The following is a 144,179-nucleotide window of genomic DNA, read 5'->3' on the forward strand; positions in this document are numbered from 1 at the left end:
GAATAAATCCCCACATACCTTGATTGAATCCACTAAGAAATTGAAAAGAAACCTTGTTGAGCTTCAGCCTAGCTTGAGTGTGGGAGAAGACCTTTGAGAGGAGCCCTTGGGAGATAAGACTTGTGATTTTTGAGTGTTAATAATAGAATGAGAGTTTAGGAATACTTAAGTTAGTCAATAGTTGAGAACCTAGTCCCAAAAATGTCCAAATACAATGAGAAACTTATATGTAAAAGAACAAACAACCCCTCATAAAAATCTGTTTGAAGGACCCTATGAAGCAGCCTTACAAAGTCATCAAAAACATTACGGGTCATAGACTCCTTTTGTCCTGTCAAACCTTGAAAAAAAGGCTAAAAAATGAGCCTCTGATCTTTGTTTATGACCAATATTTAAGGGTAGTAACTATTTCTATGGCTTTTCACTTGTCTCCACGGGTCGTAACTCAAGGTCGTAATATTTCTGATTTGACAATCTTTAGTAAAATTGCCATAACGTTTTCATCCGAATTCCAAATGAGACAAAATTGGTGGCATGGAAAGAGGATTCAAATACCTTTACTTTTATAGTTAATAGGCCACCTAATACCTTATATTATAGGATATATAATTATTTGAAGTTGATCCAAGTAAAATCTTTTACCAAAACTTAATCGGTAAGGAAGCTTTCAACTCGACTTTGTGCTGGAAGATTCTTGTGACCATAAAACGTCTCCAAATCTATTCCTAGACTTAATAATTGGTCTTAACATCTATTCACAATTAAGAATCACATTTTTACGACACTACGGATGGCTTCTATGACTCGTTATTTGGTCTACGGGTCGTTAACATGAGTTTTCAAAGTAGTACTCCAAAATTATAGGCTATTGTAATGAAACTTATTCCCTACAACTCATCATTACGAGTTGTAGACCTTTCTACAAGTCATACAAATGACTCATCAATTTCCCCCATCACTTCATCAAGATTAAGAACTCAAAACCCAATTCTTTGAGTCTATTCTACGACTCGTAACTCATCCTACAACTCATTCTATTGAGATGTTTTGAAAGTACTGAGGCTTGTCAATTTTACAAAATTAAAGATCAACTCTACGACTCACTCTACGAGTCTTCACCATTCCTACAAGTTGTCAACTTGACTCGTAAACTCAGTTCCAAACCTAGTCAATTTTCCAATCCCAATATAATTCCTTGAGACACTTCTACGACCTGCAGGAGTCCCTATGTCTCGTAGGCCAAGCCTTAAATGCTGGGACAGTCCCTTTTCTTGAAATTTTCTTTTATTTTGACTTTTATAATTTTGGGGTCTTACATTATCTGATACCAATTTTCACGACCTAACCCCGTAGGCCGTGAAGGGTGCCCGAGCTGGACACTCGCGTATACCCCTACTAACTATAATTAAACCTGGGCCCTGTTTGAGTATATAATGCATTGACAAGCATGATAACATATAAGCCGATGATTGCATCGCAACATATAGGGACAATTGTACACACATATATATACAACCCATATACATGTCCACCGACCTCTAAAAGCAAAAACAGTAACATAAGGTGGGATAGGTTCTCCGTCGTACCCCTAAACAAATAAATATATACATAAGAGGACTGGTACCAACAAGCTAGGCTCCAGAACAGTGGAGCACTCCTAATATAGCTGAGTGGAAATCCTAAGCTGATGGATCACCAAAATGCGTACCTATACCTGCGGTCATGAAACGCAGCCCTCCGAAGAAAGGGGTCAATATGATACATGTACTGAGTATATAAAGCATAAAACATCATAACTGAGAAAATAGTTGAAATGGGATGCAGGAAAATAAGTATAACAGTTAACAATTACTATGCCTGCACCTTATAAAATAAGGGCATGTACATCCTTCTCATATACCATACTCGGCCCACTGTGGGGATCGGTGATATCATAACATCATATACAACATCATGCCATCGTATACGACATCATCTCATATGTTACAAATACATCATTATGTTTTCATATGCATGCCTATCTATCATATCTGGCCCTTTAGTGAAGGACTCGGTGAAAGAGTAATGTACATATCGTACTGCACCCGGCCAATTATGGGACTCGGTGCCATTATCACATAGTAAAATATGTCAAGGAACATTCTTCCTGATCCATAATTTAAAATAATGCCGAGAAACGTATAAACCAATACATATTTTTATCATATCATCGTATATATATATCCGGCCTAGGACTCAGTGAATAACATCATCACATACAGCATCATTGTATGCTTCATCTTTATCATATATGGAATTTCATCATCGTATACTTCATACATATATATATCTAGCCCGGGACTCGGTGAAGAAGTAGTAAAATTGTGCACGATAATGTTCCCATCCCCTCTATGGGACTTAGAGGAAGATGGGTTACAGCATGCACAAGTCGAGTAGTGATAAACCATATGCAACGTAAATCATCATCCAAGACTCAATGAAATAGTCAAGTGAACCTTCACTTGAAGACCAGAGTAGTAATCATGTTGAGTACCTTCTAAACATCATTAGGATCATGTAAACTGGAATCTTAGGAATCATAGACGTGTATTGAGACAAAGGTAAATAGCTGATGGAATTAGAGACGTTTGCCATCGTAGATACCTTAGGAAAATGAGATTGTGCATTCAATTACTCTTCATCAAATAGAAGACTTGAGGGTCGTAGTTCAACTACTTTGAGAACTTCAACATTTAGAAGTAAGTAATGGTCACGAGTTATACTCAGAGCTCATAAATAGAATTATCCTAAAAGCGTATTTCATATTTTATAACATTTAAAGGTGAGTAAGGATCATGCATCATGTTCAGGACTAGTAAATGGAATTACCCCAACACTCATATTATTCATCACTTACATCTAAGACATGCCAAAAGAAAGAAGGAACAACTTTACATACCTATGCCAAAAAAATGCCAAGAGAAAGAAGGTAGCTTCACATACCTCTTATGGATTACCCTTAACCATGTTTGCCTTGTCGTTTTTTGAACCTATTTAACATGAAAGCAATACTAAGGTTAATAAACCTCTAGTTTCCAATTTCTAACTCTACAACCAAGTATCCATAGGAATCGTTTCCTTATCCATTTCCCTCGACTAGTTTATTACTAGTTTCGAAGTTACCAAAAATCGGGCAGCATCTCCCCTATAACTTTCCCTATCCAACTGCTTATATTAGCAGTCATATTACCAATAACAACCACAAGCTATATATACAATCAAATCACTTCAACATTACTCAATACAACTCCAAACAACTAGCTCAAAACTACGATACTAAAATAGAGTTTTTTAACTTTTATTTCATAAATTCTTTAACAATACGAAATGGAGGTTCATGTGTCTGCAACATGCAGTACCCATACACCTTTTAGAACACTTTCCATCCCTCAAACATGCCATCCAACCAGCTGCAACTGCAGCACCATAATCACAATACACTACTCGACTTCGATTTGACTATAACAACTTCAATTTAGTTTGTTTCTAACATCAAGCATCCTTATACAATTTTTCCACTTCAAGCCTCATTTAAGATATGTAATATACTGCATAACAACATCATAAAATCCAATTTGAAAGGGAAATGCTTACCTTGCCCGAAACTTGCCAAAACTCACCTCAGAAGTTCTTTTAGCGCGGCTAAAACTTCATGGCTGTTTGTTAACCTTTTGGTGCTACACCAAATCATAAATTTATATTACTAACACCTTCATACTATCATGGTATACCTTAGATAATTAATTCATGGAACGAAATCAAAAAACTTACCTCTTTTTCCTCTCCAAATCCGTAGCCTTTGTCTCTAGCTTAGGGTTTCTCTTCTCTTTTTTTTCACTAGAGTTTTCTTGTACATAGGAGATAAGAATGACTTTTCTTAATAAGGATGATCATAAAACATATATATATAGGCCACCTTAGGAGGTGAAATGTGTCAACCCCTAAGTGGTGACATGTGTCAAGACCTCATTGGGCCAACACACCACCTCTTCCAATCACGTGCTGCCACATGGCATATGTGGGTCCACCTCCTATATCCAGTTGCTCCCATATGGCACTTTCAGCTGCTTCCATGTGGCACTCTCTCATGCTTCCATGTGTCACCTTATTTTCCCCTTGTGGGTTCGTAATCTCATCTTATTTTATAAACCTATGTAATTCTTGCTACGTAAACTTGGTATGTACTCAAGTAACTTAAGTATGTAAGATTTCCAAGTTGGTAGCTTACGTAAGTAAGTCGAGTCCTACGACTCATTACTTGGCCACCAACTCCTTCCGGATTCTTATAATCATATTTCCAATCTTTCTTACTATGGAGTGTCACATTCTCCCTTCCTTAGCGTTGTTTGGTAGCGTTATAGATTATTCGGCTCGCATGGTAACTTCTAAGAGGCTTGCGGACCATCCACAAAACTTAAGAACCTTTCAAGAAACTTAAGAAGCTTAAGAAGCGTTCCAAGGTACAAAAGTACGGAGTATAACACCAATTAATTAACTTTGTCGCCCATGGGTGCAAAGGATTGATCAGGATCCCTGAATTGAACCTTGTTGTCAACCGAATTTCTGCATAAGATATATTTGTTAAAGAATAAAGCTAAAAATTTACATATATGTGCGACAGAAAAATAATATAATACCTTTCTTAAAGTTAGTAACATTACAAGAAAAAAGAAAGATCTTTAGAAGAAGTGTAATTTAGAACATCACAAAATGATTCGAGGAATAACTTATTTGAAACATGAAATACTTACTTGTTATCGTGTCCTCAGCAAACAACCAAAGTTGTTACCTATATCATAAATCACAGCACATTATATCACTGCACATTCTTCAGTAAAATTAAACAACTGGAATTCAGAAAAAGATGAAAAAAGTGATATTATTTCATTTCTGCATGTTACTCTATTTAAATTCCAAACAAAAATAACTAATAAATCAAAGAAGAAAAGGAAAAGGAAAAAGAGAGAGAGATGGCTATCAATGTGAAACCTCACTGCATTCTATTTGAGAATATTCAAAAGTTGAGTGCAAAATAGTATGTCTAAAGGATCCAAACTTATAAATAACATTCTATGTACACGTTAACTTGTTAATATTAAACTCACTCCAAAAAAATTCTGATAAACAAAGCAAACGGAGATAACAAAGGAGAGACCTAGAACACAGCTGCCTAAAAACTCCTATACCAACGCATGAAAAGAGATTCAATGTAGTGTCTAATCCAGTCTTGGAAGTTGGAACTGACTATACTTGTCGAAATTCAAATATAAGAACATTGGTTGTGCAAAATGATGATATAGCAAAAGCTTTGACCCTTCCATGAACATGATTACCTAAAAGATCTCTCATTTTACATGGATTTTTGAAAAGAACTTAATAATCTGACTTTCTTTGATTCATTCCTCCAAGGGAAAATATATATGTGATACAATATTGAAATAAGGAAACTAATTATTTCCTTATAAATATGCTACCAAATATTAAGGAAAACTAATTATTTCCTTACAAATATGCTACCAAATATTATCAAATAACTATCAAATATATTATACTGCAATATCCCCCCCCCTCAAGTTGGAGCATGGGAATCAAAAATGCTCAACTTGGAAAGCAAGAAGTCAAACTAAGTTTTGCTAAGAGCTTTGGTTGTATGTCGGCTGTCCATTCATTAAAATTGTCGCCCTTGAAATAAGTAGGCATGATACAGTCCCTGGGTCAGTCTTGAGGGCCGAGAAAAAAGGGAGAATTAGACTCAATTTTGGGTGGTGGTGGAGGAGGTACGTCCTTAACAGCCATAAAAATTTATGATGAAATTTTTTTTTGATGGGATGACCTTACTAGAAAATAGAAATTATATGGATAGGATCGACTTAATGGCATAACCCTACTGAACCAAGCAAATAGTCACCGAGAAGATGATACGGTGCTACGCAAATTTGATATGAGAAAGTAGTCATCGAAAAGATGACACGGTTCTACACAAACACTGAGGGATATAGGGTTGATACAAAACAACCCAAGCAATTATATGGATAGGGTTGTCTTGATGGCACGACCCTACTGAAACAAAAAAATAGTCACCGAAAAGATGCACAGTGACCTGTCTGACTGAATTTTCTTCCCTTGCATATGAGATTCATACATATAACATTGATCCTACTTTTGTTAACATAACCATGGGCCAGGCGAGCGGCATATATGGGTAATAGCCGCCCCCTGACAGCGGAAGCTCTTTGATTCACTACCAAGATCGTAGAGGCTCTGATACCATGAAAAGAACTTAACAATCTGACTTTCTTTGATTCATTCCTCCAAGAGAAAATATATATGTGATACAATATTGAAATAAGGAAACTAATTATTTCCTTATAAATATGCTACCAAATATGCTACCAAATATTAAGGGAAACTAATTATTTCCTTACAAATATGCTAACAAATATTATCAAATAACTACCAAATATATTATACTGAATAATTTTAGTTTAATAAATGGATTAACATAGCGAGAGCTTAAGTGCAAGGGCTGCCCTTTTTATGCATCGTGTGACTATTTTACCGATTTATGAGTTTCGTTCGGTTACTAAATGCCGGTTACTAAATGCTAAAAAAAAGAAGCGTCATTCTTATTTTTATCTTTAAACACAATCAGATATTCAAATCCCACAAATGTAAAATCCACCATTTATTTGAAAAGGGCAAACAGTTTGTGAAATAATTGGGTTAGGGATAATAAATTATTCCCAAAATTCTTATGAACAATGGTCATAAAATTTCGATAAACAAATAAATACTTAAAGGAAGAAGACTTTTGCACCAGCAAAAATGAAGACGATGAAAATCAAGAGGCCAGAAGACGAAAAATTAGAGCGTTTTCCTTGCTGAAATAGTGGAGATCCAAATTTTTTGAGAGCAGATTTCTTTGAGGAAAATATGGGCTTTGTAGAAAGGGTAATGCTAGATGGCACAAAAGAATTTGATACAAATTGGCACAAAAGCACTTTGTAGGGCTACTTTCATAATTAAAATAGGCTGGGAAGGGTGGATCAGTCAATTCAGTTTATTTTTCTACCCAAAATGCCCTCTAAATTAAAACCACTAATCTTAAACAACTAGAAAAGTCCCAAGGTCAAACTTTCACTTCCCAAGAATTATTTCTTGGGCAGCGTTCCTTCTTTTATTTATGAGAAGAAGTGCTTCTCTTCTGTCTTCCATTTTTTGTTCATCCATTGTTCCTACTTTCAATAATTTCTCCTTTCCCTCTATTTTCTTGTCTAAATATCATCTCAATTCTCATGGCCAAGTATCTTTATGTTGTTTTTAAAGGGAAAAAAAGAGTATACACTTTTCTTTGGCAAGAGTGTACAAAAATGGTGATCGGCGTTAGTGGAAGCTTGTATTAAAAGTGTGGCAATTATGATGAAGTTGTTGAAGCTTTAAAAGATTAGAATCTCTGAATTGATAGAGTGATATTATCTGAGGAATGTTTTGGAGAATCTTCATCTGCTATAGTAGTGGATAAAAATAAATTAGAACCTAATGTATCTATCTTATCAATAATTTTTGCTGGGGTTGTTTAAGTTAGAATTTTTTTATGTTTAACCTATATGTAAAATATTATGTTAATTACCTTCATGTTTCAACATATGTTTCACGAGTTACAATAATTGAGTCTTACGCTGCAACATTTTACTTCTTTGATACAACAAATAAGCCTTAAGTTTCAACATATTACTCACGAATTGCTACATATGTTTCTTATGCTACAACATATGACTTCATTGATGATATATAGAATAGTTATGTTTCAATATTTAACTCACGAGTTGCAACAAATGCGCCTTATGTTTTAATATACGAGTTTTGTGTTGCAACATATGAGATACCACAATAACTAAATATAAGCAGTCATAGCCTATCACCAAAAAGGACTTATCAACAAAATATTCTACATCTATTCAACGGTAGTAAAAATTTGATCCGGAGGTATGTTGTTGTTTCTAGGCTGTCTCTTGGAGCTTTTATTGTATCTAACATTGCTGTTTTAAGCCTTTATAACTCCATAATTCCATAACAATGAGGTATATCTGATGCAAAGTGATTCAGGGATAATCCTATATGATGGTACTTGCAGTCCATCAATTAGAAACTCTGCATATGCAACAACAAAAAGTCCATAATCCCTACATCATTTATCATCTATTTAAGAACTCATAACATCATGTGAATGGATAAAGGGAAAAAATGTGATACGTAAAAACTATCACTTGCTTGCTGGACAATGCCATCAACATATTTTATATAGAAGGGGAGAGATTTCTTATTGCTCTTATAACAATCAAGGTCTGACCAGTTGATTCAGTCGTTTTGCTAAAAAAAACCACTATATTAAAGGATTATTGACAACGTTGTAGCCATCGTTTGAACCTCACTATAGATTTTGATTTTCCTCAATGAGGAACTCGAATCATACACCTTAATGAAGCATTCCTTTAATACAGCGACAACCAAGACCTAGTGAAACTGCCCATCACAATTTACCTGGAAATACACCTCATCTGTCAGGTGCCAAGACTGTCTAGCGGCTATACAAAACCCTTTGATAATGTCACAAACTCTCTCCTATTTATTAGCAATACCATTGCGATTTTGAAAGTTTGTTTTGAAAAGACAATTTCTGGTGGTGTATTGATAGTAAAATTATTCAATTTCTTTAACTTTTCCGCAAATAATACAAAATTACATCCAAATGTTGCACACATACATAATCAACAACATAATGTATCAGTTATTTGTATGTATGCATCAGAAGGTATTAATTAAAACATACATGGGTATAGTTGTAACTCATTTGTCCAACACTTGTTGGGTTGAGACATTACGTAGAACCAGTCCTTCATAATGGGGCTTGCAACGGCAAAATCTAGTTGTTCGAATCCTAAACTTTAGCAGTTATGCATATAGTGCTCATCATTTACATTCCTGAAATTATATAAACGTCAACTATAATTAATTAGTGGTCAGAAGGAACATAAAAAATAATTGACTGACTTACTTTTGTGCATGTCGCCTGTGAAGGCCCTCTTGTATCCATTTCGAGAACGATACCATTAGTTACGTTGGACCCTCGCCATTAATGGGATAACCTTCAAGTGGATAATTTTTCCACACATCCGAAGTAACTTTCCCTTTGGCTATTGAGATTAAGCCAAAATATGGTGAAGGTATAACAAATAGTGGATGAGCAACAGGAGTTGATAATGATCATTTTTTGTTTTTTGATAGTGTTTTGCAAATTATTTTTTTCAAAGTCCTAAACTTCTTCTTCAAAAGATGAGCATTGTTCTTTGGTAGAATAACATCCCCATTATGTGTCAATTTCTTAATAGTATTTGTCAATTCTATAACACGCCTACTAAAATGCTCAAGTTTATGCTGACATTTTTCACATTGACAGACAAAACATTGGTTAGTAGAGGAAGCAGCAAAAGATTGAGCATATAGTATTTGTCCTGACATTTTATCTACAAGTTCAAAAAAAAGGTTACAACTTTAAAAAAGATTTAGAAAAATTCCTTAAAATCTTAAGCCTTTCTATCAATTTTCTTTCATCAATAGGGAAATCGAAATCCATCAACCCGATTATTCATTATTTGTAAATACACAACAACTTCTACAGTGTTGTTGTTGGCCATAATCATTAAACTCCCCAAAAAATAAAAAAGACTTGCGGCCGACGACGATGCGGCGAGGATGTGGTTGAACAAGAGGTGCCTTTTTGAGTGATGAGTGACAATGATGATGAGGCAAGCTTTTTGGTTGTATAGGAGCCAAAGAGATCTTTTTTTTTCTTACAGAGGAGGAGTTTGAAAGTTTGAATGAATTTTCAAAATTCAAAGGGGTATAACTAGGGTAGGTGACAAATGAGGTGAAAATATGTAAGCCCTTCTCTCGATTATATTTCATTAACAAGAAAATCCAAACCCATCAACCCGATAATTCATTATTCATAAATACACAATGAGTTGTACAATGTTCTTGTCCGCAAAATTATTAAAGTCCTCCAGAAAAGAAAATACTTACAGCTGACGGCGATACGATGAGGTTGTGGTTGAAAAAAGGTGTCTTTTTGAGTGTAGAGTGACAGTGACAATGAGGCATGCTTGTTGGTTGTAGAGGAGCCGAAGCGATGTTGTTGTTTTTATAGAGAAGGAGTTTGAATGAATTTTGAAATTTCAAAGGGGTATAATTGGGGTAGGTGACAAATGGGGTTTCTTTGAATTTTTAAAATATTAAGACACCTCTTGTTAATCTTTAAAAGATTAAGACACCTCTTGTTCAATTTTCACCTCTTTCTATTCTCTCAACATGTTTTTGAGGGAATCTTATAAATTCAACATGTTGAACTTAAAATGTAATTTCATATAATCAACATATTATTAGTTTATAGTTTGACACATAAATTTACCTATTTAACTCATCAAACTTATTCTTTTACAAAGGTACTCTAAACAAAAATAAAATGGAAACTTAAACTCATTTCAAACCCATGATATATGAACTATTAATTTGACATTTGACCATTTACGCTGCAGTAGCATTCATTTTATAAAGTAAAATAATATTTTGTTATTACGGTTATAACCTGTTATTAATAACTACTATTAAGTACTACATAAAACTACTACAATGGATTTATTTTACATGGTTGCACTTCTCTACGTCTAATTTTAAATTAAAATCAAATACTTAATCTATGAAATAACGTTGAGTTTTCAAACTTGTTAAAATTCATTCAAAAGCCCTTTCATTTTCCATCAAAACTTTTCAATCAAAAAACCTTTCATTTTAACATTTCAGTAACAGGTTGAACCCAAAAAATAGCAATTTGTCAGTCCCTTGTCACTTTTATAAATCTCAAAAAATAAAAGTTTTCATAATCATAATCACCCTACTTACAAAAATAAACACGATGTGGAGGATTGCAAAAAGAAGAAGAGTCATGAAAGAAAAATTTTCTTCTTTATTTGAATTCCTTCCGAACCATGTTATAATAGAAATTGTTGCAAAAGTTGCTTCATTTTCTTTCACGGATTTGATCAATATCAAACGAAGGTGTATATATATATTTACATATATTCTATTTAGAAAAAAATAATATAATTTGATTTTACTGGATGATTTAATTTTTATAGTTGCAAGTTATTTCTGAAAATCGCAAATGAGCGATACATATATGAGAATTTAACATTGGTAGACTTTCCGATTCTAAGTGCATGGAATGTGAAGAAGATGAAAAGGATAAATAATATTTTGGAGATATATAGGGATTCCAGAAAAAAAAAGACTTGTACCGAAAAGGCATGGTAATAATTAATTTAAGTTTCTTTTCATATGTGTGTGACATTTTAGTGATAAATGTATTGAGTTTATCGTTGTGTTTCTTTGTAGATGGACTTTTTCAGTAACAATAGTCCAGAACATGCAATAGAGTTGTAGGAAAGTGCAACAAACAAAGGTCATCTTAAGGCATTGTATGCCATTGCCATAATATCAATCTTCAGGGGAAGTGAAGACGGGCGAAAAGGGGTAATGTTGCCTGCCACATCAAAGACAAGAATCCCCTTAGCAATATAAGGGATTGTAGATGTGGTTTAAAAGAAATTTTGAAGCAAATATGGATGCGTAATCCTTTATTTATAGGACCCAAACTACCCATTTGTTGCACTGTTCAACATTAAAATCGCATTCACAAAAATGGCTGGCCAATGGATAGCGAAAATGAAGACTTCTTTTTTCATTGTCTTCTTTGTAGTTGCGATCATGAAATTGTTTTTATAAATAAGTATTATCCTTATTATAACTATGTGTAATTTAGTTTAGAATGGTATTATTACATTTTTTGTTTAACATTATATGCATTGATCTAAAACTGATGGCTTCACGAACAAGTTGCACCATGACATCAATATGTCGCAACTTGTGACCCATTTGCTGTGACATATCACATTTATGTTGAAATTTGTGCATCATATGTCGTAATATGTCATATTTATGTTGCAACTTTAGACTCCTAATTCACATAAGAAGTCTCAAATGCTGCAACATGTGCATAATATGTTGGACCATTTGCCTAACAGGTTGCAACAACTGTTCTTTATCATTATTAAATTTTGAAAGTTTATTATTTTTGCAGTCAGTTTATCAAATATATCACTTTATAGTTTTGACTTCTAAAATACAACACATTATATTCAAAGTTGACTTTGGAAAGTTAGATGAGTAATAATTTTTGATGTGCAAATCTAATTTTTAAAGTGGTATTACAAAGTACTTGGAACTTTAAATCGCCACACATTTCATTTTGGCACTTTCAGAGTTTATAAAGCAATGCCTTCATTAGTGTAAGCAAAATAACGAGCCATTTGCATGAGAAGCAGTCTAAAGATCCAAAAGGATTAGTCATTCAAGATGCAACAAAAGTTGTGCAATGCAAAACATCCAGCCCACTCTTAGCAGGAATAATTTAAGCCATATAGTGGTCCTAAACAAAACATTGTGAAATATTTACAACCAAAACCAAAATATTGTCTTAATGTAGAATAATATATGGTCACTGGGATGGAGAAACTGTAGGAAGTCAGTTTGGAGGGATTTGGGAGGGGGGTTTGCCTTGGGAAGGAGTTCCATCAAGGATTGGATATGGTGGATGTACTGTCCTTGTCGTGCAATCATCTCAGTCTTGAAGGAGTCAACTTGTGCTTTGGAAGAATCCAGTCATTCCTTCAAGAGAGCAGTTTCTTGTCGTAGTTCAACATTCTCTTTCAAGGCAGCATCCAAGTCTAACATAGACCGTGTCATTGGGCTAGTACTCTTCTTCCTTGAAGAAGCCGCTACACAGTCACATTCCTCTAATGTAGACAGGGTAATCCTGTCACTCTTTGTGCCGACTAACCCTTTGCACAAAGGCACCCCACATCTCTTGAAAACCTGTGTTAACAAGAACCCATAAGTCATCCCATGAGGGACACTCTTGGGTGAAGTAACCCTACCCATATACTTTACCATGAGTGTTATTTATTTTTTTACTCAAATCAAGGGAATTCATGATACCCATATCGCAAAAGATTGCCTCATGATGTCTTCCTTCCCTGGGCAGTACTTTCTTGTTTACTATTTCAAATAAAAGTTTATGAAGAGGAGATATTTCCCCATTCAACACATTCCTCCCTACCCTGGTTTCTTTTTCCTGTGAGAACTTGCTTGTGAGTATGCATTCCTCATCCTTTTTCCATATATATTCCTCCAAACCTTCAGAAGAAACAATCAAGATTCTGCCTAACTTTTTCCTATCAAACACTATATCTACTCCATTCACCTTTCTACTCACCACCAACCCATCAAACATTTTATAATTTGCATAAAATTCGACAACTTTATTTTTATACAACCGAAGATTTAAAGCAACAAACAAATGATCTCATCCCTGAAAACTAAGCCTACTCAGCAAATTTTGAACAAAGGAATTTGACATTACCTCACTGTCGAACACCCTTCCTTTCAGAAAGGTTTGGGTTCCATAGTATACAAGAGGCCCCAATCGCAAAAACTTTTCATAATTGTTGTTTCTCCCAACTTGTGGAGTACACACCTCCTCATCATCATACTCTTCATCAACACCTATTAGTTATTCATCATATCCAATATTTTGTTTTCCTTTGGACAGATGAACTTTTCGTAACTCTACTTCTGTGAGTGCATCGGCAGCCCTCTTTTTGGTAAAAGGGACTGGTGGAGGAAGAGATGGAGATGAAGTGGAACACACGGAGGTTATGGATTTTGGTTTGGTAATACACTTACATTTCAGTATGATATCACCATAATTGTCTATGTCGACGTCACCTGACAATGAGGTTTTCAACTTAGTGGGAGGAGAGATAGAGGACTCTTGTTCATCGCATGACAAAGAATAGTCAAGGGAATCTGATTGTTGAGGCGTAAGAGAGGGTGGAGTTGTCATCACTTTTTTGATGGTTTATTTTATTGGTAAGAATGGATGTGTAGGCGATGAAGATGGACGGTTTGAGTGTGGAAAAGAGTGATGGGATAGGGGGAGTCGAAATGACGGTTGTCAATTTTTTGAAAAGTGAGGAATCATGAACACATAGAGTTATGAATTTTCCGCTTTATGAATTGAATTTCCCTCTTTATGAATATAATAAGTTGCTAATTTTGACTCATAAGTAGCACAAGAAGACTCAAATATTGCAATAAATGCTCTTTATTTTGAATAAACTTTTTAAAGTTTATCAAAATGTTATTATATCACTTTACAGTTATATTCAAAGTTAATTAGTTTCAAATTAATTTAACGATCTATAAGTTTAAATCCAAAATTTAAATGAGTAATAATTATGATGTGTAAATCTAATTTTTAAAATAATAATACAAAGTACTTTCAGCTTTAAATCCCCATATGTTGTATAAATTAGAAAATTCAAAATTAAGTTTGGAGTACATAACTAATTTTATAGACAATTGTTATCCATATTATAACTACATGTAATTTAGTTTGGAGTGTTCTTATTACTTTTTTTGGTTACCATTATATGGATTGATCAACAAGTTGCATCATGTCATCATTATGTCGCAACTTGTGACACATAAGTTGCAACATATTACATTTATGTTGCAACTTGTGAGTCATATTTCGCAACATGTCACGCTTATGTTGCATCTTTGGATCCACAACTCTCACAAGAAGACTCGAATATTGCAACTTGTGAATAATATGTTGGACCATTTGCCTAATAAGTTGCAACAAATGCTCTTTGATTGTTAATTAACGTTTTAAAGTTTAGTATTTTTGCGGTCAGTTTATTATCAAATATATCACTTTATAGTTTGACTTCTAAAATATAATCATTGTATTAAAAGTTAATTATTTTCAAATTACTTTTACGTTATATAAGTTGAATTCAGAAAGTTAGATGATTAATAACTTTGATGTGTAAATATAATTTTTTTAAAAAATGATATTACAAAATATTTGGAACTTTAAATCGCCATACATCTTCAATAAATTAGATAATTTAAAATTAAGGCTGATTAACGAGTTCTAAATAAGAAAATGTCTAAATGGTAGAAAATATAGGTACAAAATATTGATTTGCAAATCATAACTTACTTACACAAACATTGAGTATTTACCAAAAAATATACAAACATAAACACTTAACGACCTTCCACCAAGCCACCATGTCTTTCCTAGAAAACAAAATAACATCAACACAAAAAGACTTTAATATATATTACGACCTCCCATCATGCCACCCTCCGATAAACGAACATTGCAGGTCTCTTTCTTAACCCAATTAGCCAATCCCTCACCACATCGTGCAACACCACTTCCCATGGTTATATTCCTAACTTCTTTGGCCAAGTTAATGAATTTACGCGTCAACGTCCACATATCCTGCATAAGCTTCTCCAAGCCTCATTTCAGGACGTCGAGTTCACTCAATGGAGTTCTTTTTCCTAGATGGGATCACTTTCCATAGCGCATTTCATGAACAATAGTTCACTCTTAAGTAGTTTCTTCAAATTATCTCAGACCGAGATGTAGAAGCATTCTTATTTTGATATGATGGGAAGACATGGTTGTATTTATGGATGGAGAGTAGCAAAAAATTCAACTTTCAATATAGAAGTGGAATGAGGGTTGAGTGTATTTATAGTGTCTAAACCGCCATTTTGGTTGTGTTCAGGTCTGATCGAGATGACCTTATGAAATGGGTTGTCAGGAATTTATTAAAGGTTCCCCTTCCCCATAAATCTACCAAATCCAAGAAGATTTGTAATTATTACTCACCTCGAAGCAACTAGCAAAGCCTTGGCCCTTTGCTTTTTTAGGGGCATCATTTTTATAAAATTTATTTTTACAAATATATAATTAATTTTAAAATTTTAAGCATATGAATATTTTTGATTCTTCATTTTGTGTTAAACATGTATTAATCACAATTTTTTTAAAATATAATATAATGAATATATTGGAAGTGATCCAATTAGATCTTGATTCACTTTTCCTTTTTCATTTCTTTTTTCTGTTGCTTTTATTCATTTAGTAGTCTTACAATTAGTTATTACTATTAATGTGTTGCAACATATGACTCATAAGCTTCAGCATGTGACTAATATACATAAATGTGATGATTAATAAACAACTGCGTGGAGTTATAAAAGCCAACTAGTAAACATTGATAGTTCATATTAATATGATAAAATCTTACCCGTCAAGGCTTTAAGCTCTGAGATGCTATCCCAAAAGGAAAAAACTCTTGCATTCTATTCACAAAATTATCATTTCATAAATTCTTTTTGACATCCACAGTAGTGCCGGTTAATAATTTCTCCAGGAATGCAAGCGAGTATGATCCACACGCGGTATTACTTTTATTTTTAGGGAGGTTGGAAACTCAATTTTCTTTTCCAAAACCCCATGATTCGTTGAGCACTTTTCTTGGCAAATGATTCATGAATCCACTTTGCCTCAACATGATCGAAAAAAAATCCAACATTGGCTGTATGAAGGGCAGAAACTCACAATCTTTAAGAACTAGCAAGTTGCATTCATAAACATTCATGAATCCCTTCTACAAGATGATATCAAGAGTCGCAAAATGTTTTTGTCTAAACACATTATTCCTAAAATCCTCCTTTCCCCTAACCAATCCATGTCATGGGAAAATGGTCTCTTCCCTCTAACATAGTTAAGAAGATCTTCGTCCCATTTAAAAGATGCTGCAACTCCTTCAACCTTCTGCCACTAGGAGTTGTTGCTTCATCACAAATGTTTTGGTAAGATCTTCTGAAGGAAGTATAGAAGTTTTGATCCAAGATTCTAATGAAGCATAGTACTCATTGAATCTGATTTTCCTCTCCCTCATGAAGCAAAGAACTTCATCAATATACTAAAATAACAATTAGTTTTAGTTAATAATGATTGTAAATGTAAAACAAAGTAGTCACATTTGGAAAAACTTACCAAGTCCTTCCACCATTCGTCCATAGTTGTCATCTTTCTGAAATACTCTCCATCAAGGTAGTGCATTTTGTACATTTTGCGCTCCTTTAATTTCAAGAAAGTCGTCAATTTGTTCTTTTTTTGGCAGCAATTTTTAAATATTTACCGGCTTCAGTGGATGATTCTCCCTTGTGGCCATCGACAATTCTACAATTGTTTTTTTCATATTGGATAATGCCTTGGCAACAAACTTTCTTATCCTCTTAGCTTGAGGAGTATTATATGGACCCTTCAGCTTCTTTGATGGAATGACACCCCTCTTAGATGCCAATTGTTTAACGGCCTCAGTCAATTCTTTAAGCGTCTTCACAAAATAGTCATTTTTTTCCATGCACTTCTCACACTGACAGGCACAACATCTTTTGGTAGCAACATTCGTTGCATACCGTAAAAGTTGTAGAGATGAATCAAAAAAATCTTCAGCCCCATCCCCATGAATGGTAGCAACCCCAACACCATCCCTTGTGTTTTTAGCTCCAAACCCACCAGACCATATAGCTACATCAACCATATCATCGTTTAAAAAATCATGCTGACTAGAATCAACTATCATCTTTTTGATTGTTGTAGCTCCATCCAATTCTTTTTTAACCCTATCTACCACAACATCAAATAGGGTATCAACAAGATCTAGAGTAATGATAAATGTCATTCACAACTCTTTTTCTATTAGTACAAGCCACAGATGCACAACCTACAATAAAATATGAGTATGGTAAGTAACCATGCTAATTTTTAAGGCAACATATGACAATTATGCTGCAACATATGTTTCAGCTATCGTAACATATTAGTCACAATTGGCAATATATAACAGTCATGTTGCAACATATTAGTCCCAAGTTGCAACATATCTCCTATCAGTTGTAAGTGTACTATTATGCTCATCACATGTTGAGCCATCTGAGTCTGAATTTACAACATGTTAGGCATATGTTATGGATTAAGGATATTATGTTGCAATATCTGACTCTTCTTTCAAGAACTGGTTCTTACTGCATCATCTGGTGGGTTAAAAAGATCTAGAGGATTCTTGTTGTTTTTGGTAGACAAACATCTCACGATTCTTGGGGTTGATAGCTCTTCCTTGGCAATTACTTGTTGCCTCAAATGAGGAATGGCTTCAAACATGACCAATACTAAAAAAAAGATTTCAAACAAATAAACTATTAAAGTATTCAATAATATATTAAAAAATACCAAAGATGATATGCATTTCCATGAAAGCCCATGGAAATCCATACAAGTTGGTCATGTTTGAAGATAATGGAGCTAACATGTATTTAGCAGTATATATGTAGCTTTTATGACCCCAAGGATAGTTGTTGAAAGAGTCGTATCCACCAAGAACTTCAACAAATTAATTAGGATGTTGTTACTGAGATCTTTGGGCAAAACTATATTATGTACAAACCAAAGTAAGCACAATGACTCCTTGGGCTTCTTTGAGACGTTTTCCCCTCTCAACAGGGCTACCAATCTAGGATTCTTGAAGTTGGACAAACAAGGGACACCAAGTCCTTATCACCTGACTCATATTTATTTGTTATTTCCTTAGATTCTTCTATCTTTCAATCATTCCTTCATTTGCGACATTGTTTGGGTACTTTAAAATTTAAGATAGACTAAGAAGGAGGATGACAGTTTAGTCCAGTCACTATGGCAACCTCTCTTCTACCAAAACTATAATGACCTTCAAGGTCGTTTTCATCTTTCTTTGATATTTTCATCATTTAGAGCTTTCTTGTAGCAACTCCAGGTCTTTTATGACTTGCTGGCACTGACAGTTTGGCTGACTGGTTGCTCATTTGGGTTTTAACCCATTTCCCTATTTTGGAGCCCTTGTAGTTCAAATAGTTGACTTCGGTCAAAACTCTAGGAATATAACCCCAGAATGGAATTTGAATGGTTTCATCAGCTCCGAAATAGCCAAATTAGGCTAGTAGCATGGTCGGCTCTAGTATCAAGGCAATCGGTGCTAGTTTGAGACTATTTGGCACTTTAACTTTTAAAATTTGACCATTATTCTGGTAAGTTACTTGTGATATACACTCTCTGCTTACATGCTCTTTATATTTGCTTTATCTTTGGAGCTAAGTCGGTTGATTCCTACTAGGTGACATTTGTTTTTACTCATACTACACTTATGTAACCTGCAGATCATAGTACAGATTTTCACTACTAATTTAGATATCGTGCGGATCAACTCTTAGATTTTGGAGACTAGGGTGAGCTTTTGGCATTAAAAGTTGCTTAGCTCCCTCTATTTTGGGTTGGCACCACCAAGTACGTCCTTTGTTTCCTTGATTGTTTCCTACCTTCCCTATTTTATCAGATTTTCTTATTGCAAGATTCCCTATTATTCTTGTTAGTTACTTATGATATACACTATTTGCTTACATGCTCTTTATACTTTCTTTATCTTTAGAGCTCAGTCGGTTGATTCCTACTGAGTGACACTTGTTTATACTCATACTATACTTCTTCACCCTGCAGATCATAGTACGGATTTTCACTACTGATTTGGATATCGTGCAGAACAACTCTTTGATTTTGGAGACTTGGGTGAGCTCTTGGTGTTCAAAGTTGCTTAACTCCCTCTATTTTGGATTGGACTAGTCTTTATTTTGCACTCGGAGACATTTATTCTAGTATTGTATCTATATAAACCTTGTACTCCTTTAGTTAGTTTAGTGGCTCGACTATCGACTAATACCAGGTCTTGGGGTTATCTTGTTGGATTTATCTTATTCTTGTTTTCTAATTATTATTGTTATTATTATTCATTTCTTTCCTTCTGCTTGTAATATTCCATTGCTTATGGTTTCAGACTTTGGGGTTAGGCTTCCCTACTGGTGGGTTGATAGTAGGTGCCGTTTTTACTTAATAAATTAGATCATGACAGACTGGTATCAGAGCTTAGGTTCACCGGTATCATCAGTATAAGAGCAAGTGCCTAGTAGAGTCTTGCGATCAGTGTAGAGACGTCCATATCCTATCTTCGGGAGGTTATAGGGCATTTTAGGTAAACCCTATTCTTGATTCTTTATCATATGAAACTTCTTTGGTCAACTTCTAAATACCTTCTTGGGATTCATGCCTCCTTAGATAGATAGTACGAGCTTTCCTATGGACATGACTAGAGCATCAATACCTACTACCCAGGCTTCAATAGTATTTGTGAGCACCTCAGCTTCTTTGGATCCAATGTTAGAGATTCTACATCTCAATAAGCATACACCACAGGCAGGTGTGGTTTTGGGTGTATTGAGTAGTTTCATCCTAGAGTTGGACTTGTAGGCCCTCAATAGGGTTCTTCATCGGTGTCTGAGTATGTGATGGAGTTCCTAGATTGGAATGGGCATGCTCCTACACTGTTTCCTATAAAGCAAGATATGACTCATCAATTTATTGAGGTATTGATTTTGCCGCTCCTCCAAGTATCACAACACTTGATAACAGTTGGGTTGACTTTTCCCCAATTGTTCAGCTATGTGAGTTCTATGGAGCATGCATGTATGGAGACTTATATAGGTGGATATAAGAGATCCCACCATTAGAGTAGTAAAGGTAACTTCCCACTCCAAGGTAGGCATCATCCTAGTGAGGGTCAACCTCACTCTAGACCTAATAAGCCCATGGCAGGAGCACCTCTAGTTCTAGGTGGTCCTGTGATATATTATGGTATCCACGGTGGACATAGTTCACGAAACACTTCTCAGGGTTTGCTATCTGGGCATTTAGATTTTTGGACTCATACAAATTAAACTGTATTATCTCAGCATGCTGCATTTGGTAAGAAATGCTATACATACGGTGAGTTTGGGAATCTAGTTAGGGAGTATCCTACAGTCACACATCACAAGCGACATGATTGGTTTTGTAGGGCTCAGGTACAGTTAGTTAGAGATAGTACCTCAAGTTTTGCGATTAATGGTTCAGTTGTTCAGTTCGAGGCAAGGCGCATTTCATCCCATGCTTCAGAAGGTCATACAGAGGACAAGACTCCAGGTGTCAATCAGATTTGCCTAAATTTTGTTTCTACGAACTTTTTGCTTGTAGTACTTTAGTATTGGGGTCTTTGTACCCCTCAATGATTACTTTGCTTGTTAGATCCATCTTGTGAATCTGGTAGATACTTTACCTGTACTTCTATAAGTATGCTTGCTTAGCCTGATTACTTGCTTATTATTTTTCATGACAACTTTATTTAAATCTATGTGTATGTGTTTATCTTCCCTAGATGATTTCTTTTAGTAGTGGATCATTTTGATGTTATTGTTATATGTCAGTAGTGGTAGAGTTATATCTTGTGGATGTTGAGCTTAGTTGTTTTCCTTGATGGAGTTTTTTTTAGCCATTCTAGAGTTTTCATGGGTTGATTCTTTCTCGCCTTCTTAATTACCCTAGTGTGCTTAATTGGTGTGAGGTTTCTATTGAGAGAAGGGTGTGTTAGTGGTTATGTCCATTGTGATGTATTGTAGATTTTATTCATTGATTTTTTCTTGTTTCAATTTCTTATTCTTAGTTTCTAAGGTGGCAAAGTTAAGGTTTGCCCTTTGGTTGGGATAGGTTGTCTTTTCATTGTAAATTTGATGGTTAAGTTATTTGTTCAAGTGGTTGTGTGTTGTGGTGTCAAATAGCAATGTTGATTTTGGAAGGATGAAAATGGAAATTTTCCTTATTCATTCTAAGTATGGTGATGTTTTAGCTTTAAGCATCTTGTAAAGAGGGTTCTAGTGGATTCATGGAAATGGTGGTCCTCTTATACTTGTGACCTACTAGCAAGTAGTATGAAAGGATGATTGTGGAGTGAGATCATTTATATTGATGAGTCTTGATTTATAAGAATTGTATCGGTATGCTCTTCAGATGTATGGACATTTAGGTGGTTGTTCAATGTGTTTTACAAATTTCAGTCACTAATTTATTTTATCTTACAACTAGGACCTATCTTCAATCTCGGTGATTTTGTGTTGTGCCTTGGTTCTGCCGATAAACTACAGCGGTTGTGTCGATGGTTTAAAACATCATATTGTTGAACTAGGTCTTTTATGGTGGTGTGCTTTAACTAATTTAGACTTTGGCTTCTAAGAGTGAATGGAAATTTTTTCTTGAATAACTCTTATTCAGGATGGAGTAAAACTAGTTCGTGGGATCATCTCTTGGTTTCTTGTTAAATTTGCGAGGTTCATGTGTGTTCTTGTGGTTATCTAAAAGTGTCCCTTGTGGTGTTCCTTGCCATGGTTCAGCCTTATTTGACTCACTTTTGGTGGGGTGATCTACTTACTTGTTATTTGCCAGCTCAGTTACTCTTGGATTAGGGTGGTACCATAGTTTTTCACTCGAGAAGTGGTGGATGGACTCATGGCATCAATTTCTATTGCTTTTGGGTTAGATTCGAATATTGGTTCATCTTTATAGAAGTTCTATTTGGAGCAAAGCGACATTAGAGTTGGTCTCAATGCGATATTTCTACCCATGAGTTTGGTTGTCCCTCAAAGTAGCCTTTTTAAGTTTTAAAAGATAAATTTTAGCCTCAAGTTATGTGTTTTGGGAGTTATTATGTTAGAACTTTGGGTTTGTACCTTGGGCTGAGTTGCTTATGTTGAGTTCTTGCCGCTTTTGATGTTCAGGTAGTGCTTACGTATCCTTCTTGGTTAGTGGGGAAATGCTCAGATAATATTGGGAGCTATTACAGTGGTTTAGGATATGTAGGATACCTATGATGATTAAAGAATCTTGAGTTTAGAGTATAAAGCAAAGAATTCGACTTGGGAGTTATTTAGCATCCCCTCTTATCTGTTTGTCGACTATTTCCAAAGAATCTGTGTGGTTTTGGTTTATCTCAGATGAGTCTGTTGCTTTTGGTTGAGTCTGTTCTTGTCAGGTGGAAGTTAGTATCAAAGAGAGAAATTGGAAGTTTGGTTTGAGTTTTAAATAAGAAAAGTGAATTTGAGAGCTTTCCCTTGGCTTGAGTTCAGGATTGGCATTGCCCGACTTGAGAAGGTACCTGTAGGTTTGGCAGAACTTGTGGGCCTAGCTTTCTAATCTTCTTGTGCCCTTGGGTTCTTTTTTATCCTTTGATTTTTGAGGATGAAAGTCCTTTTAGTAGTGGATGTTCTAATGAATCTCATGGTCATTTTCATCTTTTTTAGATATTTTCTACATTTAGAGCTTTCTTGTAGAGACCCTAGGTCTTTTATGACTTGTTGGCACTAACAGTTCAGTTGTCTGGTCATTCTTTAGGTTTTATGCACATTTTCCTATTTTGGAGCCCTTGGAGTTCAAATGGTTGCTTTAGTCAAAACTCTAGGAATATAACCCCAAAATGGAATTTGGATGGTTTCATCAGCTCTGGAATGGCCAAATTAGGTTAGTAGCATGGTCAGCTCGAGTATCAAGGCACTTGGTGCTAGTTTGAGGCCATTTGGTGTTTTAGCCTTTGAAATTTGGCCTAAGATTGACTTTGTTCAACTTTCTTATAAAACGTGCTCGGATTGAAATTTAGTCAAAATGGTTTGCTCCAAAAATGTAGAGTTTGGTCTAAAATGACCTTTCGTTCATGTCTCAAGGCTTTCATCTCATTTTGACCCATTTTGTGGAAATGGCAAAAATTATGCCTAAGTCTGGGACCCATATTTTTTCAAGACGACCTCGAATGGAAATTTTGACTTCGCCATTGAGTCCGGAACTTTGAATTTGGTATGGTAGCATAGTCCATTTTCACGCATGGAGTTCTGAATAAATTTTGAACCCCCATCGGAGAATCCTAAATTCCCTTAGCCTTAGCTTATGCAGGGGTGCTGGTGCATCCAACTACTGTGTTCCGAGTCCAAGGGACTCTTGTCCGCATTTGCGAAAGTATGGCAGCCAAGCCTCCATACTCACGGGCACTTTTCCGCGTTCGCAGAGGGATAACCTCTAGTCCTCTACATTCGTGGGAGGACTATCTGCGTTCTCGGAGGGTGCATGCTTGACCTCCGCGTTTGTGGAGAACAAATGAGACCTGATAGTTTTATTTAAACAGACCCATTCAGTAGCCAAGTGTCATTTCGAGACTTGGCATTCTTGGGGTTTTTGAGAGAAATTCTCAACAAAAATCCATGATTCTTGTTCCGGTGAGTTGGAAATTCTTTTGGAAATGTTTCGGGACCTTTCCTCATCCTAAACATCTTGTAAGTTCCATGTAAATTCATTGTTTCCTTGTATTTTTGACTATTCTAGGGCTTGAAATTGGTAGAGTTATTTTGAGCTTTTTCGATGCTCAGAATGTGCCTATTTTTTCGGCACAAGTTCCTTGAGCTATTTGGGACCTTGTGATTAAGTTGGTTTTTCAATTTCGTGCACAGGTTCCAATCCCTTTTTAGACCCAATTTTGGGTCTGTCTCTGAAAAATATAATTTTAGTTTCAAAATATTCTTATTCATGAGGTGATCGGCATTTTGATAGCGTGGAGGCATTTGGAGTCGCTTTTAGAGGGGAATGCTATTGGAAGGTGGACTTGGAGCACATATTTTTGGCTTCGAGGTAGACTACGCTCTTCATTCCTTTGATTGAGCTTCATAAGGTATTGTTTAGTATAAATTACTTTTAATTTGGACTATATGTGGTGGGTTAGGCTTGACTCCTAAATTATTATCTCATTATCCCACTACGAACCTTAGGCTAGTTTGCCTTTATAAGATTTCCTGTCTAGTTAGTAAGCTTAGTAATTATGCCTTAGTTTGGTCTTGGTTAGCCTAGTTTAGGTGGCTTGGTTGGTGTTTTTGATAATTGGCAGAGTTGCGCCTTAGGATTGATTATAGGATGAAATTTAGTTAATGTAGCCGTTGTTGGCCGGAAGTTATGAGACTTAGTATCCTTCACAAGTGTAATTCCTATCGTGAAGCCTTGGTGTAGAGATTTTCACCTCGAATAGGCTTATGAACTATTGTTGGATTCAATTTCTAGATTTGAAATTAGAATCCCCTATGCTTTCCTGTTGCCGTTTGGCGGGGCTATCTGTGGTTATGAATCTCAAGGTGATATTTCCCAGATGGATCTAGAGGTATTGATTGACTAGTTGATAACCTGTTTCCTCATTTTCCTTCTTCTTGTTACCCAGTTAGGGTTGAGGTTCCTTATGGGTCTTGTGTTTGAGTTAAAAGAGTAGATTCGAGCTTTAGGCCTTGATTATAGGTCAGTGGTATTTTTGAGCCTTATTTGTATGCTTTAGAGGATAAGGTTCTTATGGAGTCATAATTGTATGTGATTGTGTATGTTGTTTGGGTAATGGTAATGGCATGGATTGGATTGGATCATTGCTTTCTCACGGATGTAGTCGACCCCGGTGCATACATTGGTTCTAGCATTGATTTGAGGAAGCTGGGTTGTAACCCAAACTATTTTACACTGATTTTCAAATGGGGGGTCGTACTACCTTTGCTACTACTATTTTCAGTAGACTGGAGGCATCGAGGATACACTCATTTTGTACTATTAATTCGAGGCATCGAGGATGCACTCATTTTGTTATACTGATTTGAGGCATAGAGTATGCGATCATTTTCTGACATTGATTTAAGGCATCAAAGATGCGCTCATGTTACAGTTTGAGATAAGACCTGGATCAGGACCAGGCGGTATATAGATGCATTCCCGAGTCTCCCATGGTGATACCATAGAGGGGCATGGGTCCTACTTCATAGCCGGGACTGAAAGTAGCTATATATATCTTGGTATGAGATGCTTGGCACAGATGGTACTACTAGTTTTACTACATTACTTTCATGCATATATGCATTGTCTATCACAAGCATAGTTGTTTGTACCTATCGGTAGTATAGGATGCCGTGCGGGTTTACCTATTTGTGAGTGAACTACCTAGGCACACAGGGGCTTGGGAGGTATTTTCTTACTAATTGTGAACTTGTGGCGGTATAAAGGGTGGTATCTTGTTTGAAGGTAGATACTGCCTTGTTCTTATCTATCTTTTTGCAGGGATTTAGTTGATACGGTCCTTTGGGCCTTTATGTGATATATGTGCTTACTTTTGTTAGTAGGTTGTCATTTAGTTGTTTCCCCTTCGTAGTGTGTTGTCTTGTTTAGGTCTTGGACTAGCACCACTAGGTACGTCCTTTGTTTCCTATCTTCCCCCTTTATCAGATGTTCTTATTGAAGGATTACCTATTATTCTGTATAGTGACTTGCGATATACACTCCTTGCTTACATGCTCTTTATACTTGCTTTATCTTTGGAGCTCTATTGGCCGATGTCTACTGAGTGCCACTTGTTGGTACTTATACTACACTTTTGCACCCTATAGATCATAGTACGGGGTTTCACTACTGATTTGGATATTGTGTGAACAAACTCTTTGATTTTAGAGACTTGGATGAGCTCTTTGCAGTCTGAGTTGCCTATCTCCCTTTATTTTTGCTTTGACTAGTCTTTTTTGTTGTACTCGGGGACAGTTATGCTATTATTTTATCTGTATAAACCTTGTACTCCATTAGTTAGTTTAGTGGATCGACTACCGACTGATACCAAGTCTTGGGGGTTATCTTGTTGTATTTATCTTATTCTTCTTTTATTATTATTATTGTTATTGTTATTTATATTTTTCCTTCCGCTTGTGATGGTTCATTTCCTATGGTTCTGGACTATGGGATTAGGCTTACCTACTGGTGGGTTGATAGTAGGTGCCATCATGACTTAAGAAATTGGTTCATGACCAAAGTGGCATGCCACAATAATTGATCCAAACCTCATCATTCTTTTCATTAATTTCAAAAAAAAATCTTCTTTTGAGGATAGCATACACCATTCTCATTTGAAACGGGCATTATTATCTAAAGGAAAATCAAGATACTTGCCAAAATAATTACTCCTAAAAAAATCTTCTAGACCTTTCTTCTGGAGTATATCAACTCTGAACTCTTCAAAAGCTTTTCCTAAGGTTGAACTTATTATGATATCACCAGTAGTGTTAGGCTGGAGATGCACATGAAATTTGCCTGCATCGACAATTTTTATTACTTCTTCATGTGAAGAGGTGATAGGATCATTATGTCTGCCAAGAGTTTTTCTTCATCATGTTTCAATTTCTATTTTTTTCTATGTTCAACAAGAGACATTTGATCGTCTTCTTCCTCTTCATCATTCGTATCTTTTTCTTCTTCTTTCTCGTCATCTTTATTTTGTTTATTATCTTCCTGGACATTTCCTTCTCCTTTTTCTTCTTCTTTGTCATCATCTTTACTATTTTTATGTTCTTCGTCGACCTTATCATCTCCTTTTCCTCTCCTCCATCTTCTGTTTTTTTAGAGGATTGATCAAGGATCTCTGATTCAACAAAGGAGGAAGGAGAAACTCCTTCTTCTGCTTGATGCTCTACTCCTCCTTCCACTTCAGACACTGCTTGGGCTGCAAGCTCATCTAAATTAGGTTGCTGATTCTTCAAACTTATTTTAGATCGTGGCTCCCTACTTATTGATTCTCCAATTTTTGGTTGCACTGGTGCATTTTGTTCTAAAAAAGAATGAATACATAGACAATATAGTAATCCCTGATTTAAGTTGCCAAGAAGCATAGGCTATCACCTTACCATGTTGCATTAAGACACAACCCAAACCAACACGTGTGGCATCATAATAAACAACAAACCCATCCGAACCTTCGGGCAATGTCAAAATAGGAGACAACGTACGACGATCCTTCATTATTTGGAATTCTTTTCACATTCATTCGACCATTGAAATTTCACCTTCTTTTGGGTCAACTTAGTCAAAGGCGAAGCAATAGACGAGAACGCTTCAACAAACCTTCTATAGTAGCCTGCTAAGTCCAAGAAACTTTTAATATCTGAAGGAGATAATGGTCAAGGCCAATTCTTAACCATTTCTATTTTCTTTGGATCTACATTAATCCCATCACTGGACACCACATGGACAATAAATTCAACTCCCCTTAGCCAAATGTCAAACTTACTAAACTTGGCAAATAATGTTTTCTCTCTCAATGTTTGCAACACTATCCTCAAGTGATCGATATGATCTTCCTTATTTCGATAATAGACTAAGATTTCATCAATGAACACCACAAAAAAACATGTCCAAGTATGGCTTAAAAATATGATTCATCTGATCCATGAAGATAGCGGGAGCATTAGTCAAACCAAATGACATTACTACAAATTCAAAATAACCATATCTTGTTCGAAATGGAATTTTGGGAATATCACACCCCCTCACCCTTAGTTTGTGATAACCAAAATGAAGATCTATCTTGGAGAAGTAACTTGCCCATTGCAATTGATCAAATAAGTTATCTATCCTCGAAATTGGATATTTGTTCTTTATAGTGACCTTGTTCGATTGCCGATAATCTATATACATTTGGAGTGACCCGTCCTTCTTCATAACAAACAATATAGGAGTACCCCATGGTGAAATAATTGGCCTTATAAAACCCGTATCTAATAAATCCTTCAATTGCTCTTTGAACTCTTTAAGTTCCATTGGAGCCATACCATAAGCAGGAATAGAAATAGGTTGGGGATTAGGAAGAAGATCTATGTCAGAGTCAATTTCCCTTTTAGGAGGAACACCGAAAAAATCATAAGGAAATACATTAGAAAAATTATTAACTATAGGGACCGACTCAAGAGTAAGAGTTTTAGAATAAACATCCCTTACTCACACGGTATGATAAATACACCCTTTGGAAATCATTTTTTGAGCATTAAGACATGAGATGAATCAATCCTTAACCACTGAATCATTGCCCTTCCATTCAAGAATAGGCTCATTAGGAAAGTGAAACTTAACCACACGAGTCCTACAACATATGGACGCATAAGAAGCATGTAACCAATCAACACCAAGAATGATTTCAAAATCGGTCATGTCAAGTTCAACAAGATCACATGGAATAACTTTATGCAAGACCGACACAGGACAGTTTCTATAAGATGTCTTTTGTACTACCTAATCATCAACAGGATTATAAATCAAAAAAGGTTCTATCAACACTTCGAGGGTCACATCAAATCTCACACCAAGTTAAGGAGTAACAAAAGACAAGTTGGCACCTAGATCAAGCAATGCATAAGCATCAAATTTAAAGACTCGTAACATACCCGTTACCACATCGGGAGTCTCATGCACATCTTGCCTAGCATGAAGAGCAGAGAATCAGTTATTGCGTTAGTCACCCTTAGGTTGACCTTGGGTGCCTTGTTACACTTGGCCTCCTTATGGAAGACCTTCTCCACCTTTGTTGGAAATATGAGGCCACTCGGATTTCTTATGGCCCATCTTTCCACATCCATAACAAGCACCCATTCCCATCAAGCATCTACCTTCCTAATTTTTCCCACACTTTGCACATGTAGGAAAAGAAGGGCTATTAGAATTCACACCTCCTCCTTTTTGAGACTTAGGGTATGACACTATATTTTTAGCAAACTTCTTCCCCAAACCTTGTCCTTGTTGAGATCGGCTACTACTACCACCTTCGGTCCTAGAGTTGGAGAAACCAACTTCATAATCCACCCACTTAGAATCCATCATCCTCATAAGTCATGAGCCGAGCTGTGTCCATTTGTTTCATAAGAATGGTGGTATGACATTCCTTAGCAACAAAATTGGACACCCCCAATATGAATTTACTCATCCGGGCATGTGGATCGGCAACCAATGAAGGAGCATACTTATAGAGCTTAATAAACTTGAGGGCATAGTCACTTATTCCTATATTGCCTTGTCGAAGATTGATGAACTCCAACACCTTAGCTTCTCTTAGTTCAAGAGGGAAGAAGAGATCAAGGAAAGCAAGTTTGAAGGCTTCCCATTCAATGGAACCTTCATCCACTCTTTCTATATTCCTTTGGGTATACCACACTTATGCAACACCCTTATGTTGATAAGCCACTAACTCCGCCCTCTCTTCGGAAAACATCCCCATAATGTTCATTATCTTATAGACCTTATTTATGAATTCTTGAGGATCCTCATTAACCTTTGAGCCATGAAACTCCAGAGGGTTCATTCGTGAAAATTTCCTTACTCCTGAGGCTAGAGTAGGAATATTAGGAGGAGCTACAACCCCTTGGTTAGCCACCACTTAGACTAGCATAGTAATGGTGGTCCAGAACTCTGCACTATTCACTTGGTCAAGTAGGGGACCATTGTCTTGAGGAGCTGGGGGAACTTGGGCCTTATTAATATTTTTTCCCTTTTTCAATAGTGGTCTTCTTGGAGCCATTTTTCTAAAAATCACAAAAGAAAATCATTATGGAAAGGAAGTCTCAAAACACACTCTACTGCACAACATAGATCATGAAAAAAGTGAGAATTCTAAAAATGTCTTATAGCTTGCTATTTATATATGTGGTGGGCTTCACAACCATGAATAAGACTTTACTTGATGCGGCAAGTTTCATACCCTAGGACATCTTAAACCTTGTGCTCTGATTCAAAGTTGGTCATGACTCGACCTAGGGCCTAGTCATAACATAGCGATCGAAACCCTGAAGGGGCTCCAACCAAGCCTATTGTTCATATAAAAGAATACATAAGGTAAAGTAAATGTAGAAACATCATAAAAAGAGTCTATAACATGAATCATAATGAATAAGTAGCTTGACAACATAGACTTAACATTTTTCCAACTAATGCCTCTAATCATGAACATGGGGCAGGGGCTAAGACATGTTCCTAGCTCACCCTCAAGGTAAAGAAACAAATGTCTTTGAAAGAAATAACTCATAAACCTCTCTTAATGGATGAGGACTCACCAAGACTTCGTCGTAAGAACTCAACTAGCCACATGGATGGATATGATCTTCAATCTCAACTCCTAAATTATTTGACAATATAGACAACAATATATGTTAGTACATTTTCATATACTAATTATGTGGGCATGACATGCAATATGAATCATAAGATGCAATGATCAAGATTATACATGATAAAAAGATTAAGTAACCTCGTGGGGAATACCATGATGATCAAAGCATTTAAAAGATAGTTGAAGATCATTAAAAAGCATAATACTCATATACATATGTGGGATAGTAACCATAATCGACTCTAAGACCATGCGAGCTATAAAATGGAATCCCATTGTCTCCCATACGATGAAGAAAAGAGGAATCGACTTGCCAAGGTAGACTCTACCCCGCAAGGTGGGTCATGTACATACGCTATATGTGGATCCATTAACTAATCCATAAGGAAACCTATGGTGGCACATAGTTTATGGGACATGAGGCTGCTACTAAAACTTTTATTAGGGCCTTCACCTCAAGTCCACTCGGTGCTAAGTCAAATCTCATGAAATACTTACATACCATAAAAATCATAATTAGCATATCATAGACATGATCATAGGTTTGAAATTGATAGATTAGCTCATTTCATAAAATAGATGCAATGCGGGTATTGTCCTTCCACATTAAAAATCATACATACATAGTTCTTATCATTATGCCTTAGGTCACCACATTGGGCCTTAAGTCACCTTTTCTATAATTTGTATGAAAATCATAACTTGAAACATGCTCATAATTCATACTCATAATTCAAACTTAGATTTAGAGTGAAAACTCATATACATCATTTGATTTGAAAACCATGAGAATAGCTTGAAACATAAGACTTCATGGTCAAAATTCTTAAAATTCATCATAGAAAATATCTTCATGCAAAGGCTTTCATAATCCATCTTGAAATCATGTAATTTACATAAAAGATACTCATAATAATCATAAATGATGAATAAATACAAAATTGAATCAACCCAGCATAATTCATCAAAATTGAAGTTTAAAAGTAATGATATTTCATGAGATTTTTGAATTAAACTGTCATGACCCAAGCCTAGGGCCTAGACGTGACACGACGAATGAGACACCTAGAGGTACCTCACCCAAGACTCTTAGAATTTTATTAATCTTTTCATAAGTGATGACATACAATGAATTACGGAAGAAAAAGGGGTAATGGGACTAAGGGAGATAACATAGAATAGAAATCATCAATATCAAACAACGTCTATTTGTCCAATAATACCTTTACTTTCTTTAGACTTGGAAGGGGCTAAGACATGTTCCTATCTCAAACTCATGATAAGTATCCAAAAGTCGCACAAGATAACCAAAAGTCTATATATGTAAATAGCAAGAAAACGAAATGGAATATTATTCCCATAATATGGGAACTCACCAACTATGTTCCCTTCAACGATCAAACTATCCATGTTGAGGAGAATGTGGTGTAACGTCGACCCTACATGGTGATATCATGTAGAAAAAAGTATGTGTTAGTGCTTTGAATATACTAATATTTGAGCATGCAATGCAATATATCATTATAAAATAAGGAGATGCAATGGACCATGCTAGAACCTTGCAATCATATGAAATATCATTTGGAGTTATGAAGCTTAGTCAATGAAATATAGAAACCATCATGAATCATAAAAGAAACTTAAACATTATAGAGGTAATAATGAGTCATTATATGAATCCATGTACTTGCAAAGTACGATGAATCGTAAATAAGTATACCATAAACCTTTTAAAAGAAATATTTAACTTTATGAGAGCACATATTTTACCTTGTGATAGATATAGTAGACATCATATGATATATGTTAAACATTGGAAGAGGGACCTTCTACCTTTGTGAGATCATTGTTAACCGACATAAACCATGTGAGATATAATATAGAGTCCCGATGTTACCCCTACATTGGAGGAAAAGGGGGAGACTACTTGCCAAGGTAGACTACTTCATGTCTAAGTGGATCCACTAAGTTATACCGGGTACACACCCCTAGATCTTAGACTCGGGTACTTACCTCTAAGCCTTGATATTTCGGGTACTCACCTGTTAGAGATTTGGGTATTCGCCTCTAACTCCTTTATACCTATGGTGGAACATAGTTCTAGGACATGGGTATTCGCTCCTAGTCCAACTCGGTGCTAGGTAAGCTCTCAGAGAAATAGACAAATCATAAAACATAAAGTCAACCCCACAGAATAGTTTTATACTTCTAAATAGTCATAACATATAGCTTGAGAATTCAAACATCATATTCGATAGAATAGCTCATTAAAACCTCTCATTTGATTTAAATATATGGACAATTGTCCTTATCATATAAGAATCTATTGTTTGGCTAAGAAGCCCTTTCATCATCATTCCTAGCATTTGATTTCATAAGACTCCCTTTAATCAAAACGTAGGCATTTTCTTCATAAACTTTCATTTAGAGTCAAGCTTCATTTCAAATTTGCTTTATCATAAGAAACTATGTTGGTTCATTTCATAGAAACTTTTCAATGCCTTTAAAGAATTCTTGCATGCATGAGAGTAATGAAAATGCATAAAATACACATTTTTAAACCAACCCACCATATATGTCTTAAAACTCTTTTCAAGCCTTCTTATAGGAACTTTCATAACATCATAATTTCATTAAATCCAGATTCATTATACATCAATATATGTAAAGAATCTTCAAATATATCATAATATATGTATTTAAAGTCATCATGTGAAAGTACGTCAGATTTCATCATTTAAAATTAAAAATCATGTTTTAGCTTTAAGCATCTTGTAAAGAGGGTTCTAGTGGATTCATGGAAATGGTGGTCCTCTTATACTTGTGACCTACTAGCAAGTAGTATGAAAGGATGATTGTGGAGTGAGATCATTTATATTGATGAGTCTTGATTTATAAGAATTGTATCGGTATGCTCTTCAGATGTATGGACATTTAGGTGGTTGTTCAATGTGTTTTACAAATTTCAGTCACTAATTTATTTTATCTTACAACTAGGACCTATCTTCAATCTCGGTGATTTTGTGTTGTGCCTTGGTTCTGCCGATAAACTACAGCGGTTGTGTCGATGGTTTAAAACATCATATTGTTGAACTAGGTCTTTTATGGTGGTGTGCTTTAACTAATTTAGACTTTGGCTTCTAAGAGTGAATGGAAATTTTTTCTTGAATAACTCTTATTCAGGATGGAGTAAAACTAGTTCGTGGGATCATCTCTTGGTTTCTTGTTAAATTTGCGAGGTTCATGTGTGTTCTTGTGGTTATCTAAAAGTGTCCCTTGTGGTGTTCCTTGCCATGGTTCAGCCTTATTTGACTCACTTTTGGTGGGGTGATCTACTTACTTGTTATTTGCCAGCTCAGTTACTCTTGGATTAGGGTGGTACCATAGTTTTTCACTCGAGAAGTGGTGGATGGACTCATGGCATCAATTTCTATTGCTTTTGGGTTAGATTCGAATATTGGTTCATCTTTATAGAAGTTCTATTTGGAGCAAAGCGACATTAGAGTTGGTCTCAATGCGATATTTCTACCCATGAGTTTGGTTGTCCCTCAAAGTAGCCTTTTTAAGTTTTAAAAGATAAATTTTAGCCTCAAGTTATGTGTTTTGGGAGTTATTATGTTAGAACTTTGGGTTTGTACCTTGGGCTGAGTTGCTTATGTTGAGTTCTTGCCGCTTTTGATGTTCAGGTAGTGCTTACGTATCCTTCTTGGTTAGTGGGGAAATGCTCAGATAATATTGGGAGCTATTACAGTGGTTTAGGATATGTAGGATACCTATGATGATTAAAGAATCTTGAGTTTAGAGTATAAAGCAAAGAATTCGACTTGGGAGTTATTTAGCATCCCCTCTTATCTGTTTGTCGACTATTTCCAAAGAATCTGTGTGGTTTTGGTTTATCTCAGATGAGTCTGTTGCTTTTGGTTGAGTCTGTTCTTGTCAGGTGGAAGTTAGTATCAAAGAGAGAAATTGGAAGTTTGGTTTGAGTTTTAAATAAGAAAAGTGAATTTGAGAGCTTTCCCTTGGCTTGAGTTCAGGATTGGCATTGCCCGACTTGAGAAGGTACCTGTAGGTTTGGCAGAACTTGTGGGCCTAGCTTTCTAATCTTCTTGTGCCCTTGGGTTCTTTTTTATCCTTTGATTTTTGAGGATGAAAGTCCTTTTAGTAGTGGATGTTCTAATGAATCTCATGGTCATTTTCATCTTTTTTAGATATTTTCTACATTTAGAGCTTTCTTGTAGAGACCCTAGGTCTTTTATGACTTGTTGGCACTAACAGTTCAGTTGTCTGGTCATTCTTTAGGTTTTATGCACATTTTCCTATTTTGGAGCCCTTGGAGTTCAAATGGTTGCTTTAGTCAAAACTCTAGGAATATAACCCCAAAATGGAATTTGGATGGTTTCATCAGCTCTGGAATGGCCAAATTAGGTTAGTAGCATGGTCAGCTCGAGTATCAAGGCACTTGGTGCTAGTTTGAGGCCATTTGGTGTTTTAGCCTTTGAAATTTGGCCTAAGATTGACTTTGTTCAACTTTCTTATAAAACGTGCTCGGATTGAAATTTAGTCAAAATGGTTTGCTCCAAAAATGTAGAGTTTGGTCTAAAATGACCTTTCGTTCATGTCTCAAGGCTTTCATCTCATTTTGACCCATTTTGTGGAAATGGCAAAAATTATGCCTAAGTCTGGGACCCATATTTTTTCAAGACGACCTCGAATGGAAATTTTGACTTCGCCATTGAGTCCGGAACTTTGAATTTGGTATGGTAGCATAGTCCATTTTCACGCATGGAGTTCTGAATAAATTTTGAACCCCCATCGGAGAATCCTAAATTCCCTTAGCCTTAGCTTATGCAGGGGTGCTGGTGCATCCAACTACTGTGTTCCGAGTCCAAGGGACTCTTGTCCGCATTTGCGAAAGTATGGCAGCCAAGCCTCCATACTCACGGGCACTTTTCCGCGTTCGCAGAGGGATAACCTCTAGTCCTCTACATTCGTGGGAGGACTATCTGCGTTCTCGGAGGGTGCATGCTTGACCTCCGCGTTTGTGGAGAACAAATGAGACCTGATAGTTTTATTTAAACAGACCCATTCAGTAGCCAAGTGTCATTTCGAGACTTGGCATTCTTGGGGTTTTTGAGAGAAATTCTCAACAAAAATCCATGATTCTTGTTCCGGTGAGTTGGAAATTCTTTTGGAAATGTTTCGGGACCTTTCCTCATCCTAAACATCTTGTAAGTTCCATGTAAATTCATTGTTTCCTTGTATTTTTGACTATTCTAGGGCTTGAAATTGGTAGAGTTATTTTGAGCTTTTTCGATGCTCAGAATGTGCCTATTTTTTCGGCACAAGTTCCTTGAGCTATTTGGGACCTTGTGATTAAGTTGGTTTTTCAATTTCGTGCACAGGTTCCAATCCCTTTTTAGACCCAATTTTGGGTCTGTCTCTGAAAAATATAATTTTAGTTTCAAAATATTCTTATTCATGAGGTGATCGGCATTTTGATAGCGTGGAGGCATTTGGAGTCGCTTTTAGAGGGGAATGCTATTGGAAGGTGGACTTGGAGCACATATTTTTGGCTTCGAGGTAGACTACGCTCTTCATTCCTTTGATTGAGCTTCATAAGGTATTGTTTAGTATAAATTACTTTTAATTTGGACTATATGTGGTGGGTTAGGCTTGACTCCTAAATTATTATCTCATTATCCCACTACGAACCTTAGGCTAGTTTGCCTTTATAAGATTTCCTGTCTAGTTAGTAAGCTTAGTAATTATGCCTTAGTTTGGTCTTGGTTAGCCTAGTTTAGGTGGCTTGGTTGGTGTTTTTGATAATTGGCAGAGTTGCGCCTTAGGATTGATTATAGGATGAAATTTAGTTAATGTAGCCGTTGTTGGCCGGAAGTTATGAGACTTAGTATCCTTCACAAGTGTAATTCCTATCGTGAAGCCTTGGTGTAGAGATTTTCACCTCGAATAGGCTTATGAACTATTGTTGGATTCAATTTCTAGATTTGAAATTAGAATCCCCTATGCTTTCCTGTTGCCGTTTGGCGGGGCTATCTGTGGTTATGAATCTCAAGGTGATATTTCCCAGATGGATCTAGAGGTATTGATTGACTAGTTGATAACCTGTTTCCTCATTTTCCTTCTTCTTGTTACCCAGTTAGGGTTGAGGTTCCTTATGGGTCTTGTGTTTGAGTTAAAAGAGTAGATTCGAGCTTTAGGCCTTGATTATAGGTCAGTGGTATTTTTGAGCCTTATTTGTATGCTTTAGAGGATAAGGTTCTTATGGAGTCATAATTGTATGTGATTGTGTATGTTGTTTGGGTAATGGTAATGGCATGGATTGGATTGGATCATTGCTTTCTCACGGATGTAGTCGACCCCGGTGCATACATTGGTTCTAGCATTGATTTGAGGAAGCTGGGTTGTAACCCAAACTATTTTACACTGATTTTCAAATGGGGGGTCGTACTACCTTTGCTACTACTATTTTCAGTAGACTGGAGGCATCGAGGATACACTCATTTTGTACTATTAATTCGAGGCATCGAGGATGCACTCATTTTGTTATACTGATTTGAGGCATAGAGTATGCGATCATTTTCTGACATTGATTTAAGGCATCAAAGATGCGCTCATGTTACAGTTTGAGATAAGACCTGGATCAGGACCAGGCGGTATATAGATGCATTCCCGAGTCTCCCATGGTGATACCATAGAGGGGCATGGGTCCTACTTCATAGCCGGGACTGAAAGTAGCTATATATATCTTGGTATGAGATGCTTGGCACAGATGGTACTACTAGTTTTACTACATTACTTTCATGCATATATGCATTGTCTATCACAAGCATAGTTGTTTGTACCTATCGGTAGTATAGGATGCCGTGCGGGTTTACCTATTTGTGAGTGAACTACCTAGGCACACAGGGGCTTGGGAGGTATTTTCTTACTAATTGTGAACTTGTGGCGGTATAAAGGGTGGTATCTTGTTTGAAGGTAGATACTGCCTTGTTCTTATCTATCTTTTTGCAGGGATTTAGTTGATACGGTCCTTTGGGCCTTTATGTGATATATGTGCTTACTTTTGTTAGTAGGTTGTCATTTAGTTGTTTCCCCTTCGTAGTGTGTTGTCTTGTTTAGGTCTTGGACTAGCACCACTAGGTACGTCCTTTGTTTCCTATCTTCCCCCTTTATCAGATGTTCTTATTGAAGGATTACCTATTATTCTGTATAGTGACTTGCGATATACACTCCTTGCTTACATGCTCTTTATACTTGCTTTATCTTTGGAGCTCTATTGGCCGATGTCTACTGAGTGCCACTTGTTGGTACTTATACTACACTTTTGCACCCTATAGATCATAGTACGGGGTTTCACTACTGATTTGGATATTGTGTGAACAAACTCTTTGATTTTAGAGACTTGGATGAGCTCTTTGCAGTCTGAGTTGCCTATCTCCCTTTATTTTTGCTTTGACTAGTCTTTTTTGTTGTACTCGGGGACAGTTATGCTATTATTTTATCTGTATAAACCTTGTACTCCATTAGTTAGTTTAGTGGATCGACTACCGACTGATACCAAGTCTTGGGGGTTATCTTGTTGTATTTATCTTATTCTTCTTTTATTATTATTATTGTTATTGTTATTTATATTTTTCCTTCCGCTTGTGATGGTTCATTTCCTATGGTTCTGGACTATGGGATTAGGATTACCTACTGGTGGGTTGATAGTAGGTGCCATCATGACTTAAGAAATTGGTTCATGACCAAAGTGGCATGCCACAATAATTGATCCAAACCTCATCATTCTTTTCATTAATTTCAAAAAAAAATCTTCTTTTGAGGATAGCATACACCATTCTCATTTGAAACGGGCATTATTATCTAAAGGAAAATCAAGATACTTGCCAAAATAATTACTCCTAAAAAAATCTTCTAGACCTTTCTTCTGGAGTATATCAACTCTGAACTCTTCAAAAGCTTTTCCTAAGGTTGAACTTATTATGATATCACCAGTAGTGTTAGGCTGGAGATGCACATGAAATTTGCCTGCATCGACAATTTTTATTACTTCTTCATGTGAAGAGGTGATAGGATCATTATGTCTGCCAAGAGTTTTTCTTCATCATGTTTCAATTTCTATTTTTTTCTATGTTCAACAAGAGACATTTGATCGTCTTCTTCCTCTTCATCATTCGTATCTTTTTCTTCTTCTTTCTCGTCATCTTTATTTTGTTTATTATCTTCCTGGACATTTCCTTCTCCTTTTTCTTCTTCTTTGTCATCATCTTTATTATTTTTATGTTCTTCGTCGACCTTATCATCTCCTTTTCCTCTCCTCCATCTTCTGTTTTTTTAGAGGATTGATCAAGGATCTCTGATTCAACAAAGGAGGAAGGAGAAACTCCTTCTTCTGCTTGATGCTCTACTCCTCCTTCCACTTCAGACACTGCTTGGGCTGCAAGCTCATCTAAATTAGGTTGCTGATTCTTCAAACTTATTTTAGATCGTGGCTCCCTACTTATTGATTCTCCAATTTTTGGTTGCACTGGTGCATTTTGTTCTAAAAAAGAATGAATACATAGACAATATAGTAATCCCTGATTTAAGTTGCCAAGAAGCATAGGCTATCACCTTACCATGTTGCATTAAGACACAACCCAAACCAACACGTGTGGCATCATAATAAACAACAAACCCATCCGAACCTTCGGGCAATGTCAAAATAGGAGACAACGTACGACGATCCTTCATTATTTGGAATTCTTTTCACATTCATTCGACCATTGAAATTTCACCTTCTTTTGGGTCAACTTAGTCAAAGGCGAAGCAATAGACGAGAACGCTTCAACAAACCTTCTATAGTAGCCTGCTAAGTCCAAGAAACTTTTAATATCTGAAGGAGATAATGGTCAAGGCCAATTCTTAACCATTTCTATTTTCTTTGGATCTACATTAATCCCATCACTGGACACCACATGGACAATAAATTCAACTCCCCTTAGCCAAATGTCAAACTTACTAAACTTGGCAAATAATGTTTTCTCTCTCAATGTTTGCAACACTATCCTCAAGTGATCGATATGATCTTCCTTATTTCGATAATAGACTAAGATTTCATCAATGAACACCACAAAAAAACATGTCCAAGTATGGCTTAAAAATATGATTCATCTGATCCATGAAGATAGCGGGAGCATTAGTCAAACCAAATGACATTACTACAAATTCAAAATAACCATATCTTGTTCGAAATGGAATTTTGGGAATATCACACCCCCTCACCCTTAGTTTGTGATAACCAAAATGAAGATCTATCTTGGAGAAGTAACTTGCCCATTGCAATTGATCAAATAAGTTATCTATCCTCGAAATTGGATATTTGTTCTTTATAGTGACCTTGTTCGATTGCCGATAATCTATATACATTTGGAGTGACCCGTCCTTCTTCATAACAAACAATATAGGAGTACCCCATGGTGAAATAATTGGCCTTATAAAACCCGTATCTAATAAATCCTTCAATTGCTCTTTGAACTCTTTAAGTTCCATTGGAGCCATACCATAAGCAGGAATAGAAATAGGTTGGGGATTAGGAAGAAGATCTATGTCAGAGTCAATTTCCCTTTTAGGAGGAACACCGAAAAAATCATAAGGAAATACATTAGAAAAATTATTAACTATAGGGACCGACTCAAGAGTAAGAGTTTTAGAATAAACATCCCTTACTCACACGGTATGATAAATACACCCTTTGGAAATCATTTTTTGAGCCTTAAGACATGAGATGAATCAATCCTTAACCACTGAATCATTGCCCTTCCATTCAAGAATAGGCTCATTAGGAAAGTGAAACTTAACCACACGAGTCCTACAACATATGGACGCATAAGAAGCATGTAACCAATCAACACCAAGAATGATTTCAAAATCGGTCATGTCAAGTTCAACAAGATCACATGGAATAACTTTATGCAAGACCGACACAGGACAGTTTCTATAAGATGTCTTTTGTACTACCTAATCATCAACAGGATTATAAATCAAAAAAGGTTCTATCAACACTTCGAGGGTCACATCAAATCTCACACCAAGTTAAGGAGTAACAAAAGACAAGTTGGCACCTAGATCAAGCAATGCATAAGCATCAAATTTAAAGACTCGTAACATACCCGTTACCACATCGGGAGTCTCATGCACATCTTGCCTAGCATGAAGAGCAGAGAATCAGTTATTGCGTTAGTCACCCTTAGGTTGACCTTGGGTGCCTTGTTACACTTGGCCTCCTTATGGAAGACCTTCTCCACCTTTGTTGGAAATATGAGGCCACTCGGATTTCTTATGGCCCATCTTTCCACATCCATAACAAGCACCCATTCCCATCAAGCATCTACCTTCCTAATTTTTCCCACACTTTGCACATGTAGGAAAAGAAGGGCTATTAGAATTCACACCTCCTCCTTTTTGAGACTTAGGGTATGACACTATATTTTTAGCAAACTTCTTCCCCAAACCTTGTCCTTGTTGAGATCGGCTACTACTACCACCTTCGGTCCTAGAGTTGGAGAAACCAACTTCATAATCCACCCACTTAGAATCCATCATCCTCATAAGTCATGAGCCGAGCTGTGTCCATTTGTTTCATAAGAATGGTGGTATGACATTCCTTAGCAACAAAATTGGACACCCCCAATATGAATTTACTCATCCGGGCATGTGGATCGGCAACCAATGAAGGAGCATACTTATAGAGCTTAATAAACTTGAGGGCATAGTCACTTATTCCTATATTGCCTTGTCGAAGATTGATGAACTCCAACACCTTAGCTTCTCTTAGTTCAAGAGGGAAGAAGAGATCAAGGAAAGCAAGTTTGAAGGCTTCCCATTCAATGGAACCTTCATCCACTCTTTCTATATTCCTTTGGGTATACCACACTTATGCAACACCCTTATGTTGATAAGCCACTAACTCCGCCCTCTCTTCGGAAAACATCCCCATAATGTTCATTATCTTATAGACCTTATTTATGAATTCTTGAGGATCCTCATTAACCTTTGAGCCATGAAACTCCAGAGGGTTCATTCGTGAAAATTTCCTTACTCCTGAGGCTAGAGTAGGAATATTAGGAGGAGCTACAACCCCTTGGTTAGCCACCACTTAGACTAGCATAGTAATGGTGGTCCAGAACTCTGCACTATTCACTTGGTCAAGTAGGGGACCATTGTCTTGAGGAGCTGGGGGAACTTGGGCCTTATTAATATTTTTTCCCTTTTTCAATAGTGGTCTTCTTGGAGCCATTTTTCTAAAAATCACAAAAGAAAATCATTATGGAAAGGAAGTCTCAAAACACACTCTACTGCACAACATAGATCATGAAAAAAGTGAGAATTCTAAAAATGTCTTATAGCTTGCTATTTATATATGTGGTGGGCTTCACAACCATGAATAAGACTTTACTTGATGCGGCAAGTTTCATACCCTAGGACATCTTAAACCTTGTGCTCTGATTCAAAGTTGGTCATGACTCGACCTAGGGCCTAGTCATAACATAGCGATCGAAACCCTGAAGGGGCTCCAACCAAGCCTATTGTTCATATAAAAGAATACATAAGGTAAAGTAAATGTAGAAACATCATAAAAAGAGTCTATAACATGAATCATAATGAATAAGTAGCTTGACAACATAGACTTAACATTTTTCCAACTAATGCCTCTAATCATGAACATGGGGCAGGGGCTAAGACATGTTCCTAGCTCACCCTCAAGGTAAAGAAACAAATGTCTTTGAAAGAAATAACTCATAAACCTCTCTTAATGGATGAGGACTCACCAAGACTTCGTCGTAAGAACTCAACTAGCCACATGGATGGATATGATCTTCAATCTCAACTCCTAAATTATTTGACAATATAGACAACAATATATGTTAGTACATTTTCATATACTAATTATGTGGGCATGACATGCAATATGAATCATAAGATGCAATGATCAAGATTATACATGATAAAAAGATTAAGTAACCTCGTGGGGAATACCATGATGATCAAAGCATTTAAAAGATAGTTGAAGATCATTAAAAAGCATAATACTCATATACATATGTGGGATAGGAACCATAATCGACTCTAAGACCATGCGAGCTATAAAATGGAATCCCATTGTCTCCCATACGATGAAGAAAAGAGGAATCGACTTGCCAAGGTAGACTCTACCCCGCAAGGTGGGTCATGTACATACGCTATATGTGGATCCATTAACTAATCCATAAGGAAACCTATGGTGGCACATAGTTTATGGGACATGAGGCTGCTACTAAAACTTTTATTAGGGCCTTCACCTCAAGTCCACTCGGTGCTAAGTCAAATCTCATGAAATACTTACATACCATAAAAATCATAATTAGCATATCATAGACATGATCATAGGTTTGAAATTGATAGATTAGCTCATTTCATAAAATAGATGCAATGCGGGTATTGTCCTTCCACATTAAAAATCATACATACATAGTTCTTATCATTATGCCTTAGGTCACCACATTGGGCCTTAAGTCACCTTTTCTATAATTTGTATGAAAATCATAACTTGAAACATGCTCATAATTCATACTCATAATTCAAACTTAGATTTAGAGTGAAAACTCATATACATCATTTGATTTGAAAACCATGAGAATAGCTTGAAACATAAGACTTCATGGTCAAAATTCTTAAAATTCATCATAGAAAATATCTTCATGCAAAGGCTTTCATAATCCATCTTGAAATCATGTAATTTACATAAAAGATACTCATAATAATCATAAATGATGAATAAATACAAAATTGAATCAACCCAGCATAATTCATCAAAATTGAAGTTTAAAAGTAATGATATTTCATGAGATTTTTGAATTAAACTGTCATGACCCAAGCCTAGGGCCTAGACGTGACACGACGAATGAGACACCTAGAGGTACCTCACCCAAGACTCTTAGAATTTTATTAATCTTTTCATAAGTGATGACATACAATGAATTACGGAAGAAAAAGGGGTAATGGGACTAAGGGAGATAACATAGAATAGAAATCATCAATATCAAACAACGTCTATTTGTCCAATAATACCTTTACTTTCTTTAGACTTGGAAGGGGCTAAGACATGTTCCTATCTCAAACTCATGATAAGTATCCAAAAGTCGCACAAGATAACCAAAAGTCTATATATGTAAATAGCAAGAAAACGAAATGGAATATTATTCCCATAATATGGGAACTCACCAACTATGTTCCCTTCAACGATCAAACTATCCATGTTGAGGAGAATGTGGTGTAACGTCGACCCTACATGGTGATATCATGTAGAAAAAAGTATGTGTTAGTGCTTTGAATATACTAATATTTGAGCATGCAATGCAATATATCATTATAAAATAAGGAGATGCAATGGACCATGCTAGAACCTTGCAATCATATGAAATATCATTTGGAGTTATGAAGCTTAGTCAATGAAATATAGAAACCATCATGAATCATAAAAGAAACTTAAACATTATAGAGGTAATAATGAGTCATTATATGAATCCATGTACTTGCAAAGTACGATGAATCGTAAATAAGTATACCATAAACCTTTTAAAAGAAATATTTAACTTTATGAGAGCACATATTTTACCTTGTGATAGATATAGTAGACATCATATGATATATGTTAAACATTGGAAGAGGGACCTTCTACCTTTGTGAGATCATTGTTAACCGACATAAACCATGTGAGATATAATATAGAGTCCCGATGTTACCCCTACATTGGAGGAAAAGGGGGAGACTACTTGCCAAGGTAGACTACTTCATGTCTAAGTGGATCCACTAAGTTATACCGGGTACACACCCCTAGATCTTAGACTCGGGTACTTACCTCTAAGCCTTGATATTTCGGGTACTCACCTGTTAGAGATTTGGGTATTCGCCTCTAACTCCTTTATACCTATGGTGGAACATAGTTCTAGGACATGGGTATTCGCTCCTAGTCCAACTCGGTGCTAGGTAAGCTCTTAGAGAAATAGACAAATCATAAAACATAAAGTCAACCCCACAGAATAGTTTTATACTTCTAAATAGTCATAATATATAGCTTGAGAATTCAAACATCATATTCGATAGAATAGCTCATTAAAACCTCTCATTTGATTTAAATATATGGACAATTGTCCTTATCATATAAGAATCTATTGTTTGGCTAAGAAGCCCTTTCATCATCATTCCTAGCATTTGATTTCATAAGACTCCCTTTAATCAAAACGTAGGCATTTTCTTCATAAACTTTCATTTAGAGTCAAGCTTCATTTCAAATTTGCTTTATCATAAGAAACTATGTTGGTTCATTTCATAGAAACTTTTCAATGCCTTTAAAGAATTCTTGCATGTATGAGAGTAATGAAAATGCATAAAATACACATTTTTAAACCAACCCACCATATATGTCTTAAAACTCTTTTCAAGCCTTCTTATAGGAACTTTCATAACATCATAATTTCATTAAATCCAGATTCATTATACATCAATATATGTAAAGAATCTTCAAATATATCATAATATATGTATTTAAAGTCATCATGTGAAAGTACGTCAGATTTCATCATTTAAAATTAAAAATCTAGTTTGAGAAAACATTTGGGCTCCATGGGTGGAAGGACCCATGGATGAAAACCCACATACCTTAGGGGAAATAAAATCCCTAATGAAAGCTTGAGAAGGAGAGGAGACTTGAAGATGCCTTGAGATGAACCCTAGCTTGGCTTGAAATTATTCGGAGAGTTTGAGAAGGGAGAATTAGTGTTTGGGACGTTGGAGTGAAAGAAAATGAGGGATTTCGAGGATCTAGGGTCTTTAGATAGGTGAATTGTTCCTTCAAAACGACACCACTTTGGGTTAAAACACACGAAAAGACCAAAACGTCCCTGGTATGTGATTCCCACCACAGGGGACCTTCATGGTATGTGATTCCCACCACAGACCATGGTGGGGTCTCATTGTAAAAGACTTGGAAAAATATTTTGGAATGTGTTGCAGAGAAGTTTCTGAACTTTCTTCACGGACGGCCACTACAGACAGTACTAAAGTTCATGGAAGACCTCCACGGGTCGTGGTGATCAACAATAATCCCATGGATTAAATTGGTTGAAAAAGTGGCTTTCATATATGGCCACTACAAACCGTACTGTGTTTCACGGAAGGCCACCACGGGTCATGGTCCTCTCCTATTTGAGAAACTTCACTAAAATGATCATAACTTATTACTCCAAACTCTAAACGAGGCAAACTTGGTAGCATTGGAAATAAGACTCAAAGGAATTTAGTTTTATATGTCATAAGCTACCTAGCTATTAATATGATGAGAGATATGGTCGCTTGAATTGGACCCTTATATGAACTCATCCAAAAACTTAATTGATAGAAATTCTCTAGACTTGGCTTGGTGTTATAGATCCCTTATGAACCTAAACTGCATATAATAGCCTTAAAATACTTAGGAATTGATTCTAACTCATATATAAAATTAGAATTCATTGAGTTCAATCCTACACACATATGAAGAATGGTTTGGGTCTTGGCATAGAAATTTTCAAGGTGTTACAATATCTCCCCCTTGGGAACATTCATCCTTGAATGCAAAATACTAGTATGAAAAGGACATGGAATGAGGAATAGCAACCCAAAATATATACAATGACACTTGAAATGCATCAAACATGAAATATTTAAACTTTAGCATAAATCATAACTTTTTAAAAATTCAACTTTATGAATATGCATTCATATGACGACTTGGGAAAATGAAACATAATAGTCTTAAATACTTGCGCATGAATGACTTAGTACTTTTGGCTTGAGTAGAATGGAAGATATGAGGATAATGTTGTCACAACCCGACCTAGAGCCTAGTCGTAACATGGCGATCGAAACCCCGAAGGGCTCCAACCAAGCCTCTTTTACATATTAAAGCATACACAAGGTAAAATAAAAGCGAAAACATTATAAGAGAGTCTAAACTATGAATAGAAATTTAAGAATATCACATGACAGCATAGACTCGAAATATTTGTCCAACTAGATGCATCTACTAATGAATATTGGCAGGGGCTAAGACATGTTCCTAGCTCACCCTTAATATGAAACATAACAAAGTCTTTGAAACAATAAGAAACTCAATGACTAGTCCCTGATAGATGAGGACTCACCATAAACACCATTGATAGGAAGGCTTAACTAGCTATTAGAGGAATATGATCTTCAACCTAAACCCCTACATTATGAGACTGTTACATCCCACACTTTTAAAAATCGGAATGTCTCATAAGTTCCTTAGATATTATCATGTGAGCCAGATATGCTACGACGCTATCAAATGACGCCAAGGAGGGGAGGATGTGATCCCCCATAGTAGAGAAGGTTGGAAGTGGAATTATAATAATCCGGAAGGAATTGGAAGCCAAGTAACGAGTTGTAGGACCCGATTTACCTACGTAAGTTGTTAATGTAAAAGTTTTATATACTTGAGCTACTAGAGGACATGCCAAGCCTGCGTAGAACGGATTACATAGGCTCTTAAATTAAAGTGAGATGATGAGCCTACGATAGGGAGCAAAAACTAGTTTCCGAACTTACGAAAGTGAAGCAAGCAGGTGAAAAGCAAGCACCTCAAGCAAGCAGGTGACAAGCAACCACCTCAAGCAAGCAGGTGACAAGAAATTAGGTGACTCACCTGCCTTCTTGGGGTGGTGAACCCCACTTCCACATGGCGACGTATGATAGGCTGCATGAACCTAGGTGGCTCCCTAGGGGGCTACCACGTGGCACCCCCAAGGGGCTGCGATGTGGAACCTTCTTAAAAGGGTGGATATATATGTTAATGACTCTTAAAAAATTATGTATCCAAAAAATCAGCCAAAACATAGAGAGGAAACGTGAGAGAAAGAGAGTACCTACGGCAGCTTTGGTTTGGAAGAATTAAGGGTGAGTTCTTCATTATTCTTCCATGAATTAATTATCTACGGTGTTCCTCAAGCATGTGGAGATGTATATATGTATATATATGTATATTATGATGACTAATAATTCATTACTTCAGCTGTACACTTGGAAAAGTTGGACAGAAATGTGAGAGGAAGAAGAGAGGAGGGCTACGGCCTAGGGGCTGCCAAGGTACGCCACCGAGCTTCGCTCCGTAAATAAATTATCTAAGGTATACTAAGATGAATTTAGGGTTCTAATAACATAAATTTACTTCTTGGGTAAGCAAAGAATTCATACAAACAGCCCGCTTAATTTCAGCGCGGTTGAAGAAGTTCCGAGTTGCGATTTGACAATTTTGGCCAATTTCGGGTAAGGTAATGTTTCTCCTTTTAATTTGGACTTTATGGTATTGTTATATAGTGTTTTACACTCCCCATAGGTGGCTGAAAATGTGAAAATGGCATAGAAACACTTGACGCTCGGAATAAACTAAATTGGAGTAGCTATAGTTGAATTGTCGTCGAAATAAAGTATTGTTCTTGTGAGGTGCTGCTGCAAGGGTGTGGCTTTTTGTTGCAGGGTCTAAATATGTTATAAATTATTCAGGGGATATTTTGGTTTCATCCACATGACCCCCCTTTTAGTACGGTTAAATGTTTTGCAAAATGGAAACTAGAAACCCTATTTTGATATCGTATTGTTGAGTGAGTCATTTGTAGTTTATGTTGTATATTGTTGATATGAATTGTGTAAACATATGTTGCAGGTTGTTGTTGTTGGTTGGCTGTAGTGTTTAAGTATCTAATTGGAAATTTGGATAGGGGACATTATAGGGGAGGTGCTGCCCAATTTTCGTTAACGCCTTAACTAATTAAAGAATTAGTCGAGGAAACGAACAAGGAAATAGATTCCATGAATACTAAGGTACAAACTAAGATGATGGAAAGCTAAGGGTAGTTGATATTCGTATTACTTTCATGATTGAATAGGTTCAGAGGATGATGAGACGAACGGGATAAAGAGTAACTCACAAGAGGTATGTAAAGCTTTCTCTTAGCATGTTTTGGTATAAGTTCGTCCAGCTATCTTTCTTTCCTTTTGACAAGTTTTAGCCTTAAGTGAATTGTTTGTGGAATTTGGGGATAATTCCATTCCCAAAACTCCAAGTACGCTTCATAACCCCTATCCACTGCTTAGTATTGGAATTTCTGTAAGGACTGAGTATTGCCTAGTAAGGCTTCTATGTGTTAAACACTAGTATGTGGAAAGCTATCTCTCATTTCCCTTGATACGTATTTGGTACGAAAATGAGATTATGATGCCATAATGGTTCACCGATCCCATGATGGTCCGGTTATGAAATATGTATATGAAGATCACCTGAAGGAAAGTCTCTTGTTTACTTTTGAATATCGAACTCTGATAGTAGTTGAACTCTTTCCCTGGAAACTTCTATACGTTAAAGAGGTACCAAATGTACAAGCTCCGAGTCGTAAAGACTATACGAGACTAAGTGTTTTGATTCCATAAATGAGTTAACCCTATGTTAATACGTGTCTAGGGTCCCCGAGATTAATTTTGAGATAGCCCATAATGGCAATTAGAGGACACTCGAGATGACTACTTCGTTACTTGGGTCCTCAAACAGAAGCTTAACTTTCTTATTCTATTGGGACTCTAATAATGATTTAAATTGCATATAGTTACTCACTACTCTACTCGTGTATACTGTAACCCTTCTTTGATTGAGTCTTGGGCCAGGTCCGTTCGTACACAACTCACTGCATTATCCACCGAGCCCTTCACTAGAGGGTCGGGTACGTATATATATATATATAATGATGATGTGTTGCAATAAGGTGGTGATGGCGCCGGGCCTATGATGATCCTACAGATATGATTCACCGGACCCCTGAAAGGGCCGGCTATATTGTATAATTTGAGCATGCATGCTTTCATGATTCACAGAGTACAGGTACAGGTTTCCAAGTTTGATATTTTATCCCCTGCTTCTCTACTTCAGATACACTTCCAGTTGTATTATGTTATGTTTTACATACTCAGTACATAAGTCGTACTGACACCCTTTCTTCGGGGGGGCTGCGTTTCATGCCTGCAGATACAGGTACAGGTTTGGGAGTCCATCAGCTTAGGATTCCATTAAAGCTCAGTTGGAAGAGACTCCATTGTATTGGAGCCTAGTTTTGATACGAACCATGGATGTTTAAAAGTGTTTTACCTATTCAGGGGTATAGAAGGGGCCCTGTCCCGCCATATGTTGTCGATAATATTTTTAGAGGTCTACAGACATGTATATGTGGGTTATGTATGTTAGTTTGATTCAGCTGGGTCTACCTGATATATGATATATGTGATTATGTTATGGCTGCCTTGTCGGCTTGCATGCCTTGTCATGTTGTGATATGAACAAAAAGGGCTACAGGTATATGTAAATGTTATCACCTAGTGGGGCTCTGTTACATGATATTATCTTATTTACAGTTCAATGTGACCACAACTGATAGATATGTGTACGGGGGGTCCAGGTCAAACCCCAGTCGCAGCCTATGGGGATGGGTCGTGACAGAAGTGGTATTAGAGCAGTTCGCCTTAGAGTGTCTGCAGACCGTGTTTAGTAGTGTCTTGGTTATCGATGTGTTGCGCGCCACATCTATAAACGGGAAGCTATAGGGCATTTAGAATGTTTTCTTTCCTTCACATCTGAGATCGTGCTATAGATCTGAGTCATAGGAAAATTTCTTATACTAACCTTGGATCTTAACAGAAGGACGACATCAACCAAAGGAAGTAAGTGACGACATATGATATTACGAAGCACACAAGTAAGTAAAGTAAAGGCACGAAAGATATTTTTCGGGTAAAGTATTGAAGTACTATTGAAATGTAAAGTTGAAACCTGAAAGGAAAGCAGACAGGAAGTGCAGTAGATGCAGTTTGAAGTTGGACGTACAAGGTAAGTCCAGTATTTTTATATTATTATTGACGTTGAAAGCTCTGAGTGGCTACGATATGAGATGACATTGAAAGCCCTGTGCGGCTGTGACATAAATATGTATATATATATATATATATATGTGTTGGCCCTGTGAGGCATTGTTGGTATTTTCTGCATGCAGGTTATGGGATAGTATGAAGTGTAGAGGAGACTCTGCCAAAATTTTCCCAGAACGGGGAAAAGGAAATGAAACATAGATTTTTGAGATGTCTGAGAAATTGATGCCAAGTACCCCTACTGTGTTTAACTAAAGCTGTAAGAGGTATCCTTCAGGTTGCCAATAAGGGGCACCCTTTTCACTTGAAGAATTTTATTTCGGAGGAAAAAAAGCTTATTTAAGTAGAAAGTTCAGAATACAGCATCTCCAAGCGTATTTGTACTGTAGGAATTTAAACAAAGGGCTCAGGGTGAAGGATAAGATGTCCCGGCGAATGAGTTTCACTCTTTTGAAAAGTACCAAGCCCCCAACTCCTAATTGTAAATTAGATGAGTTGTTCATAACTCAAGGATAAACTCGGAAGGAGACCAGGTAGGTCAAGGATTAAAAGAAGTATTGTGATGTTTAAGAGGTTCTGGGTTCTTCCAACAGTGGTTGGAAAATGGTTTACGATAACATTTTATAGTTCTCCACCGACTAATTGGGGAAAGAACTTCCAATAGAAGTACCTCAAAGAGATGTCAGGAACTGAATACGAATAGGAACTAAAAGAGGGATATCGATATGTAAGTATAAATTGATCACAAGTATACAGGGATAAAGTGAGACCACTAATAAGGCTCCCTTGTTAGAGGCTAACTAAGTTAAAAGTCTGCGTTGATAACACAGTAAAAGCATGGAGCTTAAGATACAAAAACAATTACGCGTGTATATAACGTCGCCCCAAAAGTGGTGGAACCCTTAAGGAACGAGGATGGCAAACTTAAGGAATAAATGGCGCAACTCCTATTCTCACCAAGAGGCAAAGGATATAGATTGGGATAAAGCTACTACTTCAAGAAAACCTTAAATAGTTATCGTCAGAATACTAGCACTGCCTAATTGGAATTGGAATGACTATAGGTGCTAAGTAATTCTTGAAAAAAGGAAAAATAGAAGGTGGCCTTGGACGATTTGTTCCCTGGGTCACATTATTCAAGTACGGATTAGTAGACAAGACATCACATTAGATATGGAAAGGTTTCATCGCTTCAGAATTTACTCAAGGCTCCGCACGCTGATAGTCAGGTTATAAAATATGTAGATAGACGGGGACATGATGCAGTATCAAGTAGATTGAGGAAAGAAATTGGATGAAATTACGATGGGATATGGAGATATAGAGCAAGGCATAAGTGGGTGAAAGTATAGACACCCTCTAAAGGGGGGAAGTCAACGAGAAACTGGTAAAAGTAAGAGGAGGCAATTAATATGGCAATATATTTGAGATGGACGTCTAAACATCAACAAGATATCTTGCCGAACTAAGCTAGAAAGGTCCGTAAGCCACCATTAATTGGATGGAAGCCAGAATGCTATATAAGGTAACGTTAAGAAGTTTTTGATAAGACCTTGAATGACATAACACTGGAAGGCGGCTGCGTATAAAAACAAAAGAATATAACCATGAAAGGATATCGAATGACTCAAGAAACGCTACAAAGGATAATGACAAGATGCTAGACCAAAAAGCCAAAATGTTGGCTATAGAGTTGGTCGCAAATGATGTTGCGATAGATATATAACCAAGCACAAAGGAATAGAAAGCCTCCTATGGTAGAAAATGGGAAGAACACAAAGTGAATAGAGGATAGGGGAACCTGTATGTCAAATTCCTTTAAAGCTATGCCAGCTAATAATAGCCAAAAATCAAAGCGGCTCCAAAGTTCACTATATGATCGAAATTTAGCACTACTCAGTAGCCCACCCTAATGAATGGGTGCGTACAGAAAGGGGGGAATACAATAGGAGAAGTTAAATCAGAATGACCAAAAAAAGGGACATGGTCATAGTGGAGCTAAAGGTCTACGCCGATACTGGTTGCAAGATAACAGAGGAAAGGACAAGGCAAAACATAAAGACTCAGGAGACAACGTTGAGGTAAATCTTGGGCTAAATTGAGTGCCCGCACATCATTGAAAGGATTACAATGAAACGCGACATGAAGATTTCCCAGGGAGGTCACCCATCCCAATATTACTCTCACCCCAGCACGTTTAACTTTGAAATTCTTATGGAACTTAATGCGTTAGTACTGGTATGATCATGCGAGATGGAAGAATCTGAACTGGCGATGGAGAAACGAGATGAGATTATGTACCCAGAGTATTATAAGATACGTTAAGGCAATTGTAACAAGGGCTTAAGAAAAACAAGAAGGATTAGATAATTGCTAATGGATGACACACTCAAATGCCACAGTTCTTCAACATAGTACCTGTTAATGAGATGCAAACCACCGAAGGGCTATATGGGCCAGTGGACGAGGGAATTTTGACACTACTTGGTAGCCAACTATGCGAGAGAAAAAGCAAAACCCAGAAGGTAAAGGTACCAGCTGATGTAATTTACGGATAACAGGAAGTAATACCCAAGGTCAAAAATTCCATAATATGACCCGGGCTACGAGACTCACTTCACACTCCATCGACAGATGGCTCTAAAGGAAATGTTACCTATGGAGTAACGATATTAGCCCCTGCTCCTTCGATCAAAGGCTACATACTCAGTCAAGAGGGTGTAAAATTATAGGATAAAGGAGTGGTAGGACCTTACGGAGGCCCCACAGCTATTATCCCAGGCAAAGGAGCCCGAGTTGGAATTAACTACCGAGAGATGCGAAGATAGGTTAAGCCAAACTACCGAGATGGAATTGATACTACGGATGAAGTAAGACATGACCACGAGTGGACCAAAGATCTACCCCGACATCGAGTGTAGGATAAGGGAGAAAAAGGCAGGGTAAAACATAAGGACTAGCGAGGTAACGCTAGGATACTTCCTGTACCCTCTCATAATCTTGTAAAGGAAAAATATGACACAGGATAATGTGTCTAGAGGGTTACAAGTGGGGGTAAGGAAAATTGTGAAAGGGTTTAAGTAAAACTGGCAGAACTAGTTGGTTACTACGGGAATGGCGAGTTTATATGCCAAACTTGCTGCAGAATTATACTAGATCATAATAGAAAAAACATAAAATGACTATGAGAGCCATTATATGAGGGACATTATTCAGTAGCCAACCCCTAAGGATTGGGAAAAAGAGAAGAAGAACCCAAAAGATAGGGTGCTAGTTAAAGTTTTGAAAAAAGTCAAGAAGAACTATACGAGGTTAAGGAGCCCCAAGTTATCAACGTTATTATGAACCTATTTTATACTCTATAAGAGTAGGGTGCTATGTGGGTTATTGCGAATAGGCCAATAAATCAGCCCATTTGCTTCTAATTAAAAGTACCTATGCAGCTGAAATTAGGTGGAGTTCTAAGACATAGAGGTAGTAAGGTTCCGTGAGGTTTCCCCAGCTAATATCTGAGATAGAAGGACTTCAATTACGATTAACATTTGGACATCAATCCAAGAAGGGATCGGGAACACAGGTAGATCTTAGTACCCCAGTTTTTCCCTCGAGCTGCTGAACAGACTGAGCATACTATCAGATGTTAGAAGATATATTGGGACTAATACGGTTGGCTTTAAGAGTAACTTAGACAATCGCCCACCATTTATTGAGTTTACCTACGAGAAAGGCTACTATTCTAGTATCCAAATGACCCCCTACAAGATGTTGTAAGGCAGAGCGCATAAGTCCCCCTGGTGGAGAAAAGACTAAGATGGTAGGCCAAACAGGATTAAGAAAACTATTGACTAACAACCCAGAGTCGGTAGAAATGATATACAGATAATTGACATCGACATTCAAAGTTCAAGTGGATGATTGGATGTTCATAATAGAGTCACCCAGAAAAGGGAACTTAACCCAAAATATATTAGACTGTATCAAGTTGCGCATAAGGTGGGCAACGCGGCTAGTAAGTTGAGCTTACCACCATATGTGGAAACTATACGCCCAGTCCATCAGATAGGAATGCTTCGCAAGGGTACTGACGAGTCACCCAGGGTATATTTCATAGATGATGTCCAGGAGATGGAATCCTGTGAGGAAAAACCTATCGCTATTTTAGATCGGCAAACTGGAAGATTGTAGACTAAAGACGTGCCTTTCGTCAAGATACGATGGAAAAACCAAAACCAGAAAGAGAGTGATCGGGGAAACTGAAGAGAGCATGAAACACAAGTATTTGGACCTATTCCCAACGTCCGCAGGTAACCCTAATTCCTAAAACTCGTATATTAAGTACTTGGATAGGAGTATGTGTTATGGAAACAATAAAGAATCTCCGAATGATTTGTATAAGGTGCTAAGAGATGTTTTGTCTAACATTTGGGGATGAATGTTCTAAAGGGGGGAAGGATGTTACACCCCACGCTTTTAAAACTTGAAATGTCTTATAAGTTCCTTAGACATTATCATGTGAGACGGATATGCTACGACGCTATCAAATAACTCCAAGGAGGGGAGGATGTGATACCCCGTAGTAGAGAAGGTTGGAAGTGGAATTATAAGAATTCGGAAGGAATTGGAGGCCAAGTAACGAGTCGTATGACTCTATTTACCTACATAAGTTGTTAATGTAAAAGTTTTATATACTTGAGCTACTAGAGGACATGCCAAGCCTGCGTAGCACGGATTACATAGGCTCTTAAAATAAAGTGAGATGACGAACCTACGAGAGGGAGCAAAAACTAGTTTCCGAACTTACGAAAGTGATGCAAGCAAGTGACAAACAAGCACCTAAAGCAAGCAGGTGAATAGCAAGAAGGTGACTCACCTGCTTGCTTGGGGGTGGACCCCACTTCTACATGGCGACGTGTGATAGGCCGCATGAACCTAGGTGGCGCCCTAGGGGGGCTGCCACATGTCACCCCCAATGGGCTGCCACGTGGCATATTCTAAAAAGGGTGGATATATATTTTAATGACTCTTAATTCATTATGTATCCAAAAAATCATCCAAAACATAGAGAGGAAACGTGAGAGAAAGAGAGTACCTACGGCAGCTTTGGTTTGGAAGAATTAAGGGTGAGTTCTTCATTATTCTTCCGTAAATTAATTATCTACGGTATTACTCAAGCACGTGAAGATGTATATATGTATATATATATATATATATGTATATTATGATGACTAAGAAGTCATTTCTTCAGCTGTACACTTGGAAAAGTTGGACAGAAACGTGAGAGAAAGAAGAGAGGAGGGCTACAGGCCTAGGGGCTGCCAAGGTATGCCTCCGAGCTTCGATCCATTAATAAATTATCTGAGTTATACTAAAATGAATTTAGGGTTCTAATAACATAAAGTTACTGCTTGGGGCATCAAGGAAGTCATACAAACAGCCCACTCAATTTCTGCGCGGTTGAAGAAGTTCCGAGTTGCGATTTGACAATTTTGGCCAATTTCGGGTAAGCTAAGGTTTATCTTTTTAATTTGGACTTTATGGTGTTGTTATGGAGTGTGTTAAATTCCCTATAGGTGGATGAAAATGTGAAAATGGCATAGAAACACTTGACGCTCAGAATAAACTAAATTGGAGTCGCTATAGTAGAATTGTCGTCGAAATAAAGTATTGTCCTTGTGAGGTGCTTATTCAGGGGTGTGGCTTGATGTTTCACGGTATAAATATGTTCTAAATGAGGGGGGGGGAGCTTCTGGTTTCATCCACATGACCCCCCTCTTCGTATGGTTAAAGGTTTTGCAAAATGGAAACTAGAAACCCTATTTTGATATCATATTTTTGAGCGAGTCGTTTGGAGTTTATGTTGTATATTGTTGATGTGAATTGTGTAAATATATGTTTCAGGTTGTTGTTTTTGGGGTGCTGTAGTGTTTAGGTATCTAATTGAAAATTTGGATAGGGCACATTATAGGGGAGGTGCTGCCCAATTTTCGTTAACGCCTTAACTAATTAAAAAAATAGTCGAGGAAACGAACAAGGAAATAGATTCCATGAATACTAACGTACAACCTAAGATGGTGGAAAGCTAAGGGTAGTTGATATTCATATTAGTTTAATGATTGAATAGGTTCAGAGGACGATGAGATAAATGGGATAAAGAGTAACTCACAAGAGGTATGTAAAGCTTTCTCTTAGCATGTTTTGGTATAAGTTCGTACAGCTATCTTTCTTTCCTTTTGACAAGTTTTAGCCTTAAGTGAATTGTTTGTGGAATTTGGGGATAATTCCATTCCCAAAACTCCAAGTACGCTTCATAACCCCTATCCACTGCTTAGTATTGGAATTTCTGTAAGGACTGAGTATTGCCTAGTAAGGCTTCTATGTGTTAAACACTAGTATGTGGAAAGCTATCTCTCATTTCCCTTGATACGTATTTGGTACGAAAATGAGATTATGATGCCATAATGGTTCACCGATCCCATGATGGTCCGGTTATGAAATATGTATATGAAGATCACCTGAAGGAAAGTCTCCTATTTACTTTTGAATATCTAACTCTGATAGTAGTTGAACTCTTTCCCTGGAAACTTCTATACGTTAAAGAGGTACCAAATGTACAAGCTCCGAGTTGTAAAGACTATACGAGACTAAGTGTTTTGATTCCATAAATTAGTTAGCCCTATGTTAATACATGTCTAGGGTCCCCGAGATTACTTTTGAGATAGCCCATAATGGCAATTAGAGGACACTCGAGATGACTACTTCGTTACTCGGCTCCTCAAATAGAAGCTTAACTTTCGTATTCTATTGGGACTCTAATAATGATTTAAATTGCATATAGTTACTCACTACTCTACTTGTTATACTGTAACCCTTCTTTCACCGAGTCCTGGGGCCGAGTTCGTTCATGCACAACTCACTACATTGTCCACCGAGCCCTTCACTAGAGGGTCGGGTACGTATATATATATATATATATATATAATGATGTGTTGCAATAAGGTGGTGATGGCGCTGGGCCTATGATGATCCTACAGATATAATTCACCGGACCCCTGAAAGGACTGGCTATATTGTATAATTTGAGCATGCATGCTTTCCTGATTCACAAAGTACAAGTACAGGTTTCCAAGTTTGATATTTTATCCCCTGCTTCTCTACTTTAGATATGCTTCCAGTTGTATTATGTTATGTTTTACATACTCAGTACATATGTCGTACTGACCCCCTTTCTTCGAGGGAGCTGCATTTCATGCCCGCAGATACAGGTATAAGTTTAGGAGTCCGTCAGCTTAGGATTCCATTCAAGCTCAGTTGGAAGAGATTCCATTATATTGGAGCCTAATTTTGATATGAACCATGGATGGTTAAAAGTGTTTTGTCTATTCAGGGGTACAGCAGGGGCCCTGTCCTGCCATAGGTTGTCGTTAATATTTTTAGAGGTCTGCTGACATGTATATGTGGGTTGTGTATGTCAGTTTGATTCAGCTGGATCTACTTGATATATGATATATGTGATTATGTTATGACAGCCTTGTCATCTTGCATTCCCTGTCATGTTGTGATACGAACGAAAAGGGCTATAGGTATATGTAAATGTTATCGCCCAGTGGGCCTCTGTTATATAATATTGTCTTATTTACAGTTCAATGTGACCACAGTTGATAGATATGTGTATGGGGGGTCCAGGTCAGACCCCAGCCGGGGCCTACGGGGATGGGTCGTGACAGAGACAATGTAGGCAAAAAGTATGCATTAGTACATTGGAATGTACTAAGTATGTAGGCAATGCAATGCATAGAAAACCCTATTTGTACAAATGACCATTTTAAATAGCATGGTAGGAAAAGTAGTAAAAGTCATAAGTACTCTTTAAGAAGGATCAATACATAATAAACCATAAGAGTATCATATAAAGTAAAACGTAGGATTAGTCATTTAAAATATAAAAAGGACCACATATATGTGGGATAAGAACCATAACTGATAATAAGACCATGCGAGCTATAACATGTAATTCCAAAGTTTCCCCTACATCAAAGGAAAGGGAAATCTACTTGCCAAGGTAAACTCAACCCCGCTAGGCGGGTCATGCATATGCTATATGTGGATCCTCTAGCTAGGACAAAAAGGCAATTCTATGGTGGTATGTCGTTATGAGATAAGAGACTTTATATAAGGACCTCGTACTTTGAGCCCCCAACTCAAGTCCACATTCGGTGCTAATTCAAATCCCACGGAATACATACATAGCATAGAAATTATAATTTCATATGTCATAGACATTATCATAGGTTTGAAATCATAGAGTAGCTCATTTTCATAACATACTTGTAATATGAGAATTGTCCTTTCATCATTACAATCATACATACATATACATAATTCATACTTAGAAAATTCATGACCATACCTTGTACTTGAAATTATGGTAAGACATGAATGCATGATCAATTGACTTGAAATCATAAAACTGACTTAAAAACATACATGATTATAAACTTTCTTTCATCCCATACATAATTCATATAGATAATATCATTAGGAAGTATAATTAAAAATACTCAATGAGATTTTTGAATTAAACTGTCATGACCCAAGCCTAAGGCCTAGACATGACAAGGAAATGGAATGTTTTTCCCAAAACATGGGAACTCTCCAACTAAGTAGCCTTCAATGATCAAACTAGCCACATGGAAGAGAATGTGGAGCAACGTCGCTCCCTACACGGTGATATCATGTAGGCAAAAGTATTTGTTAGTACTTTGAATGTACTAAGTATGTGAGCATGCAATGAAATATATCATTATACAATAAGGTGATGCAATGGACCATGCTAGAAACTTGCAATCATATGAAATATCATTTGGAGTTATGAAGCTTAGTCAATGAAATATAGAAACCATCATGAATTATAAAAGAAACTTAAACATTATCGAGGTAATAATGAGTCATTATATGAAACCATGTACTTGCAAAGTACGATGAATCGTAAATAAGTATACCATAAACCTTTTGAAAGAAATCTTTAACTTTGTGAGAGCACATACTTTATCTTGTGATAGATATAGTATACATCATTTGATATATCTTAAACAATGGAAGAGGGACCTTGTACCTTTGTGAGAGCGATCGTTCACTGACATAAACTATGTGAGCTATAACATGGAGTCCCAATGTTACCCCTACATCAGAGAAAAAATGGGAGACTACATGCCAAGGTAGGCTTCGTCATTTTTAAATGGATCCACTAAGCTCTTGTGTGAACCGGGTACTCACCCCTAGTTCTTAGGCTTTGGTAGTCGCCTTCAATCCTTGATATTTTGGGTACTCATTTGTTAGAGATTTAGGTATTTGCCTCTAACTCCTTTATAGTTATGGTGGAACGTAGTTCTAGGACATGGGTATTTGCTCCTAGTCAAACTCGGTGCTAGGTAAGCTCTCAAAGGAATAGACAAATCATAAAACATAAAGTCAACCCCACAAAATAGTTTTTTACTTCTAAATAGTCATAACATATAGCTTGAGAATTCAAACATCACATTCGATAGAATAGCTCATTGAAACCTCTCATTTGATTCAAATATGTGGAGAATTGTCCTTATCATATAAGAATCTATTCTTTGGCTAAGAAGCCCTTTCATCATCATTCATAGCATTTCATTTCATATGACTCCCTTTAATCAAAACGTAGGCATTTTCTTCATAAACTTTCATTTAGAGTCAAGCTTCATTTCAACTTTGCTTTATCATAAGAAACTATGTGGGTTCATTTGATAGAAACTTTTCAATGCCTTTAAAGAATTCTTGCATGCATGAGAGTAATGGAAATGCATAAAATACATATTTTTAAAGCAACCCACCATATATGTCTTAAAACTCTTTTCAAGCCTTCTTATAGGAACTTTAATAACATCATAATTTCATTAAATCCAGATTCATTAGACATCAATATATGTAAAGAATCTTCAAATATATTATAATATATGCATTTAAAGTCATCATGTGAAAGTCCATAAGATTTCATCATTTAAAATTAAAAATCTAGTTTGAGAAAACATTTGGGCTCCATGGGTGGAATGAACCATGGATGAAAACCCACATACCTTGGGGGAAACAAAATCCCTAATAAAAGCTTGAGAAGGAGAGGAGACTTGAAGATGCCTTGAGATGAACCCTAGCTTGGCTTGAAATTCTTTGAAGAGTTTGAGAAGGGAGAATTTCTATTTGGGACGTTGGAGTGAAAGAAAATGAGGGCTTTAAAGGGTCTAGGGTCTTTATATAGATGAATTTTTCCCTCAAAATGACACCACTTTAGGTTAAACCGCACAAAAAGAGTAAAATATTCCTTTAAAGATCTGGATGGAATGGTCTTAACAGGAGACCTTCACGATCTCTAATTCCCATCAAGGAATGTGATTTGGTCCCATGGTAAAAGACTTGGAAAAATATTTTGGAACGTGTTGCAAAGAAGTCTCTGAACTTTCTTCACGGACGACCACTACGGACTGTACTGAGGTTCATGGAAGACCTCCACGAGTCGTAGTGCTCACCAGTAATCCTAGGGCTTAAATTTGTTGAAAATGTGGCTTTCCCAGACGGACACTACGGAAAGTATTGAGTTTCACGAAAGGCCACCATGCGTCGTGGTCTTCTCTTGTCTGAGCAGCTTCACTAAAATGACCATAACTTTTTACTCTGAACTCCAAATGAAGAAAACTTGGTGGAGTTGGAAAAAATACTCAAACACATTTAATTTTATATTTCATAAGCCATCTAACTCTTAATATGATGATATGTATGGTCGCTTGAATTTAACCCTTATACGAACTCATCTGAAAACTTAATCGATAGAAATTTTTTAGACTTGGTTTAGTGTTAGACATCCTTTATGACCCTAAACCGCATCTAATACCCTTCAAATACTTATAAATTGATTCTAACTCATATATAGAATTAGAATTCATCGAGTTCAACCCTAAAGGGATATGAAGAATGATTCGGATCTTGTCATAGAAATTTTCGGGGTATTACATAAAACTTGGACTCCATGAGTAGAAGGGCTCATGAATCAATCCACACATACCTTGATTGAATTTAAACTTGAATTTGAGATAGGATACTTGATCTCAAATAAATCCTAATGAAATCTTGATGAACTATTGAGGAACCTTGGCAGATAAGTCTAAAATTTGTTTGGGGAATAATGAGGGAAAATAAAGAGTTTCGGAGTATATAGGATCTAATTCATAATCAACCTAGCCCTTATAAACATCCACATATATTTTTAGAATGTCATAGATATGATGATGAGTTACGACTCATCCTACAAGTGATGGAAAAGGCAATAAAATTGAGCCTCAGTGCTTTTGCTATGAGTCGTGTTTAGGAGTCGTCGTTCTCTCTACGGATCATCAAAATTGTTCGTCTTGTAGTTCTCAAAAACTTGCAGGTTGAGAAGTCTCTAAAGTTTTGTTACAACTCATTTTGACTCGTTGTCTTATCCTCTACAACTCGTCCTGTTGAGTCGTAGAGTGGATTCTGAGGGTGACGCCTGTGGGTCATCCTGCCTCACCTCGCCGACTCATTTATACGAGTCCTCATTCTCCCTATGAATCATCAAAAGGATCGTTGTCCCAACTCTTGCCTTATCCTATTTTCCAACCCTCTTTTTGAACTCTACGAGCTATACTTACGACCCATAACAACTAAAATGACCCATAAACTGGCTTGGAGTCTTGGGTATTTCAAGTTCTTTTGAAAACTTTTCCTTTGTTCATCTTTTCATCTTACGGGGTCTTACAATATCTCACGCTTAGGAATATTCATCTTCGAATGAGATTCAACTAGCATAGGTAAGACATGGGAAGTGGACTAGCAACCGAACATGAATATATGGACATCTTTAAAATGCATAGAACATGTAAACTTCATACTTAACATAAAACATGGCTTTTGAAAATCACTTTCATGAATCATGCATGTATATAAATGACATATGGAATTGAAGTGTAGGAGTCTAATTGACTTGACCATGAATAACTTAGTACCTTTAGGCTTGAGTGGAAGGAAAGAGGTATGGATAACACTTCATCATGTCCGCTTATGATTCTCACGTAGTACTCTCTACTTATTGATTTATCTACAACACTTTGACGGACGCAACATCTTTATTCCTTAACCTCTTCACTTGTCGGTCTAAGATTTCCACTAGCACTTCCTCATAAGTTAAATTCTCTTAAAAATTCACAATTTCCAATGGCACAATGGAATTCAAATCTCCCACAAATTTTCTCTACATTGATACATGAAATACCGGATGAACCATAGCCAACTCAAATGGCAAGTCTAGCTCATATGCCACTTTGCCAACACTCTTCACTATTTCTAGGGTCCTACATATTTAGGACAACTTCCCTTTCTTACTAAATTGCATTATACCTTTCATAGGAAAAACCTTGAAATACACCCAATCATCCACATCAAACTCAAGCTCTCTTCTCCTAGTATCTGAATAAGACTTTTGAAGACATTGAGCCATCTTCAATCTTTCTCTCATGAGCCTTGCATTCTCCATTGCATCAACTACCAAATCTGGACCAATCAATGTCATTTCACCCACTTCAAACCATCCCACCAGAGATCTACATCTTCTCTAATACAAGGCTTAAAAAGGAGCCATTTGGATGCTAGAGTGATAACGATTATTGTAGGCAAACTCAAGCAATGGCAAATGCTTATCCCAACTTCCTTTAAGATCAATGACGCATGTCCTTAACATATCCTCCAAAGTTTGAATTGTTCTTTTGGCTAGTCTATCAGTTTGAGGATGGAAAGTGGTACTTAGCTTAACTCTAGTATCGAGACCTTTTTGGAATGACTTCCAAAAATGTGAAGTGAATTTGGTATTGCAATCCGATATAATCGATAAAGAAACACTATAAAGTTTCATAAGTTCACGAATGTATAACTTAGCATAGTCTTTGGCACCATAAGAAGTATTAATCAATAGAAAATATGCCGACTTATTCATTCGATCCACAACAACCCAAATAGAATTATATTATCTCCTAGTACAAGGCAAACCCATTACAAATTCCATATTCACTTCTTTCCACTTCCAAGTAGGAATCTCTATGTCTTGAGCTAAACCTCCCAGTTTTGATGCTCAACTTTAAGTTTTTGACAATTAGGAAAATTAGACACAAATTCTGCTAAGTCCTTCTTCATGCCATTCCACAAATACACTTCCCTCAAATCACAATAAATCCTTGTGGATCTAGGATGAATTGAATACTGAGAACTATGGGCCTCATTCAATATTATCTCTCTTAACCCACCAAAATTAGGAACACATAGTCGACCTTGGTAACGTAGTATCCCATCTCCCCCTTGGAAGAAAGACTCAATGGCCTTTTCAGCAATCAACCTCTTTAATTCAACCAACACCAAGTCATTGTCTTGTTTGTACTTAACATCTTCCATAAGAGATGATTCTTTGACATTATGTATAAGAACACCTCCATCATTGGAGTCAACGAAATTCACACCTAAACGTGCCAATATATGAACATCTTTAACCAACTCCTTATTTCCCTCGTCAACACATGCAATACTAACCATGGAGAACCGACTAAGAGCATTGGCTACAATATTTGCTTTACCGGGATGGAATAATACACATATGTCATAGTCTTTTAGAAGTTTAAGACACCTTTTTTGCCTAAGGTTCAAGTCCCTTTGGCTAAACTCATATTGCAAACTCTTATGGTCAGTGAGCACATCAACATGTACCCTAGAAAGATAGTGACACCATATTTTCAAAGCAAACACAACTGCCGCAAGTTCAAGATCATGGGTTGGATAGTTCCTTTCATGTACCTTAAGTTGTGTAGAAGCATAGGCTATCACCTTACCATGTTGCATTAATACACAACTCAAACCAACATGTGAGGTATAACAATAAATAACAAACCCATCCAAACCTTTGGGCAATCTCAAAATAGGATCCTACGTAAGACGATCCTTCAATAGTTGGAAAGTCTTTTCACATTCATCCGAACATTGAAATTTTACATTCTTTTGGGTCTACTTAGTAAAGGATAAGCAATAGACGAGAACCCATCAACAAACCTTTTATAATAGCCAGCAAAGCCCAAGAAAATTCTAATATCGGAAGGCGATAGTGGTCTAGGCCAATTGTTAACCATTCCTGTTTTCTTTAGATCTACTTTAATCCCATCACTGGACACACATGGCCAATAAATATAGCTTTCCTTAGCCAAAAGTCACACTTACTAAACTTGGCAAATAATTTCTTTTCTCTCAATGTTTGCAACACAATCCTCAATGAGCTATATAATCTTCCTCATTTCAAGAATAGATCAAGATGTCATCAATGAGCATCACAACAAACATGTCCAAGTATGGCTTGAAAATACGATTCATCAAACCATGAAGATAGAAGGAGCATTAGTCAAACCAAATGACATTACTCAAATTCAAAATGACCATATCTTGTCCAAAATGCCATTTTGGGAATATAACACTCCCTCACCATTAGTTGGTGATAACCGTAATGAAGATCTATCTTTGAGAAGTAACTTGCCTCTTGCATTTGATCAAACAAGTCATCTATCCTCAGAATTGGATATTTATTATTTATAGTGACCTTGTTCAATTACTGGTAATTTATACACATTTGGAGTGACCTATCCTTCTTCCTAACAAACAATACGGGAGCACCCCATGGTGAAATAATATTCCTTATAAAACCCTTATCTAATAAATCTTTTAATTGCTCTTTCAACTCCTTAAGTTTCGCCGAAGCCATACAGTAAGGAGGAATAGAAATAGGTTGGGTATGAGGAAAAAAATCTATGCCAAAGTCAATTTCCCTTTCACGAGGAATACCGGGAAAATGATTGAGAAATACATAAGAAAACTCATTAACTATAGTGACCGACTCAAGAGTAAGAGTTTTAGAATAAACATCCCTTACTCACACGGTATGATAAATACACCCTTTGGAAATTATTTTCTGAGCCTTAAGATATGAGATGAATCGATCCTTAACCACTGAATCATTGCCCTTCCATTCAAGAATAGGGTCATTAGGAAAGTGAAACTTAACCACATGAGTCCTACAACATATGGATGCATAAGAAGCATGTAACCAATCCATACCAAAAATGATGTCAAAATCGGTCATGTCAAGTTTAACAAGATCACATGGAGTAACATTGTGTAGGACCTAAACGGGACAATTTATATAAGATTTCTTGGCTACTACCAAATCACCAACGGGAGTATAAACCAAAAAAGGTTCTAACAACACTTCGGGGCACACATCAAACCTTATAGCAAGGTAAGGAGTAACAAAAGACATGTTGGAACCTAGATCAAGCAATGCATAAGCATCAAAGTTATACACTCGTAACATACCTGTAATAATATTGAGAGTCTCATCCATAACTTACCTAGTATGAAGAGCATAGAATTGGTTATTGCGTTGGCCACCCTTAGGTTGAGCTTGGGCGCCTTGTTATACTTGGCCTCCTTGAGGATGACCTTCTCCACCTTTGTTGGCAACATGAGGGAACTCGGATTGCTTATGGACCATCTTTCCACATCTATAACAAGCACCCATTCCCATCAAGCATCTACCTCCATGATTCTTCCCACACTTTGCACATATAGGAAAAGAAGGGCTACTAGCATTTAAACCTCCTCCTCCTTAAGCCTTAGGGTATGACACCAAATCCTTAGCAAACTTCTTCCCCAAACCTTGGCATTGTTTAGAGTGGACACTACTACCACCTCTGGTCCTAGCATTGGAGAACCCATCTTCATACTAGGCCCTCTTAGAATCCCTCATCCTCATCTTATTGAAATTTTCTCCTTCAATTTGTTGCGCAAAAGTGATGAGCTAAGATATGTCCATTTCTTTCACAACCATATTGGTACGACATTCCTTACAAACCAAATCAGATACCCCTAATATGAATTTAATCATTAAGGCACGTGGATAGACAACCAATGAAGGAGAACACTTAGAAAGCTTAGTAAACATGAGGGTATAGTCCCTTATTCTCATATTGCCTTGTCGAAGATTGATGAAATCCAACACCTTATATTCCCTTAGTTCAATAGGGAAGAAGCAATAAATGAAAGCAAGTTTGAAGGCATCCCATTCAATGGGACCTTCATCTAACCTTTTTATCTTCCATTGGGTATACCACACTTATGCAACACCCTTAAGTTGATAAGTCGCGAACTCCGCCCTCTCTTTAAAAGACACCCCCACAATGCTCACTATCTTATAAACCTCATCTATGAATGCTTGAGGATCCTCATCAACCTTTGCGCCATAAAACTCTGAAGGGTTTATTCATGCAAAGTCCCTCACTCTCAAGGTCGAAGTAGGAATATTAGAAGGACCACAACCCCTTGGTTAGCCACAACTTAGGCTAGCATAGTAATGGGGTCCCGAACTCCCCATTAGTCACTTGGTCGGGTAGGGGACCATTGTCTTGTGGAGCCGGGGGAACTTGGCCTCATTAACGGTGTTTCCCATTGGCAACGGTGGTCTTCTTGGAGCCAATTTTTTGAAAATTATAAAGAACAATCGTTAGGGAAATAAAGTCTCAAAACACACTCTACCTCGACAACATCGATCATGAAAAAAGTAAGAATTACTAAAATATCTTATATCCTCCTATTCATATATGTGTCGCGCTTTACAACCATAAATACGACTCTAGTTGACGCGGACATGTTGGACCTCCTAGGACATCTTAAACCTTATGCTCTGATACCAAGTTTTTCACAATCCGACCTAGGGCCTAGTCATACACGTTGATCGAAACCCCAAAGAGGCTCTCTTTTTCATATCAAAAAAATAAATAAGGTAAAGTAAATACAAAAACATCATAAGAAAGAGCCTATAATATGAATCATACCGAAGAACGTAGCTTAAAAACATAGACTCAACATTTTGTCCAACTAATGCCTCTAATCATGAACATGGGCGGGGTATAAGACATGTCTCTAGCTCACCCTCAAGGTAAAGAAATAAATGTATTTAAAAGAAACAACTCATCCACTACCCACGATAGATGAGGACTCACCAAGATTTCATCATAAGAACTCAACTAGCCACGTGGATGCATATGATCCTCCATCTCAACCTCTATATTATGAGATAATGTAGCCAAAAATATGTGTTAGTACATTTGAATTTACTAAGTATGTGGGCATGACATACAATATAAATCATAAAATGCAATGATCAAGATTATACATGATAAAAAGATTAAGTAATATTGTGAGGAATACCATGATGATCAAAGTATTTAAAAGACATTGTTAAAGATCATAAAATAGCATAATACTCATATATTATGTGGGATAGGAAACATAATCAACAATAATACCATGGAGCTATAATATGAAATCCCATTGTCTCTCCATACAACAAAGAAAAAGAGAATCTACTTGTCAAGATAGACTACCCTGCTAGACGCCTCATGTACATACGCTATATGTGGATCCACTAGCTAAGACATAAGGCAACCTATGGTGGCACGTAGTTTATGGTACATGAGGATGCTATAAAGGCTTTTGGTAGGGTCCCACCTAAAGTCCACTCAATGCTAAGTAAAATCCCATGGAAAACATACATAGCATAGAAATCATAGTTAGCATATCATAGACATGATCATAGGTTTGAAATTCATAGAGTATCTAATTTCATAACTTAAGTGAAATGCGGGTATTATCCTTCCACATTACAAATCATTCGTACATAGTTCATATCATTAGGCATTAGTTCACCACATACTACCCTAAGTCACCTTTTCCATAATTTGCATGAAAATCATAACTTGAAACATGCTCATAATTCATAATCATAATTCATACTTGAATTTAGAGTAAAAACTCATATACATAATAAATTTTATTTGAAAACTATAAGAATACCTTGAAACATAAGACTTCATGATCAAAATTCACAAAATTTATCATAGAAAATAGCTTCATGCATGGACTTTAATAATCCATCTTGAAATCGTGTAATTTACATAAAAACATACTCATAATGATCATAAATAATAATTAAATAAAAAATTGAATCAGCCCAGCATAATTCATCAAAATCAAAGTTCAAAAGTAATGAGATTTCACGAGATTTTTGAATTAAACCTTAGACTCCATGAGTGGAAACAACTCATAAATCAATCAACACATACCTTAATTGAATTTGGACTTAAATTTGAGAGAGGAGACTTGATCTTGAAGAAACCCTAATGAAAGATTGATGAACTCTTAAGGAACCTTGGAAGAGAAATATAAAATTTGTTTGGGGAATAATTAGGGGAAATAAAGAGTTTAGGAGTATATAAGATCCAATTCGTAATGAATCTATCCCTTAAACATATCCCATACATTATTAGAATGGTGGAAAAATACCAAACTACCCCTCATTAAAATTCCTATTAGGCAACCCGATGACTTGATTCTACGGGTCATAAACATGATGATGAGTAGTCTTTACGACTCCTCCTGCAGGTCCTAGGAAAGTCCTAAAAATTGAGCCTCAGTACTTTTGCTATGAATAGTATTTACGACTCGTTGTCCTCTCTAGTGATAGAAATAATTCGTCTTGCAAGTAAAAAAAACCTGCAAGTTCAGGATTATCTGAATTCTTGTTATGACTCTTTTTGATAGGTCGTCTTATCCTTTAAGACTTGTCCTGTTGAGTCATAGAGTGGGTTCCGAGGGTGACACATGTGGGTTATCCTGCCTCACCTCATGACTCATTTCTATGGGTTTTCATTCTCCCTATGAGTCATTGAATGGCTCTTTGTCCCAACTCTCGCCTTATCCCATTTTCCAACACTCTTATATACCTCTATGAGCCTTGTTTACGACCTGTAACAACTAAATGAGCCATTGATTGACTCGTAGTCTTGGGTATTTTAAGTTCTTTTTGAAAATTTTCCTTTATTCATCTTTTCGTCTTACGGGGTCTTACATTGGAACCCTATTTGGTGTCTACCCCCGTTGGTGAGTCGATTGTTGCTAGAAAAGTCTATAAGGGTTGTCCCATGTCTATCTTGCATAAAGTCATTTTTTGTGATCTCATTAAGATTGACATGGTAGATTTTGATTTTATTCTTGGGATGGATTGGTTACATGCATCATATGCTTCTATAGACTATAGAACTCCTAGAGTCAAGTTTCAATTCCTAAGTGATCCTATTCTCGAATGGAAGGATCATGATTCGGTAGTTAAAGATAGGTTCATTTCTTGCCTTAAGGCCCAAAAAATGATTTTTAAGGGTTGCATATATCATATTGTGAGAGTTAGGGATGTCAACTTCGAAAGTCCTTCTCTTGGCTCGGTCCCCGTAGTTAATGAGTTTTCCAATGTCTTTCCCGATGTCCTCCCCGGTGTGCCTCCCAAAAGAAAAGTTGATTTTGGTATCGATCTTCTCCTCGATACCCAACTTATATTTATTCTTCTCTGCTGAATGGCCCCAGCAGAATTAAAAGATTTAAAAAAACAATTAAAGGACTTGTTGAAAAAAGGATTCATAAGGCCAAGTATTTCACCATGGGGTGCTTTCATGTTGTTTACGGGAAAGAAGGATGGGTCGCTTCAGATGTGCATAAATTATCATCAATTAAACAAGGTGACCATTAACAACAAATATCCAATCCCTAGGATAGATGATTTATATAATTAGTTGCAAGGGGCAAGTCCTTTTTCAAAGATTGATCTCCGGTCTAGCTATCATCAATTAAGAGTAAGGGAGCGTAATATTCCCAAGATGGCATTTCAAACAAGGTATGGTCAATTTTGAGATTTTAGTGATATCGTTTGGTTGACGAATGCTATGACATTACTTATGGATTTAATCAATAGGGTGTTCAAACTCTACCTTGATATGTTTGTGGTGGTAATCATTGATGATATCTTGATTTACTCTTTGGTGACGAAGAACATAAAGGTCATTTAAGAATTCTGCTTTAAACCTTGAGGTATAGGCAATTGTTTGCCAAGTTTAGTGTGAATTTTGGTTGAAAGACGTGGAATTCCTTGGTCATATAGTGTTCAGTTATGGAATCAAGGTTGATCGTAAGAAGTCAAAAGCGGTGAGGAATTGGCCTAGCACATTGTCTTCTTCGGGCATTAGGAGCTTTTTGGGTCTAGCTGAGTATTATAAAAGGTTTGTCAAAGGGTTCTCTTCCATTTTATGTCCTTTGACGCAATTGACCCAAAAGAAGGCAAAGTTCCTATGGACAGATGAGTGTGAAAGGAGCTTTCAAACCTTAAAAGATCGACTTACCTCCGCTCTTATGTTGAGTCTACCAAAAAGGTTGGAAGGGTTCATTATATATTGCGATGCTTCAAGGTTCGATTTGGGTTGTGTTTTGATGGAAAACAGCAAGGTTATCGCCTATGCTTCTAGGTAATTGAAGGTGCACGAGCGTAGCTACCCTACCTATGATCTTGAGTTAGCGGCTTGTCACGACCCAATTTCTCAGGCCGTGATGGCACCTGCTAACACCCACTAGCAGGTAAGCCTAACTCTTAACCCTTAACCCAAAACCAAAGGCAACAGGCTATCAAGTGGAAGATTAATAAATAAAAATGGTAAGTAATAATGAGAAGAAAGAGGACACTAAAACAAACCCAAGAAACCACCCCAAGACCAGGCCTCAGTCAGTAATCGAGCATTTAAATCAAAACAGAAGTACAAGGATTTTACAAATACAATATTAGTACAGACAGTCTATTAAAGCAAGTAAAGACTAGTTGTAATCTGGCATGGATGGAAATCGGCAACTCCGAATGCCAAGAGCTCACCAAATCTCCGAATCAAAAGCTGCTCTACACCAGTCCAAATCAACCGTGATAACCCATACTATGATCTGCAGGGGACAAAAATGTAGTATAAGTACCAAATAAATGGTACTCAGTACACATAAGCCGACTGAGCTCCATAGATAAAGAAAGTATACTTAACATATAATCAGGTAAAAACTGCATAAGTAACTAATCAGAAATTATCACAATAATAATAGGAAATAAGACGAGGAGACCGGAGGAATAGATAAAGGAGCAGAGTCAAAGGACTTACCTAAAATTCAATCCAACAACCTATTAACAGGAAGAATGCATCATAGGAGTCTAGTAATGAAAATACAGTGCTAATTGGCAACTCTAACCACATACTCACCTAGGAACTATTCCTACTGAGCCTAGAAGGAAGGACCAACTACAATCAAACCCAAATACCACATAGAACAACTATTAAGACAACCAAAGATACTAACTACAAGTATAACAAGAGATAAGAGCAAGTATCATCAGACAATAACCGATCGAATGCCAATACCCAAAAGGTACAAATAATGAAAAATATATCCCCGACCCCCATAAAATTAGGGGACCACACCATACAGGTATGTTGGTGATAGGAAATACTAATCAATATAAGTTTGTATTACAATCTTGTGTCATCATCGGTGGCTCTCAGGGATCAACAACAAAAAGTGTATAGACCCACCTCAGCTCCAGGCCTACCAGGTGGGATCCATGCAATTCCCTCATTCAGTTTACTAGTGCACTAGCCAGAGGGGCTCATAGGGGATGCAAAAAATCTATATACACTGCCTGGTTCCCAACCAGGTCTTATATAGACATATAGAATCCCCATAATGGTACTGGAGAGCGAGCAGCCAAGCCGACGTAGAAAGGGCGATGCCGCACCGGATATCAACAAAAACTGTGTGCATCCTCGATACCTCTAAAATTGTATGTATAAAAGGAGCACATACTCGCGCCTCGCAAATGTCAAAAATAATATCAAATATCCTCAGTCGTACGAATCCATTTAAAACTAGTTTAAAAGTAGATAAAGCTTGAGAAATTCTTCTCCAAAATAGTAGTTAAAAACCAATGACATACCAAGATCATACCACAAACTGAGTGAATATGCTCAATCAATGCAAGCATGCCATCAACAAAATCCAAATAAGAACCACACAATATAAACAATATCATCAAGCTAAACCACACTGTCATGGTAAAAAAGGACTACCTTAGGATCTAATTACTCCTTGAGCATGGCTTTGAGCCGAATCAATAGGTAATAAATAAGATGACATCATAAGCCTACCACTAAAGAAAAGCAAAAAAATCGAGACATGGCTTGAAATCATATTGCAGGAGAAATATCTCTAGGTATGATGCCTTACCCAGAAATATGCCACATCAGCTCCCAATAAGAATGGCTAACACAAACCTAAGGAAACGACGACCCCAGAGGTCCTAAGGACTAGCGAAGAGGGTATCCTATCCATAATAAGCCCTACCAGAAGTTACACATACCTAAGAGGGCAATAAACACCCGATAAAGCACCTAAGGATCAAACCTAGTCTAAGGACATCAATATCAATCCCAAATAGGATAATAATGCTAAGTCAGCACCACAACAAGGGCCCACAACCTAATCTAAGGATTTCATGATATTATTCTAGCGTAAAGCTCACCTGAAAACAAAAAAATAATATTGGATAAGGAGAATACTAATCTCAAAAAATACTCACCTAAGTCACATGTAAAAGATACTACACGATATCTAATAGAGTTCAGTCAAAAGGGGGAGACCGTAGCCTACTTATAGACTGCCCGCGCGTGCTCCAACTCATAGAATCTAAGATTTCTCGTTTTGAACGGTCTCGGAATGCTTTCACACTATTAAAATTAGAATCACAACGTTGTTTTCACACTAATTTCAAAATTTTCGGAGACGAACCAATTTTGGGTCAAAAATGGGAAATGTGGGATCCGTGTACGAAATTCCAGAATTGACCCAAAAAACTAGTCCCTAACAGCACCCCAAGATCACAGATCAAACTGATAAATAGTATGGGATTTGAAAACAACACGAATTTACCATGCAATAAAGTTACCATGCAATGAATTTTCTCAAAAATGACATCCCCATGACCCAAACTAAGCACACGATATTCCTTGCAGAAAACCTCACAATTTAGCCAGAATCACTAAAAATTGAGTTAAAACTATCAAGTTACAATCCTTCAAAATTTCCTTAAAATTCCAAATCTAAAAATGCTAAGAGAGCGGCTAGATTAGCGAATTTACTTCTCACGAAGTTCTTAATAAAGTTTTTGAGCTCACCAATTGATTCCCCATGCATTTTCCTTGAACTTAGAGCCTTGAATCACCAAAAATAGGTTTATATAAACAAATAATATATTTTTTAAAAATTCTTCTAAAATTCACTTAGAAAATGAACATTGTAGCAATTAGAATCATGATTTCTCCTCAATCGAATGACCTAATTCAATTATGACCTCCCCAATGCGTTCTCCTCAAAAAATCTCACAAGCTTGCCTTTTGATCACCCAATTTGGAGGTCTAGAACTCAAGTTATGGGTTTTAAAGTTGAGAGAAACACCCAAAAATGAGATTTTAAAGGTGCACCAACACCTTGCTCCAACATCTGATTTTGGAAAAGTTCAAAATCTCTGATTAGGTGCTTAGGATTCATTCAAAACTCCATGCATGCAAACGATGTATGCTACCCTACAAAATTCGATATTCCAGACTCAATAGCGCATTCAAAATTCCCATACGAGGTCATTTTAATAAAAAGTAGGTCTCACACCCAAGTGTCATTTTAAGATAAATTCCACAAAGGGCTTCGAGATTAGATTGGAAGCCTCAGGAAGTAGAGGAAGGGTCATTCTAGGCTAAACACGACATTTCGAAACTAACTGTGCTGTCAAAATTTTTATTCGAGCACATTTTCCGAGAATGTTGACCAAAGACAATCATTCGCTAACTTTCAAAGTCAAAAGAACCAAATGGCCCCAAACTCATATTGATGCATCGATACTCATGCCAGACATACTTCCATCCCAATTTGGCCATTCCAAAGTTGATGGAACCATCATAATTTGAATTCCAGGTCTCCTTGACCCAAATATCAAAAAGTCACAACTAAACCAACTTAGGCCTTCAAAATACCAAAACGAGTTTGGGACCTCTAAACCAACACTTGTTCTAGACCAAAAATCATCCCCTGCATCCAACAGAGTCATCGAAATTCCATGTCGAGTATCAAAACTCTAAAAGTTGACCAAAGTCAAACCTTGGCCTAAAATTCTCCAAATTTCCCACTCAAGATCTCAAATCTTTGTTACCACTCCAAAAATAACTCCGTAAACTCTCCTAGGCCAATTTCCATATTTCGGAGTAGTTGGAATCGACAGAATTCCATTCTGAGACTCGTAGCTTTAGTTGACCCCAAATACATCTTTTGAACACTTAAAACTTTTGAAAACTCTAAATTTCCAAAACTCAACTTTTCGTAGTATTTTCTAAAAACTAACACCCGATACCAATCAGAAAAGACTCGAGGAAACTAAAGGAAAGGGTAAAATGGTCATTTTCTAAAAATTCCAAAAATGACCCTCAAGGTTATTACATCATCCACTACTAAAAGAACTTTGATCTGCGAAAGTAAAAATACAGTCACATCCTGGAGGCACAAAAGGATGATGGTACCAGGCTCGCATGCTCCGCTAGATCAAACACCCTCTCAAATCGGACAATGCCATCACAAAACTCAAGTGGAGAGGAAAATCCTCAAATTCCATTCAAACACCCAAAACTCCTCCAAATCCCTTTATGGGCTCCAACTATCGCTCACTTAGCTTGAACTTGACCAAAACACCGGGTTTCAACTAAGGTCGATCAAGATAACCCAAAACCACCGATATGAAAAATACAGGGCCAATGTAGATACAACTCACTCAAAATTCCAAATACTTGTCTTATGCTTCCAAATCCCTTTTTTCGAGCCACTAAGGGTGTTCTGCCGGTCCTTAACTATTCTGAGTACTACCAATACCATTTGAAACTTTCTTATGAAACCTCACCGCAGAACCTTAGGGAAGTCACATAACTCAACTCAACCTCAAGGGATGAAAACAACCCAAATAAGGAAACTGAATTAGGGCAAGGCCCAAAATTCCAATATCGACTTCAAAATCCAAAAACACAACTAAAACTTACCTTCTGAAATTGAACACTCCACTCTAAAAGACCAATTTACCCTGCGAAGGATAAGACCTCACTAAGTCTATCTCCTCCAACTTACTCTTATCATAGGAACTTCCAAAACACCGGCAATAGATGCACACAACCCACTTTGCTACCTCAAGTCTGAGTCAACCATCCCAGTCCAAGGATACCATGACGGTACCTGACATGCAAACATGGAGAACCGATTGGTAATTTTCCAAGGGCATCTACTCCCACTCACAAACATCGTAAACTACTGAATATGCTGAGTTCAAGTGTTTCATCGTGAACAAATTCAAAATCCCACACTCCACGAATTACTTTGACCCCATTTTGTAAATGCAATTTCTAACCAACTCCCCAACCTTCAACTTAGGCTATATCTGAGGCCACCAAAGAAAACCCCTGCTCAACCCTAACTAACGGATAACACTTCGGGAGCTACCAACACTACCACAGAGAACTAATGTAACATCCCTCAAATATGATTACAAGTACCTTAAGAATGCCTTGAGAATAGGCCGCTTATGTAATGCGTTATCCTTAATCTATTTGGAAAATCCGAGTTTGGAATATTGATCAGGGAGTTAAAACTTGTGCGAAAATGGTCTCGGTGGATTTTTGGGACTCGTATGTCGGAAGATAGATTTTTGAAGAAATTCACAAAATAGTAGGGTCCATGACAGGTCCGCTTCGCAGACCTGGGAGAGTTTTTTAGCCGAGTTGAGTTTTTTTAAAGGGCATTTTAGACCTTTCCAAAATTATTAGTCAACGAACCTAGACATTTTTAGGGCCTAATCCAACTTTATAAATTTACCTAATCCTCTAATTCTATTCATTCTTCTATAATCATCTATCAAATATTTCTTTCTCTACAAAAAGTCTCTCAAGGGTTTCCATTGAAGAATTCAAGTAATCTACTCAATTTCTCCATCAAACTCTCAAGTTCTTCTAATTATTTGGTGTTCTCACTTAAGGTATGTGGCTATTGATTCATGAACTCTTTCATCCATGAAGCCCAATCAATTTCTCAAGGTTTTCTATTAAATTAAAATATGGTATTTTATGGGTTTTATGATCTTTATTCCTATTGTATGAATTATGATTTAAAGTATGATCATGAGTCTATTTTGATATAATTTGATGGTTATTGCATTGAATGGAAGAAGTTTTCTCATGAATTCTCCTATTTTGATCTCTAGGGTTCATGATGTAAATTATAAGTATTTTGAATTATACTTCCAAAGGATATTATCTATATGAATTATGTATGGGCTAATATAAAGTTTATGATCATGCATGTTTTCAAGTCAATTTCATGATTTTCAAGTTAATTGATCATACATTCATGTCTTGCCCAAATTTCAAATATAAGCTATGATCGTGAACTTCCAAGTATGAATTATAATTATGTATTTCAATTATGATCGTGAACTATAAGTATGTTTCGAATGATGATTTTCATTCAAATTATGGAAAGGGTGACTTAGGGCCCAATGTGGTGCCATACGGCCAAATGGTATGAATTATGTATGTATGATTGGTAATGTGGAAGGACAATACCCGCATTGCACTTATGTTATGAAAATGAGGTATTCCATGATTTTCAAATCTATGATCATGACTATGATATATGTCAATTATGATTTCTATGATATATATATATATATATATATATATATATATATATTCTGTGGGATTTGACTTAGCACCGAGGAGAATTGAGGTGGGGGCCCTACCAAAAGCGCTAGTAGCAACCTCATATCTTTTGAACTACGTGCCACTATAGGTACAAAGGGATTAAAGGCGAATACCCAAATCTCTACGAGGTGAGTACCCGAAATATCAAGGCTTGGAGGTAAGCACCTCAGTCTAAGAACTAGGGGTGAGTACCCGGTTCACACGATCGCTTAGTGGATCCACTTAGGCATGTAGGAGTCTACCTTGGCAAAGTAGCCTCCTCCTTATCGATGTGGGTATCATCGGATTCCATGTTATAGCTCGTATAGTCTTATTGTCGGTTATAGTTCCTATTCCACATATGGGTGATCTCTTAAGTATGTTATGATTTTAAATTTATGCTTTTAAATGCTTTGGTCAATATGATTGACTCAAGACTTTACTTATTCCATATTATCATGCATTTTACTTGACCTTTAGATTCCATGATTTATGTTGCATGTCACACCCTCATACTTAGTACATTCCAATGTACTAATGCATATTTGTTTCCTATAGTGTCTCATAATGTAGGGGTTGAGGTTGAAGATTCTAATCGTCCACATAACTAGTAGGCATTCTCTATCCGACTGATATGTCACTGAAACAAAGTGATTCCGTTCTTTCTCTCTTTTCTTTTCGGATTCAAAGGATGAGCCGGCCGATCCTAACATCATTTATGAGGAGCCGGATGACAAAGCCTCCTCCTATGGTGAGGCCTCATTGATTGGGGACCAGTTTCAAGTTGCTTACTATGTTCTTTTCAAAATACTTTTGTTTATGTTGTATATTGAGGGTAAGCTAGGGACATATCTTTGCCCCCGCCCATATTCATGTTTAGAGGTATCTAGTTGGACATATGTTCGAGTCTATGTTGTCATAAGATATTTTCAGATTTCTATTCATGCTTTAGAGTCTCTTATGATGTTTCTTCTTTTATATTTTACCTTATGTATGCTTTTTATATGTACAAAAGGCTTGGTTGGAGCCCTTCGGGGTTTCCATCACCGTGTTAAGACTAGGCCCTAGGTCGGATCATGACAACTAAGAAAAGCAATAATAAGACACAATAGGAGATCACACACCCCAAATTGTCAACATCCCATAATCGGCACCAAAACTTTTAAAAGAGACATCTCTTAAAAGATCGAACGAACGGACCAAAACGTGCAAATGAGAACAAGACTTAGGCAAATGGGAAGAGACGACTAACTAGGATTACTACAAATAATCCAACCTGGTAGGATAACAGGGAAAACCTCAACCCATAACCTAGAACTGAACAAACCAACACCCAACAACGAAGGTAGCCATCTAAGCCAAGAAACTAGAATGGCCGTAGAGAAATACTAGTCAAGGCAACTCACGCTATGCTTAGGAATACGAGGAACCATTAAACCACTAACCCAATGGGGAAACCTATAACTAAGGCAACCTTTTAATCCAACCAAAACCACCAGCACCACAACTCGCAAAACTAAAAAAGTTGTTCTAGCCACCTATCTAACAAGGATCTGCACCACAAAAAAATCAATGGTAAGGGAGACAAAAGGGAAGGCTAACTAGACTGGACACAACTTGAAACAATACATCATAGGCAAGGCATGGGGAGTTTCTCAACCGCTACTACTTAAAATAGAAAATCAACCTAGTAGATCCACTACTAAAAGAAATCAGCGACGGAGTTAAAGCAAATACACATAAGTCCATATAAGAAAGACACAATAGTCAGAAGGTAACTAACAAGCCAAGTAGATATGTGTGGTTATGAAAACCCCAAAACCACACCGAATATATAGAAAAACAAGACAATCAAGCAAATATCATTGATAGTTGGATCCTCAGCCTCAGGATGACTCATAGAAGTATGGAATGGATTATGACAAACCTCGGCCTGAATAACTAAAGAATCACCAACAACCTCTAAGCTCTACCTCTAACTAAAGGCGATATAAAACCCCAATACTGACCTAGTTCAGCAAACTGTGCATGGGACCCATGTCAGTGACAATCTCTAGATTGATGGCTAAGCTCTCCACAGGTACGACAAAGCCCAATAACTCTAGTCTGGTGAGTATGAGGAGTCTAAAATATCGAATCTTGCCAGGGGTACTCTCAAGACGAGTGGTCTAGCTCCCCGTACCTATAGCACCCTTTTGATTGTTGGTTGAAAGCTGGAGGTCGGCCACATCGATCGGGAGAATCCATCTGCGAACCACTTCAGCCCTGACTCAGACCGACACTAAAACCACCCTGACATGGCTAGCTGCTATAGTTACCCCTTTCCCTAGCTAACTATATCGGGGCCCTATAATGCTCCCTAACAAAATGGCCTTCCTTACCAATCTAATAGCAATCGTCACCAATGATATCCCGCTGAAAGGACCCAAATGGGATAGGATAAGCTATGACACCTGAAGGCCCAATATGCTCACCTTGAGAAGCCTTACCCTGTCTGCTGTAAATACCAAATCCTGCCTCAAAAGCTCCTGGGACAAGATGTATTATCATTATGGGACTGATGGGTTGAGAAGGAAGATGGCCCTCGCCAAATTGATACTCGCCTTAAAGTGGGATCCTATCACCACTGTGCTGATGGATAGGCCTATTACCACTACCTCCATATGCCTTAAAGCATGCCTGCTCTACTGCCCTCACGTGGCTAACAATCTCGGGAAAGGTAAACCTAGCTGCTATCAAATGCTTCGATGCCAAATAGATCGATAAGGATAATCCCCTGATGAACTCCCAGCTTATATCCAGATCCGTAGGGGTTGATGTGGGGGTGTTCCCAGCCTACTCAAGAAATTTCATTACATAGTCCGATACCGAGGATGAATCTTGTTGAGGAACCGCTAACCCATCCCTAGCCAGACAACCACCTACCAGAACTCTAATAGAACCTGCTGGCGCTCTGACTGTGTCCACCGAGAAAATCTTGCTATCCATCTAAGAAGTAATGGATTTCAAATGATTAGTTTAGACATTATTCAAAACAAGAACACACAAAAAGGACTCAAGAACAAAATTCCCTAAACATGCCCCATAGCCTCCCAAAGATAGGATACGAATGTCTCTGCACCGATCCGCAATACTAACTAGACATTGCCCTCATACCACAAAAGATGGCCAACCTAGAGCTCTGATACCAACTTATCATGACCCAATTTCTCAAGTCGTGATGGCACCTGCTAATAACCAGCAGGTAAGCCTAATCCTTAATCTTTAACCCAAAATCAAAGGCAACGAGCTATCAAACGGAAGATTAATAAATAAAAATGGAAAGTAAGTACTAATGAGAAGAAATAGGACACTGAAAGAAACACAAAAATCTACCTCAAGACCTGGCATCACTCAATAATCAAGCATCTAAATAAAAACAAAAGTATGAGGATTTTACAAATACAATATTAGTACAAAAATTATTTGAAAGCATGTAAAGACTAGTCCTAATCTGGCATAGATGGAAATTGGCAACTCCAAATGCTAGGGGCTCACTAAATATCCGAATCAAAAGCTGCTCGACATTGGTAGAAATCAACTTTGATAACTCGTACTATGATCTACTGAGGGCAGAAGTGTAGTATAAGTACCAAATAAATGGTACTCAAGAGGCATAGGCCAACTGAGCTTCATAGATAAAATGAGTGTACTTAACATTTAATCAGGTAAAAACTGCACAAGTAACTAATTAAGAATTCACAATAATAATAAGAAATAAGACAAGGAGACCAAAGACATAAATAGAGGAGAAGAGTCAAAGGACGCACATGAAATGCAATCCAACAACGTATTAACATGAAAAATGCATCATAGGAGTCTACTAATGAAAATACAGTCCTAACTAGAAACTCTAACTACATAATCACCTAGGAACTATTCCAAGAGAGACTAGACGGAAGGACCAATCAGAATACAACTTAAATACCATATACACCAACTATTAATACAACTAAAGGTACCAACTACAAATACAACAACAAATAAAAGCAAGTATAATTAGGCAATAACCGACCGGACGTCCATACCCTCTAAACGTACAAACAATGAATAACATACCCCCGGCCACCATAAAATTGGGGGACCACACCCTACAAGTACGCTAGTGATAGGCAATGCTAATGAATTCAACTTTGTAGTAAAATCCAATAACATCATTGGTGGCTCTTAGAGATCAACAACAACAAATGTATAGATCCACCCAGCCTGCCAGGTAAGACCCATGCGACTCTCCTATCTAGTTCAGTGGTGCACTAGCTAGAGGGGCCCATAGGGGATGCGGGATGTTCATATACACTGCTTGGGCCCAAACCAGGTCTTATAAAGATATATAAATTTCCCGTAGTGGTACCGAAGATCGAGCAGCCAAGCTAATGTAGAAAGGGAGAGACTGCGCCAGATATTAATAAAAACTGTGTGCATCATTGATGCCTTTGAAACTATCAGTATAAAAGGAGCATGTACTCAATACCTTGCAAAAGTCAAAACTAATATCCAATATCCCTGATGGAATGATTCCTTTTAAAACTATTTTAAAATAGAAAAAGCATGAGAAATTCTTTTCAAAAACAATAGTTAAAAATAAATAAAATACCAGGATCATACCACAAAATGAGTGAATATGCTTAATCAACGCAAGCATGCCATTACCAATATCCAAACAAGAACCACATAATATAAATAGTAACATCGAGCTAAACCACACTATTAGGGGGGAAAAGGACTAACCTCGAATCCAATCGCTCCTCAAGCATGGCCTCGGGCCCAATCAATAGGTAATAGATAAGATGACATCATAAGCCTACCACTAAACAAAAGTGAAACAAATGAGACATGGCTTGGAATCATATATGGGGAGAAATATCTCTAGGTATGACGCCTTACCCCAAAATAGGCCACCTCATCTCCCAACTCGCATGGCTAAACCAAACCTACGGCTATCACGAGCCTTAGAGGTCTCCAACACTAGCTAAGAGGGTATCCTATACATAATAAGCCCTATCGGAAGCTACACCTAGCTAAAAAGGCAATAAATACCTGATAAAGCACCTAAGGATTAAACCTAGTGTAAGGCCATGAATATCAATCCAAAACAGGATAATAAGGATAATTCAACACCACAACCAAGGCCCACAACCTAATCTAAGGATTTCACGAGACTATTCTCGCCTAAAGATCACCCAAAAATAAGAAAATGTAATCTGATGAGGAGAATGCTAATCTCGAAAAATACTCACCTAAGTCACATATAAAACATACTACATGATATCTAATAAAGTTTAGTTAAAAAGGAGAGATCGTAGCCTACCTATAAGCAGACCTAGCGTGCTCCAACTAACGAAATATGACTTTTCCCTTTCAAAACGGCCTCAGAATGCTGTCACGCTGTCAAAATTAGAATCACAACGTCGTGACAGTTGTTTTGACACTATATTCACAATTTTCATAGACGTACTAATTTTGGGTCTAAAATGCGAAATATGGGACCCGCATTCGAATAAGGCAATATCTATAAGCAATAATTTTCTTAAAAAATTACACCCCCACGTCCCAAACAAGCACACTACGATATTCCTTGCAGAAAACTTACAAGTTATCCTTAAGAATTACTAAAAACAGAGTTAAAATGATCAAGTTACAATTCTTCAAAATTTCCTTAAAATTCCAAATCCGAAAATAATAAAGGCAGCGGCTAGATTAGAAATTTTACCTCACACAAAGCTCCTAATAAAATTTCAGAGCTCACAATGGATTCCCCTTGCAATTTCCTTGAACTTAGACCCTTGAATTGCCAAAATCAGATTTATTAGACAACACAATAAATTCTCAAAGTTCTTCAAAAATTCACTCCCAAAATAAATATTGCAGCAACTAGAATCAAAATTCCCTTATTTAGTTTCCAAGGTCCCTAATGCGTTCTCCTCAAAAAATATCACAAGTTTGCCTTTTAAATCAATCAATTTAGAGCTCTAGAACCCAAGTTGTGGGGTTTTAAAGTAGAGAAAAACACCCCAAAAGGGGATTTTAATGTTGCACCAGCACCATGCCCCAACATCTGATTTTGGAAAAGTCCAAAATCTTCGATCGAGTGCTTGAAATTTGTTCAAAATCCCATGCATGAAAACAAGATATGCTACCCTACCAAATTTGATGTTTCGGACTCAATGGTAAATTCAAAATTCCCATACGAGGTAATTTTAATAAACAGTGAATCCCACACCCAAGTGTCATTTTAAGCCAAAGTCCATAATGAGGCTTCGAGATTAGAACAAAAGCCTCGAGAAGAGGACAAATGGTCAGTTTAAAAAAAACTCGACATTATTGAACTAACCGTGCTGTCAGAATTTTCATTCGAGCATGTTTTCAAGAATGTTGAACAAAGTCAACCACAGGCTAACTTTTAAAGTTGAAAAAGCCAAATGGCCCCAAACTCGTATCCATTGCCTCAATACTCATGTCGACCATTCTTATAGACTAATTTTGACATTACAAAGATGATGCAACCATTAGAATTTGAATTCGATGTCTCCTTGACCCGAACCTCGAAATGACGCAACTTAACCAACTTAGATATTCAAAATACCAAAATGTTCTCTAAACCACTAAAAATTTAATAAACACTTATTCTAGACCAAAGCTCATCCTTCGAATCCCACGGAGTCGTCAAAATTCCATTCCGAGCATGAGAACTCTGAAAATTAACCAAAGTCAAACCTTGGTCTAAAATTCTCAAATTTTCAACTCAAGACCTCAAATCTTTGTTACAACTCCAAAAATAATTCTACAAATTTTCCTATGCCAATTACCACATTCCAGAGCTGCTGGCATCGACGTAATTTTGTTTTGAGACCTCTATCTCTTTGACCCAAATTTCACTTTTGAACACTTAAAACTTATAAAAACTCAAAATTTCTAAAGCGTCAACTTATCATAGGATTTTAACCAACACCCGATATCAATCAGAAATGACTCGAGGCAAGTAAAGAGAGGGATAAAATGGTTATTTTCTGAAAAATTCCAAAAATGACCTTTAGGATCATTACACGACCGTTGTGTTTTGCCCTAAATATTTGGTGGCATTACCTCTATAGAGTATATATGGATATATTTATCAATCAAAAAGGCTTCAATACGTGTTCACCTAAGAGGATCTCCACCTAAGGCAAATGAGGTGGCTTAAACTCCTCAAGGACTATGAAATGAGCATGCATTATCATCTAGGTAAGGCCAACGTTATTTATGATATGCTTAGTAGGGTGTCTATAGGGAGTGTGGCTCATGTTGATGAAGGGAAGATAGAGTTGGTAAGGGATGTTCACCGATTGGCTAGATTGGGGGTAAGTTGAGTGGTTTCGATGATGGTGCCATGTTTGTGAAAAATGGGTCCGAATCATCTTTGATAATGTTAAGTCAAAACTAGACCTTGATCGGACATTAGTGGAGTTAAATAAATTGGTGGGAGAGAAGAAAGTAGAAGTATTTTCACAAGGGGGGATGGTGTATTTCATTACCAAGGTTTGTTATGTGTTTCAAATGTGGATGGCCTCAGGGCTTTGATATTGATAGAGGCTCATAATGTTTCATATTTTATTCATTTCGGTTCAACCAAAATGTACCAAGATATAAAGGAGATATATTGGTGGGGTGGCATGAAAACTAACATGGCAAGTTTGTGGCCGAATGAACAAATTGTCAACACATCAAGGATGAACACCAAGGGCGAGTGGCCTAGCACAAGACATTAAAATCTCCAACTAGAAGTGGGAGGATGTGAACAAGGATTTTGTAGTAGGTTTGCCTTATACTCAGAAACATCATGGCATGATTTGGGTGGTTGTTGATAGGATGACGAAGTCGGATCACTTTCTACTGATCAAGACTTCTTATAGTATCGAGAATTATGCTAAGTTTTATATTGAAGAGTTGGTAAGGTTGCATGTTGTGCCGTTGTCAATTATTTTGAATCATGGTACCCAATTCACTTTTTATTTTTGGAATTCATTTCAAAGGGGCCTTGGTACTAAAGTAAAGCTAAGTATCATATTCCTTCCTCAAACCGATGAACAAGCCAAGCAGACAATTCAAACACTAGAGGACATATTAAGGGCTTGTGTGTTGGAATTCAAGGAAAGTTGGGATGACCATCTACCGCTTATTGAGTTCGCTTACAATAATAGCTACCACTCAAGTATTGAGATGGCGCCATTTGAGGCTTTGTATGGGAGAAGATGTAGGTCTCTAGTAGGTTGGTTTGGAGTGGGTTAGGTGACGTTGTTGGGTCCTGACTTGGTACTTGATGCTTTGGAGAAGGTAAGGGTCATTGGAGAAAGGTTGAAAATGGCTAAATGTCGCCAAAAGTCCTATGCCGATACTAGGAGAAAAATAACCTTGATTTTACTGTGGATGATTGGGTATACTTGAAGGTTTCACTCATGAAGGGTGTTGTCCGATTTGGTAAAAAGGGAAAGTTAGTCCTAGGTGTTGACATCCCTATTGTTGCAAATAACGAGCAACTTTGAGGCAACTCGTAAAAAAAATTAAATTGCTATAAAAAAAGAATTTAAAGAAAATTTTTAATTTTAAGGAGTCTCCATATAATTTTAGGATAATTAGGAAACTAATTAATTATTTATAAAAATGTCTATGAAACCAATAGATTCTAGGTAAGGGGTTCAAATGATTCTAAAGGGAAGGTATAAGCACCCTTTAGAATCAACAACTGTAGGTTCAGGCTAAACTCATTTTTTAAATTGAGGAGATAAAAATATTGCACAAATATAAATATAAAATATACACAAAGAGTAAGCTAAAGCAAAAATATAAGGAACAATCGTATTCATATTGGGTTTCTAGTCCCCTTTTCGTGTTCTTTCTATACATGTTGAATCTCATTCAAGGGGGAGATATTGTAAGACCCCGAAAGTTGAAGAATCGAAAGAAAGGAAAAAACTTGGGAAAATAGACTAGTTCAGAGTCTACCACTTAACCTACGAGTCGTAGAAGGGACTCACAGGGTTGATGCTGAAGGTTTGAAATTTGTTAAGTCTGTATGAGAAGTTACTAGTTGGTTTACGACCTATCTAAAATGTTAAGGCTCGTAGAAGAGAGTCGTAGGGTCAGTGCCTGAGTCTGCACATGACAAGTTTTAGAACATTTTAAATGACTTGGCAGGATGAGTCGTAGAAAAGATAACGACTCATACAAACAAGTCATAGGAAAAGGTTAGAGGCTCAGGTTTTTTAGGGATTTTCACACTCCGCAGGATGAGTTGTTTCGACAACTCATCAAATCGTTTACGACACGTAAAGAGTAACTGTATTTCAGTTAGATTTTAATGAGGGGTATTTTGGTTTTCCCCTATATTTTATTAACGAATATGGACAATTTTGGGACTATATTCTTACTTGTTGACTACCCTAAGTTCTCCTAAACCTTTCATTCTCACATTAACTCTCAAATTCAAAAAACATTCTCTCCCAAGGCTCCTCTCAAAGGTCTTCTTCATCACCAAGCAAATTCTAGGGTTTTTTCAAGATCAAGTCTCCTTTTTTCAATCTCAAGGTCAAATTTTATGAAGGTATCTGGGTCTTTATCTATGGGTTCTTTCATCCATGGAGTCCAAAACCCTTTTAATCAAATCTCTTGATTTCAAGTAAGATTTTATTATGGGTCATTCTAATTTCTACTTAATAGCATGAATCATAATTAAGATAATGATTATTGGTCTATTTTAATACAAAATATTTTCAAATGCTTGGATTGATGGTTTGCAAGTATTTTCTCTACTTAGCTCCTTAAATGTTCTTCAAGATTTTGGTGGGTTGTTTTAAGCATGATTTTAATTGACGAATTTCTTAGTGTTTATGCATAATTTTATTTACATACATGTTGAAAGTTGAATTGACTTGAACCCACCTAGTTTTACTCTAATTTTATTAAAGCGTGACTTGAAGATCACACTCCAATTAAATGTTTATGAAATCTAATAGCTATGATTATGGGAGTCTTATACATGAAAGATGAATGTTAGTGGGAGGCTTTCTGACCAAATCTATGGATTTTCTATGTGATAAGGAAAATCTCACATACTTGAATCACCAAAGGTTTTAAGGATCTATTCAACCAAATGATGATTTGATGTCTCAAACAATATATATGTTTATGTTACTATGATATACTATTCTGTGGGATTTGACTTAGCACCGATTGGGGTTTGGGTGGAGTTTGGTGAGGGAATCCTAGAAGAAACCTCTTGTTTCATTAACTAGCTCCCGTAGGAGCCCTTGTAGGCTAGACTAGTGGATATACATATGACCATCTAAAGTTAAAGAAATGAATGTTGACGGAGTTCTACCTGGCAAGTAGTCTCCCCTTCCAATGTAGGGGGTTACATTGGATTCCATATTATATCTCACATGGTATTAATGCCAGTTATGGTCATTTTCCCACATATGTATGATTTAAATTCTATCTACTTGGTTACTCATACATACACTCAGTTATGTACTTTACTTTATAAATGTCCTAATATTTTCTATTGTGTTGCATGCCTACAAATTTAGTACATTCAAATTACTATTGAATACTCTTTTTCTTACATGATATCACCATGTATGGACTGGTTCTACTCCTCATTCTCCTCCACATGGCTAGTTGGGATTGCTTGAAGGCTACTTTTGATGAGTTCCCATGTTTCGGGAGCAATACTTATTTTCCTTTTTAGCTTATGCTATGTTGAGACATTTAGACATATATTATGGTACTTCATTTATATTTGTTTGAGGGTGACCTAGAGACATATCTTATCCTTCACCAAATTCATGCAAGTCTAAGGCAATACTAGTCTAAGCATAGACTAAGGCCAAACATGCTTCCATAAATATAACCACAGGCTCTACATTCATCACAGGATAAGAACAACCAACAACCACAAGAGTCATGCTTAAACAGTCCAACAATTACTCGAAATAAGGTCTAGGACATGGATTCTAGGAATTTAGAAATATCAACACCTAACCCCTCCAAACTCATACAAATCAATATACAATTGCCTAAACATGCTCAGTCTCGCGAGAGGAAAACCGTAGCCTACCTGTAGGCCGATAGTGCATGCTCCAACTCACGAAACCGGAGCTTTTTCCTTCTGAGTGATCTTAGAATGCTTCCACTCTATCAACAATAGAATCAAAATGCTAATAAGGTTGTTATGACACTAAAATTATCGAATTTGGAGACGAGTCAATTTTGATATCTACAATAAAAAATATGGGAGCTGTGTCTAGAATTATGGAATTTACCCCCAAAACAGACTCTAAACAGCACCCCAAGATCAAGGATAAAAATTTCAACACAATTCAGGGTGGAAGATAACGTAGGACATAAAATTCTTAAAATTTGGCTAAAAAGATTAAAATGGCAGCAACTTGGATTAATGATTACACAAAAATAAACTCTCCCAATATAAATAAATTATACCATGACGTTACTTGCGAAATACCCCACAATCTAGCCTCAAATATCACTAAAAAGGAGCTCATATGATCAAGATATACTCTCCCAAAGTTCAACAAATATTCAATCCGAAGATGACTAGAACAATAGATAATTACGTAAGTTTATCTCACATTAAGCTTCTTCTCAAGTTTCCGATCTAACCACTGGATTTCCCATGAAATTCTCTTGAATTTAGACCTTGAAATCACCTAATATGGTCTTGCATTGAAGGATAAATCAAAGTTTGAAGTTTGGAAGTGATGCAGAAAATTTGTACTTGGTCTTTTATTAAAGGACCAACATTTGACCTTCGCTAACGTGGCCACAGTGGCCTGTGAACGTAGAGGCAAAGCACATATACATCCGGTAATGTGGACATAGCCCCTCAAACACAAAGGCCAATTTCCTAGACCTCCGCAAATTCAGAGAACAAATCTCTCACCACCAGATATCAGCCAAAAAGCTGAGTTTTCTCAAGTTCAAATATTTTGACTGGGTGCTCGAAATTCATTCAGAATCACGTGTGCACAAACGCGATATGCTACCACATCAAATTTGACGTTCTGAACTCAACAACGCATTTAAAATTTCAATACAAAGTCATTTTAACAAAAAGTGGGTCCCATAATCAAGTGCGGTTTTGAGCCCATTTCCACAACGGGTCTCGGGATTAGATGAAAAGTCTTGGGAAGAAGATGAAGGATCGTTCTAGACCAAACTCAATATTCTAGAACTAACTATGTTGTAAGAATCTTCATCTGAGCGTGTTTTCCAAGAATATTCACCAAAGTCAACTGTAGGCCAAATTCCAAAGGCAAAAGCGCCAAATTATCCTAAACTCGTATCGATTTCCTCGGTACTCATGCCGACTATGCTACTAGCCTAATTTAGCCATTCCAAAGATGATGGAACCATCAGAATTCTATTCTAAGGTCATTTTCCTGATGCTATGACCGAAGTCAACCTTTTAAGTTATAAAAGCTCCAAAATAGAAAACGACCCTAAACCCCAAAAGAACAACAAGGTGACCCAGTAGCTGGTGCCAGAAAGTCATAAATAACTTAGTGTCACTACAGGAATGCTCTAAATGATGAAATAAATGCTTTAATTCAAAAATAACCTGCAGGTTCATTATAACATCCACTACTAAAAGAACTTTCATTCGCAAAAGTAAGAGTCTAGAAGTACATGAAGGCTTAAATAAGACGGGGAACTATGCCCATATCTCATGCTCTGTATCTCAGGTAGCTTCCTCATCTTGATGATGCCTCTAACGGACCTTAACCATTGGAATGGATCTGAAACACAACTTCCTAACATCTCTGGCCAAAATAGCTTCTGGCTCCTCAATATAGCTCAAATGATCATCCAATTCAACGGCGTCATACTAAAGAACATGGGACTCTTCTAGAACATACCAGCGCAAGATCGAAACATGAAAAACTAGGTGAATAGCTGAAAAGCCTAGGGGAAAAGCTAACTCATAAGTAACCTCGCCAACTGTCCTCAATATATTAAAAGGACCAATATACTTGGGGCTAAGCTTGCCCTGCGCCTCCCAAATATCATCACGCCCTTCATAAGTGATAGACGGAGGAATACTCTGTCACCAACGACAAACCTCAATGGTCGACGCCAACAATCTACATAGCTCTAGTGTCTACTCTAAGCTACACTGAGCTTATCATGAGTCACCCTTACATGATTTAAGGCCTCCTACATCAAGTTTGTACCTCACGGCCTGAGATCTATTGATTCAAATAAACCAACTGGTGAGCAAAAACTCCTACCATATAAGGCCTCAAATGGGGCCATTTGAATACTGGAGTGGTAGCTTTTGTTGTAGAAAAACTCCACCAAAGGCAAGAACTAATTCCACTAACCTCCAAAATCCATAATATAAGCCCTCAACATATTCTTGAGCCCCTATTTCCTTTGGAAACGTCCTACAAAAGCTAAATGTGGACTGTGGCCCCCTGTTTGAAATGATAGAAACAAGCATGCCATGAAGGCGAACAACCTCCCGAATGTAAATACAAACCAACCTCTCAGTACTATAGGAAGTGTGAATGGAAAGGAAGTATGCTGACTTGTTCAATTGATCCACGATGACCCAAATACTATCAAGACTACGGGAAGTACAAGGCAACCCCATAATAAAATCTAGGTGATCCGCTCCCATTTCCATTTTGGAATGAGTAATCTATGAAGCTCACCACCAGGCCTCAAATGCTCAGCCTTAACTTTTTGACAAATCAAACAATACAACAAATAATCCGTAATATCTCTCCTCACGCCATTCCAACGATAATGCTTTCTCAAGTCACGATACATCTGAGTAGTGCCCGGATGGATAGAGTATCATAAATCATGAGCCTCGTTAAAGATCAACTTAATCAAACCTCCAACTCTCAGAACATAAACTCGACCACCAAACCTCAAAACCCTATGTGAATCAAAGGTAGCCAGGCCGGTGTCACCTTCTAAAATTCGATCTCGAAGTTCAACTAACTTCTCATCTTCAAATTGACAATTGCAAATCCATTTCAACAAAGATGAATGAGGTCTCACATAAGCTAACACACATTGGGAATCAGAGATGTCTAGTTGAATCATCTAATTGGCTAAGGACTGGATGTCCAAAGCTAATGGTTGCTCAATAGTAGAATGGAAGGCTAGACTACCCATACTCACCGCCTTCTGACTCAAGGCATCTGCTATTACATTCTCCTTGCCCGAATTAAGATCCTTCTGGCTCATAATGTACTGAAGGCTCTGGTGATTAGTGTAAATCTCGCATTGAACTCCATATAGGTAGTGCCTCAAAATCTTTAGCCCAAAAACTACCGCCACCATCTCTAAGTCATGATTAGGTTAGTTGCGCTCATGCAACTTAAGATGCCTTAGCAATAACCCAATTCTACTGTATTAGCATACAATCCAAACCAACGCCGAATGCGTCACAATAAATGGTGAATCCCTCACACTCAATTGGAAGAGTCAATATTGAAGCAGTGGTAAGGAACTCTTTGAGCCTTAGAAAACTCCTCTCACACTCCTCCTACCACAAAAATGGACATCCTAGTGAGTCAACTGAGTCAGAGTTGCCTCTATAGTAGAAAACCCCTTAACAAAGTGCATGTAGTGCCTTCCCAAAATGAAGAAGCTACGAATCTCAGTGATAGAGGTGGGTAAGGCCCAATCATGAATAGCCTCAATCTTTACTGGATCCACCATAATGCCATCCTTTGACATCATGTGCCCCAAGAATGCTACAAAATCAAGTCAAAACTTGCACTTTGAGAACTTGGCATAAAGCTGCTAATCTCTTAAAGTTTGGAACACTACTCTCAAATGTTATTTATGCTCCTCCCATTTCCATGAGTATACCAGAATGTTGTCGATGAAGATTATGACAAATGAGTACAAGTACGACCTAAACACCTGGGTCATCAAGTCTATGAAGGTGGTAGAGGCATTAGTCAACCAAAAAAACATCACTAGGAACTTATAGTAGCCATTACGAGTCCTAAATGCAATCTTAGGGACATCCGCTTCCTAATCCTCAACTGGTGGTAGCCAAATCTCAAATCAATCTTAGAAAAAACTAGGCACCTAGAAACTAGTCGAATAGGTCATCAATCCTAGGCATAGGGTAACAGTTCTTCACGTCACCTTGTTCAATTGCCTTTAATCAATGCACATCTACATAGTACTATCCTTTTTCTTAAATAACAGGATTGAGGCACCCTATGATGATATACTAGGCCGAATGAATCCCTTATCCAAGAGATCCTAAAGCTAAACACTAAGCTCCTTAAGCTTTGAAGGGGCTATACAATACGATGGAATGGAGATAGGATAAGTACCCAGCTCTACATCAATAGTGAAGTCAATATTGCATTCAGGAGGGAGGCCAAGCAGATTGGCAAAAAACACATCTACAAACACTCGGACTATAGGTACTGAATCAACTATAGGGTCGGGTACCCGCTACACAAGCCAAGTATGCCAAACACCCGCTAGCCACTAACCTCTGGGTTCGAACAAAATACATCACTCCAATTAGCGTGCGGCTATAAGAGACCTGCCACACCATCGATGGAATACTAAGAATGGCCAAGGTAATAGTCTTGGCATAGCAATTCAAGACCGTACAGTGAAAGGGATAACCAGTACATTCCTAGAATCATATCAAAATCCAGCATATCAAGAAAAATGAGATCCACCCTAGTGTCATGCTCCAATTTACTATACTAGTTTATAGGGAGCTAACTGTTCAAAATGACATCGGAGAAGTTCTAAAGGCCAACGATACTAAAATTGAGAAAGTCTAAGGAAATACTATTCTTAAGCTTATACTAAGTCTAAATAGGCTTCCATACATATAACCATAGGCACAACATTAATCACAGGACAGGAACAACTAACTACCATAGGATTCATGCTTCAATAATCCAACAATTCCGGAAATAAGGCCTAGGACATGGATTTTAGGAATTTATCATGATCAACACCAACCCCTCCAAACTCATAAAAATCAATATACAATTGCCTAATTATGCTCAGTCTCACGTGGGGAAAATTGTAGTCTACTTGTAGGCCGACTACGCGAGCTCTATCTTATAAAACTGGAGCTTTTCCCTTCTGAGCGATCTCCAAATGCTTGCACCCTATCAAAAATAGAATCATAACATTAACACGGTCGTTATGACTGTAAAATTATCAAATCTGAAGATAGGGCAATTTTAAGGTCTAAAATGGGATATGTGGGACCCATGTTTAAAATTCTGGAATTGACCTCAAAAATAGGCTCTAAATAGCACCCCAATCTTAAGGATAAAATTAAAACACAATTCAAGATGGAAAATAACATAGGACGATCATGCAACAAAATTCCCAAAAATTAGCTAAAAAGTTGAAAATGGCAGCAAGTTGGATTAATGATTACTCAAAAATGAAATTCTTTCAATCCAGAAAAATTAAAACATGACATTCCTTGCGAAAAACCTCACAATATATCCTAAAAATTAAATTAAAAAAGAGCTCATATGATCAAGATAAACTCTCTCAAAGTTCAATAAATATTCAATCCGAAAATGACTAGAACTATAGATAATTACATAAATGTACCTCACACGAAGCTTTCTTTCAAGTTTTCGAGCTCACCAATGGATTCCCCATGAAATTATATTGATATTAGATCTTTAAATAACCTAATATTGAAGGAGAAATCAAAGTTGGAAGTTTGGAAGTGATGCTGAAAATTCGTACTTGGTCTTTTATTAAAAGACCAAGATTTGACCTTCGCGAACGCAACCACAGTGGCCTGCGAATACGGAGTCCAAGAAAATTGGCCTTTGTGAATACTTCCATGCCTTGCAAATGCGGAGGCAAAGCACACATACCTCCACAAACGCGGAGACCGATTTCCTTGACTATGCAAATGCATCTAACGGCCCGCAATCGCAGAGAACAAATCTCCCGACACCAAACATCAACTAAAAAGCTGAGTTTTCTCATGTTCAAGTATTCTGATGGGGTGCTCAGAATTCATTCGAAATCCTATGCGCACAAAAGAGATATGCTACCCCACCAAATATGACATTTCGAACTTAATGGCACATTCAAAATTCCCATACGAGGTTATTTTAATGAAATGTAGATCCCACATCCAAGTGACATTTTGAGCCCATTTCCATAATGGGCATTGAATGTAGATCAAAAGCCTCGGAAAGTGGATGAAGGGTCGTTCTAAACCAAACTCAATATTTGGGAACTAACCGTGCTGTTAGAATTTTTATCTGAATGCGTTTTCCAAGAATGTTGACCAAACTCAACTGTAGGCCATATTCTGAAGGCAAAACTGCCAAATACTCTTAAATTCATACCAATTTCCTCGGTACTCATGTCAACCATACTACTAGCCTAGTTTGGCTATTTTGGAGATGATGGCCCCCTAGCTAATTTTGAGCCATATCTCGATTGTTCTCTCTTGATCCTCGGTAGACTTAGGATACCTCTATATCTATTATCTATTGATTGGGCCTGAGTCCGTACTCGAGGAGTTATTAGATCCTAGTTAGTCCCTTCTTACCTTGACTGTATGGTTTTAGCTCGATGTTACTATTTGTATTGCGTGTTTCTTGTTTGGATGCTGGTTATGGAATGCTTATATTGATTGATCATATTAACTCATTTTTTGGTACAATGTCGATATTTCACTAGATTTTAATAACTAGTTTAGAGATGGCATTCTCATACTTTTACTACTTTAAAAATGATTTTTAGCAGGAGTCATACCAACTAGACTACTTTGATAAATTGATTTGAGATTTATGAGGCGTCGAGGATGTTCTCTGTTTTATACTTTATGAGGCATCGAGGATGTCCTTTGTTTTATTCTTTATGAGGCATTTAGGGCATTCTCTGTTTTATACTGATAGTTTTGCGGCATCGAGGATGCACTCAGTTTCTATTGATATCCAGCGAGGCGTCGCTCTTATATACATTGGATGCATCCGGGATGTCTTTAGCCTGTACTTGATTATCCATTGCGGCATCTCCCTTTTCTACATTGGCTTTGCCACTTACTTTACATAACCACTACTAGGATACTATATGCATATGTAAGACCTAGTTCAGGCCTAGATAGTGTATACGGACTTCCCGCATCCCCTCTAGCCAATGTACATCACATGGGTACTACTTGGCTAGCCAAGGGATGGGGTGGGTCTATACACTTGTTGTCATGGTTGATTGGTGAGAGCCACCAATGATGTTACTGGTTTTTACTACAAACTTTCATTTATTTGCATTGTCTATCACCAGTATATTTGTTTACTATTTGGTACCTCAGTTTTTGGGGTTCGGGGGTGAGTTTGTCATTATTTGTACCTTCTAAGGGTTTGGGCGTCTAGTCGGTTATTGTCTAATTATACTTGGAATTATCTATTATTATTCTTGTAGATGGCACCTTTTTATTGTATTGATAGTTTATCTACGTGGTATTTGGGTTAGACTATGGTTGGTCATCCTACTAGGCTCAGTCGGAATAGTTTCTAGGTGATTACGTGGTTATAGCTGCCAGTTAGCACTGTATTTTCATTAGTAGATGCCTATGATACATTTTTCCTGTGTATAGGTTGTTGGATTGCATTTCAGGTGCGCTCTTTTACTATGAAGACCAGGGTTAAACCACCTCCTCCATTCTCATATAAATTCAAAAAACAGAAGGAGGATGAATGTTTTGCTAAGTTTATTGAGCTCCTTAAGCAGGTACATGTTAACTTGCCTCTCATTTATGTGTTGCAGGGCATCTCTAAGTATGCCTTGTATTAGAAGAATATTGTTTCTTATAAGAGAAGCCTGGAAGAGTATTAAAAAGTGGCACTTACTGAAGAGTGTAGTTCCAAGATTTAAAACAAATTGCCGACCAAGAAAAAAAATCCAGGGAGTTTTGTAGTGCAAATCACAATTGGGAGGTGTATAAATGCTAGGGGTTTGAGTGACTTGGGAGACAACATAAACTTGATGTCGCCTTCTATGTTTAAGCTGGGCTTAGAAATCTAAAAACGTCCATCACATTATTTCAACTTGTAAACCACTCCGTGCCTACGCTAGACGGGATTATAGAGGATATACTACTCCTAGTGGGATCTCTCACCTTTCATGTGGACTTTGTAATCGTAGATTTTGATCCTGATCCAGAAGTTCTATTTATTTTGGGATGTTCTTTTTTGGCCACTATAGGAGCTTTGATTGATTTTACAGCAGGTCGGCTGACAATGAGGGCTCATGATAAAGTAGAGGTGTTCAATGTGTACAAGGAAATGGAGCTACCTAAAATTTATAAAGAGCTATCAGCAATCACAGTCATTGATGAGGAAGTGGAAGCTAAGTACATTGAATCAAAAGACCCTCTTAAGAGAGTATTGGTGGGCCAGGATATTTATGAGGATGCAGAAGCAAATGAGTTGTTGCAGATTCTGGATGTAGAAAATATAACGATTCAGAAAAATTATGTAGATCCATTTAATAGAGTGTTGGGCCCTCCACCCAAGCCATCAATTAAAAAAGCACCGAAGCTAGAGTTGAAAGCTCTACCCTCCCACTTGAGTATTCTTTTCTGGGTGAGAATTATACTTTACCTATAACTCTTTCGGTGACATTGTCTAAAGTACAAGCTGAAGTGGCTTTAACAACATTGAGGAGGAGGAAGAAGGTGATTGGATGGAAAATCTTAGATATACATGGTATTAGACTAGTATTATACATACATAAAATATATATAGAAGAAGGGTACAAGTCGAGAGCACAACACCAAGGTCGACTTAATTGTGTGATGAAAGATGTGGTCTATAAAGAGGTAATCAAATATCTAGATGAAGGTATTATATAACCTATCTCGAAAAACATGTGCGTTAGTCCAGTGCAATATGTACCCAAGAAGGGTGGTATGCCTGTGGTGACTAATGATAGGAATAAGATAATACTGATGAGGATAATCACAAGATGGCGTATTTGCATGGACTGTAGGAAACTGAATGAGTCCACACTCATAGATTATTATTTGGATCCATTTATTGATTAGATACTAGACAGGATAGAAAGGCAGGAGTATTATTGTTTTCTAGATGACTATTTGGGATATGACCAAATTGTGATTGCTCTAGAAGATCAGGAGAAAACCACTTTCACTTTCCTTTATGGAGCATATGCTTTCAAGCATATACCATTTGGGTTGTGCAATTCTTCGACCATTTTTTAGAGATGTATGATGGCCATTTTTCATGACATGATGGAGGAATTTGTGAAAATTTTCATATATGATTTCTCAGTCTTTGGGGAGTAATTTGATTAGTATCTCCGGAATTTGAATAGAGTGTTGGCTTGATGTGAGGAAACCATTTTGGTCTTGAACTGGGAGAAATGCCATTTCTTGGTGAAAGAAGGAATTATTCTTGGCCATAAAGTATCTAAGAAAAGTCTAGAGGTGGATCGTATAAAAGTGGAAGTGATTGATAAGTTGCCTCCTCCAGTGTCTGTTAAAGGAATGAGGAGTTTTATTGGTCATACGGGGTTCTATAGGAGATTCATCAAGGATTTCTCTAAGACAACAAGACCTATGTGTAGTCTATTGGAGTAGGAGGTGCAGTTCGAGTTTGATTAAATGTACATTCAGGCTTTTGAAGCATTGAAGAAGAATCTTATAGAGGCTCCCATCCTGATTGATCCTAATTGGGAACTACCTTTTGAGCTTATGTGTGATGCTAGTGATGTAACAGTGGGAGCAATGTTGTGCCAATGAAGACAGGGAGTGTTTCACTCTATCTACTATGAGAGTAAGACTCTTGATTCTACACATGCCAACTACCAGTGACAAAGAAGGAGATGATTGCCTTGGTCTTTGCATTCGACAAGTTTAGGTCAGACTTGGTAGGTACTAAAGTTATTATTCATATTGATCATGCTGCTATCAGGTACACATTTAATAAGAAGTATCCAAAACATTGACTAATTAGATGGATTTTGGTACTTCAAGAGTTCCACCTTAAAATTAAAAATAAGAAGGGCACAAAATATCAGATCGCAGATAACCTTTTTAGTTTGGAGGTTCCCTACATGTGCGAGATGAAGGGAAATTCATGAGGAGTTTCCTGATGGGAAATTAACGGCTTTAGAGGTTAATGAGTTGTGTGGTATTCCGACCTTATTAATATTTTAGTGAGTGGAGTGTTTCCACCTAGATCCATTGCTCAGCAGAAAAAGAAGTTGAGCCATGATGCACGGTTTTATGTATAAGAGGGGACTTATCTTTTCAAGCAAGGCCCAAACAGAGTAGTAAGGAGAAGTGTTCATGAAAGAGAAGTCAAGAAAATATTAGAGAGTTGTCATGCATTTGCTTATGGAGGTGAGCGTACAGCTCACTAGGTGCTTCAATCTGGGTTCTTCAGGACAACATTGTTCAAAGATGCATTGAAATATGTAAAGAAATGTGATCAATTCTAGAGGATGAGGACTTTATCCGGGTGTCATGAGATGCCACTCAATAACATCATAGAAGTTGAAATTTATGATGTATGGGGAATAGACTTCATTAGACCTTTTCCCCTTTATAATGGAAATTAGTATATATTAGTGGTTGTAGATTATGTATCCAAGTGGGTTGAGGCAATAACTCTCCCCACTAATGACTTAAATGATAAAGTTTATTAAGAAGCACATCTTCCGTCATTTTGGTACTCCTCGTTCAATGATTAGAGATGGAGGAACACATTTTATAAATCAATTGGTGCAGAACTTATTGGATAAGTATGGGGTGAGACACAAGAGGGATACAACATACCACCCATAAAGAAGTGGCAAAGAGGAAGTATCAAATTAGCACGTAAAACAAATCTTGTAGAAAATAGTGATGCACAATAGAAGGATTGGGCAATGAAGCTGGATTATGCGTTATGGGCGTATAGGATGACATATAAGACACTTATTGGGACTTCTCCCTATCAAATAACATTTGGAAAAGTATGTCATCTCTCAGCTGAGCTCGAATACGAGGTGTATTAGTCTATCAAAAAGCTTAATCTTGATCTCGAGTTAGTAGGTAAAAAGTGACTTGGGAAATTTCATTAGTTAGAAGAGTTTAGACTCCACACCTATGAGAATGCCAAGCTCTATAAAGAGAAGATTAAGTGATGGCCTGAAAGCACATAGTCTCTCAAATATTAGAACTAGGAAAAAAGTCTTGATGTTCAACTCCAGGCTGAATCTATACCTTGGTAAGATAAGATCAAAGTAGAGTGGGACATTTGAGGTGGTTCGAGTGATGAAGCATGGATTTATGGAATTATGGAATGCAGAAAAAAGCTCCACTTTTTTTGCAAATGGGCAAAGAGTTAAGCACTATTTTTGTAATGATACAGATCAGGATAATAGATTTATTGAACTCAATGATGAGTAATACTTGAGATGGGATATGCCGCGACATTAAATCAAGCGCTACACATGAGGCAACCCGTGATCATTAGGATTTTTTGTTTCTAGTTTTTGTGTTTTGCTTAAGTCTAAGTTATGATTTGTTTGCAGTATTTTTTTTCCTTTAGCTTAGATAACAGTTAAGATGTTTTTTTAAATTATTTGTAACAAACAAAAAACAAACAACAAAAAACAAAAAAAGGAAGAAAGTAAATTTTGAGGTAGGAACAGTGGAGTCCGCGACGTATCCATGTCACGGATATGGACCTAGATTTTGGAGTTTTGATGGGACTTAAAAATGGGACAATAGTGAAGTTCGCGACATCTCTGCATCGTAGACTTGGTAAGTCAACTTTGATTTTCATTAAAAAGTTGATTTTTATACTTTTACCCAAATAACCCAACCTCAATCCCTTTTAACCCTTGTTTCGGTCCTATTTCCCCTATTCATCAAAAATTTTACAAGGCAAATCCGTGTCTCGAAGTTGAATTTCTTTATTAAGTCCTTCTAACTTCTTCATCCCAAGTATTCAAGGTATGTTTTCAACTTCTTCTTTTGTCTCTTTGGGTGAAACTTTTGAAGTAGATTCATGTGGGTTGTAATTTTTGTGAGTTCTTTCTCCTAAATTGGGTATAAATTGTGAAAATATGATCATGGGGGAAGAGATTAAGTTCTTAGACCTATTATATGATACCCATGAATATAAGTCATGCTTGAATTGACTATTGAACTTGAAAATGTTGGAAATTCATTGTATATGGAACAAATTGTTGGTTTTGTGAAGTCTTGAGTAACACGCATATTTTGAATAGGTAATTGAATGTTTAAAAAGAGATAGACTCGAATTCTTGAGTAGAACCAATACAAAAATGGGGAATGTGTACTTAAAGTGTTGTGGGCATGAAATTGTAATGATGATAACGACGAGGGAAAGTTTGAATACCCTTTTATTTATGTGGAGTATTTTATTGCATAAGTATGGGGTGGGCTGTTATTGATCGGATTCCTAGTGACTTGCTATAGTGGTGTCTATTTTTAGGAAAGTATGTTTGGAAATCACAGACCTAGAAAGGATCCCTCTCATAGGAAAGAAACTAAAAGAGGGTTCATGGTGGGGCATCTGTACCCCCAGCACTAGTAGTACTGCAATGTCAAACACGCCGATATGGGTTATGAGCAGTCAACATAGATGGGAAAGCTTGGTATAAGGAACACATAGAGGCCAAGTACTTTTATGATGTTTATATTGATGATGATAATATGGAGAGGGAGTTCCCTTAGATAATGAGATGCACCAATGAATTCCACATAGATTTAATTTTTGCTTACCAATGGACTGCAATCTGCATATGGTATGGTAGTTTTTTGCTAATTAGTAATCACACACATGTTTGCATTTCTTTAAATATGTGAGGGGTTGATGTTCCACTCACTTAGTGTGCACTAAATAAGCTCCTAAGGACTGCTGAACTATCACCTGCTGTGCTGACTGGGCTAAATATTCACCTACCCTATTAGGACATCAGACATACTTTGTGTGATAGCTATTCCACAGCTTAGTGGAAACACCATGGGCATTGAGGCAATGACCAAATCTTTCTTTATTCCCACTTGAATAGGGAAGCATGTGTGTGGCTTAAGATTGTGATGAACTGTTTGATCCCAGGCTTGTATTTCACTGATGTCATGAGAGATCATGTTTGATTGGTGTATGCTCTTATGAGGGGAACTGAAATCAATATAGAGGCTATGTTAAAGTTTTCTATGTGCAAAGCTAAGGTATATCATGACAGAAGCTATGCTTTTGGTTGATTAATTTCTCTATTATGCCGAAATATGGGGTTGCCCGAAGAAGGGTTAAACTACATGGCCCCCTTTACATAGTGGTTGTAGATATGATGAAAATAAAAGGGTTAGAAACTAACCATGGGCCTACCCTTACTATAGTAGAGCACCACGAAAGATATGATCTTATCATGGCCCGCATGTTGGGCTAGAGATGCTACCCCACTAGAATGTGTGTTTGAATTCTACAGGGTGCAACTGCTGGAGGTGGAAAGGCAATACCTTCTGAATGAACATGCCATGGAGATGTTTGGATTTTACCTTACTTCTTCGAGCCCACATATGATGATGTCCCCATAGATGAGGACAAGTTGCCTGTGGGATTGGACATAAACTCTAATTCATAGGAGGAGGCGGAGCAACCTCTACCTCTTGAGGACCCCGAAGTAGAAGATAACATGAAGGACTGATTAGGGAAGTTCCTCACCCTATCTTTCTTATATTTCTGCTCCTGAGTGGTAAAGTACTGGGACACTGCTACTTTTTAAGTGTGGGGGTAGGGTATATATCTCTGTGTAAATATTTGTGTTTTTGGTTGTTTAAGTGAGTAAATATTTGTGCTTTTGGTTGGTTAAGTTGTGGTTTTTTTAGTAATTTTGTTTTGGGTTCCTCGAAATTTGTTTGTAGTTCTTTAGCTGAGGATAGTCCCCTTGAATTGTACAAAAAAAAGAGTTGAGTCTAGTATAGTAGAAAATTGTTAGTTAAGGGATGTTGCCCTATGATTGATGGATGAAGACCGTCTTAAGGGTACACTCGTCAATGTGTTTGTTTTGTTCTTGACCGAGGTATTTTGGCTAGGCTAGTTGTCTGGAGCAAGTTAAAAATGTGAAAGCATGATATACAATAAGTTGACTATGTGGAGATACCTAAGCTCAATTCTTAGACTTATGTGACTTGTACTTAATCATGAATTTATGTTATTGCTTGGTTGAGAATCTGTGGTGAACCTTCTTGATTTAAATATATGCCAAGTGTGTGTGAGGTTCTTTGTGTATTCCATGCCTACATGTGGATGTCTAGAACTTGCCCGGTGTGTGTATAAAGAAAAATGAAGACTTTGAGTTTTAGAAATGATATAGACAATTCTTTGGAAGCCTTGTTTGTGCCTTTTCTCACCTACCTTGATATTTAACCCTAGTTAACTCCTTTGCGCCATTAACTAATTTTTTTGGTAGCCTCATATGAAGTTCATTCCCTTCCTTTTATAGAACCAAATTTTATCTAAAACTCCTAAAGACTTTAATTGAATGATGTATGTGTTAAGGAGAAAAGGGGGAAGGGAGGAAAATCGGAGTGTGAAGTCCCCTTATAAACCTTGTATAGGTGCTTGAAACTTATTTCTTATTGATAGGGAGAAAAAAATAAAATGATGATAAAAGTCAAAAACTCCCTACACTAAGCATGTAAGTAGCTTAAAAAGAAGGAATGAATAAAAAAATTGGGGACAAGGAAAAGGGTATGTAATAGGATATTGGAATAAGTCGGTGAATAGGTAGGACAATGTATTAAAGAGCTTGAGAATGTGAGTCACTAAACATAATAAAAAACAATCCCTACCCATCCCCTAACCTATATTACAACCTACAAAGTCCTATTTGATCTTGAACTTACATAGTTTTAAATTAGTAGGGTAAGACAATAAGGGAAGCCTATGGGTCATCTTGTGTGGCATGAGAATTCTTTTGGGAGAGTGAGAAAAATTTGATTCTATAACCAATTTGTCTGAAATCGAGTGCATGTGTGAATGAAGTTGGGTGTTTCTCTCTTGTGTGAGGGAATATATTTAATGAAGGATAGGTAAATCATACGACTTTGACTGAGTAGTGTGCATAAGTTTGCTAAAGTTCATAGTCTATTTCTAAGGTTAGAATATTTCGAATTAGTCATTTGTGCTAAATTGATTGTGGAACATGCTTGTTGGAATTCATGTTATCTTTGTGAGTCGTTATAACTATGCCTTAATGCTTCATGTGGAGTAGTGTATTAGAGTCGTCTTGTACATAAATATGTGGATTCATTCGGGGACGAATAAAGCTTTAAGTGTGGGATGGTGATCTAAGGCATATTTTACGCCAAATAGCCAAATAAACCTATGCTTTTAGTAGTTTTGAGAGCAAATCCTATGTGGGTATTTGTGGTTTAGTCGAGTTTTATTGTGTGTTGTCTAAAAAGCATGATTAGCTGTTTGTATGCTGGTAAATTAGCAAAAAGTGTTGAAAAAGGAAGTGAAAAGCTAGTGATGGAGCAAAGTTGATACGAAAAAGGAGAAACAAAAATAGGTCCATGACAATTAAATTTGGTCTTGCAAAATTGTTAAGCAATGGAGTATGTGATTGAGCCACGTCGCGGGGAAGAGCAAGGAATTTTTCCACTTGAAGTGAGGGAAAAGGTCGTGGACCTGGAAGCTGAAATTTGCTCTTGTTTTTCCAAAACTCTATAAATAGCCAAGTCATATTATCTATTTAATTATTCTTTTTCTAACTTCGTAGATTATGATTTGGACGAGCTATTTTCTAAAGAATACTAGGATTCATCTCTATTTTATTATATTTTGAATTTTCGATGCTTTGTAATCAAATCATTGTCATGAATGAAATCATAGTAGCTAAATTCCTTAATTTTAGGGCTGTGGCTATGAGAAAAGGTTTAATATGATTTATTTGGATGATGATGATTTTTCAGTTTAAGCTATACCTGATGATGATGTGTTCATTTTAGGTTAAAACTTAGAGCGTTTCGTAACTAGGATAAGGATATACCTAGTATACTACATTTGGTTACTACACAAGAAGATAACTTAATGTTTCATAGTTAGTCCATGTCTATCCCCACTCAACGGTGTAGTTAGAATGTCAATTATCGTAGGCAATTAGAGTTTGGGAGACCATGATCACATTATTAACCTTGTAAATCAATATATTGATAACCCATAAGATTCTAAAAGAAGGAGTACTTGTTCTGAACTCATGTTGACGTGCAACTTGGAATTTCTTTAATCCATGACTTCTCCACGTGAAATTGAGTCCTTAATTAGTAGCTTTAATTTATTTGATTATTTTCAGTTATTAGAATAGTAAATCAATCAAAATTGTTTACCTCACTTTCCTTTAACTACGATTACATCGAGAGTAAAGTATTTTCTAGACTAAAGTCCTTTGGGTTTGATATCCGTCTTAAAAGAGTCACTATATTAGTTGGTTGCCTGTATACACTTTCTTTTTCTATTGGTAGAAACAACTATAATATTTCCAAAGTACCTTTTCGTTAGCAAAAATACCAAACCAACTTCTCACGCCCCGAGCCTACACCATGGATGTGGACGAAACTAAAAACTATAACTGGTCTGAAGCAAACCCTTGGCCTAGCTAACTCACTAAGCAGAAGACTCAAATCATTAAAATAGAAGCTCAAGTAGGCATTTATGAAACATCCTGAAAAATCTTTAACTAATAAGTTAAAGTACTCAGATTAAAATATAACTCAACGTCATAACTCAAATAATGAAATAATAGTTTAAAACAAACTATGAAAGATTCATAATGATTCCACTCCACTCAGTCTATGAAGCCTCTACTATCTATTAGGAAGGAGCCAAGACAAGACCACGACTACCTCAAAAGAAGTAATATAAATAAAGGAAACTGATAAAGTAGGAGCTCCCTTGAACTCAAAGAGGTCTCACCAGAAGCTTGAGAAGATAGATCCTTTATGGTGCGCCTGTTGATAATCTCTAACACCTATATCTGCATCATAAAATTATGTAGGTCGAATGACATCGGTACATGGAATATACGGCATGTAAAATGGCTGAAAGGAAACTTACTCAACTCAAGAATCTAAACTCTGAAAATAACTCAACCCAATACAACATGCAATGTAGTAAAAGACAATGCTTCATAAAGACTTGAAATAATAAATGTAACTAAGTATATAAAATATGATACTTTACTTCTTGGGGAGTCTCTCTGACCGACAACGATCACTTATGCGCTAGTAACAATACAACAAAGCGCTATCGTTATCATAGACATACAATGCCTTTCCATGGTAAGGGACATCACATCACTGGATCCATATATAAAGTCCTCTTTAGGGGCTATGAGGAGTCGACCGAGTGAACGGTGCTATTCTATCCTATGCTGGCTACGTAGTTTATAGGGATCGAGTTATCTAAACCCTTATGTAATTCGGTGCTCAATATTACTCTCAAAATACTTATTATGCTCTTATACATCAAGTGAGTGAAAGACTTAAAATACATCTCATCTATTCTCATTGGACTTTTACATCAATTTACTCAACTTTTCTTATATTTTTTTTTCTTCTTAAATATAGGTAACATCTCATCTCAATAATGCATTTAAATAACATACATTAACTTCTCAACTCAATCTAAACAATACAGGTTTAAAATGTATAAATACTCATGCTTGAAAATAGACATGAAGAGACTTTTTCAACACAACTCATTTTCACGACTCGATATCTCAAGTCAAGATGGAACCAACTATCAACCCACCAGTAGGAAAGCCTAATCCCACAACCCTGAACCATAAGCAACAGCCCATCACAAGTGGAAGGAAAGAAATGAAGCCATCATGATCGCGCCCCACACAGAAAAGTTTCACCACGATCGCAGAGGAAACCCTCGCAAATGCGAAGGCCATTAACCCAGCACATCGCGATTGCGACTAGAATCCTTATGAATGTGAAGGTCTAGATGATAAGGCTTCACGATCGCAACCCCTATAGATCACAAATGCGATGAGCAACGGTGCTTGCACCAACTCAAACTTTGAGGTTTAAAAATCTGCAATGAGGTGCTCGGGATTTGTTCGGAATCTTGTATGCACCAACGGACTATGCTACCCCACCAAATTCAACATTTCAGATTCAATGGAACAATCACAATTTCCATCCAAGATAATTTTGATGAAATATGAGTCCCACACCAAAGCATCATCTTCGCCAAATCTACAAGGAGTCTCAAAATGAGATTGAAAGCTCAGGAATCGTATGAAGGGTTGTTCTAGACCAAACAAAACATTCCAAAGCTAACCGCGCTGATGAAATTTTAATCCAAGCGTGTTTGCCAAGAATGTTGACAAAAGTCAACCTTAGGCTAAAGCTTAAAGGCTAAAACACCTAATGGCTCAAACTCACACCGAAAGTCTCGACACATGTGCAGACCATGCTACCAACCTAAAATCTCCATTCTAGACCTGGTGGAACCATCATAATTCAATTTTGATGTCGTCATCTTGGAAGTTTGATCAAATTCATCCGTTCAAACTCCAAGGGCTCCAAAATAGGGAAACATGCCTAAAACCCAAATGAAAAACTAGGTGATCGAATGGTTAGTGCCAGCAAGTCAAAAATTACTTGGGGTCTCTATAGGAAAGTTCTAAATGCTTAAAAGATTGGAAAAGGAAAAAATTGACTTAGAGGATCATTACAACATCCACTACTAATAGGACTTTTGCCTTGAAACTCAAAAGATAGCAAAGAACCCAAGGGCATAAAAAGATGAGAATGCTAGGTCTACGCACTCTGCCATACCTACAAACACCTTTTTGGGCCGGGCAACGCCAACCCAAAACTCAAGCAAATGGAAAAATCTCAAATTCACTTCTCTTCTCCATAACTCAACCTAGCTTCCAAATCCTCTCGTTTGACTCTGACTTCCACCCAACAAGATCAAACTCAACTGAACACAACAGACCAACCCAACATAAATGAAAACCATATAGATACCTCAGAATGAAGCGACTAACAGACAAGGAAGATGTTAAATAACTCCAAAGTCGAATACGTTTCTTTATACTCCAAAATCAAGACTCTTTAGTCATCACGGGTATCCTACCTATTCTAAACCATAATAACAACTCCTAGCACCATCTGAACATTTCCCAAATAACTACGAAGGAATGAAAACACCAACTGAATATCGAAGAGTGGCAAGAACTCAAAATAAGCATCTCAGCTCAAGGTATAAGCCCAAAATTCTAACTTAATGATTCCTAAACCCAATAACTTTAGTCTGAAATCTATCTTTCAAGATTGAAAAAGCTATCCAAAGGGACAACTAAATCCATGGGTGGAAAGAAAAGGTGCACTTAGGCCAACTCCAATGTCACTCTACTACCAACGAGACTTCTACAAAATTGAACCAATATGAGAATCTAACCCAAAAGCAGTCAAAACTAGTATGATGAGTCCTCTACCCCTCCCCGAGTGCAAATATGAGTCAATCTTCTAATTCATAAGCAAAACTAAATCAAGAAGCAGTTAATAATATATCAAACCTACCAAAAGTAACCAAATAGAACCGAACCACCGCAGAAAACACCACAAGTCGAGCCACCTGTACAAGTTTGAGCTAGCCACCTAACCTCAAGAAAGGTCGAGCCATAAGGTACTGAGTAAATCAATCAACCCATCAAAATAGCCCAAATGAAGCTGAACCACAACGAGGTACACCACAAAGAACACACACAATATCGCACCCTAAACAAGAAATTAGGAGATGATTTCACAAATTACTTTGACTTAATTGTGAGGCAAAGCATTCTAAGAGAAATTCCATTCACCCATGGAAGCCAAAGTCTTTATTAGTCAAAGTACGCCATAACATATGACCCAAATCACCAATTTGAGTCATTGAACCGCATACGCAACCATTGTAGTTTATCGATGGAACCAAGGCATAACACAAAATCACCAAAATTAAAGGTAGTCCAGGATGTAAGGTAAAACAAGCCCACAACTTAGATTTTCATAATGTATTGACTTACCACCTGAAAGTCCATAAGTCATAAGAGCACACCAAGGAAATTTTGATAAACAACAACTCATCAGTATAAACTCTCTCGCTCCATAATCACCCCCTTCCTCTAATCGTTGGTTGATCACAAGAATAAGAAGAACAGTATTTCTATGAGCCTAATAGAACCTTCTTTACATGATGTTTCAAGCTAAAAGATCACCAAAATTAGAATAACTAGAGATAATTCATTTCTAGTCTTCCCAATTCGATCATAGCTATTTGATGCAACATCATACACCAGCTAAAAAGATAATTTGACCATCATGCTTACCATGAAGAAACAACCCAGCCAGACAGATGGAACAAACCTTAACATTATAATATTAGGAACTAAGAATAGAAAATCAAACAAAGAAAGCATCGACGAACGAGATCTATAATAGACCACAAGTGCCATAATTGTTGGAACACCCTTCCCTCAGCAACAACCTTACACTAACTAAGCTCACTATTGGGGAAATAGGAAGGGGAAACGACTAACCCAAGAAAACTCTAGAATGACTAAATGAAAACCCACTAGAGCAATCAAATAAGCTCAACATCCATAAAGGGTAACTCTAACACTACTGAAGCATAACAGTAAAACCAAAATGATCCACTACTAAAGGAAATCAACTAGGGGAAATAAAAAAATACACATAGTTTTACGTAAAGCTATCATAGCAAATAATAAGCAAGTAATTAGGTTAAGTAAACATGCTTAAATAAGTCGAAGTAAAGTATTCACTAGAATTGCAAGATGAATCTAACAAGATAAGTAATCACCAATGGTTACGAAGACCCCAACACACAAGCACTATAAGCAACGAAGGTCCTAGAAATAAAATTTATGCAAATCAAATTGATACTTGGAGCCTCGTCCTCTGTCTGACTTGCAGAAGCATGGAGTGGCATGCACCTGGCCTCGAACTGATCTCCTGTACCACTATCTGTAACACTCGGGGTACCACTTCTAACTGACTATCCCTAAGTCCTATGAACTCAATCCTGCCGAGCCTGTCATCTATGATGTGTGACTATAAGATAATCCATAGCCAAATGCCCCAATTCACTGCATGTATAATACCTCCTACTAACTTCAACCCATTGAAATAGCTTGGCTGGCATAGAATGAACCCCAGAACCTGGATACTCAAAAGGCACACCTTGAGAAGTCTGTCGTGAACTCGGTCCATAATGGGTACCATAACCTATCATAAGACTATCTTGAGCCTGAGGTGTTCCCTCCATAGGGCTAGTAGGTTGAGGGTGAGGGTAGCCCTCTTAAGGATAATGCCTACCTCAGAGCGAGGTGCTACCTCTACTTTACTAGTGGCAGGATCTCCTATATCTACCTCTGTAATTCTTCTTACATGCATGCTTCATAGACCTCCCATAACTAACCATCTGGGGAAAAGCTGATGCAACTACTATCAAGTGCTGTGCTGCTAGGCATAGCGACAAAATCAATCCCCTAATATATTTCTGAGTCATGTCTCGCTCTATAGAAAGTAGAGTAGGAGCATGCCCTGTCTACTCTAGAAACTTCATCACATACTCAGAGACCGACAAAGAACCCTGCTAAGGACCTACAAATCTAATCCTAGGTTGCAAACCACTCATGGACCCATAACTACTCTTCCCTATAGTGTATGCTGATCGAGATGCACAATCTCTAATATTGTATTCAAAGAGGCCGAGGTGGTCATAAATACTATCGAAGCCTGGGTAGTATGTGTTGATGATCTATCTATGCCCATCGGAAAGCTTGTACTATCCATCTAAGGATGAATGAATTTCAAGAAAGTATTTATAGGTTGATCAAAGAAATTTCACATGATAAGGAAGCAAGAATAGAGTTTCTCTAAAATGCCCTATAGTCTCCAGAAGATTGGATATAGACGTCTCCACACAGATCGGTAGGATTCTACTAGGCACTTACTCTTATACTGTTGATACTGGAAACCTAAGCTCTGATACCACTCTGTCACAACCTAATTTCTCAAGTCATGCTATTATCAACCCATCAGTAGGTAAGCTTATTCCTATAATTCGGAACCATAGGCATTAGAGCATCACAAATGGAAGGAAATAAATAAATAATAATAATAATATTAATATATGAAAAGAAGAATGAGAACAAAACAACACGATAACCCCTAAGACCTTGTATAAGTCAATAGTCGAGGTACTAAAACAAAAAAAGAAGTACAAGGTTTATACATATATAATAATAGTAATAGTATTACAGACTGTCTCTGAAAACAAAATGAAGACTAGCCCCAATCCAAAATAAAAGGAGATATGAAACTCTGAATGCCAAAAGCTCACCCAAGTCTCCAAAATCTGAGAGCTGATCCGCACAATATTCAAATTAGCAAAAAAAAACTGTACTATGATGTGGAGGGTGCAAAAGTGTAGTATGAGTACCAATAAGTAGCACACAACAGACATCGGCTGACTGAACTCCAAAGATAAAACAAGTATAAATAACATGTAAGCAAGGAATATATCACAATAACTAAAAATAATAATATGGAAGTCTACAATAAGAAATATCATATACAAGAAAGGGAGAAGATAGGGAAAATACAAGGAACCAAAAGACATACCTGGTGGCACCAGTCTAGAACCTAAAAAGGAAAAAACACTATGAAAGAGGACAACTAAGTGACAACCTACTAACAGAAGTGAACACAAATATCATATAAAGGCCTAAAAGGATCGCATCAACTTAATCCCTGCACAAAAAGTTTAGATAAATAAAAACAAGGGCAGTAACTACGTTTAAACAACAGACCACCCTTTATACCTCCACAAGTTTGCAAATAGTCAGACAATACCTCCCGAGCCCCTTGTGTGTCCAAGAGGTTCACTCACAGACAAGTAAACCCGCACAGTATCCCATACTACAGAAAGGTACAAACAACTATGCTGGTGATAGGAAATGCATATATGAATGAAATTTATGAAACAAAACTAGTAGTACCATCAGTGCCAGGTGCCTCATATCAAGATATATACACTTACTTCTAGTCCCGACTACAAAGTAGGACCCATGCACCTCTCTAGATCACTATGGGGGATCGTAAAAGCCCCAATATACCTGTTTGGTCACGATCCAGTTCTTATATTAATATAGATATCAATTTGTGTATTCCATCATCTAGAATCTGCTCTATCGCATTACCTAGAGATAAATAGTCAAATCAGTATAGGAAGGGTGGAGAACTCTCTCTGACCGAACTAATATCATTAAATGAGTACATCCACAATGCCTCCAGTCTACTTTAAATAGTAGTAAAAAAGGTAGTACAACCCCAATTTAGAAAATCAGTATAAAATAGTTTGGGTTATAACCTAGCTTTCAGAAATCAGTGCTAAGAACCAATCCATGCACCGGGGTAGAGTACATCCATCAGAAAATAAGGATCCAATGCAATACATGCTATCACCAGCACCCAAACAATACCCACAATCATATATAATAATGACGCCACAAGTGTATTATCCTCTAGAGCATAAAAGCAGGACTAACACATGCAACATACCTCTAATCAAGGCATCGGGCTCAAATCTACTCCTTTAACTCAATAACATGCCCAAAAAAGGGAACTCAACATTAACTGGGTAACAAGGAGGAGGATATGAGGAAAGAGGTGCTCATCTAGTCAATCAATATCTCTAGATCTAACTAAAGCACAATCTTGAAAGTCCAAACACTACTAGCCCGCCAAACGGCAACAAGAACGCATAGAAGATTCTAACTCTAAATCCAAAATTGGGGCCCAAGAGTAATTCACAAGCCTTTCTGGGTGGAAACCACAATACTAAGGCTCCAAAATAGGTGCCATACTAAGTTTCAGAAATTCTCATCAACAACGACTATATCAACTATAGACCAACCCAAACTTAATTATAAGGAGCAATTCAGCCAACCACTATAAACATTGAATAAAACACCTAAAATAGAATAAACAAGGCCAGACTAAGGCACAATCAACAATCTTACCAACTAGACTGAAAGTCTCATAAAGGTAAACTAGCCTAAGGCTCATACTAGGATAAAGAAATAATAAAGTAGGAATCAAACCTAAAATGTCACATACAATCCAAACCATAAGACATTTATACTATACACTACCTCATAAACCTCAATCAAAAGAAAGGAGACTATAACCTACCTCGAAGTCAAACATGCGCGCTCCAAGTCCTTTTCTCCATAGATTTTAGCTCCAAAGGCAACTTCAATTTACTCCATACTATCAAAATATTGATCACCTCACCTATACGAATGTTTTGATACCCAAACCACATTTTTTAAAGACAGACCCAAAATTGGGTCAATAAAAAGATTATGGGACCCGTAATGGGAATTTTGAAATTGACTCTGTGAAAAAGTTCTAAACGCATTATTGAGATTATACTCAAAAATGGGGCACAAATTTGTTCACAAAAAAAGAGAAAACAACCCAATATTTAAAATCACCATTAAAGCTTTAAAGCTAAGCTAGGATAGCCCCTTTGGGGCAGAAACTACATCAAACCATGACCTTGCATGCATCCCCAAACATACCAACAAGTAGGCATGATTGATACAAATCCATCAGACTTAGAATCGCTCAAAATGGAGCTCCTTGACTCCTTAGGCTCGCGATCGCGAAGGCCATTGAGCTAGTACCTCACAATTATGAACACATGCCATGCAAATGCAATAGTGTAGGCGACAAGTCTTTGTGATTGTTACACCTATGGATCATGAATGCGATGAGAAATTGTGCTTGCACCAGCTCAAACTTGAACTTTAAAAAGCTCTAACGGGGTGCTCAGGATTCGTTCGAAACCCTGTGTACGTAAAAGGACTATGCTACCCACAAAATTTGATGTTCTAGACTCAACAACATAGTTAAAATTCCATCCAAGGTCATTTTTGAAAAAAAGTGGGTCCCATAACCAAGCGTCATTTTTTTCAAATCTACAAGGAGGTTCGAAATGAGATCGGAAGCTTCAAAAAAAGAAAAAAGCATCATTCTACACCAAACTTAACATTCCAAAGCTAATTATGCTAAAGAAATTTTAATTCGAGCATGTTTACCGAGAATGTTGACCAAAGTCCATCTTAGGCTAAAGCTTATAGGCTAAAACTCCTAATGGCTCAAAGTCGCACCAAAAGGCTTGGGACTCAAGCCAAACATGCTACTAGCCTAAACTGACTATTTTGAAGCTGATGAAACCATTTAAACTCTATTCCGAGGTCATCTTTCAAGAGTTTTGACCAAAGTCAGCCGTTCAAACTCTAAGGGCTCTAAAATAGGGAAACATGCATAAAACCCAAATGAAGTACTAGGCGACCAAACTGTTAGCTTAGTTATGTATAAAGCATGTAAGGCCCTTGGATGAACTTAGTTGAACAATATGGTAGACTTACATATCTAGAACAAAGATTATCTAGTCGAAACTTAAAGTCCTTGCTTGAAAACCTTGAACCCCAGCGAGCAATTAAGATTGACTCTAGGCCATCTATGAACACTTCTATAGACTATAAAGTCTTTTATAGATTGTAGAAGGCCAGTCATAGAAGCCTAGTCTAAAATTTGGACATTCTAGAATTTGTTCAGATGGATTTATGACCAATTTCCTATAGATCATCTTGGTAACTTTATGAAATATTCTGAGGGCTTTTCAGATATTAGTGTCTACAGACCATTTATTAAGGCTCGTCTAAGGTCTTAAGGGTCTTAACACCAATCGTAGAACTCAGGCCTAATTTCCTGAGCTACTGGGTTTGTGTCACTGTGTCTAAGAGCCCTTCCTATGGGACATAGACCCTCTTAGGTTTGTAGGAATTGATCTATAACTCTAAAATTGGTTAAGTGATGGGGGTTCTATGAGGCCTTCCTACAAATTATAGAACACTTTACGGGTCGTACAGTTGGGTCGTTGAAGTGGTCTTTGACCACTTAAATTGACTAAGTGTCCAAAGGTTCTATGAAACCCTCCCTATGACTCGTAGAACCTTCTATGGGTCATAGGGGGGTTGTATACCACTTATAGCTTAAACTTCTCAGCTTTTTCTCAGGTTTCTTTTGGGTTTTTGTAAGAACCCATAAGATGAAAACCCAAATGAAAGAAAAAAATTCAAAAGAGTTAAAACTACCCAGACCTATGAGTAAGTCTACGAATTGTTTGAGTTATTATGGGTCGAAAAATCAACTCGTAGAGGCAAAGTAAATAATTGGAAGTTTGGCTAAGGCAAGTGAGAGTCTACGAGTCATATTACGACTCATGAAAGAGTTTATGACTTATAGAGGGGAGTTGTAGTTTAGGCCTTATACCATGCAAGCTTTTGACCCTCAAGACTTTGTGTACAACTTAACAAGATGAGTCCTACAGATAGTTACAATTCATAGAAATGAGTCATATGCAAACTTTAGAGTTATTCAACTTGTAGGTTTTTCAGGACCTGCAAGATGAGTCTAGTCGATGACTCATAAAAGAGAAAAAGAGTTGTAGAAATTACTCATATAGAAAGTCCAAAGACTTGTATTTTAGTCTTTCTTAGGACCTGTAGGACGAATCGTTCCAATGACTCATCATTCATCAACAATTTGTAGACTCCTATCGTAGGGTTTCCGGATGGAAAATTTAATGAAGGATAATTTGGAATTTTTCCTATATTTTAAGAATATATATGTGTACATTTTTAAGGACTAGATTCATTAATTATGTTATCCTAAATACGCCTAAAACTCTTTTATTCTCTCATCATTTTCCAAACAAATTCTAGATTTCTCAATGAAGGATCCTCAAGAGTTCATCAAGCTCTGGCTAGGGTTTCTTCAAAATCAAGTCTCCTTTCTCAAATTCAAGTCCAATTTTAATCAAGGTATGTGTGGATTAATTCAAGAGCCCCCCACTCATGTAGTCCAAGGTTTATTTCAAAAATCCATGAAATCTGATTACTTTTAAACTTTAATTTTTATGAATTAAATTGAGCTATTTTAATTTAGTTTAAAATCATTATAAGTATGTTTCTACGTAAATTATATGATTTTAAGTTGAATTATGAATGCCCATGCATGAAGCTATTTTCTATGATGAATTGTATGAATTATGATTATGGAGATCAATATTTTCAAGGTATTCCTATGGTTTTCAATCAAATTGATTATGTATATGAGTTTTACTCTAAATTAAGTATGAATTATGATCATGAATTGTAAGTATGTTCAAGTTATAATTTTCATGCAAGTTAGGAAGATAGGTGACTTAGGGCACTATGTGGTGACCTAGGACCTAATGATCTGAATTATGTAAGTATGATTTCTAATGATAAAAGGCTAATATCACATTGCAATTATGTTATGAATGCACTACTCTATGGATTTCAAACCTATGATCATGTATATGATATATGTTAATTATGATTACTATGTTATGATATATAGTTTGTGGGATTTGACTTAGAAGCGAGTGGACTTGAGGTGGGGGCACTACTAAAAGCTGTAGTAGCAGCCTCATGCTCTTAAACTACGTTCCCCCATAGGTTGACTTATGAGTTAGCTAGTGGATCCACATATAGCGTATGTACATAACCCGACTATCGGGGTAGAGTCTACCTTGGCAAGTAGATTCCCCTTTTATTTATTGTATGATAAAATAATGGTATTGCATGTTACAACTTGCATGGTATTATTATCGGTTATGGTTTTTATCCCACATATGTACATTATTATTATCTTATATTATGATCTTCAACTACGTCTCTTGAATGCTTTGATCATTATGGTTTTCCTCATGGTTTTACTTATCCTCTATAGTATGTATGTTCTTGATCATTGTATCTTATGGTTTACATTGCATGTCATGCCCACATACATAGTCCATTCAAAGTTACTAACTCATATTGTTTCCTACATTATCTCATAATGTAGGGGTTGAGGTTGAGGATCATATCCATCCACATGTCTAGTTGAGATTTTCCATTCCGTTAAACTTATGGTTAGTCCTCATCTATCGAGGACTAGATATTGAGTTGGTTATTGCTTTCAAAGTCATTTCATTATGTTTTATTTTGACAGTGACCTAGGGATATGTCTTAGCCCCTATGTTCATGATTATAGAAATTAGTTGGACAAATGTTTTAAGTCTATGTTGTCAAGTTATATTCTTTGTTTATTATTCATGGTTTAGACTCTCTTATGATACTTTCGAATTTACTTTAACTTATGCATGCTTTATGATATGTCAAGAGGCTTGGTTGGAGCCTTTTGTGGTTTTGATCGCCGTGTTAAGACTAGGCCTTAAGTTGGATAATGACAAACTTGGTATCAGAGAACAAGAGTTAAAGATGTCCAACATGCCGTGTCTAGTAGATTCTTATATATGGTTTTGAAGTGTGCCACATCTATGAATAAGACGCTATAAAGCATTTTCAGAATTCTCACTTCTTTCATGATAAATGTTGTGCGATAGAGTGTGTTCTAAAACTTCCTTTCTCTAACGTTTGTCTTTTGCGATTTTCAGAAAAATGCCTCCAAGAAGACCATTATTGCCAAGGGGGAACAATGCTAACAAAGTCCAAGATCATGAGGATCATCAAGGCAATGGCCCTATGCCTGAGCAAGTGACACATTGTCACGACCTAACCCCGTAGGCCGCGACTGGGGTCCAACCTGCACCCCCGTTTACGTATTTGTCGACTGTAGTCAAATTGAACTATGAGCGAACTGATACTGCTCAAAAAAACCCCAATGAGTTAAAACTTTTTCGTGTACTTATGGCCTCTTTTATTCATATCGTATCATGGAAGAGAATGCAAGCCGACAAGGCTGCCATAACGTAAAAACATTTACAACGTGCCGTAAAGGCATAGCCGAAATAAACTCATAAATAATCCATACATACATGTCTATAGACCTCTAAGAATAGGAACGACAACATATAGAGGGACAGGGCCCCTGCCGTACCCCTGTGTAACCAAATATATACATCGGTGGTTTGGTACCAAAACTTGGCTCCAAATCAATCGAGCTTCTTCTAAACTTGCTGAGTGGAATCTTGAGCAAGTGGACTCCCAAAATCTGTATTATACCTGCGGGCATGAAACTCAGCCCCGCAAAGAAAGGGGGGTCAGTACGATACATGTACTGAGTATATAAGCATAACATAACTTGAGATAACATCTGAAACAGGGATGCAGGAAACCAAGTATAGCATTTAATAGGGTAATGTACCTGTATCTCATAAAATAAAGTCATGTATACCATTATCACGTACCGTATCCGGCCCACTCGGGGACCCAGTGTTACAAACACATCATCTATCATAATAGGTATATATATGCCATTAACGCTGTGGAACATCCAGTCCGATCCCTGTATATAGAAAGTGCATGCCGAAGAACAACGGCCCGATCCATGTATCATATAATAATGCCGAAGAACGACGGCCTGATCCGTATATCGTATAACAATGCCGAGGTACGACGGCCCGATCCATATAATGCATAATAATGACGAGGTATGATGGCCCAATCCGTATAATGCATAATATTGCTGAGGTACGACGGCCTGATCCGTATAATGCATAATCTATCGTGGAACGTACGACCCGATCCTTACATAGCAAAATATGTCGAGGTACGTTCGACCCGATCCATATATATATCATAATGCATATTCATGCACGCAAAAATATGTAACATATCAAACATCCCTTAGATATTACCATACAGCATGTTCAAGAGCCCCTAGGTATATGAGCTTACACATTCCAACACTATTCAACCTATAGAAGGCTTAAGGGTCGTAGTTCAACTACATCAAGGCCCTTATCATTCAAAAGTGGGTACAAGTCACGAGTTACATCCACAGTCTATAAATAGGGCTATATCCAAATCCATGTCCTATAGTACCTTTAGTCTAGTCTTTCTAGAAGTAGGAAAAGACAAGCTTTACATGTATCATTTCCTATCACATGGAAACTTTCAAATTACAGGAGTTCTAATTAGTAGGAAGTGAACAAGAGCCTTAACTCACACTTAGAGTTTTAAGAGTGGAATAAATTCAAACTTCATATATATAATACTTACATCTAAGTCATGCCAAAAGAGAGTAAGAATAACTTTACATACACTACTTCTCAGCATATAGAAGACTTGACGAATGGAAGCTTAACTACTTTAAGAGTCTTAACATTCAACAGTGAGCACGAATTATGAAACATGAATCATGTTCAGAGCTCATGAATAGATTTACCCAAGCTTCATACACATATCACTTTGTCATATAGATCTAACACATGCCCAAAAGAAAGAACAGATAGGCTTACATTTTTATACCAAAACATGCCAAAAGAAGGAATGGCTTTACATACCTCTGGACTTTCCTTTAGGTGATCTTCATATACATATTTCGTACCCGGCCCTTCATGGGGCTCGGTGAACCACTATGGAATCGTAATCTCATTTTCGTATCAAATACATCTCACTGGGAATGAGAGATAGCTTCCCACACATTATATTCTGACATATAGAAGCCCTACTAGGCAATACTTAATCTTCACAGGAACTCCAATATTGAACAGTGGATAGGGGTTATGAGGCATACTAGGAATTCTGGGAATGGAATTATCCCCACACTTCGTATACAATCCACTTAAGGCTAAACATTGCCAAAAGAAAAGAAAGATAGCTGTACGAACTTATACCAAAACATGCCAAGAGAAAGCTTCACATACCTTGTCTGAATTATTCCGTATTCCGCTTGAATCGCCGTCCTTTGAACCTATTCAACATGACCGTAGTATGAATATTAACCCCTTTTACTTTCCAGCACCCTAGGTTACATCTTAGTATTAATGGAATCTATTTCCTTAGTTGTTTTCCCAACTAGTTCTGTTATTCGCTAAGGCGTCGACGAAAATTGGGCAGAAGCTCCCCTATAATGTGCCCTATCCAAATTTCCAATTTGGTCCCTAAGACCTACAGCCAACCAACAACAACCTGCAGCAATTCACACCAACAATATAAAACATAAACTCCAAACGACTTATTCAAAAATGCGGTAGCATAATAGGGCGTCTAGCCTTTATTTTGTAATGCCCTTCATTATACGCAACGAGGGGTCGTGTGGATTCAACCAGCAGCACCCTAAACCAAATTAGAACATATTTAGTCCCTGCAATAACACATCAAACCCCTGCAGCAGTACCTCACACGAACAACACTATCCTTCGACGACAATTTAACTATAGCGATTCCAATTTAGTTTATTTGGAACGTCGAGCATTTCTACGACATTCTTAAAATTCCAGTAGCGTACAAGGGGTGTAATACACCATATAAAAATACCATAAACTCCAATTTAAAAGGAAAGGCCTTACCTTACGTTAAACTTATCAAACTCGCCAAAACAATCCAAGATGTGAAATCTGGACAGCCCACTATCTTATATTGTCGCTTAGTTTCGGAGGGGTAATTGAGGGAAACAGGATTTATGGCCTCAATGAAAGTTATAGACATGTGTATCAAGGTCGTAAAAAATTTTGAATTAACCCTACAGAAATTTTTTACGAAAATATATGACCAAAATACTCACAGCTGTCCGTATAGGATTTCCAAAACACATTCTGGGCAGCAGCTCCCCCATGCTTCACCACCATTTTTCGAGGAGAAAAAAGCAAAACTGGGTTGTAGAGTCTAAATGAAAGTTATATCCCTATGAAATATCTTTCCAAAACATCTTTAATCACTTAAAACGAAGCCTTACACAAGGAGTTATACTCATTTTACTAACAGCAGTGTTTGTCCAAACCATAGCTGCCTTTGCTTTCTTCTCCACGTTTTTCTCTCTATTTTTGTTCAAGGTTTTGGCTAAAAATGACTTAATAGTCATCCATACATAGATATATATCTTTTTGGAGAGTGACACATGTCATCCCCTAAGGGTGACACTTGTCACACTCTTAGGCAGCCACCTCAATTATGCAACCAATCCATGGTTGCCATGTGGCAGGTGGGGGTCCACCCCATGGTGTGTAACTTTCTGCCACGTGTCACTTTCATGAGCTGTCATGTGTACCTATCACGTGCTGCCATGTGTCAAGTAGGTGAGTCACCTACTTGCTTCAAGTAGGTGCGTCGTTTTCTTATTTCTCTTCCATGGGTTCATAATTTCGTCGCACTTTAAGAGCCTATGTATTCCTTGCTACTTAGTCTCAACACGCACTCGAGTAGCTTAAGTACGTAAGACCTCCAAGTTGGTAGCTTACGCGAGTCAATAGAGTCCTATGTCTCATTTCTCGGCTTCCAACTCCTTTCGAATTTTTATAACCCTATTTCCAATCTTCCTTATTATGAAGCATTTCGTTCTCCTTTCCTTGGAGTTATATGATAGCATTATTAACTATACGACTCACATAACGACTTTTAAGAACCTTAAGAGCCTTCCCAGAAACTTGAGAAGTTTAAGAAGCATTCTAAGGTATCAAAGTACGGGGTGTAACACACATGCTGTAGCCCAAAAGATGCTTTAGCATCACCATACTAGTTTGTACGTAAACCTGTATCGTTTCTTACTTCCTTTACTTACCCTTGAGTTTCCTCATATTCCAGTATAGGAGAGATCTCTCGTCCTTTCCTTGTTTTGCTGCTTGTACACCACAATACTAGTAGTCAGTAACTTTGTTACCAACATCTCACCTTCAGTCGAGTATAGCCTGGCTATTCCTTACAGTATGTTTACGTTTTCATCGTAATTCTCTTATTGTATTCATCCCCTTTGTATGAACCTATTCTTTGATGTCATACTATTCAAGTCCTTATTATTAATTCCCCGCACTGTCTCCGGTATCATGGCTTTTATTCGTTTATTGCTAGCCTTTAGATCTTATTAACTCATGCCAGTATGGGATCTCACTTGAAGCCACTTCCCCCCTTTAGGGTGTACCCATGTCACTATCTGTTGTGTTCTACCTTACACCCTTATTTCCAATTTTCCAATACGTATAATTCTTTTCCAATACATTTGTTATACTGCACCATATCTATGCCTTCCTTTATATCTTCCATACCTTTAGTTGCCTAGGTACGACAACTTAACACAATCATGTGGTGCTAATCCAGTCTAATTATGGGTACTCGAGTCACATAGCAATTTATTCGAAGCCACTTTCTCACAAGGCTTTACTTATTTTCATAACTATCCTCATTATATTCACATCATATCATGTTCGCATTCTATCCCATAGTATAACACTTCTTAACCTTTTTCACGATTCTTACTGTGGGTTACTTACCCTTCTTAGTTAGTCTTATCCTTAATATATCATTCTATCCAGAACTACCAGTCTTTCCTAAATCATTTTCCTTTTATTTCAAGGAAAATTTGGGCAGAGTTTTCTCTGTATTTCTTACTATCTCAACACCTGCACGCAGAAATTGCCAACAATACCTCACAAGGGCAACACGCATAAAGATACATATATACGTATCATATCACTTCATATCGCAGCCTCACAGGGCACCCAATATCAACAATAGTATAAACTGATGGACTTACCTCGTATGTCTAACTCGAACTGCACCTGTTTAGACTTTCCGTCTACTTTTCCTTTCAATTTTCAACTTTACATGTCAACCGTAATTCAATACCTTACCTGGCACCTATCATTCGTGCCTTACTTACCTGCGTGCTGTGTAACTTCCAATATCGTCAGTACCCTTCTTCTATTGATGTTGCCCTTCTGCTGAAATCACAAGTTAGTATGAGAAATTTTATTCCCTATGACTCGACTCTATCGCACGATTGTAGATATGAAAGAAAGGTAACATCCTAAATGTACTGTAGCCTCTTATCTATAGATGTGGTGCACAACACACCGATAAACAAGACTCTACTAGACACGATCTATAAACACTCCGAGGACGAACTGCTCTGATACCACTTCTGTCATGACCCAACCCCGTAGGCCGCGACTGGGGTCCAACCTGGACCCCCATTTACGTATTTGTCGACTATAGTAAAATTGAACTATGAGCAAAGTGATACTTCTCACAAAAACCCCAATGAGTTAGAACTTTTTCGTGTACTTGTGGCCTCTTTCATTCATATCGTATCATGGAAGAGAATGCAAGCCGACAAGGCTGCCATAACGTAAAAACATTTACAACGTGCCATAAAGGCACAGCCAAAATAAACTCATAAACAACCCACACATACATGTCTATAGACCTCTAAGATTAGGAACGACAACATATGGTGGGACAGGGCCCCCGCTGTACCCCTGTGTAACCAAATATATACATCGGTGGTTTGGTACCAAAACTTGGCTACAAATCAATGGAGCTTCTTCTAAACTTGCTGAGTGGAATCCTGAGCTGGTGGACTCCCAAAATCTGTATTGTACCTGCGGGCATGAAACGCAGCCCCCCAAAGAAAGCGGGGTCAGTACGATACATGTACTGAGTATATAAGCATAACATAACTTGAGATAACAACTGAAACAGGGATGCAGGAAACCAAGTATAGCATTTAATAGGGTAATGTACCTGCATCTCATAAAATAAAGTCATGTATACCATTATCACGTACCGTATTTGGCCCACTCGGGGACCCGCTGTTACAAACACATCATCTATTATGATAGGTATATATATGCCATTAACGCTGTGGAACGTCCAGTCAGATCCTTGTATATAGAAAGTGCATGCCGAAGAACAACGGCCCGATCCATGTATCATATAATAATGCCGAGGAATGACGGCCCGATCCGTATATCGTATAACAATGCCGAGGTACGACGGCCCGATCTATATAATGCATAATAATGCCGAGGTACAATGGCCCGAACGGTATAATGCATAATATTGCCGAGGTACGATGGCCCGATCCTTATAATGCATAATCTGTTATGGAACGTACGACCCGATCCTTACATAGCAAAATATGTCGAGGTACGTTTGACCCGATCCATATATATATCATAATGCATATACATGCACGCAAAACTCTGTAACATATCAAACATCCCTTAGATATCACCATACAGCATGTTCAAGAGCCCCTAGGTATATGAGCTTACACATTCCAACACTATTCAACCTATAGAAGGCTTAAGGGTCGTAGTTCAACTACTTCAAGGCCCTTATCATTCAAAAGTGGGTACAAGTCACGAGTTACATCCAGATTCTATAAATGGGGCTATATCCAAATCCATGTCCTATAGTACCTTTAGTCTAGTCTTTCTAGAAGTAGGAAAAGACAAGCTTTACATGTACCATCTCCTATCACATGGAAAATTTGAAATTACAGGAGTTCTAATCAGTAGGAAGTGAACAAGATCCATAACTCACACTTAGAGTTTTAAGAGTGGAATAAATTCAAACTTCATATATATAATACTTACATCTAAGTCATGCCAAAAGAGAGTAAGAATAACTTTACATACACTACTTCTCAGCATATAGAAGACTTGACGAATGGAAGCTTAACTACTTTAAGAGTCTTAACATTCAACAGTGAACACGAATTATGAATCATGAATCATGTTCAGAGCTCATGAATAGAGTTACCCAAGCTTCATACACATATCACTTTGTCATGTAGATCTAACACATTCCCAAAAGAAAGAACAGATAGGCTTACATTTTTATACCAAAACATGCCAAAAGAAGGAATGGCTTTACATACCTCTGGACTTTCCTTTAGGTGATCTTCATATACATATTTCGTACCCGGCCCTTCATGGGGCTCGGTGAACCACTATGGAATCGTAATCTCATTTTCGTATCAAATACATCTCACTAGGAATGAGAGATAGCTTCCCACACATTACATTCTGACACATAGAAGCCCTACTAGGCAATACTTAATCTTCACAGGAACTCCAATATTGAACAGTGGATAGGGGTTATAGGGCATACTCAGAATTCTGGGAATGGAATTATCCCTGCACTTCGTATTCAATCCACTTAAGGCTAAATATTGCCAAAAGGAAAGAAAGATAGATGTACGAACTTATACCAAAACATGCCAAGAGAAAGCTTCACATACCTTGTCTGAATTATTCCTTATCCCGCTTGCCTCGCCGTCCTTTGAACCTATTCAACATGAAAGTAGTATGAATATCAACCCATTTTACTTTCCATCACCCTAGGCTACATCTTAGTATTAATGGAATCTATTTTCTTATTCGTTTTCCCGACTAGTTCTGTTATTCGCTAAGGCGTCAACGAAAATTGGGCAGCACCTCTCCTATAATGTGCGCTATCCGAATTTCCAATTTGGCCCCTAAGACCTACAGCCAACCAACAACAACAACCTGCAGCAATTTACACCAACAATATACAACATAAACTCCAAACGACTTATTCAAAAATGCGGTAGCACAATAGGGCGTCTAGCCTTTATTTTGTAACGCCCTTCATTATACGCAATGAGGGGTCATGTGGATTCAACCATCAGCACCCTAAACCGCATTAGAACATATTTAGGCCCTGCAACAACACATCAAACCCCTGCAGCAGTACCTCACACGAACAACACTATCCTTCGACGATAATTTAACTATAGTGATTCCAATTTAGTTTATTTCGAACGTCGAGCATTTCTACGACATTCTTAAAATTACAGTAGCATAAAAGGGGTGTAATACACCATAAAACAATACCATAAACTCCAATTTAAAATGAAAGGCCTTACCATACGTTAAACTTGTCAAACTCGCCAAAACTATCCAAGATGTGAAATCTGGACAGCCCACTGTCTTATATGGCCTCAATGAAAGTTATATACATGTGTATCAAGGTCGTAAAAAATTTTGAATTAACCCTACAGAAATATTTTACGAAAATATATTACCAAAATACTCACAGCTGTCCGTATAGGATTTCCAAAATACAATCTGGGCAGCAGCTCCCCCATGCTTCACCACCATTTTTCGAGGCGAAAAAAGCAAAACTGGGTTGTAGAGTCTAAATGAAAGTTATATCCCTATGAAATATCTTTCCAAAACATCTTTAATCACTTAAAACGAAGACTTACACAAGGAGTTATACTCATTTTACTAACAGCAGTGTTTGTCCAAACCATGGCTGCCTTTGCTTTCTTCTCCACGTTTTTCTCTCTATTTTTGTTCAAGGTTTTGGCTAAAAATGACTTAATAGGAATCCATACATAGATATATATCTTTTTGGAGAGTGACCCATGTCATCCCCTAAGGGTGACACGTGTCACACCCTTAGGCAGCCACCTCAATTATGCAACCAATCCATGGTTGCCATGTGGCAGGTGGGGGTCCACCCCATGGTGTGTCACCTGCTGCCACGTGTCACTTTCATGAGCTGTCATGTGTACCTATCACGTGCTTCCATGTGTCAGTAGGTGAGTCACCTACTTGCTTCAAGTAGGTGCGTCGTTTCCTTATTTCTCTTCCGTGGGTTCATAATTTCGTCGCACTTTAAGAGCCTATGTATTCCTTGCTACTTAGTCTCAACACGCACTTGAGTAGCTTAAGTACGTAAGACCTCCAAGTTGGTAGCTTACGCAAGTCAATCGAGTCCTACGTTTCATTTCTCGGCCTCCAACTCCTTTCGAATTTTTATAACCCTATTTCCAATCTTCCTTATTATGAAGCATTTCGTTCTCCTTTCCTTGGAGTTATCTGATAGCATTATTAACTATACGAATCACATAACGACTTTTAAGAACCTTAAGAGCCTTCCCAGAAACTTGAGAAGTTTAAGAAGCATTCTAAGGTATCAAAGTACGGTGTGTAACACACATGCTGTTATGCACCGTACTTTTGTACTTCGGAAAGCCTTCGTAAACTTTGTAAAAGTTTCCACGTGACCTAGATTAGCTACTACGCTACCAAATGACTCTAAGGAAAGGAGAATGAGATACCCCATAATAAATAAGATTGGAAGTAGGTTTGGAAGACTCTGGCAGGAGTTGGATGCCAAGAAACGAGTCGTAGGACTCGACTTACTTGTGTAAGCTACCAACTTGGATATTCTATGTAATTAAGCTACTTGAGTACACATCAAGCTTAAATATAAAGGAATACATAGGCTTTTAAATTAAGACGAGATTATGAACCCACGAAAGAGGTGGAAGGAGGCTTAGCACTTACTTGGAAGAAATTAGGTGATGCACCTACTTGGACCAAGTAGGTGACTCACCTGCTTGGGGTGGACCCCATACTGCCACGTGGTAGCATATGAGTGGCTGCATGAATGAGGTGGCGCCCTAGGGGGCTGCCATGTGTCACCTCTTAGGGAGGTGTATATATATACTACATGCTGTATTTATCTTATTTCAACACTTAGAACAAAAAAAACAAAAAGAGAAACCCTAAGAGACTAAGAGAGGGTACCTACGGCCCTAGCCTCTACAAGGTAAGTTCTCCGATTTTTCTCCATGAATTAATTATCTAAGATATTTCTCAACTAAGTGCGGGTGTTTAACAACAAAAAATGATAGTTGGGGAAGCAAGATAGGGCTGTAAACAGCCACCAAAGCTCAGCCACGTCAAGGAGTTTCCGAAGATAATTTTCAGCAAGTTTGGTAAGCCGTTTGTTAAGGTATGGATTGATTCTCTTCTCCCATATTTTGGTAAAGGTTTAAGCATGTTATGGGTGTGTAAACATGAGTTGGAGACATAAAAATATGGATGTTACGGGTGAAGAAAGTTGGAGGTCGTGTAGGGACTATTTTGACGTATTCTAGTGGCTTAAAATATAACTAGTGTCATTGTTATTGTAGTGTCATATTGGGAATTTTTTTATGTTGTTTAAGGGATGGAAACATGTCTAAATATGGGTATAAGTGCTTCTAGTTGCAGCCACATGACACCCCATTTCATGTGGTTAAGATTTTATGAAATAAAGATTGAAAACCGTATTTTAGAGTCGTAGTTTTGAACGGGCTGTTTGGGACTTGTTTGGTGTGATGTTGAGGTAGTATAATTGTATATATTCTTCTGATTGTTCTTTTTGGTTGGCTTCTATGGTTTGGGGGTTAAATTAAAAGTTTGGATAGGTCAAGTTATAGAGGAGATGCTGCCCAATTTCCGTTAACTCCTTAACTAACGAATAGACTTGTCGAGACTAGTCAAGAAAGGTGAATAAAGAATTGGTTACTATGGATGCTTAGTTGTGGATTTAGAAGTTGGAAAGTTAAAGGTTATTAATATTAGTATTACCTTCATATTAAATAGGTCCATAGGACAACGAGACAAGCCGGGTTAAAATCTATCGATAAAAGGTATGTGAAGCTACCCTTTCTTCTCTTTTGGAATGTCTTAGATGTATGTTATGATTGATATGCATATGAAATGTGAGGATAATTACACTCATAATACTGTAAGTATGATTCATAATTCTTGTCCACTTCTTGATGTTACAACTCCTGCAATAGCTGAGTTGTTGCCTTTAGGTCTTCTATGTGATGAAAAGTAGTACATATAAAGCCTATCTCTTCTTTCAAAAGGAATGGCTTAATTGTAAGTGAAATGATATATGATATATGTTTAGAGATAATTCCAATTATGAGCTCTGAGTATAACTCGTGACTTGTAGTCACTTCTGAACATTAAAAGTCTAAAAGTAGTTAAACTACTATTCCCGAGCCTTCTATATAGTGAATAGTAAGTGGAGGTACCTTCTCTTCTTTCTAAAGGCTCTACAGTGATAATGTTTCTGATTGCATAAGTTGTTTCTTTGTTTACATAAGCTATGTTGTATTGTCTTGATGCATGTTTGTGATTCTTGAGGCCCTAATTGATGAAATTCCTAATGAAATCTAAAGGGTACTTCGGATGATTACTTTTTCGGTCTTTAGGTGACGATTCACTTAACTGTTTCATTGAGTCTCAGAGGGTGACTCAGTTGCATATGATTTCTCACTACTCTACTTGTGCATGTTGTAACCCTTCATTCATCGGGCACAACTTTACTACTTATTTTACTGAGTCCCAGGCCGAGTACGTATAGTTCCATGTACGAGGAGATGATTTTATACATGAGGCACAATAATATATTATGATGATACAATTATTTATCAAGACCCGGTCCAGTTGTAATATGATGGTATGTATTATAATATGATGGTACGTGTGTGATGGTATGTATGGCGAAATAAGGAAGGAATACTGAGTCCCTCCCTAGAGGGACGGGTATAGTACGTATATATAATGATGGTAGCTATAACGTACACCATTTCCTTCACCGAGTCCCTCACTAAAGGGACGGATACCTTATGTAGGCATGCATATGAAAATATAGTGATACATTTATAACCCCGAGCCCCGTAATGAATTGGATGTAATGTGATAACATATACGATAAGATTATACCGTATACAATGATATGATGCCATATATGATGATGTGATAAAGTGATATACATGATGATATGATGACACGTTAAGATGATGAAATGATTATGACACAAAGTTTACTAGAGGGTCGGGTACAGTGTATGAGAATGTATATCACTACATGTCCTAAGATGCAGGTACAGTGAGTTGTTAAATGTTATATTTGTTTCCTGCATTCCTGTTTCAGTTGTTACCTCAGTTATGTTATGTTATGCTTTTTATACATATATTATACATATATTATACTGACCCCCTTTGTTTGAAGGGTTGCGTTTTATGCCCATAGGTACAGATGTTCAGTTTAGAGATCCACCAACTTAGTATTTCCGCTCAGCCATGTTGGAAATGCTCCACTATTCTGGAGCCTTGCTTTTTGGGTACTAGTCCTCCTATGTATATACTTGTTTATTCAGGGGTACGGTGGAGGCCCTGTCCTGCCATATGTTACCACTACTATTCTTAGAGTTCTGTAGACATGTGTATGTGGGTTGTTTATAAGTTTGTTTCAACTATGCCTATATATTACATTGTAAATATTTTTATGTTATGGCAGCCTTGTCGGCTTGCATGCCCTTTCATGTTATGATACAAATGAAAGAGGTTGCATGTATAAGAAGATGTTATGACCCATTGGGGTGCTTAGGTATAGTTCTTATATATAATAGGTGTGCATATGGGGTCCAGGTCAGAACCCGATCGAGGCCTACGGGTTTGGGTCATGACACATGCGGAGTTTTGGACCGCTTTTACCATGCTAGCCCAAGTAGTGGCCAACCAAGGGGTTGTGTCTCCTCCTAATGTTACTACTCTGGCTTCAAGAGTGAGGGATTTTACACAAATGAACCCTCCAAAGTTTCATGGCTCAAAGGTTAATGAGGACCTCTAAGAGTTTATTGATGAGGTATACAAAATAATGAGTATCATGAGGGTGATTTCGGAAGAGAAAGTGGAGTTGGTGGCTTAGCAACTCAAGGGTGTTTCTCATGTTTGGTACACTCAGTGGAAGTTGGAGAGGGTAGATAAAGGTTCTATTGAATGGGAAGCCTTCAAACATTCTTTACTTGATTGCTTTTTCGCTTTTGAGCTAAGGGAAGCTAAAGTATTAGAGTTCATTAATATTTGACAAGGCAACATGGGAATGAGGGACTATGCCTTCAAGTTACTAAGCTATCAAAGTATGTTTTTCATTGGTTACCGATCCACATGCTCGAATAAGTTATGTCATATCGGAGGTGTCCGACTTGGTTGCTAAGGAATGTCATACTACTATGCTTATTGAGGAGATTGACATATCTCAGCTCATGACTTTTGTCGAACAAATTAGAGGAGAAAAGCTCAAGGAGATGAGGATGAGAGATTCTAAGAAGGCCCGATATGAAAGTGGGTTCTCCAATGCTAGGACTGGTGGTAGTAGTGGCCTCTCTCAACAAGTCCAAGTTTAGGGAAAGAAGTTTGCTAAAGATAGGGTTACATACTCTAAAATTCAAGGAGGAGGAGGTATGAATGCTAGTAGCCCTTCTTTTCCTAAATGTGCAAAGTATGGAAGAAATCATGAAGGGAAATGATTGATGGGGACAGGTGCTTATTATGGATGTGGTAAGATGGGCCATAAGCAATCCAGTGCCCTCATGTTTCCAAAAAAGGTGGAGAAGGTTGTCCTCAAGGAGGCGAAGTGCAACAAGGCTCCCAAGCTCAACCTAAGGGTTGCCAATGCAACAACCAATTCTATTCTCTTCATGCTAGGCAAGATGTGTATGAGACTCTCGATATGGTCACGGGTATGTTACGGGTCTTAACTTTTATATTTATGCATTGCTTGATCCAGGTACCAAATTTTCTTTTGTTACTCCTACCTTACTATGAGATTTGATGTGTTCCCCGAACTGTTATTAGAACCTTTTTGGTTTATACTCCCGTTGGTTATTCGATTTTATCCAGGAGAGTTTATAGAAATTGTTATGTGTCAGTTTTGCAAAAAGTTATTCCATGTGATCTTGTTGAACTTCACATGACTGATTTTGACATCATTCTTGGTATGGATTTTATACATGCCACTTATGTATCTGTATATTGTAGGACCCGTGTGGTTAAGTTTCACTTTCTGAATGAGCCTATTCTTGAATGGAAGTGTAATGATTCATTGGTTAAGGTTCGATTTATCTCATGTATTAAGGCCCAAAAAATGATTTCCAAAGGGTGCATTTATCATATTGTGCGAACTAGGAATATTGATTCCGAAACTCTTGCTCTTGAATTAGTCCGTATATCTAATAAATTTCCCAATGACTTCCCTGGGATTCCTCCGAAAAGGAAAATTGACTTCGGCATAGATATCATTTCCGATACTCAACCTATTTCTATTCTTCCTTACCTATGGCTCCAGAGGAACTTAAGGAGTTGAAAGAACAATTGAAGCATTTGTTGGATAAGGCCAAGTATTTCACCATGGGGTGTTCCCGTGTTGTTTGTTAGGAAGAAAAATGTGTTTCTCCAAATGGGTTGCTCCAAATTACAATAAGCATGTTACTTCTATAAAATTTATCTTTATTCTAGTTATTATCAATTAAGGGTGAGAGAGTGTGATATTGCTAAGACAACATTTCAAACTAGGTATGGTCATTACGAATTTGTAGTAATGTTGCTTGTTTTGACTAATGCTCCTGCTATCTTCATGGACTTGATGAATCGTATTTTGAAGCCATACTTGGAAATATTTGTAGTGGTGTTCATTGATGACATTTTGATTTACTCTCGAAATGAGGAGGATCATATGGGTCACTTGAGAATTGTGTTGCAAACATTGAGAGAGAAGCAACTATTTGCTAAATTTGGTAAGTGTGAATTTTGGCTAAGAAAAGTTGCATTTCTTGGCCATGTGGGGTCCAGTGATGGGATTAAATTAGAGATTGTAAAGAATTGTCCTAGACCATTATCTACTTCCGATATTAGAAGTTTCTTAGGCCTAGTCAGATATTATAGGAGGTTTGTTGAAGGACTTTCATCTATTCCTTCTGTCACGACCCAACCCCGTAGGCCGTGACTGGGGTCCGACCTGGACCCCCCGTGTACCTAGCTATCAACTGTGGTCAAATTGAACTGTAAATAAAAAAATATCATGTAACAGAGCCCCACTGGGTGATAAAATTTTCATAAACCTGTAGCCCTTTTCATTTGTATCACAGCATGATAGGGCACGCAAGCCGACAAGGCTGCCATAACATAATAACATATATCATATATCATGTAGACCCAGCTGAATTAAACTGACATACACCACCCACATATACATATCTGCAGACCTCTAAAAATATAAATGACAACATATGGCGGGATAGGGCCCCCGTCGTACCTCGAATAGACAAAACAATGTTATACATCAGTAGACAGTATCAAAAGCTAGGCCCCGATACAATGGAACCTCTTCTAGCTGAGCTGCATAGAATCCTAAGCTAACGGACTCCCAAAACCTGTATCTGTACTTGCGAGCATGAATGCAGCCCCCGAGAAAGGGGGTCAGTACGACATATGTACTGAGTATGTAAAACATAACATGATACAATTGGAAGCATATCTGAAGTAGAGAAGCAGAGGATAAAATGTCAAATCAGAAACCGGTACTTGGAAAAGTAAAATCATGCATGCTCAAACTTTCAATATAGCCAGCCCTATCAGGGATCCGGTGAATCATAGTTGTAGTATCAGTATCAGTCCCCGTGCCATCGTCACCTTATTACAATACATCATCATAGTATCAGTATCAAGGCCCGTGCCATCATCACCTTATTACAACACATCATCATAGTATCAGTATCAGGCCCTGTGCCATCGTTACCTTATTATAATACATCATCATCATATATATACATACGGATGCCGGCTCTTTAGCGAGGGACTCGGTGAACAATGTAGTAAATTGCACGAATCTAATAACTAGCCCGGGACTCAGAGAAGAAGTATTACAGTATACACGAGTAAAGTAGTGAGAAACAAAACACAGTTTAAATCATTATCTGAGACTCAATGAAGTTATCAAGTGAACCATCACCTGGGGATCAGGGCAGAAGGTATCTGACGTATACTCTCTAACTGTCACTAAGGACTATGTAAAAAGGAGTTTTTGGAAATCTTAAACATATTCCAATGTGAAATATCTTATAGCAGTCCAAGCATTGGTTATCTCAGAGCCTTTCTTTTTTACAAAAAAGAGCTTAGTCGAATCAATTTTTATACAGTCATATAGAAGACTCGAAGATAGCAGCTTACTACTTTAAAGTTTAATCATTCAAAAGTGAGTGAGGGTCCTGAAGTCATATTCAGAACCTAGTAATGGAATTACCCCCAAAGGTCATATCATATATTGCTTACATCTAAAACATGCCAAAAGAGAAAAGATAGGCTTTACACACCTATACCAAAAACATACCAAGAGAAGCTTCACATACCTCTTACGGACTCCCCTTAAATATGTTCACATCGTTTTCCTCGAAACCTATTTAACATGGAAGTAATGCAAGTGTTAACAACCTTATACTTTTCAGCAACTTAGACTACCCACGAGTATTAATCGCATTCATCCCTTCGCTCGCCTTCTCGACTAGTTCCCTAACTAGTTAAGGCGTTAATGAAAATTGGGCAGCACCTCCCCTGTAATGTGCCCTATACGAATTTCCGATTAGATCCCTAAAAACTAATTCCAACCAACAACAACAACCTGCAACATATGTTTACACAACTCACACCAACAATATACAACATAAACTCCAAACGACTCGCTCAAAAATACGATATCAAAATAGGGTTTCTAGTTTCCATTTTGCAAAACCTTTAGCCGTACGAAGAGGGGGGTCATGTGGATGCAACCATAAGCTCCCCCAAATCATTTAGGACATATTTATACCCTTCAACAACAAGCCACACCCCTACAGCAGCATCTCACAAGAACAATACTTTATTTCGACGACAATTTGACTATAGCGACTCCAATTTAGTTATTCTGAACGTCAACTGTTTCTATGACATTTTCACATTTCCATCCACCTATAGGGCGTGTAACATACTCCATAAAAATACCATAAAGTCCAAATTAAAAGGATAAACCTTACCTTACCCGAAATTGGCCAAAATTGTCAAATCGCAACTCAGACCTTCTTAAAACGCTCTAAAATTGAGCGGGCTGTTTGTATGACTTCTTTGCTGACCCAAGCAGTAAATGTTTTTTATTAGAACCCTAAATTCATCATAGTATACCTTAGATAATTTATTTATGGAGCAAAGCTCGGAGGCGTACCTTGGCAGCCCCTAGGTCGTAGCCCTCCTCTCTTCTTCCTCTCACATTTCTGTCCAACTTTTCCTAGTGTACAGCTGAAGAAATGAATTCTTAGTCATAATAATATACATATATATACTTTTATAAATCTTCAAGGGCTTGAGGAACCTCGTAGATAATTAATTCACAGAAGAAAAATGAAGAACTCACCCTTAATTCTTCCAAACCAAAGCTGTCGTAGGTACTCTCTTTCTCTCACGTTTCCTCTCTATGTTTTGGCTGATTTTTTTTGGATACATAATTAATTAAGAGTCATTAAAATATATATCCACCCTTTTTAGAAGGTTCCATGTGGCAGCCCCTTGGGGTGACACGTGGCAGCCCCCTAGGGCGCCACCTAGGTTCATGCGGCCTATCACACGCCGCCACGTGGCAGCGGGTCCAACCCCCCAAGCAAGAAAGTGAGTCAGCTGCTTTCTTGTCACCTACTTGCTTGAGGTGCTTGCTTGTCACCTTCTTTCTTGAGGTGCTTGCTTGTCACCTTCTTGCTTCACTTTCATAAGTTTGGAAACTAGTTTTTGCTCCCTCTCGTAGGTTCGTCATCTCACTTTATTTTAAGAGCTTATGTAATCCGTGATACACAGGCTTGGCATGTCCTCTAGTAGCTCAAGTATATAAAACTTTTACATTAATAACTTACGTAGGTAAATCGAGTCCTACGACTCGTTACTTGGCCTCTAATTCCTTCCAGATTCTTATGATTCCACTTCCAACCTTCTCTACTACGGGGTATCACATCCTCCCCTCATTGGAGTCATTTGATAGTGTCGTAGCATATCCGGCTCACATGATAATGTCTAAGGAACTTATGAGACATTTCGAGTTTTAAAAGCGTGGGGTGTAACAGCTTCACCTTTGACTAAGTTGTCCCAAAGGAAGGTGAAATTTCAATAGTTAGATGAATGTGAGAAAAGTATCCAAATATTGAAAGATCGTCTTACGTCGGCTCATATTTTGACATTTCTCGAGGATTCGGATGGGTTTGTTGTCTATTATGATGCTTCAAGGGTTGGTTTTGGTTGTGGTTTGATGCAACACGGTAAGTTTATAGACGATACTTCTAGACAACTTAAGGTACATGAAAAGAACTATCCAACCCATAATCTTGAGCTTGTAGTGGTTGTGTTTGCTTTGAAGATATGTCATCATTATCTTTATAGGGTGCTTGTTTATGTGTTTACCGACCATAAAAGCCTAAAATATATGTTTAGCCAAAGGTAATTGAACCTTAGGAAAAGGAGATGGATTGAAATTCTAAAATATTATAACATGAGTGTATTGTACCATCCGGGTAAAGAAAATCTTGTAGCCGATGCTCTTAGTCGGTTGTCCATGGATAGTATTGCATATATTAAGGAATGTAAGAGGGAGTTGGTTAAGTATGTCCATAGATTGGTTTATTTAGGTGTGTGGTTGGTTGACTCCAATAATGGAGGTGTTCTTGTACATAATAGATCAGAATCGTCACTTGTGGCGGATGTTAAGTCTTAAGAAGACAATGATCTGGTTTTGGTTGAATTGAAGAAGTCAGTTTGTCATTGAGGCTTTCTACAAAGGGAAAGATGGGGTATTACATTACAAAGGTCATTTATGTGTTCCAAATATTGATGGTTTAAGAGAGTTAATGTTGAATAAGGACCATAGTTCTCAGTATTCAATTCATATAGGATCTACCAAAATAAATTATGATTTTAGGGAAGTGTATTGGTGAAGTGTCATGAAGAAAGACAGCAAAGTTTGTGGCTAAGTTTTCTAATTGTCAACAAGTTAAAGTTGAACATCAAAGATCGGGAGTTTAGCTAAAGACATTGAGATTGCTACTTGGAAGTGGGATGGACTTTGTAATGGGAAGATATGAATATGGACATTGTAACGGGTTTTCCTAGTACTAGAAGACAACATGAATCTATTATTGAATGACTGAATCGACATATTTTCTACCAATTAAGACTTCTTATGGTGACAAAGACTATGCTAAGTTATATATTCGTGAAATTTTGAAACTTTATGGTGTTTCTTTTTCTATTATATTGGATATAAGTACTCAATTAACTTCATATTTTTCTAAGTCGTTTTAAAAAGGTCTTGGTACTAGAGTTAAGCTAAGTACCTCTTTCCATCCTCAAACTGATGGACAAGCTAAAAGAATGATTCTGACTTTGGAGGATATGTTAAAAGCCTATGTGATTGATCTTAAAGGAAGTTGGGATGAGCATTTCCCATTGATTGAGTGGTACCGATTTGGAAGTTGATGCAATAGAGAAAGTAAGGCTCATAAGAGAAAGATTGAAGAACTCAAAGTCATCAAAAGTCCTATTTGGACACCAGAAGGAAAGAACACGGATTTGATGTGGATGATTAGGTGTACTTGAAGGTTTTACCTATGAAAGGTGTAATTTATTTTGGTAAGAAAGAGAAGTTGAGTCCTAGATATGTAGGACCCTATAGAATAGTAAAACGTGTTGGTAAAGTGGCATATGAGTGAGAATTGCCATTTGAGTTGGCTATGGTTCATCCGTTATTTCATGTGTCAATGTTGTTGAAATTTTTGGGTGATCCAAACTCTATTGTGCCATTGGAAATTGTGAACGTTGAAGAGAATTTGACTTATGAGGAGGTTTCAGTGGAAATCATAGACCGGCAAGTGAAATGACTAAGGAATAAATATGTTGCATCTGTCAAACTATTGTGAAGAAATCAACAAATAAAGAGTGATACATGGGAAGTGGAAGCGGACATAATGAAGCATTATCCATATCTCTTTCCTTCCACGCAAGCCTAAAGTACTAAGTTGTTCATGATCAAGTCGATTAAATTCCAACATTTCAGTTTCATATGTCATTCATATGCATCGATGCTAATGAAAGTTGATTTCCAAAGCCATGTTTTATGTTAAGTTGAAGTTTACATGTTCTATGCATTTTAAAGTGTCCCTATGTTCGTGATGGGTTTCTAGTTCTCTTTCCATGTCCTTCCTATGCTAGTTGAATATCAATCAAGGATGAATGTTCTGAAGAGGGAGATATTGTAAGACCTCGTAAGATGAAAAGTCGAATTAAATAAAAAACATATCAAAAGAGTTAAAACTGCCTAGACCAACGAATTAGTCTACAAATCATTTGAGTTATTATGGGTCATAAACATGATTTGTAGAGGTGAAGTAAATAATTGGAAGTTTGTCTGAGGAAAGTGAGAGTCTACCAGTTGTATTATTACTTGTGAAAGAGTTTATGACTCATGAAAGGGAGACGTAGTGTAGGCCTTATACCCTGCAAACTACTGACCCTTGGGATTTTGTCTACGACTCAACAGGACGAGCCATAGAGAATGTTACGACTCGTAGAAATGAGTTATATGCAAACTTCATAGACCTTTAACTTATAGGTTTTTTAGGACATGCAAGACAAGTCCAGTTGTCATGACTTGACCTAGGGCCTATTCGTAACATGAAAATTGAAACTTCAAAGGGACCTAACTAAGCCTCTTGATGTATCGTAAAGCATTCATAAGGTAAAGTAGTGCAGAAAACAAAATAATAGGAGTCTAAACATGATCATAAAAATAAGAGTAGCTTGACTACATAGAATCTGTGACATAGGTCCATCAATGCCTCTACTACATGATCATGGGCAGTGGATAAGCCTTGTCCCTACATCACCCTCAACATGGAAGAAATGTAAAACTTTGGAAGTAAGAAAACAACAACTCAAAACTAGTCCCCGATGAATGAGGACTCACAAAATTTTGTCGGAATAAGCTATACTAGCCACGTGTGGGAATGTGATCCTCAACCTCAACCTCTACATTATGAAACAATGTAGGCAACAAATATGCATTAGTAATTTTGAATGTAATAAGTATGACGGCATGACATGCAACGTAAATAATGGGTTGTAAGGATCAAGTAAAATACATGGTAAGATGAGATAAGTAAAGACATGAGAGAATTATAATGATCAAAACATTTGAAAAGCGTAGTTGAAATCGTGAAAGTACATAAGAGATCTTATATATTTGGGATACAAACCATAAACGATATTAAGACCATGCGAGCTATAACATGAAACCCCAATGTTACCCCTACACCAAAAAAAAAGGGAACCAACTTGCAAAGGTAGACTCTACCCCACTTGGTGGGTCATTACGTATGCTATACATGGATCGATCAGCTAAGCCATAAGGAAATCTATGATTGCACGTAGTTTATGGGACATGGGTAATCGCCACTAGTCCACTCGGTGCTAAGTCAAATCCATAGTAACATACTTAGCTTATATCATAACTTGTTCATAAACTTCATAATTCAAAAATAACTCATTTCATAATATACTTGTAATTTGAGAATTGTCCTTTCATCATTACAATCACACTTGCACAATTTATATAGTTACATCCTAGGTCACAACATAGGGCCCTAAGTCACCTTACTTGATAACTTGTATATAGTTCATACCTTGAACATTTTTGTAATTCATGATCAGAATTCATGCTTGAATTTTAGAGTAAACTCGTATGCATAATCAATTTGAAAGAAAATGATGATAATACCTTGAAAACATTGGATTCATAACATACGCCACAATATCATCATAGAAAATAGGTTTCATACATGGACAATCATAATTAAACTAAAATCATGTAATTCATGAAGTAACATACATATAATGATCAAATTAGTGATCAAAAGAAAAAAATTAAACAACCCAATGCAATTCATAAAAACTAGGGTTACAAACCAAATTGAAATTCATGAGTTTTTGAGTAAAAACCTTGGGACTCCTTGGGTGAAAGGGGCCCATGGATCAATCCTAGAAAAAAGCTTAATGAAGAAGATGAACCTTGTGAGACAAAGTCTTAAAGTTGATTGGAAGGTAATGAAGGAAAAGAATAGATTAAAGAGTATTTAGGATATTTTCATAAATCCAGTCCAAAAATTATCCATATACATTAATAAAAGAATAGAGAATGACTAAAATACCCTTTATTTAAATTGTACTGGAACCCACCACGGAAAACCTATCACGGTCCATGATGCTCATCACGGTCTGTGATGGTGTCCGTGATGTTGGACTTGAAATTTGAATTTTGTTAGTTTGTAGGGAAAGTTTAAGAACTTTCTTCATGGTAACCTTCACAGTGCGTGGACACAGGGCGTGGTGCAATCCCTATAAGTGCATCTGCAAGAGTGACCACCATGGAACCCACGATGGTTTGTGAAGAGCTACACGGTCCGTGGTGGCCCGTCGTGGTCCTTGACTTGGGGTCATATTTTTGAGGCTTTAGGGTAAGGGTCACCACAAATGGATTTACGGTTCATGGTACTCACCACCATCCGTGGTTCCCTGTCACAGACCTCACTATACCAAACTAAAATCTAGGATCATCACCATGAGACGTGGTGCTCACCACGGCCCATGATAGCCTCTATGGTCATCATCTGGTGCCAAAATTGCTGCTTTTCCAGATTTTTCATGTGTTGATCCTCCTTTTCTAACTTTCTGAATTCTGGGGTCTTACACTAGTTGACGACTGGTAGAAGAGAAAATGAGTCATAGAAATGACTCGTATAGAAAGTTCAAAGACATATTTTTTTAGGTCTTCTTCAGTACCTATAGGGCGAGTCGTTCCTATGACTCATCACTGCGTCTACTATTTGTAGACCCCTATCGTAGGGTTGACCAATTAAAAATTTAATGAGTGGTAGTTTGGTATTTTTCCTACATTCTAATAATGTATATGGACGTTTTTAAGGACTATATTCATTCAGTATGGCATCCTAAATACTCCTAAAACTCTTTTATTCTCTCATTATTTCCCAAGCAAATTCTAGACTTCTCTCCCAAGGTTCCTCAATACTTCATCAAGCTTTATTCAAGATCAAGTCTCCTTTCTCAAATTCAAGTCTAATTTTAATCAGGGTATGTGTGGATTGATTCATGAGTCCGTTCCACTCATGGAGACCAAGGTTTATTTCGAAAATGTCATGAAATCTCCTTACTTTTAAACTTCATTTTTTATGAATTGAGTTGGGCTATTTGTATTTCATTTTAAATCATTATTTATGATCATTTTAAGTATGTTTCTATGTAAATTACATTATTTCAAGTTGAATTATGAATGTCCATGCATGATGCTATTTTTTATGATGAATTATATGAATAATGATTATGGAGTTCAATACTTTCAATGTATTTCTATGGTTTCAATCAAATTGATTATTTATATGTTATTTACTATAAATTCAAATATGAATTATGCTCATGAATTGTAAGTATATTCAAGTTATGATTTTAATGAAAATTAGGAAGATAGGTGACTTAGGGCCCACATACGTAGTCTATTCAAAGCTACTAACTCATATTTTTACCTACATTGTCTCATAATATAGGGGTTGAGGTTGAGGATCATATCCATCCACGTGGCTAGTTGAGCTTTCCCATTCTGGAAAACTTATGGTGAGTCCTCATCTATCGAAGATTAGATATTGAGGTGTTATTGCCTTCAAAGACTTTTCCTTATGTTTCATTTTGAGCGTGATATGGGGACATGTATTAGCCCCCACCCATGGTCATGGTTAGAGTCATTATATGGACAAATGTATTGAGTCTATGTTGTCAAGTTACATTCTTCATTTATGATTCATGGCTTAGACTCTGTTATGATACTTCCTTATTTACATTACCTTATGTATGCTTTATGATATGAGTCCATCAAGGTTTCGATCATCGTGTTATGACCCGGCCCTACTTGGAAGTGTGAAGATGTGAATATGGATTTTTGAAATGGAAAGATATGAATATGGACTTTGTAACGGGTTTGCCTCATACTAGAAGACAATATGATTCTATTTGGGTTGTTATGGACTGAATGACTGAATTGACATATTTTCTACTAGTTAAGATTTCTTATGGTGCCGAAGACTGTGCTAATTATACATTTGTGAAATTTTGAAACTTTATGGTATTTCTTTGCCTATTATATCAGATATAGGTACTCAATTAACTTCACATTTTTGGAAGTCATTTGAAAAAGGTCTTAGTACTAGAGTTAAGCTAAGTATTGCTTTCCATCCTCAAACCGATGGACAAGCCAAAAGAATGATTCAAACTATGGAGGATATGTTAAAAGCGTATGTGATTGATCTTAAAGGAAGTTGGAATGAGCATTTGCCATTATTTGAGTTTTCCTACAATAATAGTGATTGGTCCTAATTAGGAAGTTGATGCAATAGAGAAAGTAAGGCTCGTAAGAGAAAGATTGAAGACAACTCAAAGTCGTCAAAAGTCCTATTCGGACACTAGAAGGAGAGAGCTCGAATTTTATGCGGATGATTGGGTGTACTTAGAGGTTTAACCTATGAAAGGTGTAATAAATTTTGCTAAGAAAGGGAAGTTTAGTCCTAGATATGTAGGACCCTGTAGAATAGTGAAATGTGTTGGTAAAGTGGCATATGAGTGAGAATTGCCATTTGAGTTAGCTATGGTTCATCTGTTATTTCATGTGTCAATGTTGAGGAAATTTTTGGGTGATACAAACTCTATTGTGCCATTGGAAATTGTGAATGTGGAAGAGAAATTGACTTATGAGGAGGTTCTAGTGGAAATCATAGAAGGAAAGTGAAAATACTAAGGAATAAAGATGTTACATCCGTCAAAGTATTGTGGAGAAATCAACAAGTAGAGAGTGCTATATGGGAAGTGGAAGAGGACATGATGAAGCATTATCCGTATCTCTTTCCTTCCACTCAAGCCTAAGGTACTAAGTTGTTCATGATCAAGTCGATTAAATTTCAATGTTTCTACTCCATATGTCATTCATATGCATGCATGCTGATGAAAATTGATTTCCAAAGCCATGCTTTATGTTAAGTTGAAGTTTATATGTTGTGTGCATTTTAAAGTGTCCCTATGTTCGTGATGGGTTGCTAGTCCTCTTTCTATATCCTTTCTATGCTAGTTGAATCTCAATCAAGGATGAATGTTCCGAAAGGAGAGATATTATAAGACCTCGTAAGATGAAAAGTCAAATTAAATGAAAAAAATTCAAAAGAGTTGAAACTGCCTAGACTAACGAGTTAGTCTACAACTCGTTTGAGTTATTACGAGTCATAAACATGATTTCTTAGAGGTGAATTAAATATTTAGAAGTTTGTCTAAGGAAAGTGAGAGTCTACCAGTCATATTATTACTCATGAAAGAGTTCACGACTCGTAGAAGGAAGATATAGTAGTAGGCCATATACCCTACAAACTACTGGCCCTTCGGATTTTGTCTATGAATCAACAGGACGAGCCATAGAGAAGGTTACGACTCATAGAAATGAGTCATATGCAAACTTTAGAGACCTTCAACTTGAAGGTTTTTTTGGACCTGCAAGACAAGTCCAGTTGTCATGACCTATCTTAGGTCTTATTTGTAACACGATAATTAAAACCTCGAGAGGACCCAACCAAACCTCTCACGTATCGTAATGTATTCATAAGGTAAAGTAGTGCAGAAAATACCATAAAAGGGGTCTAAACATGATCATAGAAATAAGAGTAGCTTGACTACATAGAATTTGTGACATAGGTCCATCAATGCCTCTACTACATAATCATAGGCAGGGGCTAAGCCATGTCCCTTTATCACCCTCAACATGGAAGAAATAAAAAACTTTTCATGTAAGAAAACAACAACTCATAACTAGTCCCCGATGGATGAGGACACATAAAATTTTGCCGAAATAAGCTCTACTAGCCACGTGTGGGAAAGTGATTCTCAACCTCAACCCCTACATTATGAAACAATGTAGGCAACAAATATGCATTATTACTTTTGAATGTACTAAGTATGACGGCATGACATGCAATGTAAATAATGGGTTGCAAGGCTCAAGTAAAATACATGGTAAGATGAGATAAGTAAAGACATGAGAGAATCATAACGATCAAAGCATTTTGAAAAGTGTAGTGAAATTGTTAAAGTACATAAGAGATCTTACATATTTGGGATAGGAACCATAATCAAAACTAAGACCATGCAAGTTATAACATGGAACCCCGATGTTACCCCTACACCAAAAAAAGAAAATCAACTTGCCAAGGTAGACTCTACCCCACTTGGTGGGTCATTATGTATGCTATATATGGATTGACTAGCTAAGCCATAAGGAAACCTATGGTTGCATGTAGTTTATGGGACATGGTAATCGCCACTAGTCCACTCAGTGCTAAGTAAAATTCCATGGAATACATAATATAGTAACATACTTAGCTTATATCACAACTTGTTCATAAACTTCAGAATTCAAGAATAGCTCATTTCATAACATACTTGTAATGTGAGAATTGTCCTTTCATCATTACAATCATTCTTGCACAATTCATATAGTTAGGTACTAAGTCACAACATAGGGCCCTAAGTCACCTTACTTAATAACTTACATGTGTTTCATACCTTGAACATTCTTGTAATTTATGATTATAATTGAGGATTGAATTTTAGAGCAAAAGTCGTATGTATAATCAATTTGAATGAAAATCATAATAATACCTTTAA

Source organism: Solanum dulcamara, chromosome 1, assembly GCF_947179165.1.
Source record: "Solanum dulcamara chromosome 1, daSolDulc1.2, whole genome shotgun sequence".
In the NCBI taxonomy this organism is placed as follows: Eukaryota; Viridiplantae; Streptophyta; class Magnoliopsida; order Solanales; family Solanaceae; genus Solanum; species Solanum dulcamara.